The following is a 130,384-nucleotide window of genomic DNA, read 5'->3' as shown; positions in this document are numbered from 1 at the left end:
ACTGCAGCTCGGTGATAACTGTATCTATACCACAATCCTTCACGCGATCTGACCTAACCTTGACCCCTGACCCGGTCTACATACCACACACGACACAAACCAGTTACCTGTTTTTACCCCCCCCCCAAAAAAAAAAACCACCACTACCCGTTTTCTTTGGATACACACTTTAACTACAAACGTGCCGACGAAATGTTGATCATTGCTTCAATACTTTGAAGCTGTTATACGCACGCACGCACGCACAGACACACAAAAGTTAGCATCGCATAGGCTACACTTACGTGAGCCAAAAATGTGGATCACAGCAAGGAAAATTGACCGATCTGGTGCATGCTCGTCGTCGTCGTCGTTATACTCCTCCTCCTCGTCTTGTTCATCATCATCATCATCATCATCATCATCATCATCATCATCATCATCATCATCATCATCATCATCGTCGTCGTCATCGTCGTCGTCGTCGTCGTCGTTATACTCCTCCTCCTCCTCGTCCTGTTTATCATCATCATCATCATCATCATCATCATCATCATCATCATCATCATCATCATCATCATCATCATCATCATCATCATCGTCGTCGTCGTCGTCGTCGTCGTTATACTCCTCCTCCCCGTCGACCGCGTCCTGTTCATCATCATCATCATCATCATCATCATCATCATCATCATCATCATCATCATCATCGTCGTCGTCGTCGTCATCGTCGTCGTCGATATACTCCTCCTCCTTGTCCTGTTCATCATCATCAGCAGCAGCAGCAGCAGCAGCAACAGCAGCAGCAGCTATGTTTCTCCAATACACGTTTACTAAACGAACTCTTGAAAAGAGCATTGTGACCGAGCTCTTCGCGGGGGACGGAAGGAGAGGGCGGGGGCGAGTAGGGTGAGGGGGGGAGGAGGGTGAGTTCATTTCAAACCAAACGAAATCAAATCATATTATCTTTCTTATGGTGGTGTTGCCTGAAACAAGCATGACAATTTACAATGGTGGTGTTGCCTAAAAAAAAAAGCATGACAGAGCCACCCTGCAAATAGTGGTGGTTGGTTTCCTATCAGTATCAGCTTTCCTGAACCACTCGACGACTACAATGAGTTTACAATAGTGAAGCCCTTGTCATTGTTTACGAGACCAAACACGGGAAATGAGCCTGCGTGGCACGTGCAGTGTCGTCCAATGCTGAATCCTGCCAGGACCATCCCGGAATTCCACGCAAGCTTGGGTCATGATAACCAAGTCCAAGGTCAAGTGACGAATCAATTGTTTGGCTAATTTAGTTCTCCGCGTTGCTACCTCTTGTGACTTACTTCAATGTCCGGCCACGCTATTCCGGATTTAAAACTGAAGCAAAAGCAAACAAACAAACAAACAAACAAACAAACAAACAAAATATCCACATGAAAACAACAACGAAACAAACAACAAAATCACATGAGCCTACTTGAATAATTTAACAACCGAAAGGCAAGCAAACAATAAATGAAATAAATAGAATATAAAAATGCTCAAGAATAAAGTAAATAATTACTGAAGACAACTGCTCGGTGTTGTGACGGCATTGGGGAGGCGAAGATAAGAAAAGGGGTTTACTGTTTTGACGGCATTGGGGAGGCGAAGATAAGACAAGTCGCGTAAGGCGAAAATACAATATTTAGTCAAGTAGCTGCCATTTTTCAGCAAGACCGTATACTCGTAGCATCGTCTGTTCTAACGCGTTTTGTCAAAATGTAAAAACTTTTTACAAAACGCAGGGGGCTCAAACACGCGTTTTGTCAAAATGTAATAACCCTAGAATTCTGGGCTATCATCCAGTTTCAAAACTATCCCACATATATATACAAAGAAGCAGATGTTGTTTTTGATCAGAAGATCTTTGTTTACATTTTATATGACGTTGAAATTATCAAATTTGTTTCCGCTTTGATGTCCATTTAACTAAGCAAAATCAGGCTATCACACAAGGCAACACAAACACGCACACTAAAAAAAATATTCGTTCAGAAAATCTTTGTTTACATTTATATGACTTAAAATTATGTTCTCACTGACTCCCGCTGGAAACCCCTTTAAATGTGAAAAAGCAGACTATAAGATAAGCAAAACAATGCATCTTGCAGATTTTTTTTTTTTGGGGGGGGGGGGGGGGGGGGCGACGATTCATGCCCACTGACAATGTAATGATCCTAAAGACTTTTGTTTGATTGTCCCTTTAATTGCAACAAATCAAACTATCAAGCAAACCAACACACAAAAACAAATATTGGTCTTCATTCAGGATATTTTAAATACTCGGGGTAAAAGGAAATAAATGACTTTTAATTGAACTGTGGATTTGCATGAGTAGCATACAAACAGACAGACACACAATTTGGAAATTATTTGATGGTGAAGATTCTAAGTTTTCTTGACTTCCAATTTCAAAGAAGATAAGGGGTCTTGTGGGCGCGCCACTCGTTTTGTCAAAACGTTTTTACAAAACGCGGGGCGCGCCCCGTGTTTTGTAACAAAGTGTGAAATGTTTTGACAAAACACGGGGCGCGCCCCGCGTTTTGTAAAAATGTTTTGACAAAACACGGGGCGCGCCCCGCGTTTTGTAAAATGTTTTACATTTTGACAAAACGCGTTACAACATCGTCAGTCCACCGCTCATGACAAAGGCAGTGAAATTGACAAGAAGAGCGGGGTAGTAGTTGCGCTAAGAAGGATAGCACGCTTTTCTGTACCTCTCTTTGTTTTAACTTTCTGAGCGTGTTTTTAATCCAAACATATCATATCTATATGTTTTTGGAATCAGGAACCGACAAGGAATAAGATGAAAGTGTTTTTAAATTGATTTGGACAATTTAATTTTGATAATAATTTTTATATATTTAATTTTCAGAGCTTGTTTTTAATCCTAATATAACATATTTATATGTTTTTGGAATCAGCAAATGATGGAGAATAAGATAAACGTAAATTTGGATCGTTTGATAAATTTTTATTTTTTTTTACAATTTTCAGATTTTTAATGACCAAAGTCATTAATTAATTTTTAAGCCACCAAGCTGAAATGCAATACCGAACCCCAGGCTTCGTCGAAGATTACTTGACCAAAATTTCAACCAATTTGGTTGAAAAATGAGGGCGTGACAGTGCCGCCTCAACTTTCACGAAAAGCCGGATATGACGTCATCAAAGACATTTATCCAAAAAATGAAAAAAACGTTCGGGGATTTCATACCCAGGAACTCTCATGTCAAATTTCATAAAGATCGGTCCAGTAGTTTAGTCTGAATCGCTCTACACACACACACACACACACACACACACACACACACACACACACGCACGCACACACGCACACACGCACACCACGACCCTCGTTTCGATTCCCCCTCGATGTTAAAATATTTAGTCAAAACGTGACTAAATATAACAAGTCGCGTAAGGCGAAAATACAATATTTAGTCAAGTAGCTGTCATTTTTCAGCAAGACCGTATACTCCTACGAGTATCGTCAGTCCACCGCTCATGGCAAAGGCAGTGAAATTGACAAGAAGAGCGGGGTAGTAGTTGCGCTAAGAAGGATAGCACGCTTTTCTGTACCTCTCTTTGTTTTAACTTTCTGAGAGTGTTTTTAATCCAAACATATCATATCTATATGTTTTTGGAATCAGGAACCGACAAGGAATAAGATGAAAGTGTTTTTAAATTGATTTGGACAATTTAATTTTGATAATAATTTTTATATTTTTAATTTTCAGAGCTTGTTTTTAATCCGAATATAACATATTTATATGTTTTTGGAATCAGCAAATGATGGAGAATAAGATAAACGTAAATTTGGATCGTTTGATAAATTTTTATTTTTTTTTACAATTTTCAGATTTTTAATGACCAAAGTCATTAATTAATTTTTAAGCCACCAAGCTGAAATGCAATACCGAACCCCAGGCTTCGTCGAAGATTACTTGACCAAAATTTCAACCAATTTGGTTGAAAAATGAGGGCGTGACAGTGCCGCCTCAACTTTCACGAAAAGCCGGATATGACGTCATCAAAGACATTTATCAAAAAAATGAAAAAAAAGTTCGGGGATATCAATCCCAGGAACTCTCATGTCAAATTTCATAAAGATCGGTCCAGTAGTTTAGTCTGAATCGCTCTACACACACACACACACACACACACACACACACACACACGCACGCACGCACATACGCACGCACATACACCACGACCCTCGTTTCGATTCCCCCTCGATGTTAAAATATTTAGTCAAAACTTGACTAAATATAAAAAGGGATATACTGTTTTGACGGCATTGGGGAGGCGAAGAAAAGACAAGTCGCGTAAGGCGAAATAACAACATTTAGTCAAGCTGTCGAACTAACAGAATGAAACTGAACTCACTACATTTTTACAGCAAGAGCGTATACTCGTAGCATCGTCAGTTCACCGCTCGATGCAAAGGCAGTGAAATTGACAAGAAGAGCGGGGTAGTAGTTGCGCTGAGAAGGATAGCACGCTTTTCTTTATCTCTATTCTTTTTACCTTTTTGAGCGTGTTTTTAATCCAAACATATCACATCTATATGTTTTTGGAATCAGGAACCCACAAGGAATAAGATGAAATTGTTTTTAAATCGATTTCGGAAATTTTATTTTAATAATAATTCTTATATTTGTAATTTTCAGAGCTTGTTTTTAATCCGAATATAACATATTTATATGTTTTTGGAATCACAAAATAATGAAGAATAAGATGAACGTAAAATTGGATCGTTTTAAAAACAAATTATTTTTTTTACAATTTTCAGATTTTTAATGACCAAAGTCATCAATTAATTTTTAAGCCACCAAGCTGAAATGCAATACCGAAGTCCGGCCTTCGTCGAAGATTGCTTTGCCAAAATTTCAATCAATTTGATTGAAAAATGAGGGTGTGACAGTGCCGCCTTAACTTTTACAAAAACTCGGATTTGATGTCATCAAAGGTATTTATCGAAAAAAAGAAAAAAATATCCGGGGATATCATTCCCAGGAACTCTCATGTCCAATTTCATAAAGATCGGTCCAGTAGTTTGGTCTGAATCGCTCTACACACACACACGCACAGACAGACACACACACACATACACCACGACCCTCGTCTCGATTCCCCCTCTACGTTAAAACATTTAGTCAAAACTTGACTAAATGTAAAAAGGGGTATACTGTTTTGACGGCATTGGGGAGGCGAAGATAACACAAGTCGCGTAAGGCGAAATTACTACATTTATTCAAGCTGTCGAACTCACAGAATGAATCTGAACGCACTGCTTTTTTCACCAAGACCACATACTCGTAGTTTCGTCAGTCCACCGCTCGTGGCAAAGGCAGTGAAATCGACAAGCCATGCAGAATAGTGCGTTAGTGGTTGCGCTCACAGGACTCGTCACGATCGGGTCGGGATCAAAGTGGGCGGGGCCTGTGCGCTCTCAGTACTACTACTATTACCATAAGAAAAGACCCCCCGTCCATCACAAGTGACAGCCATAGGCCACGCCCACCTCGTGACAAGTGCCTGTGGTTGCGCTGAGCAGGATAACACGCTTTTCTGTATGTATAAAAATTATTCTTTTTAGCTTACTGAGTTTGTTTTTAATCTAAACATATCATATCTATATGTTTTTGGAATCAGGAACCGACAAGGAATAAGATGAAATTGTTTTTAAATTGATTCCGGAAAAATAATGTTAATCATAATTTTTATATCTTTAATTTTTAGAGCTTGTTTGTAATCCAAATATAACATATGTATATGTTTTTGAAATCAGAAAATGACGAAGAATAAGATGAAATTGTTTTTGGATCGTTTAATAAAAAAATAATTTTAATTACAAGTTTTTGATTTTTAATGACCAAACTCATTCATTAGTTTTTAAGCCACCAAGCTGAAATGCAATACCGAGGTCAGGCCTTCGTCGAAGATTGCTTTGCCAAAATTTCAATCATTTTGATTGAAAAATGAGGGTGTGACAGTCGATCGTTTACTAACCCTGCGTCATATGGGTGTTGCCTATTACAGCGTGACCAAGGCATCCCGCAACCATAATGATGCAGGGTTAGTAAACGATCGACACGGAAAGAAACTGTATGCGGCGACATGTAATGTTTGGGGGAAGAACCGGTGGGAATACAAATATGAAATGTTGCCCGGACTAACAGTGTCAATATGTGGCTGAGTGACTGTATAAATAAGCGGTCTTGTGAAGTGAGACTGCAAAGTTTCAAGGTGGGTTTTTACATTTAGTCAAGTTATGACTAAATGTTTTAACATCGAGGGGGGAATCGAGACGAGGGTCGTGGTGTATGTGTGTGTGTATGTGTGTGTGTGTGTGTGTGTGTGTGTGTGTGTGCGTGTAGAGCGATTCAGACCAAACTACTAGACCGATCTTTATGAAATTTGACATGAAAGTTCCTGGGTATGATATCCCCGACCCTTTATTTCATTTTTTTGATAAATGTCTTTGATGACGTCATATCCGGCTTTTCGTGAAAGTTGAGGCGGCACTGTCACGCCCTCATTTTTCAACCAAATTGGTTGAAATTTTGGTCAAGTAATGTTCGACGAAACCCGGACTTCGGTATTGCATTTCAGTGTGGTGGCTTAAAAATTAATTAATGACGTTGGTCATTAAAAATCTGAAAATTGTAAAAAAAAATAAAAATTTATAAAACGATCCAAATTTACGTTCATCTTATTCTCCATCATTTTCTGATTCCAAAAATATATAAATATGTTATATTTGGATTAAAAACAAGCTCTGAAAATTAAATATATAAAAATTATTATCAAAATTAAATTGTCGAAATCAATTTAAAAACACTTTCATCTTATTCCTTGTCGGTTCCTGATTCTAAAAACATATAGATATGATATGTTTGGATTAAAAACACGCTCAGAAAGTTAAAACAAAGAGAGGTACAGAAAAGCGTGCTATCCTTCTTAGCGCAACTACTACCCCGCTCTTCTTGTCAATTTCACTGCCTTTGCCATGAGCCGTGGACTGACGATGCTACGAGTATACGGTCTTGCTGAAAAATGGCACTGCGTTCAGTTTCATTCTGTAAGTTCGACAGCTACTTGACTAAATGTTGTATTTTCGCCTTACGCGACTTGTTTTTTATCCCCTGACACCAAGGCGGGCGCGTATCACCCATCGTGTGTGGGCCTAACTCGATCACTCCACCCTCTACCCTTTCACGCCTACCTCATTCCCTCTCAGTATCTGGGTAAACCGACTGGAAAATCCAGGAATAAAGTATCATTTGTCACAGAGAAAGAGCCAGGGACAGACAGAAAGACAAACAGGTTGTCAGACAGATAGATAGACAGAGTAAGAATCGCTGATGAAACTTTTTCAACCGTTTAAAGCATCACTCTGATGACATCTTCTACTTAAACAGCAATACCGACCATACGGAACACACTCGTAATAGTATTTAACAACATTACATGACACAGATCACTTGAATTGCTTGCACGCGTAAACCACACACCGGTTCTCGTGGTTTATTCAACCCCCGAGCCATCGAGGCCCCGTGTGACCAACTTCAACTTTTTATATTTGATTTATTTTTAATTTTTATACATGATTAATTGAGTCGTTTGGAGTTTCAATACGACTCTATATCTGCTTGCTATTGTTTACCTCAGCATCTAAAATACAACAAATGACTGATAGTTACACAATCCGAATGGCGGCGTCTTCAAAGAAGTTGTGGCGGTTTGCGGAAACTTAGTCTGCTTGGGCAATGGTAAGATGCTGCTCATTTGAAGTGTAAGCAGCTCTGTCGTAGAAGTACGTTCTTGTGCGCGCAATACTCAATCTACACTAGTACTATCACAGCAACAAACGGTATTACATGTTCGAAATCTCAGTCGACCAGCATTTAAAAAAAGGCAAAGTTGTATCATTTTGGGTACCATACATTCTCGTCATCAAATGAAAAGAGCTGCATCTTATTCGCACTAGTCAACCCAGTCACCCACCTAGCTTGACCTACATTCTGGCTCCCTACTTTCAAACTTTCAAAACTTCGACTTTGTCTTGACGATAAAACAGTTATTTCGTGTTTTAACCATGTTTGTCTCACAAACTGTCAATTTATTTTATAGATTTTAAAAGTTAGTTCAAGCGCCATAACGAGGCGTCCGATTCATACGGGTCTATTGACACGAAATACATTCTTTAAAAAATGTCTCACTCTCAACAGAAAGCAGCCATGTTGTTTCCGGAATGGAAGTATGTTTGTACTGTATGTAAAAGCTCGGGGAGCTCTGTGATCACAAAAGATGGTTTACGGGAGGCGGAGCGGGTCTTTGACCAAACATGCCTGCTAGTTAAATTCACTAGTTAATCAGAACCAAAAAGCTCCGCTTGTTCACCCTAAATCGTATCATAATCTATCAGCCGCGCGTGATTCCGGACACAAGAGATGTATGTATATATAAACTTGGCCAAAACATTATTGCAACAAACTTCGCACCCAAATTAAAGCATTAATTACCGTGTCATTTTATTACAGGGATCACGTGACCGCCGCTCAAATAAGGGTACGACAGGTTTCACGGTATTGATTTCAGTCATTTCCCATTCTCTCACACTTCCAGTCAAAAATAAAACTGTGAAATACTGTGAACATGGATGTTATTTTAATTAATTAGGTTCAGTACAACACAAAACAAAGAAAAATATTATACGCAGTGGGTTTTTTTCCATAGAAAATCAAGCGAAACGAAAGTTGCCCTCAAAACGTGAAAATCTATCAAACAAACTTGATGCAAGCCTGACTCCAGAAAGAAGACAGCAAACCACTAATACTAAATGGTTTAAATAAACTTCAAACATATAACAGATATTCACTACAAAGTTACTTGTCTTGGGCTGTCTATATGTTTGCATGATGCTGTCCTCGATCCGAACGTGAGTTTTACCTAAATTGGCCAGGGAAATGGTTTTTGTTCACATATCAAGGTCTCCATAGACTAACAAAAGTCAAATGTTTTGAAAGTGTATTTATGTGTGTACAAGATAAAAACGGATAAATACTTCTTTATCAATTGTTTAATGGCAGAAATCAACTTATAGTATATACCCCCTAATTTCGAAAACAGCAAGAAAAGCCAAGATACCTAGGGTGTTCTGGAAGTCCTTAGACTTCCGGGTATTCGGCTCTACTTCTTCCCGGCGAAAATTTTCAACACGTGCTCTCAGCGCGCAGCGCTGAACCGATTTTGGTTTTTCTGTACATCCATTCCCAGTAACTCTTCCTTATCTTCTCCAGTGTTTTGCGTGTTTATCTCCCTTCCTTCGTACGGTGCGCCGGCAAAGCCGGGTATTCGGCTCTACTTCTTCCCGGCGAAGCCGTACCCGGCGAAGCGGGTATTCATCTTGTATCTATCTATATATATATACGACTTGTGTCTGTGTGTCTGTGTGTCTGTTCGCGATGCGCGGCCAAGGTTCTCGATGGAACTGTTTCAAATTTGGTGGGCATATTCAGGTACACCCGGGACAGGACACAACTTGGTCGATATTTCAACACGTGCTCTCAGCGCGCAGCGCTGAACCGGTTTTGTTTTTTTTGTCTGGATCCACTACCAGTAACTCTTCCTTATCTTCTCCAGTGTTTGCAGCGTTTATCTCCCTTCCTTCGTGTGGCTTAAATCCATATTCCCGTTTCTATTTTAAGAAGGTCACTGTCGACAATGCTCAATCCATATTCCCGTTATACTATTTTTAGACTCTTCTCCAGTGTTTTGCGCGTTTATCTCCCTTCCTTCGTGCGTCGCAGCCGGGTCCCCGTCGCAGCCGGGTATTCGGCTCGACTTCTTCCCGGCGAAGCCGTAGCCTACCCGGCGAAGCGGGTATTCATCTAGTATCTAGTATATATATATACGACTTGTGTCTGTGTGTCTGTGTGTGTGTGTGTGTGTTCGCGATGCACGGCCAAAGTTCTCGATGGATCTGCTTCAAATTTGGTGGGCATATTCAGGTAGATCCCGGACACAACCTGGTCGATGAGAATTTTCAACACGTGCTCTCAGCGCGCAGCGCTGAACCGATTTTGGTTTTTCTGTAGATCCACTACATCCATTTCCAGTAACTCTTCCTTATCTTCTCCAGTGTTTTGCGCGTTTATCTCCCTTCTTTCGTGTGGCGTCAATCCATTTTCCCGTTACTATTTTTAGAAGGTCACTATCCACAACGCTTTCATCCCGGCGAAGCCAGATATTCCCGTTACTATTTTTAGAAGGTCACTGTCCACAACGTTTTTATCCCGGCGAAGCCGGGTATTCCTCTACTTCGCCGGGTACGCGGCAAAGCCGGGTATTCGGCTCTACTTCTTCCCGGCGAAGCCGGTACCCGGCGAAGCCGGTACCCGGCGAAGCGGGTAATCATCTAGTATAGATATATACGGCTTGTGTCTGTCTGTCTGTGTGTGTGTGAGTGTGTGTGTGTGTGTGTGTGTGTGTGTGTGTGTGTGTGTGTGTGTGTGTGTGTGTGTGTTCGCAATGCACGGCCAAAGTTCTCGATGGATCTGCTTCAAATTTGGTGGGCATATTCAGGTAGACCCCGGACACAACTAGGTCGATGAATTTTCAACACGTGCTCTCAGCGCGCAGCGCTGAGCCGATTTTGGTTTTTCTGTTCATCTTCCCAGATCCATTCCCAGTAACTCTTCCTTATCTTCTCCAGTGTTTTGCGTGTATCTCCCTTCCTTCGTGTGGCGTCAATCCATATTCCCGTTACTATTTTTAGAAGGTCACTGTCCACAACGCTCAATCCATATTCCCGTTACTATTTTTAGAAGGTCACTGTCCACAACGCTTCTTATCTTTTCCAGTGTTTTGCGCGTTTATCTCCCTTCCTTCGTGTGGCGTCAATCGCGTACGGTGCGCCACTCGGGTACCCGGCGAAGCCGGCGTACGGTGCGCCAGTCACCCGTTGAAGCCGGGTACCCGGCTTTTTCGCCGGGTATTCGGCTCTACTTCTTTCCGGCGAAGCCGGCTACCCGGCGAAGCGGGTATTCATCTAGTAGATATAGATGCGAGCTTCAGCGAGCTTTTTCATGACCGCGAACTGAGACCATTATTTTTGATAATCACGGAGACGTGGTATGTAACCTCTTTATTCCTCCTTTCTTCAGTTATTCAAAGAAAAGAAGAGTTTTTGTGCGAAAGTTTGATCGAATCATATTCACTCAACCAGTCTACCTGCGCAGGCGATTGAATAATGCGCGGTTGTATAGTTCAGGGAAAATCATTCAATTCTGTTAACACTTCTTGTCAGTTTCCCTGTGTTGGACTAAAATCAAGTACACAGTTATGTTGTTATTCTGATGTGGCGATAAAGGCAGATTGTGTGTGTTCTGTTTATGTTTTGGTATCGCTTTCTTTATTTGGTGTTTAACGTCGTTTTCAACCACGAAGGTTATATCGCGACGGGGAAAGGGGGGGGGGGGGGGATGGGATAGGGGAAAGGGGGGAGATGGGATAGAGCCACTTGTTAAAGTGTTTCTTGTTCACAAAAGCACCAATCAAAAAATTGCTCCAGGGGCCTGCAACGTAGTACAATACATAACCTTACTGGGAGAATGCAAGTTTCCAGTACAAAGGACTTGTTCTTTCATCGAATGGGACTAGCAGACGAACTTTTGCACCCGTGCACTGTATAAAGTTCAGTTTTCTGGGGCAAAATCATGTATGAAACCGCTGTATGTTCTTTAAATTGATGAGATGTGTGCACTTGGTTGCGTGTGCTCTGTTTATAAAAATGAAATACTATCGAAAAGTAACCGGCGTCGGATTGCAGTCTTTTGTCCAAGCAACTCAGTTCAGAAAATTTGGAAGGGGAACTACTCTTATCGTACGAGAGTTACTTGCCTTGGAAGTTTGCTTGCACTGATAAGAGATCTAAAGCGAGTTTCTCTGCACTGATCGTTAGATTTGGATTTAGAAAACAACCAAACTCATGGATTTTATATGATGATTAATGTGTTCAAGCCTGTAGTTGCTAGTTTAAATGCAGTATGTTTGTAATGTTTGGTCTAGAGATGTATATTTCGTACATTAGAGCGTTCGGAACTTTTCAATCGCTAAAGTAGTTCCCTCAAAGTCTAGCTCAACAACCTGTGTGGAAAAGCATGTAGATGAATATTTTTGATAGAGGCAAGCGTTTGTATTGACTGACACTGGGTACCGACGCTTCAAAAGTAGGTCACACGGTATGCCCTCGACAGTCTCCAGACACTCGGTGAAAACATTTATACAGATCAATAAATGAATTTTTGTTACAGGGATATAATTTAAAACAATCGATCACATAATGTCCTGTATTAATCTGCAAGCTTTTCAAAACACTTGATCGATTGATATGTGTGATGACCTACATTAGATTAAAAATAGGTCATAGCTGCCCGGAACCCCATTGTAGCGTTGTGTGGCGCCTGAACATTAATTCAAAGCGTGCATTTTCAAACAAAAGAGTAAAAAGCATGTAGATTAATATATTTCATTAGAGGTAAGCGTATTCATTGACAACACAGGGTACTGACCCTTCAAAAGTAGGTCACACGGTGTGCCCTCGACAGTCTCCAACCATTCTGTCACAGTCACAGGGATCAATAAATGCTTTTTTTCTGGTCACGAGGTAATACCTATAACAGTTAACCAAATAAATTCCTGCAATAGTCTGTAACCTTTTGATTATCTTTGACAAGTTCATATATCTCATATGACCGAATTTTGCTGAAATATAGGTCATTACTACCGGGAGCAACGTTTGCCTCTTGCAACAAAATATCAACCCCTCATTTCGTCCTTCACAAGTACAAATGTAAAAGGATGGTTAAAGCTAAGCAAAACTTTACATGTACATTTCAAAATCCACATCACATTTTTCTCTGTGTGTGTGTGTGTGTGTGTGTGTGTGTGTGTGTGTGTGTGTGTGTGTGTGTGTGTGTGTGTGAGTGTGTGTTACAGAAAACTATTCCTGCACAAAAATATTATATTTCCATAAGCACACACAAACAAAGTCTCTTTTTATTAGTACATGTATGCAAAACCTTTTTTTTTTTAAATCCCGATCAACATCCAAAATATACAAAATCATGAATTAATGTATTTTGTAAGTGTCAAAAAGGATTAAAAAAAAAAACACCGTTTTCCAACAAACACTTGAACATTTGTTTGTTTGTTTGTTTGCTTAACGCCCAGCCGACCATATCAGGGCGGTGCTGCTTTGACATATAACGTGCGCCACACACAAGACAGAAGTCGCAGCACAGGCTTCATGTCTCACCCAGTCACATTATTCTGACACCGGACCAACCAGTCCTAGCACTAACCCCATAATGCCAGACGCCAGGCGGAGCAGCCACTAGATTGCCAATTTTAAAGTCTTAGGTATGACCCGGCCGGGGTTCGAACCCACGACCTCCCGATCACGGGGCGGACGCCTTACCACTAGGCCAACCGTGCCGGTCACTTGAACATAACACTATTTGAATCGTCAGTGTACCAAAGGAATGTTTGACAACTCACAGAACTTACAGCTGACGCTTGGAGCTGTTACTCTTCCCCACTGTCCCCGCCACAGTTGCAAAGGGCGGTGCACTGAAGACCTGCAGCTCCACATTTGTACCTTGCCTTGCAGTCTTTTTTGCATCCACAGCGAATCAGTTTGTAACAGGAATCTTCAGCCTGGCGCAAAGTGGTCCACAAGGGCTTCCACCCCTCTTTTTCTTCTTTGGTCCAACCCCAGTCCTTTGGAGAAGGTAGAGAGGGAGCATTCTCCAGAGATTGCTCCCATACAAACCCTGCTAGGTAGGCAGCGTGAGGAACATGCTGATGCAGAGCATCGGAGTTGGGAGGAATGTTCTCAATGGAACAGCACTTCTGAGTGAACAAGCGTTGCCTTGCTTCATTGACTGTTGACGATGTGCTGTTCTCATACATCAAGACAACAAACTGTTCAATCTTACTGATGCAATCGCTGGAACGTTTTCTCATTGCAGCAAGTTCAAAGAAAGCTGAAGTTGCTTCTGGAAAAGCTGCCCAAGTTGTCCATGCTGTTGTCTTGCCCTTTGACGAGAAAAAAGACACGGTGTCACATCCTGTTAATGTGTGGAAAACTGACAAGGCATTCGCCTTCTCAGGCGGAAGACTATCAGCAATCTTGTGTGCAGCAATGTGGTGAAAATGCTTCCCCGAACCAAATGATACCCACAGCTCATTACCATGCCACTGTTCAGCGAAATAAATGGCAAGGGAAAGAACGTCAGTGTCTGCAGTTCGTATCGCAATTCTTCTGTGTCAGTGTGCAATACAGTGTGCAGCATAAAGAAACATGCGTGTGTCCGCTTCTTCTTGAATGCAACTATCAATGGTGGACAGGATAACATCAGGGGAAGAGCAGAGGACTGTTTCTCCACATGTAGCAATGACAACTTTGTCCGTGACCTTCTGGCGGATCAGTTCTCTTGCGAGAAACTGGAACAAATCTTCTTTGTTGCCATCGTTTCGAAGGAAGCTCATCCAGTTCGATGGAATTGGGGAAGTTGGAGTCACTTTCCGTCGCTGCCCATGGCCACGTATCCGCCGTGTTGAGGACTTGAAGCTGTCAGGAAGGTAGATATCCCAGACAACATCCACTCTTGACACGTTTTCCAGCTGAGAAAGCACGTATGGTATGAAGACGAAATCTGCATACCCCTGAAACGTGCGTCATGTCTTTGGAGATAGAAGCTGAACGATGAAAGCACCATCAAATATCCTGGCATCAACTTCTGCAAATGCATTCTTTGGTCGAGTGTACGTGGGAGTTTCAGCCCACGAACGCAGAAGAAGAAGAAGAAGAAGAAGAAGAAGAAGAAGAAGCACTGCTCATGTGCGTGGTCAATCGCAATGGAAGAGAATGGCCGCCGGGTTTTGTTGACGACAAATGCACCCAGATAGAAGGCTTGATACACAGCTGGAATCCTTGTCAACAGCTGACACATGTCACGCAGACGCACAGAAAGCCACCGCGCATATAGTGTATGTGGTCCAGTGCGAAAAACCATGGAAATCAGAACCGCCAGTGCTTGGACAAACTGATCAAAGTTTGCAGTCCAAATTGCGTAGACAAGCTGCAGTACGTTCAGTTCAAGCTGCAAAAGCTCTTTTCATGGTTTCTGTAAAGTGACCGGTCCCCGTGGCGCAGTGGTTAGCGCATCGGACTGCGGGCCGGGGTGCGTGGATTTTTCGGGCTTCGGTCGGCTCCTACCCAGAGTGGAAGAGCTAAAGTTCCAATGGGGAGGCTGGGATCACACAGCCGAGTGTCATTCCCTTCATGAATGCGATTGACTCAAAAAGCGCGAAAATAAACAAACTTGTCTCGATTCTTGTGACCCTTTCTGCTCAGGGCTCTCATGGTGACCTTGGTCCCAGTGTTCCTGTTCCAGCCATCCCTGAATTTTCTGCTGCCAGCCTGGGATGCTCCAGGGGGGTCGACGGAAGAACGCAGTGGCGGTCTGCTCTCTGAGGAGACGCTCACTCAGTCTGGCTCCGCGACTCAACAGTCAGTGTCGTAAGTAGAGGGCTTAGTAGGTAGCGGTGCCTGTGTCCCTGGCCAGGAACAGGACCAATACTGAACACCGTCGAAGTGACTCAGCAGCAGTGCAGTGTCATCTTCCGAGGGTAGCCTAAGGCAGCGGCCTGACATCCTTCCCTGGGGTGTCTGTAAGATTTGTGAGGGTGCCCAGGTGCCTGACCAACACCGGGGGCTCATGGATTCGACAAAGCCTGGCGGCGGAACGAAGTTCGGGGGTGGATGTTGCAGTGAGTGCTGGGACGGGGCGGCGTGGGAGCATACTGGGAGAAGGAACAAGCGCCGGGACAAGCAAAAAGAGGATGAAACCACAAAAAAAGAAAATAAATACATAAAGAAGAAAAGGAAAGAAAAAAAAAGAGAGAGAAGAGAGAAGAAGAAGAGAGAGAGAAAAAAAAAGGCTTGCAAATATCTTGCATCTATCAAAATACGAAACGAGGGACTCATGAAGCACTAGTTTCAGTACAACAACTGTCTCGAACTGTCATTGTAGCAATCTGAAATTGGTCAACATGCTCACTACTCGGCTCATTCTCTCCCTGACAGGATGCCTTGAGTTTCTTTGTCTGGCAAGGAAACCGATTTTTTTGTGGACATATTTAGAGCTTATGTAATGTGTTATGGATATAAGCAGATTCGCGATCGTCGATAATGATTTTTCATGGTGTTGTGTAATTCTTAAGTTACAAAGGAATTGATTTGTAAGACAGTTTCAAAGGAGCTATTTTTTCGCGGCTGTATTTACTGTGCAAACAACTCTAAATATGGCAAAAGTGATAATGAACCGTTTGGTTTCGGCGTTCGCTGAAGCAGACGATTTTTTCTGTAGTGATGCAACCATATATTACGGTCTCCTTCCGGCAGCAGTCCCAAAATGTCGACTTGTTTTGACCTTAGAACGATGTCTTTATCATAACTGTGAAGAACGGAACGGAGATCACTGTCGAAGTCGGCCAATCTGCAATTATTTTCGTCTCGCGAACACGGCTCGCAAACAACATATGGGAGATAACTTGTTTTGATAGATTTGCGCAGGAGTTTCGCGTCCGGTCAGAGAGATATACTGGCAATCACAAGTCAATTCAAGTCAAGTATTTTATTGTTTTGGGCCCAGAGGGCTTTGAAACAAAGATATAATTTTAACAAAAAAAGGTAACAAATCAGACAGTTAATATATGTATACAAATTGAGCGGACAAGTACAACAATACTATACAACCAAAATAAATTGGCAATACACACTTCCATACATACAAACAAAAATAAAAGAAAAATAGGTTTAACAAAATCAGGTAAGAGATCAGACAGATAATATATATATATACATTAAAGGCACAGTAAGCCTCCCGTAAACCATCACAGAGCTCCCCGAGCGTCTAAATACAGTACAAGCATACTTCCATTTGAACGCTCACCGAACGGGAACATCCTGGCTGCTTTCTGTCGAGCGTGAGACATTTTCCAAGAATTTATTTTCGTAGACTTGTTCCGTTAACAACAACGGCGCCTCGTTTTTGCGCTAGACCTAACTTTTAAAATCTAAATAATAAATTGACAGCTTGTTACACAAACATTCTTTAATCATAAAAGAATTCGTTTTTCATCAAGACAAGATCAGAACAATTCGAAGTTGTGAAAGTTTAAAAAAAGAAAAGCCCGGAAGCAGGGTCACGCAATAAGGGTCGTAGCAGACGACGGCCCGGTTTATCAGTGCAAATCGCCGTTCCTCTCAACAGTCAAAAGCCATCGCCAGAGTTCTTGTGAACCACAGCCGTTGTTTCGTGCATAAAAAACGTGCTATTGTAGATAAGCTCACGTCGAGTCGCATTCAAATGACTAACTATGACGACTGCATTGTGAAAAGGGAAAACTGGATCACACGGGTTCACGATGGCTCAGGGGTAAGATAAACCACGCAAAAATAAATTCTTTAACAATTGTTCGCTCTTTACGGAGGGCACCTAGGATGTTCTCAATTGGTGAGTGTTTAAATGAAAGGTTGTTTGTACTGTGTGTAAAAGCCTGTCCGTATCTGTGATGGTTTACGGGAGGCTTACTCTGCCTTTAAGCGGACAACGATAATATACAGCCGAAATAAATTAGCAATACCATTATGCCATGCATCTTTTGTAAAAACACAAAACAAAACAAAAGCATATATTACATACATATACATACCAATAAAGAAACTAGATATAACGCTAACATACTAAAATCATAACGTGGGCTACAAATCTTGCTAGCTTCATTAGTTTTATCTTAGATTTACAATTCATTAACTGTTCATATTTTAAACAATTTGGGTGAGATCGGTAATAAGGACTAATTAATTTTCTTCTTTTAGACACTATACTTTCGTCGGTACAAATGAACAAATAGTGAAACTCATCACCTAATTCATTTTTATCGCACATATCACACAATCTTTCATTTCTAGGAGCATTAAAAAATCTGTGCTGGTGTATTGGCAACTTATGATTGCTTGTTCTAAATTTTGCTAATTTAACTTGGAATTTCCTAGGCAAACAAAGCAAATACCTTTCCAGACAAAAATCCTTTTTATATATTCTGTAAGCTCCTGTGCTGGCAATAGCCGTTGAGCGATGTAATCAGAATGCCTGTGAGCTACCGAGGATTCAGGCCCGTTGTTGGGTAAGTGATTTTGGTTGTTGGGTAAGTTACCGAAAAATAACTAGCCCTACACGTTTACAGAGAGAAAGAAGCAGGGGGGGGGGGGGGGGGGAATAATGTATGTTAACGTGAACAGCTGCACTAAGTCAGTGCATCAGCCCTGGGAAAGGCAAAAGTCGTTTACGACCACGAACTCCGGCAGTCCGGCAGTCCCCCCGTGACCTAGTTGTCCCGGTTGTTGACATCAAGCTTGCAGGCATTCGATCATTTCATTGTACACTTTATCGTACCCTTGCTGGGGAATTTGGGTCGCTTGATTTCTTTATGCACTGACCAAGTTTGCTTTATTCAGTGGAACCCCTTTCATATAAGGCCCCCCAATTTAAGACTTCCCGAGTTCTTTTTAAGACCCTCCTTTCTCAGATGTTCTGTTCATAGCCTCTGTAAATGTACCTCCATTTTGAAAATGCTGCTCCGCTCAGAAAGCACCGATGAAGAACTGATTTATCTTTTTGTCGCAGATAAGAATATAAACAGTCAAAACATTTGCACAACTATCCCACAGATGACTACACATAGGCCTACCTTTAATGTTGCCAGCCAAACGAAACTTTATGCGGTCACAGTTTGTCAGTTCGCATCTCCCGCCAAAATGAAATCAACATTATGTTCCCGTGATCACGTTCTGGGGCTAAAGGCTGTGTGCGGTATGCCAACATTGACTCAAATAATATGTTTTACAATTTCCATGCGTAATCAAACTCAATGTCATGACGTAAACTACCCAATATAGAACGAATTCTCTCTGTCTCTCTCGTCGAGACTAATATACTTTCATTTAGGCTTTTGGTGTAATTAGTTCACTTACGGGGCCTGATCGAGGCTTACGCTGCCCAGACAATGATGAAATAGAATAGATAATTATCCTACATACGCGAGAGAGACACCCGTGAGATAATAATCGTTCAAATCACACGTGTGTATATCATGTAAATGAGGTCATGTCAAGCAAGTCTGGCAGGGACCTGTTTATCCACTGCTTATGATGACAAAGTCACCGAGACAAACGTCATTATAGAAACAAAAATTGCGCTGCTAATTACCCTCGATGAATCTTTAGAACTAACACGTCACGCCACACTTTCAGAGTGACGTTTCTTTGCTTTGACGTAATAGATTGCACGAGGCTTTAGAAGAGATCGAGGTTCCAAAACAAGCGTCTTCAATTTAGCTGCCTCGACTGCAAGACATTTTCAGTAAAATACACGTAAGTACAGTATGTAGGATAAACAGAATACTACATGGTTTGCTGTGTCGTACCAGATTTACACTCGTTGCTTTTTCAAATAGCAAACAGCTTGCTTTCGCTCGCAGTTCAATATTTAAAAAAAAAACTCGTGTAAATCTGGTAGGACACAGCAAGCCATGTAGTGTTCTCTATCTACACAATGGGTTAGCTCTCCAGAGGGCAGGTTCAGAAAATTACAGCGTGGTTTCCCCGGGGTTTCAAAAGATTTATAAAACCTTTAACCATATATGGAAAATTAAAATTGTTTTATAATTATGGGGAACATACATTACAGTCAAAGAGTGTACTTAAATTAATTCGTAAAAACAAATCGCAGTTTTCGACTCGTTGCAAGAAGGTCAAGGAAACTTAGTATAATTTCAAATGGATACATGCCCGAGGCATGACTGAAAGCCTGAGGGGCTCCGTGCACCTTGAAGTGTCAAGCACAGTAACTTAAAGACTCGCTCCTTATTAAGAGCTGATTTTCTGATTTGTTTTAAGGTCGTACAAGGGGGGTTCCACTGTACGGAGTTATGGCTATTTGGTATATGGGTTAACCCAGCATGCGACGCGTAAAGTGCGAGGTCACTGAGAGTGTGCCTGATACAGGACTAACATATGACGGCTTACTAGTGCCAAAACCTCATAATTGTAATTATCAAGGGAAAACAAGAGGCGAAGCCTTCAAGGCTCACGTAAGAAATCGACAAACAGTAACACAAACTCAATCACTCCGTCACAGATACACACACACACACACACACACACACACACACACACACACACACACACACACACACACACACACACAGTAAGCATAGGTGACACTGTGCAAGAAAGCGAGACACTAGATCTAGATCTGTCTGTGTGCATGTAGCCTGTAACTTACAGGGACACGACTGCCAACTAGTCTCGGCCCGCTCAAAATAACAATGACCGAGACTTTCAGTAATTCCTTCGCGTGACGTCTAACCCTCTTACGCCATAATGTGACGTCTTCAAATGTTAAAGTTTCTACCACAGACATACACACGCACACACGCACAGACAGACAAAGTTACGATCGCATCTAGAGGCTACACTTACGTGAGCCAATGAATAATTTTCTCTTGATAATTACCATTTTCACGTGTTTATTACTAATTTTCCCGGAATAATTACTAACTAAGTTGTTGTTCGCTTGCTCTCTGACACCGATTTGAAGTGCTTTTCTGTCATATTTCTTTGGATATATCCAGCTTCAGACGAGAGATATCAGTGGTAAGTAAACTTGATTCATATTCTGTAGCTTCAATAGTGTGCACACGAATGCATTTGAGAGGATTGGCTTCCCGAAGTGAGTCAAAAACGGGTCCTTCGGTTCTTGCGGCCATTGTTTCTAAGTCCATTGTGCGTGGAGGCAATGTTTGGGAGCTAATATTTTCTTTTGTGCGAAACTTTGCTTTCCCTTGACTGGCAAATGCATTACTGGTGTATACATTAATCTGTTTGTATAATTTTTGACGCGCTGTAATTAAATTTGATGCTTATAAGTCTCACTCAAGTGGTTCTCGCACATACACTGGCGTGTGGATAAAAAGTTTTTAAGGAGAAATGAGCGAAATTGCTTACTTTAGGATTCATCTTCTAATTACCAAATAATGCAATAGTCTTCTTCTTGTGATTTTCTGTTTCTCTTGAGTGCAAATAATCAACATTTTGCATGTTTTATTATCTATGATTTTCTATGAAACAGTTATAACTCTTTAAAAACACAACAATTGCCAGCTTGGCGCCAGTCATGGGAGGATTACTTGCCCCTGTCGTAGGCGAAGAGTACGCGAACAATTGCCAGCTTGGCGCTAGTGGGAGGATTACTTGCCCCTGCCGTAGGCGAGGATAACGCAAGCGGGAAGACAGCGCTTCGCATAGTTTTGGCTCACTTCCTGACGGATTGCTAGTGCCAAAACTAAAAATTAGTCATTTTCCCGTGAAAATAACTAATTATCCCGTGAAAATGAGTAACTAACGAGTGAAAACAGTAACTGACAGCGTTAACTAGTAATTATCACGTGATAATGGGTAACCCCAGGTTTTGGCACTAGTAAGCCGTCATACTAACACTCGCTTCTCTTCTCATCGTGCACACAAGAGAAAGTCGGCAGTGCTTTCACCAGTACGGACCGCTCGTGCTGTGTCGTAGCGCTGTTGGGGACCTGTGTGTGCTCAACTCGCCGCGCCTCGTCAGGGAGATGTACGCGGGCAAGGCCTTGGAGCACCTCACCAACAACAGGCCCATGACCTTTACAGGATGGTTTGCTTTGTTTGACTTCAAGGACGTCGTGACCAGCAGTCCGCAGTACAGGCCGGAGTGGTCCAAGATGAGGAAGATGTTCCATCAGGCCATCAAGGTAGGTCACCAGCCTTTGAAGGTCAGTTAGCAGACGAGCTTAACCCTGTCCAACCCCATTTAACCATAATAATAATAATAATAATAAAGTGTATTTATATTGCGCCTATCCCTTACAAAAAACAAAAATATTTGGCTCTAAGCGCATTACAACATGTGAAGGACTTGGTACAATCAAGTCTGACAAATACAACAGCACAATATACAGTCGGTCTCTTAGGTAAAAGCAGCTTCGACAGTTAAACACTTCTACTAAAAGATCCTCTAACAATTTACAAACATAGTTAAAGAACATCGAGTTAATAGGAATTAAAAAAAAAAGGTTCTTATAATAAGACTATCTAGCGAACGACGAAGAAGAAGAAGAATAAAACTATCAATGTCAATGTATAACAAGTCATTCAACGTAAATGGCCAAAGAACAACAATAAAACAATGGTGATAAAACAGTTATACTCAATGGCTAATAACGAGGCAGAGTTAAATAGTATCGACACAAGATTAAAACAAAACATATTTCTGGAGACGAATTAACAACAATAAAGCAATGGTGATAAAACAGTTTTACTCAATGGCTAATAGCGAGGCAGAATTAAATAGTATCGACACAAGATTTAAACTAAACATATTCCTGGAGACGCATTTAATAATTATACATGTATCAAATAATCAATGTACAAAATACAGCCCTCGCAAGCAACCCGCCCCCAGCCGGCCCACAGCGCGCTACGATGGCAAGCGACCCCTCTCCTCAATGTGGCAAATACTGAACAGTGCACACAACCAATTACTCGCATATACTCGTGTCGCTCACTCGCACACACACACAAACACACACACGGACAACATCGAATCACTCGCACAGGCTAGGGGTTGAAGTATTCCCGGAAGAGGTGTGTTTTTAGAGAGGACTTGAAGGAAGGGAGAGAGGTAGAAAGGCGGACAGACATGGGCAGAGAGTTCCAAATAGAGGGAGCTGTGTAGGTAAAGGCGCGCTTGCCGAAAGCGTTCAGTTTGACGCGTGGGACAACAAGGTGCCCTGCGTCAGCGGATCTGAGGTTGCGTGTGGGGACGTGTGGCTTTAAGAGCGAAGACAGGTAAGAAGGGGCAGAGTCTTGAAGGCTACGGTAACACAGGGTAGCTATTTTATATGTTATGCGTGCTTTGATTGGTAGCCAGTGAAGGGTCATGAGGAGAGGGGTGACATGGTCGCGCTTGCGCTTGCGCAGCACAAGACGTGCTGCATTGTTCATGATGCGCTGTAGGCGGTCTAGCTTGGCGTCTGGGAGGCCGGCTAGGAGCGAGTTGCAGTAATCCAGTCTCGACAAAATAAAAGCCGAAACCAGTGTCTTGGTTGCGTCGAGGGAAAGAAGGTGTCTGATTTGGCTAATCCTCCGCATTTCAAGAAAGGCGGTTCTGCAGAGTGAGTTGATGTGGGCGTCCATTGACAGGTTACTGTCAAGGTGGACACCCAGGTTTTTTACTTTGGTGCTGAATGTGACTGTGGTATCAGAAAGGGTAAGACTGGATGTTTCTGAAAGAAGCTTTAACTTTGATTGTTTGCCAACTGGCATGATCTCTGTCTTATCATCATTCATCTTGAGCTTGTTGACTGTCATCCACTGTTTGATGGAATCGCTGCATGATTCTATTGACTGCACTAACTCTGTAAACTGTTTGGTGTGTGCGGATTTTTGTAGTTGAGTGTCGTCTGCGAACATGTGGTACAGGACATTGTGGTGCTTTATGACTTTGCTTAACGGCTGCATGTACATAGTGAATAACACTGGGCCTAACACAGATCCTTGTGGGACACCATACTTTAATATGGTGTCCTCGGAGTGCTTATTCTGGATCACAACAGCCTGAGTGCGTCCAGTCAGGTAGGAGCAGAACCACCCCAGAGCCGTGCCTGTTATGCCGAATGTGGTGTTCAACCTTGCCAGCAGTATATCGTGGTCAAGGGTGTCGAACGCTGCGGATAGGTCCAACAGGGCCAGAAGCGAAACAGAGCCGCTGTCACAAGCAGTGAGAAGATCATTCGCTACCTTAAGTAGGGCTGTTTCAGTGCTGTGATCTGCGCGGTAGGCGGACTGTAATGGTTCAACCATACCTGTCTTAGCGAGATGCTCTGACAATTGGGCCAAAACAACTTTTTCAAGGACTTTCGAAACAAAAGGCAAATTGGAGACAGGGCGGTAGTTCTTGAAAGTGTTGATGTCAAGGTTAGCTTTTTTCAGGAGGGGAGTGACTACTGCATGCTTAAAAGAAGGGGGTACTTGACCGGATGTGAGGGATTGATTTATGATGTCAGTAATGACAGGGAGTAATTCCTCTAGACACTCATTTAATAGCTCTGAAGGAATTGGGTCGAGAATACAGGATTTGGGTGGAGCTTTTTCAATGATCTTCTTCACTTGTTCTTTAGTGACAGGAGAAAAACCGGTGAGGTGGGCGCCGTGAAATGGCGCATGCTCTGGATGCCCAGGAGCAGCATCAAGCTCGACTCGGATCTTCTCGATTTTTTCGGCAAAAAAGTCCCCAAACTTATCTGGAAGGTCATCAAGAGGGACGGAGTTTGGTAGCTTTTTATTTTGAACTTTACCGAGGAGCTGCCCTGTGATCAGAAAGAGTTCTTTGCTGGAGGTGCTGTTCTCGATTTTCTGAGAAATAAACTGGTGTCTGTTCTTATCCACCATCTCTTTGACGGCCTCTCGGTGAAAAGTAAAGATTTGCCTGTGGACCGTGAGAGCCGATTTCCTCCACTCTCTCTCAGCACGACGCCGATCTTGCTTGGCTGTGGAGACCTCCGGCGTAAGCCAAGGTGCCGAGGGTCTGTCGGTGACTGTGCGTGTGGTGAGAGGGGCGTGCTTGTCCAGAATCCGGCGCAGGTCGCTGTTGTAGCTGGACACGAGGTCATGTCTGTCTAACTGGAGTGCTCTGACGTCATCCTTCAGTGCTGCCATGTCGATCCGCTTCATGTTGCGCGAGGTGACGACTCGTCTGGCAGGGCCTGGCTTCTGAAGGTCGAAGCCGAAAGAAATGACGAAGTGGTCGGAGATCAGCATGTCCTGCACAATCAGGTCTGAGACGCCGACGTCCCCGCCGACTGACCCTATAACTGTCTTGCGTCTACTTGCACCAGGAACGCGTGCACTCTGACCAGTAGTGTTCCACTTTTGAACACATTTCTGCAATAAGTTTTGAACACCCTGTAATATAAACTTAGCAAATAAATTATTGCGACAAATCTCGCACCTCAATTAAAGCATTTATTACCGTGTCATTTCACTCAGACTTTCTATGCCGTTTAAGGCCGTCCACTTGAGTAGTATAGATAGGTATGCCTCATCCCTCAGTGCAATGTGCAATGTGCAAGGATAGGGCCCATCATAAAGTGATAGGTTAAGGTGCCTGTGTTTAAGTAGTGATAAAGAAGGATTGCGGATAAACGGTTTATTGAGTTTTATATTTTGTCATGTGATTTCATGTGCCTGTACCTGTTGCTCGGTACTAATGACCACCCCCAGCTGGGGTAATGACAGTAATTGCCCCCATGGGGTGTTTGATTGATGGCAGTGTGCATGCATGCGTGTGTGAGAAGAGAAAACGACATGAGTCTTGACACTGTGAGTCGCTGTGGCTCAAGATTGTTCTTTTGTGGTAACCTTATTAGTATCGCGGGTGACGCGTAGGTGGTCGTTTATAATGGGTTATTATACGGCGTGCTTTAGTTCAGTCGGATGACGAGAGTTTTTGTAGTCATTTTTGTATTGAAAAAAAGGTGTAGTGACACTTCAGAGGGACTGTGTGCATGCGTGTGTGTGTGTGTGTGTGTATTGTCTGCGAGTGTGGTGTCCAGCGCGTGTGTTGTTGTTGTTGTTTTATGTTTTGGTCACCTTTACACCCCAATAGTCAGCCAGAAAAGTGTTAACATTTCACTGGACTGTCTAAAGAGTCGCATATAGGTGTTTACCCTCCCTCTGTGTTTTCACGGGCTTGGGACCGTTTTGACAGGGTATGTCAAAGCCACATTGGGGGTTTTGTGGGATTAAACAATACGAGCATTATTTACAGAAGCAAAACATGGCTTAACAAATTTATTTACAAAAACGACAAAGTTGTTTGGCATTGGAATGTTAACCATATCACAGGCGGAGGTATCACAGTCAAAAAAAAGAAAGAGACCCATCAGAGGGGTATCACAGTCAAAAAAAGAAAGAGACCCGTTAGACGGGTGTAGGCAGGGTTGAAATCCCATCAGAGGCGATCACACGCTTGATGTAGAAAAACGAGAGTGACTTTCTGGTTTGGGAATACGTGAACATAGACTTTCCGTCTGTTTTGAAACCCGTGTTTGTACCGCCACCACTTTCTTGCGTTAGAAGCACCTGTTGGTAAGACTCTTTTGTCAGTTTGTTTTTGTTTTTGTTTAAGCCTTTTGAACTAAATTTACTCCCACTGTCTCCCTCACAAAAGTAAGTTTTAGAACACAAACCAATGAACGCATTTCCTTGGTATTCGGTTTTAAAGAGACCGGGTGTTCGTTTGTCATACTGGACACGCGCTGTACAGGCCTGACAGAGAGTTGAGTCCCACGGGGCGTTAGCTAAACGGGTGTTTTGGAAGGCTGTCTCGTGTTGGTCACAGGCTTGTGCAGGGAACCATTGGTTATACACTTGGTAAAACTGCTCTCGCAGTTCAGGATGAACCACCTCTTCTAACGTTGAAGCGCTAAGCGCCATGTATAGAGAATCTGTATCCATTTCCAAAAGCTGGTAGTCGGTTCTGGACACAAACTTATCTAGAAAATCAAAATGAAACTCCAACATGCGTAGTTTAGCGTACTGGTAAACAAAGTAACCAATCTGAGAGGGGAGTGACCAGTTGATATTTTTTTTAGCCATCTCTACTTCAGTGACAACTTCTGTTACTTCTGTTCCCAATCGGGTGCGCTGACCATCCTTTGCCTGACTTCATCCAGAACAACCCGGCCATCTACACATTGATCAAAGATGAACATCATTCTTTTGATTATACAGACAACCTTTGTTTTTTCCGCTGCTTGGCCCTCCATCGAGGAGCTCAGCTTCATTCCCTTCACACACAGACCAGTCAGCTGTGGAAGCAGTGGTTTGGAAAACAGGACAACCTCTCTCACCCTTTTTCAGGCCTCACCTACAGTGACTTGGAGCGGGCAGAAGATGAGTTCGAAGTAAACGTGGACGTGTTTGAGTTTGACGAAACACAGTCACCTCCTTGTCTTGTCCCTAGTCGACGGAGTGCCAGAAAACACCCTCAAATCATGCGTGTTCTGTCTTATGAACATCACTTTTGCTACATCACCGACATCAACAAAGCTGCTCAAGCTTTTGGCTGCCGCCGATGTGGAAAGCTGTGGAAGAAAGAGTGGTTATTGAATCGTCATGAGGAAACGTGTACAGGGGATAAGATCAAACATGTCTACCCGGGCGGTGTCTACACTCCGCCCCCTACAGCACTGGAGATGTTGCACAACAATGGCCTACTGGTGGATACAAGCTTTGTGTTTCCCTATCGAGCCACGTACGACTTTGAAGTCTTTTTTGACTCTCGAGATCTACCCCAGCCCAAAAAGCAGGATGCCAAAACACACTACACATGTAAACACGTTCCTTTGTCTGTCAGTGTTTGTTCCAACGTTCCCAGTTTTGAAGAGCCAGTGTGTTTCATCAGTACTGGAGACGCTCAAGAGCTAGTCAACAAGATGGTGGATCATTTGGAACGGATTTCAGACTACAGTTTTGGTCTGCTTAAAGAAAGGTTTGCAGATATCTATGAACAGCTGGATGAAAAACAAGCCGAAGAGGGAGAAGAAGGTGAAAGCTCCAAGACAGGTCTGACGTCCAAACAACTCAGAGAGAAACTAGACGCCTATCTCCATGAACTTCCGGTGGTGGGCTTCAACAGTTCCAACTATGATCTGAACGTCATCAAACCTTACTTTTTTCACCGACTTATCAGACAGTCAGCTGAAAAAGAAAACAAAATGGATCGACCCAGTCCAAAAGAGGAGGAGGAGGAGGAGGAACAGGAGGAGGAAAAGGAGACGGAGATGGAGGGAGACAAGGAAGACAAAAACAAACTCAAGTTTGTAGTCAAGAACAACAACCAGTTCAAATGCGTCAGTACAGAAAAACTCAAGTTTCTGGACATTACCAGCTTTCTTGCCCCTGGCTTTTCCTATGCAAAGTACCTGGCCGCCTTTGACGTGGAGGAACAAAAAGGTTTCTTTCCCTATGAGTTTGTGACGGATTTGGATAAACTGGACTTGCCTCATCTCCCATCCAGAGAAGCTTTCTTCAGCACGTTGAAAAACAAACCTATTAGCGAGGAAGATTATCACTACTGCCAAGACATGTGGGAAACCTCGGACATGAAAACTTTGCGAGACTTCTTGATCTGGTACAACAACAAAGATGTTGTGCCTTTTTTAGAGGCTTTAGAGAAGCAGTCTCACTTCTACCAAACCCTGGGACTGGACATGTTGAAAGACGGCATCGGAGTACCTGGACTCACTCTTCGCTACCTCTTCAAAACACTACCAGACAACGTCTACTTTTCTCTCCTCCACGAAAACCACAAAGACCTGCATCAACTTCTCCGTTCTGAAATGGTGGGTGGTCCGTCCATCATCTTTCATCGTTACCATGAGGCAGGCAAGACACGGATTCGTGACCCTGATGGTGGAAAGCCAGTGACTTGTCTGGAGGGTTATGATGCCAATGCTTTGTATCTATGGGCGTTAATGCAAGACATGCCTACAGAAGACCCTGTGCGACGCAAGAAAGAGAACCATTTCAAGGCAGAAAAGATAGGTCGATACGGCCACATGGCGCGAGAATGGCTCAAGTGGACAATGCATGAAAACAACATTCACCTTCAACACAAATTTAACGACAGAGAACAAGTTCTTGGACAGCACCATATTTGTGTGGATGGATGGGATGCCCAAACCAAGACAGTCTATCAGTTTCATGGGTGTCTGTTCCATGGTCATACCTGTCACAAGACTCAAGGACAAACCCTGTCAACGGAAAAGCTTTGACTGAACTGAGACAAAATACACGAGACATCACCAACTACCTGAGAAACACGGTGCAAGTGAAAGTGATTGAAAAATGGGAATGCGAGTGGGAAGAAGAAAAACAACAGAATGCGTCTGTGAGGGAGTTTTTGCAAGCTCACATCCCTCGTCACATTGACCCCTTTCGAGGACTCGCCAAGATCACGTGTACTGACATTGTCCAAGCAGTGAAACAAGGCAGCTTGTTTGGACTTGTCCAGTGTGATGTTGAGGTTCCAGAGCGGCTCCGTGACTACTTTTCTGAAATGCCCCCCATTTTCAAAAACACGGTGGTCGGAAGAGAGGTCATTGGAGAGTTCATGAAGACGTATGCAGAACGCCATCGTCTGCTGACTCAACCCAGAAAGACACTGATCGGTAGCTTCACAGGCAAACACATTCTGTTGATCACACCTCTTCTTCAGTGGTACCTTCACCATGGATTGAAAGTACTCGATGTGCAGCAAGTAGTGGAGTATCGACCTCAACGGTGTTTCAAAGCTTTTGGGGAAACCGTGTCACACGCTCGTCGTCAGGGAGATCAAGACCCCTCCAAAGCCATTTTGGCAGACACTTTCAAATTGCTGGGAAACTCCGCCTACGGCAAGACCATCACCAACATTGCCAAGCACACGGATGTCTCTTTCACAGACAAGAAAAGGGCACAAAAACTTATAAATGACTCTTTGTTTCGAAAGTTGACCCCGCTGACAGAGAAAGTGTTTGAAGTGGAAATGACCAAGTCCACCCTCAACTGGAATCTCCCTCTGCAGATTGGTTTTTTCGTCTACCAGTATGCCAAGCTGCGAATGTTGCAGTTCCACTTTGACTTGGTAGACAAGTTTTTGTCCCGGGACGATTACCAACTTTGTGAAATGGACACGGACTCCCTGTACATGGTTCTCTCTACCCCATCCTTTGAAGACGCTGTCAAGCTGTCTCTTCGAGCTCAGTCAACTGGTCAAACACATCTTTAAATTCTTCACAAAGAAGAGCGCAGGAGACCCCGGAGATACGTTCTGGGTAGTTAACCATGTTATCCACTAGTTCTTGAGGGTCACCTTTACTTACAAAACAGGTTGGTTCTGTGAAATGAGGAACGTTACTGCAAACAGAAACAGAAAGAGGAATATGTTTGGCTGTGTACTGTGTACAGTTTGACTCAGCTGATTTTGTTTGCGGCAAGTTATTCTGTTTCAAAAAACACCTCAAAATCAAAAGTCGCCCTGTAGGGAAAAACAAAATCTGTGGCTACCTGAACACCGTGGCTTTGTAGCTGTTGAAAAATGTTTTGGGGTGGTGAGTAAACCCCGCCTTTCAACGTTTCTTTTGAACCCTCACCCTGACAAGTCTGTTCATGTCGATTCATTTTAAACAAAGACGTCCAGAGTTTCCCGCATTTGGAACAAGCCAAAGCATGACCGAGTTTATCAATGTCTAAAATGTACATGAAATGGTCTTTGTAACGCAAGAGGCGCATAACGCCAGTATTGTTTGTAAGCGCTACGACGCAGAGGAACGAGACAGACGGGTGTTTGGCTCTCATCAAACTCAAACACATCTATGTTCACCTTAAACTCAGATTCAATCGACTCAAGTTGAAACAAAGTGACCCCCGGAAAGTGGACAGGGGGGTGAATGTCCGGCCCACTGTTTGAACAAGGTTTTTGTGGGTTTTTGCAAAGAATGAGGCGAGGCTCCTTTGTACAAAGCAAGACAGCGAAAGAGACACAAACCGTCAGTATAAGGAAAATGATGATGCTCGTCGTATTGGAGTTTGTGCAAGAACGGTGTGTTTGTGATGTAGTCAGGTAGACTATCACAAGCTCATCCGATAGAAAAGTCAGACAAAGGCGTGACATAGAAACTGGAAGACATGATGCTGTGAACAGAATACCGAGAGTTTGGGCGTTCGAGTCTAACTTGTTCCAGAATGTCACGGTCACTGATTTCACCGAGAAAAGAAAGAAAGTCCTGCTTTGAGTTGATCAGGCGCGGTCGTTGTAAGACAGAGTGGTTATTGACTGAGGCATGAAAGAAAGACAATTCACCCGACTCTTTGTTTTTGAGAAGAAAGGAGTGAGAAAAATTGATTTTGAAGCGCTTGTTTTGTTCATGGAACAGATCAAGAAGCGACTCGTCCCAATCAGGGAAATCAGAGTATATTTCAATAAAAAAAAGTAGTCCACGGTGGGGGTGTGATTCGGCTCACCGTGGACTACTTTTTTTTATTGAAATATTCTTCCGCGCGCGCGAGCCGTGGTAGCCATTGAAAGCGTGTCACAAAAAGACCTACCTCAACTTCTCCGTTCTTTATGGCTGTCACTACCAATAAGACTTCAAATAGGTCACATAGTGCGCAAAGGCAAATTGGTTAGCCCTCATCTCGTGAAAGGAGGGTGAGAAGACGGCCAGACTTTTTGTGTCGCTATTCTAGTTAGTGTTGTTATTCTAATCTAGTGGTGCTGCTTTTCCTTTGCTTTTCTTTTGGCAGGTACTTTGCAGTCAGTTGTGATTTGCGATCAAGTAAAAGGACAAGAGCTAAGGGTACAAAGATCTCATAAGGGTGTCGCTGCTTTCGTTTGACTAGATGGGAAACAAGTTCAGGGTTGAGAGATGGAGAAAGAAAAAAGAGAGACGGAGAGAGAGAGAGGGAGAGCTAACAACAAAAACTAAACAAACAAAAAAATGGTGTAGGGACATCGTGTTTGTTTTATTTTACTTCTTCAATGTCAGAGCCCTTTGTTAGCACACGACAGATGCACGGATTGTCGTTGTTTCCATCTCACACCACGCGGAGGTCAAGGGTTGGACGTTAGTGAGACACTGTAAATCTATCTTTTTTTCGTTTCGATTTTTATTTTGTTTGTTTTATACACCTTCGGTGACACGAAACACACCGTATAATAACCCATTATAAAGGACCACGTGCGCGTCACCTGCGCCCCTGCCGTACTAATAAGGTTACCACACAAAAAACAATATTAATCCCGACTCACAGTGTCAAGACTCATATCGTTTTCTTTTCTCATACACGTGATTGCACCACCTTGCATCAGCCATCCAAAAATAGAAATATGGTAAAACAACACCCCTACCCCTACCCCACCTCCCCACACGCGTAGGTAGATTACGGCAGTGATGCGGTCAAAAGGGGTTATAAATAAGCTTCCTCTGGGGCTAAGTCTTCAATGTATCTTCGGTTCTACAAGTGTGATGTGGTGAACAAAACAAACTATGGCGACCAGCAGCAACAGCAGCAGTGACGCTAACACAACTCCACAACCGGCCTCAACAGATTTGGTGAGTTGATTTTGTTTTTATATCTTGTAAAAATAAAAAATAAAGGTAGCGTGTTACTTTTTTTTCAGACATAGCTTTTAAAACAAAAAAAACAAAATGTTTTTATGTAAGATGTTTTTGATATTGTTTTCGTATCTCAGACATAGTTCTCTTTTTTTTTATTACAGCGTAACCAATGCCCGCACTGTGGACACGTTTTTACACAGAGCTACAACCTCAACGCGCATGTCAAAGAAGTCCATGGCAAATCTAGAAATTTTCTCTGTGCTATGTGTGGCAAAGCGTTTAGCAGAAAATACGCCCTTGTTCGACATGAAAAAAACAAAAACTGCCAAGATGTTGCGAGTCGTTTACCACCACCACCAGTGCCGACAGTCGGACAAAAAAGAAAAAGCTTGGATTCACAGGATGCCCCTCCCCCCAAAAAGGGATTAAACAAACGAAGTCTAGAAAAAGAAAAAATCAAAAAGTTACCTTGTGAAGAAAGACAAATGTACGAAAAGTATTGGAATTCTGTTAAAACACATAAGCGGCCCGGTAAACTTCAGTCAACCTATACCATTCTCTGGAGCCCTTGTTCTGATTTCCCTGATTGGGACGAGTCGCTTCTTGATCTGTTCCATGAACAAAACAAGCGCTTCAAAATCAATTTTTCTCACTCCTTTCTTCTCAAAAACAAAGAGTCGGGTGAATTGTCTTTCTTTCATGCCTCAGTCAATAACCACTCTGTCTTACAACGACCGCGCCTGATCAACTCAAAGCAGGACTTTCTTTCTTTTCTCGGTGAAATCAGTGACCGTGACATTCTGGAACAAGTTAGACTCGAACGCCCAAACTCTCGGTATTCTGTTCACAGCATCATGTCTTCCAGTTTCTATGTCACGCCTTTGTCTGACTTTTCTATCGGATGAGCTTGTGATAGTCTACCTGACTACATCACAAACACACCGTTCTTGCACAAACTCCAATACGACGAGCATCATCATTTTCCTTATACTGACGGTTTGTGTCTCTTTCGCTGTCTTGCTTTGTACAAAGGAGCCTCGCCTCATTCTTTGCAAAAACCCACAAAAACCTTGTTCAAACAGTGGGCCGGACATTCACCCCCCTGTCCACTTTCCGGGGGTCACTTTGTTTCAACTTGAGTCGATTGAATCTGAGTTTAAGGTGAACATAGATGTGTTTGAGTTTGATGAGAGCCAAACACCCGTCTGTCTCGTTCCTCTGCGTCGTAGCGCTTACAAACAATACTGGCGTTATGCGCCTCTTGCGTTACAAAGACCATTTCATGTACATTTTAGACATTGATAAACTCGGTCATGCTTTGGCTTGTTCCAAATGCGGGAAACTCTGGACGTCTTTGTTTAAAATGAATCGACATGAACAGACTTGTCAGGGTGAGGGTTCAAAAGAAACGTTGAAAGGCGGGGTTTACTCACCACCCCAAAACATTTTTCAACAGCTACAAAGCCACGGTGTTCAGGTAGCCACAGATTTTGTTTTTCCCTACAGGGCGACTTTTGATTTTGAGGTGTTTTTTGAAACAGAATAACTTGCCGCAAACAAAATCAGCTGAGTCAAACTGTACACAGTACACAGCCAAACATATTCCTCTTTCTGTTTCTGTTTGCAGTAACGTTCCTCATTTCACAGAACCAACCTGTTTTGTAAGTAAAGGTGACCCTCAAGAACTAGTGGATAACATGGTTAACTACCCAGAACGTATCTCCGGGGTCTCCTGCGCTCTTCTTTGTGAAGAATTTAAAGATGTGTTTGACCAGTTGACTGAGCTCGAAGAGACAGCTTGACAGCGTCTTCAAAGGATGGGGTAGAGAGAACCATGTACAGGGAGTCCGTGTCCATTTCACAAAGTTGGTAATCGTCCCGGGACAAAAACTTGTCTACCAAGTCAAAGTGGAACTGCAACATTCGCAGCTTGGCATACTGGTAGACGAAAAAACCAATCTGCAGAGGGAGATTCCAGTTGAGGGTGGACTTGGTCATTTCCACTTCAAACACTTTCTCTGTCAGCGGGGTCAACTTTCGAAACAAAGAGTCATTTATAAGTTTTTGTGCCCTTTTCTTGTCTGTGAAAGAGACATCCGTGTGCTTGGCAATGTTGGTGATGGTCTTGCCGTAGGCGGAGTTTCCCAGCAATTTGAAAGTGTCTGCCAAAATGGCTTTGGAGGGGTCTTGATCTCCCTGACGACGAGCGTGTGACACGGTTTCCCCAAAAGCTTTGAAACACCGTTGAGGTCGATACTCCACTACTTGCTGCACATCGAGTACTTTCAATCCATGGTGAAGGTACCACTGAAGAAGAGGTGTGATCAACAGAAGGTGTTTGCCTGTGAAGCTACCGATCAGTGTCTTTCTGGGTTGAGTCAGCAGACGATGGCGTTCTGCATACGTCTTCATGAACTCTCCAATGACCTCTCTTCCGACCACCGTGTTTTTGAAAATGGGGGGCATTTCAGAAAAGTAGTCACGGAGCCGCTCTGGAACCTCAACATCACACTGGACAAGTCCAAACAAGCTGCCTTGTTTCACTGCTTGGACAATGTCAGTACACGTGATCTTGGCGAGTCCTCGAAAGGGGTCAATGTGACGAGGGATGTGAGCTTGCAAAAACTCCCTCACAGACGCATTCTGTTGTTTTTCTTCTTCCCACTCGCATTCCCATTTTTCAATCACTTTCACTTGCACCGTGTTTCTCAGGTAGTTGGTGATGTCTCGTGTATTTTGTCTCAGTTCAGTCAAAGCTTTTCCGTTGACAGGGTTTGTCGTTTTTCCTTGAGTCTTGTGACAGGTATGGCCATGGAACAGACACCCATGAAACTGATAGACTGTCTTGGTTTGGGCATCCCATCCATCCACACAAATATGGCGCTGTCCAAGAACTTGTTCTCTGTCGTTAAATTTGTGTTGAAGGTGAATGTTGTTTTCATGCATTGTCCACTCGAGCCATTCTCGCGCCATGTGGCCGTATCGACCTATCTTTTCTGCCTTGAAATGGTTCTCTTTCTTGCGTCGCACAGGGTCTTCTGTAGGCATGTCTTGCATTAACGCCCATAGATACAAAGCATTGGCATCATAACCCTCCAGACAAGTCACTGGCTTTCCACCATCAGGGTCACGAATCCGTGTCTTGCCTGCCTCATGGTAACGATGAAAGATGATGGACGGACCACCCACCATTTCAGAACGGAGAAGTTGATGCAGGTCTTTGTGGTTTTCGTGGAGGAGAGAAAAGTAGACGTTGTCTGGTAGTGTTTTGAAGAGGTAGCGAAGAGTGAGTCCAGGTACTCCGATGCCGTCTTTCAACATGTCCAGTCCCAGGGTTTGGTAGAAGTGAGACTGCTTCTCTAAAGCCTCTAAAAAAGGCACAACATCTTTGTTGTTGTACCAGATCAAGAAGTCTCGCAAAGTTTTCATGTCCGAGGTTTCCCACATGTCTTGGCAGTAGTGATAATCTTCCTCGCTAATAGGTTTGTTTTTCAACGTGCTGAAGAAAGCTTCTCTGGATGGGAGATGAGGCAAGTCCAGTTGATCCAAATCCGTCACAAACTCATAGGGAAAGAAACCTTTTTGCTCCTCCACGTCAAAGGCGGCCAGGTACTTTGCATAGGAAAAGCCAGGGGCAAGAAAGCTGGTAATGTCCAGAAACTTGAGTTTTTCTGTACTGACGCATTTGAACTGGTTGTTGTTCTTGACTACAAACTTGAGTTTGTTTTTGTCTTCCTTGTCTCCCTCCATCTCCGTCTCCTTTTCCTCCTCCTGTTCCTCCTCCTCCTCCTCCTCTTTTGGACTGGGTCGATCCATTTTGTTTTCTTTTTCAGCTGACTGTCTGATAAGTCGGTGAAAAAAGTAAGGTTTGATGACGTTCAGATCATAGTTGGAACTGTTGAAGCCCACCACCGGAAGTTCATGGAGATAGGCGTCTAGTTTCTCTCTGAGTTGTTTGGACGTCAGACCTGTCTTGGAGCTTTCACCTTCTTCTCCCTCTTCGGCTTGTTTTTCATCCAGCTGTTCATAGATATCTGCAAACCTTTCTTTAAGCAGACCAAAACTGTAGTCTGAAATCCGTTCCAAATGATCCACCATCTTGTTGACTAGCTCTTGAGCGTCTCCAGTACTGATGAAACACACTGGCTCTTCAAAACTGGGAACGTTGGAACAAACACTGACAGACAAAGGAACGTGTTTACATGTGTAGTGTGTTTTGGCATCCTGCTTTTTGGGCTGGGGTAGATCTCGAGAGTCAAAAAAGACTTCAAAGTCGTACGTGGCTCGATAGGGAAACACAAAGCTTGTATCCACCAGTAGGCCATTGTTGTGCAACATCTCCAGTGCTGTAGGGGGCGGAGTGTAGACACCGCCCGGGTAGACATGTTTGATCTTATCCCCTGTACACGTTTCCTCATGACGATTCAATAACCACTCTTTCTTCCACAGCTTTCCACATCGGCGGCAGCCAAAAGCTTGAGCAGCTTTGTTGATGTCGGTGATGTAGCAAAAGTGATGTTCATAAGACAGAACACGCATGATTTGAGGGTGTTTTCTGGCACTCCGTCGACTAGGGACAAGACAAGGAGGTGACTGTGTTTCGTCAAACTCAAACACGTCCACGTTTACTTCGAACTCATCTTCTGCCCGCTCCAAGTCACTGTAGGTGAGGCCTGAAAAAGGGTGAGAGAGGTTGTCCTGTTTTCCAAACCACTGCTTCCACAGCTGACTGGTCTGTGTGTGAAGGGAATGAAGCTGAGCTCCTCGATGGAGGGCCAAGCAGCGGAAAAAACAAAGGTTGTCTGTATAATCAAAAGAATGATGTTCATCTTTGATCAATGTGTAGATGGCCGGGTTGTTCTGGATGAAGTCAGGCAAAGGATGGTCAGCGCACCCGATTGGGAACAGAAGTAACAGAAGTTGTCACTGAAGTAGAGATGGCTAAAAAAAATATCAACTGGTCACTCCCCTCTCAGATTGGTTACTTTGTTTACCAGTACGCTAAACTACGCATGTTGGAGTTTCATTTTGATTTTCTAGATAAGTTTGTGTCCAGAACCGACTACCAGCTTTTGGAAATGGATACAGATTCTCTATACATGGCGCTTAGCGCTTCAACGTTAGAAGAGGTGGTTCATCCTGAACTGCGAGAGCAGTTTTACCAAGTGTATAACCAATGGTTCCCTGCACAAGCCTGTGACCAACACGAGACAGCCTTCCAAAACACCCGTTTAGCTAACGCCCCGTGGGACTCAACTCTCTGTCAGGCCTGTACAGCGCGTGTCCAGTATGACAAACGAACACCCGGTCTCTTTAAAACCGAATACCAAGGAAATGCGTTCATTGGTTTGTGTTCTAAAACTTACTTTTGTGAGGGAGACAGTGGGAGTAAATTTAGTTCAAAAGGCTTAAACAAAAACAAAAACAAACTGACAAAAGAGTCTTACCAACAGGTGCTTCTAACGCAAGAAAGTGGTGGCGGTACAAACACGGGTTTCAAAACAGACGGAAAGTCTATGTTCACGTATTCCCAAACCAGAAAGTCACTCTCGTTTTTCTACATCAAGCGTGTGATCGCCTCTGATGGGATTTCAACCCTGCCTACACCCGTCTAACGGGTCTCTTTCTTTTTTTGACTGTGATACCCCTCTGATGGGTCTCTTTCTTTTTTTTGACTGTGATACCTCCGCCTGTGATATGGTTAACATTCCAATGCCAAACAACTTTGTCGTTTTTGTAAATAAATTTGTTAAGCCATGTTTTGCTTCTGTAAATAATGCTCGTATTGTTTAATCCCACAAAACCCCCAATGTGGCTTTGACATACCCTGTCAAAACGGTCCCAAGCCCGTGAAAACACAGAGGGAGGGTAAACACCTATATGCGACTCTTTAGACAGTCCAGTGAAATGTTAACACTTTTCTGGCTGACTATTGGGGTGTAAAGGTGACCAAAACATAAAACAACAACAACAACACACGCGCTGGACACCACACTCGCAGACAATACACACACACACACACACGCATGCACACAGTCCCTCTGAAGTGTCACTACACCTTTTTTTCAATACAAAAATGACTACAAAAACTCTCGTCATCCGACTGAACTAAAGCACGCCGTATAATAACCCATTATAAACGACCACCTACGCGTCACCCGCGATACTAATAAGGTTACCACAAAAGAACAATCTTGAGCCACAGCGACTCACAGTGTCAAGACTCATGTCGTTTTCTCTTCTCACACACGCATGCATGCACACTGCCATCAATCAAACACCCCATGGGGGCAATTACTGTCATTACCCCAGCTGGGGGTGGTCATTAGTACCGAGCAACAGGTACAGGCACATGAAATCACATGACAAAATATAAAACTCAATAAACCGTTTATCCGCAATCCTTCTTTATCACTACTTAAACACAGGCACCTTAACCTATCACTTTATGATGGGCCCTATCCTTGCACATTGCACATTGCACTGAGGGATGAGGCATACCTATCTATACTACTCACTTGACTATCTGAATCACCTTTCGGATACAAGATTTCGTTAACAGGGATTACGTGACCACCGCTCAAATAAGGGGACCCCTAAAATCGACGTGACGAAAACATAAGGGACCAATTCAAAATCAACAAAAATCATAATAGGCACAAATTTATACCAAGAGCATGTTGTTTTGTTTAGCTAGCTTGCGTATTTCGTGTGCTATGCGATTCCTAGTCAGTGATGCTGATGTCGTTTGCATGAGGGGTCAACAACGAGAGATTTTGCGTCAATTTTGAGGAGTACCATTGTCATTTAGCAATAATGTTGGGGATTGCCTATACATACTATTACCAGACGTATTTCGAGTAAAATGTCCGATTATTAAAGATATTTTATCCTACATACGTTAGGGAGACACTCGTGAGATAATAATCGTTCAAATCACACGTGTGTATATCATGTAAATGAGGTCATGTCAAGCAAGTCTGGCAGGGACCTGTTTTTCCACTGCTTATGATGCCAAAGTCACCGAGACAAACATCATTATAGAAACAAAATTTGCGCTCGCTAATTACCCTCGATGAATTTTTAGAACTAACACGTCACGCCACACTTTCAGAGTGACGTTTCTTTGCTTTGGCGTAGTAGATTGCACGAAGCTTAAGAAGGGATCGAGGTTCCAAAACAAGCATCTTCAATTTAGCTGCTTCGACTGCAGGACATTTTCAGTAAAATACACGTAAGTACAGTATGTCGGAAAAACAGAATACTACATGGCTTACTGTATCGTACCAGATTTACACTCGTTGCTTTTTCAAATAGTGAACAGCTCGCTTTCGCTCGCAGTTCAATATTTAAAAAAAAACTCGTGTAGTATTCTCTATTGTTCAGATGTTATGCAATGTGCCCGAAATAGTTTTAAAACCCGTCATATTATTGTTCACCTATGGCCAAAAAGTGCATGACTTCGTGTGTCTACAGACACATGATTGACGCAAGTACTTCCCGGCACAGGAGAACAAGAGTATGACTGTGTACTGGATTTTACTCCAAACCAAAGAACTGCTGTGAAGTGTTAGCAGAATTGAATGATTTCCACGGAACTATACAACCGCGCATTATAATCACTCACCTGCGCAGGTAGACTGACAGCGTGATTAGGATTCGATCAAACTGTGGCAAAAAAGCACCTCTATCTTTGACAAACTAAAGACAAGTCGCGTAAGGCGAAAATACAATATTTAGTCAAGTAGCTGTCGAACTCACAGAATGAAACTGAACGCAATGCCATTTTTCAGCAAGACCGTATACTCGTAGTCCACCGCTCATGGCAAAGGCAGTGAAATTGACAAGAAGAGCGGGGTAGTAGTTGCGCTAAGAAGGATAGCACGCTTTTCTGTACCTCTCTTCGTTTTAACTTTCTGAGCGTGTTTTTAATCCAAACATATCATATCTATATGTTTTTGGAATCAGAAACCGACAAGGAATAAGATGAAAGTGTTTTTAAATTGATTTCGACAATTTAATTTTGATAATAATTTTTATATATTTAATTTTCAGAGCTTGTTTTTAATCCGAATATAACATATTTATATGTTTTTGGAATCAGCAAATGATGGAAAATAAGATAAACGTAAATTTGGATCGTTTTATAAAGTTTTATTTTTTTTTACAATTTTCAGATTTTTAATGACCAAAGTCATTAATTAATTTTTAAGCCAAAAAGCTGAAATGCAATACCGAAGTCCGGGCTGCGTCGAAGATTACTTGACCAAAATTTCAACCAATTTGGTTGAAAAATGAGGGCGTGACAGTGCCGCCTCAACTTTCACGAAAAGCCGGATATGACGTCATCAAAGACATTTATCAAAAAAATGAAAAAAACGTTCGGGGATTTCATACCCAGGAACTCTTATGTCAAATTTCATAAAGATCGGTCCAATAGTTTAGTCTGAATCGCTCTACACACACACACACACACAGACACACACACAGACACACGCACATACACCACGACCCTCGTTTCGATTCCCCCTCGATGTTAAAATATTTAGTCAAAACTTGACTAAATATAACAAGTCGCGTAAGGCGAAAATACAATATTTAGTCAAGTAGCTGTCGAACTCACAGAATGAAACTGAACGCAATGCAACGCAGCAAGACCGTAGCATCGTCAGTCCGCTGCGCACGGCAAAGGCAGTGAAATTGACAAGAAGAGCGGGGTAGTACTTGCGCTGAGAAGGATAGCACGCTTTTCTGTACCTCTCTTCGTTTTAACTTTCTGAGCGTGTTTTTAATCCAAACATATCATATGTATATGTTTTTGGAATCAGGAACCGACAAGGAATAAGATGAAAGTGTTTTTAAATTGATTTCGAAAAAAAAAATTTGATAATAATTTTTATATATTTAATTTTCAGAGCTTGTTTTTAATCCGAATATAACATATTTATATGTTTTTGGAATCAGCAAATGATGGAGAATAAGATAAACGTAAATTTGGATCGTTTTATAAAGTTTTATTTTTTTTTACAATTTTCAGATTTTTAATGACCAAAGTCATTAATTAATTTTTAAGCCAAAAAGCTGAAATGCAATACCGAACCCCGGGCTTCGTCGAAGATTACTTGACCAAAATTTCAACCAATTTGGTTGAAAAATGAGGGCGTGACAGTGCCGCCTCAACTTTCACGAAAAGCCGGATATGACGTCATCAAAGACATTTATCAAAAAAATGAAAAAAACGTTCGGGGATTTCATACCCAGGAACTCTCATGTCAAATTTCATAAAGATCGGTCCAGTAGTTTAGTCTGAATCGCTCTACACACACACACACACACACGCACAGACAGACAGACAGACAGACACACATACACCATACCCTCGTTTCGATTCCCCCTCGATGTTAAAATATTTAGTCAAAACTTGACTAAATATAACAAGTCGCGAAAAGCGAAAATACAATATTTAGTCAAGTAGCTGTCGAACTCACAGAATGAAACTGAACGCAACGCAACGCAGCAAGACCGTATACTCGTAGCATCGTCACTCCACCGCCCGTGGCAAAGGCAGTGCCCGTGGAATTGACAAGAAGAGCGGGATATTCGTTGCGCTGAGAAGGATAGCACGCTTTTCTGTACCTCTCTTCGTTTTAACTTTCTGAGCGTGTTTTTAATCCAAACATATCATATCTATATGTTTTTGGAATGAGGAACCGACAAGGAATAAGATGAAAGTGTTTTTAAAACGATTTCGAGAAAAAAATTTGATAATAATTTTTATATATTTAATTTTCAGAGCTTGTTGTTAATCCGAATATAACATATTTATATGTTTTTGGAATCAGCAAATGATGGAGAATAAGATAAACGTAGATTTGGATCGTTTTATAAATTTTTATTTTCTTTTACAATTTTCCGATTTTTAATGACCAAAGTCATTAATTAATTTTTAAGCCACCAAGCTGAAATGCAATACCGAACCCCGGGCTTCGTCGAAGATTACTTGACCAAAATTTCAACCAATTTGGTTGAAAAATGAGGGCGTGACAGTGCCGCCTCAACTTTCACGAAAAGCCGGATATGACGTCATCAAAGACATTTATCAAAAAAATGAAAAAAACGTTCGGGGATTTCATACCCAGGAACTCTCATGTCAAATTTCATAAAGATCGGTCCAGTAGTTTAGTCTGAATCGCTCTACACACACACACACACACACACACACACACGCACAGACAGACAGACAGACACACATACACCATACCCTCGTTTCGATTCCCCCTCGATGTTAAAATATTTAGTCAAAACTTGACTAAATATAACAAGTCGCGTAAAATACAATATTTAGTCAAGTAGCTGTCGAACTCACAGAATGAAACTGAACGCAATGCAACGCAGCAAGACCGTATACTCGTAGTCCACCGCTCACGGCATAGGCAGTGAAATTGACAAGAAGAGCGGGGTAGTGGTTACGCTATGCTGCATAGCACGCTTTTCTGTACCTCTCTTCGTTTTAACTTTCTGAGCGTGTTTTTAATCCAAACATATCATATCTATATGTTTTTGGAATCAGGAACCGACAAGGAATAAGATGAAACTGTTTTTAAATTGATTTGGAACATTTAATTTTGATAATAATTTTTATATATTTAATTTTTAGAGCTTGTTTTTAATCCGAATATAACATATTTATATGTTTTTGGAATCAGCAAATGATGGAGAATAAGATAAACGTAAATTTGGATCGTTTTATAAATTTTTATTTTTTTTTTACAATTTTCCGATTTTTAATGACCAAAGTCATTAATTAATTTTTAAGCCACCAAGCTGAAATGCAATACCGAACCCCGGGCTTCGTCGAAGATTACTTGACCAAAATTTCAACCAATTTGGTTGAAAAATGAGGGCGTGACAGTGCCGCCTCAACTTTCACGAAAAGCCGGATATGACGTCATCAAAGACATTTATCAAAAAAATGAAAAAAACGTTCGGGGATTTCATACCCAGGAACTCTCATGTCAAATTTCATAAAGATCGGTCCAGTAGTTTAGTCTGAATCGCTCTACACACACACACACACACACGCACAGACAGACAGACAGACAGACACACATACACCATACCCTCGTTTCGATTCCCCCTCGATGTTAAAATATTTAGTCAAAACTTGACTAAATATAACAAGTCGCGTAAAGCGAAAATACAATATTTAGTCAAGTAGCTGTCGAACTCACAGAATGAAACTGAACGCAACGCAACGCAGCAAGACCGTATACTCGTAGCATCGTCACTCCACCGCCCGTGGCAAAGGCAGTGCCCGTGGAATTGACAAGAAGAGCGGGGTATTCGTTGCGCTGAGAAGGATAGCACGCTTTTCTGTACCTCTCTTCGTTTTAACTTTCTGAGCGTGGTTTTAATCCAAACATATTATATCTATATGTTTTTGGAATCAGGAACCAACAAGAAATAAGATAAAAGTGTTTTAAATTGATTTCGAAAAAAAAAATTGATAAAATTTTTTATATATTTAATTTTCAGAGCTTGTTTTTAATCCGAATATAACATATTTATATGTTTTTGGAATCAGCAAATGATGGAGAATAAGATAAACGTAAATTTGGATCGTTTTATAAATTTTTATTTTTTTTTACAATTTTCAGATTTTTAATGACCAAAGTCATTAATTAATTTTTAAGCCACCAAGCTGAAATGCAATACCGAAGTCCGGGCTTCGTCGAAGATTACTTGACCAAAACTTGAACCAATTTGGTTGAAAAATGAGGGCGTGACAGTGCCGCCTCAACTTTCACGAAAAGCCGGATATGACGTCATCAAAGACATTTATCAAAAAAATGAAAAAAAACGTTCGGGGATTTCATACCCAGGAACTCTCATGTCAAATTTCATAAAGATCGGTCCAGTAGTTTAGTCTGAATCGCTCTACACACACACACAGACACACAGACACACAGACACACAGACACACGCACATACACCACGACCCTCGTTTCGATTCCCCCTCGATGTTAAAATATTTAGTCAAAACTTGACTAAATATAAAAAGGAGGAAGAAATACGTTTGCGGTCATGAATAAGCTCTCTGAACATCGCATTTTTCTTGATCCGCCCACTATTGTTAATATCCACTGAGACTCGGCATGTAACCTCTACGGGTAAATATACCCCCCCCCCCCCCCCCCCCCCCAAAAAAAAAAAAAAAAAAAAAAAAAATCGCGTAAGGCGAAATTACTACATTTAGTCCAGCTGTGGAACTCACAGAATGAAACTGAAAGCACTGCATTTTTTCAGAATGACCGTAGTCCGCCGCTTGTGCAAAACGGAGTGAAACTGACGAGCCTGTTCAGCGCGGTCTTTCTGAGCGTGTTTACCAAACATATCATATCTATATGTTTTTGGAATCAGGAACCGACAAGGAATAATATGAAATTGTTTTTAAATCGATTTGGGAAATTTGATTTTGATAATAATTTTTATATTTTTAATTTTCAGACTTTGTTTTTAATCCGAATATAACATATTTATATGTTTTTGGAATGATGAAGAATAAGATGAACGTAATTTTGGATCGTTTTATAAAAAAATCATTTTAATTATAATTTTCAGATTTTTAATGACCAAAGTCATTGATTAATTTTTAAGCCACCAAGCTGAAATGCAATACCGCAGTCCGGCCTTCGTCGAAGATTGCTTGGCCAAAATTTCAATCAACTTGATTGAAAAATGAGGGTGTGACAGTGCCGCCTCAACTTTTACAAAAAGCCGGATATGACGTCATCAAAGACATTTATCGAAAAAAAGAAAAAAAGTCCGGGGATATCATACCCAGGAACTCTCATGTCAAATTTCATAAAGATCGGTCCAGTAGTTTACTCTCAATCGCTCTACACACACACACACACATACACATACACACACACACACACACACACACACACACACACACACACACACACACACACACACACACACACACACACACACACACACACACACACATACACCACGACCCTCGTCTCGATTCCCCCTCTATGTTAAAACATTTAGTCAAAACTTGACTAAATGTAAAAAGAAGAGAGAAAGAGAAGAAATCTGTTTCCGTACGTTGTGTACAAGGTTGCTGGACAGATAGTGCACGTGTCACCGTCGACTACCCACTGCATTTTAATACGTCATTGTGTGTGACGTATGGTTCTACGGGGATAGGATGTAGAGCTGAGATCATGACGTCACATTAATACGTCATTGTGTGTAACGTACAGTTCTACGGGGATAGGATGTAGAGCTGAGATCATGTTGTCACATTAATACGTCATTGTGTGTAACGTAAAGTTCTACGGGTATAGGATGTAAAGCCGAGATCATGACGTCACATTAATACGTCATTGTGTGTGACGTGCAGTTCTACGGGGACGGGGTGGAGAGGATGGAGAGCAGAGTGCAGGAAGAGTTACACCGCCTGGTGACAGAGCTAGAGGCAGACTGCGGGAAGGATGTAGACATCGATCACGTGATCTCCGCTTCCATCATGCGCATCGTCCTCACACTGGTAAGTTTCAGCTCACTCTCACCCCAACCCCCAACTGTGTGTGTGTGTGTGTGTGTGTGTGTGTGTGTGTGTGTGTGTGTGTGTGAGTATGTGTGTGCTCGCGCGTTTGCGTGTGTGCATGCGCGTGTGTGTTTTGTGTGTGGGCGCGTTCGTGCGTGCGTGGGTGTGTTTCTACATGTGAAAAGGCACATGTTTTGTACTTTGAAAAGACCCTGCTCAGTCCAAAAAGCTTAAAGTGTTAATATCATAAATGTTCATTCTCCGACAACGACAGTACTGTTTTCTTTGTGTTATTAATTCTATTTATGATTTCCCGAACGCTCTCACCAATTGTAATGCTTGACCTCAGATGACAGGCGAACATCCAGTCCCCAGCCTGGTGGCGGTGGCCAAACAGTTCGATGAAACGTCCAATGAAATGTTCAGCCCCATTACGGACACCCTGCTGACCGCCTGCCCCTGGCTGCGTCACCTCCCCCTCCTACCCTACCACAAGCTCTGTCGTGACGTCATCCAGGCCCGGGACACATTGATGGAGAGGCTGTTCACACAGTCCAAGGTGAGTCGTCTTGATGGTGTGAGTCGTCTTGATGGTGTGAGTCGTCTTGATGGTGAGAGTCGTCTTGATGGTGAGAGTCGTCTTGATGGTGTGAGTCGTCTTGATGGTGTGAGTCGTCTTGATGGTGTGAGTCGTCTTGATGGTGTGAGTCGTCTTGATGGTGTGAGTCAGTTGTATGGGATGGGTATCAGTATTGGTGTCAGTCAGTTGTATCAGATGGGTATCAGTATTGGTGTAAGTCAGTTGTATGGGATGGGTATCAGTATTGGTGTCAGTCAGTTGTATCAGATGGGTATCAGTATTGGTGTAAGTCAGTTGTATGGGATGGGTATCAGTATTGGTGTAAGTCAGTTGTATGGGATGGGTATCAGTATTGGTGTAAATCAGTTGTATGGGATGGGTATCAGTATTGGTGTAAGTCAGGTGTATGGGATGGGTATCAGTATTGGTGTAAGTCAGTTGTATCAGATGGGTATCAGTATTGGTGCAAATCAGTTGTATGGGATGGGTATCAGTATTGGTGTAAGTCAGTTGTATCAGATGGGTATCAGTATTGGTGTAAGTCAGTTGTATGGGATGGGTATCAGTATTGGTGTAAGTCAGTTGTATGGGATGGGTATCAGTATTGGTGTAAGTCAGTTGTATGGGATGGGTATCAGTATTGGTGTAAGTCAGTTGTATGGGATGGGTATCAGTATTGGTGTAAGTCAGTTGTATCAGATGGGTATCAGTATTGGTATCAGTCAGTTGTATGGGATGGGTATCAGTATTGGTGTCAGTCAGTTGTATCAGATGGGTATCAGTATTGGTGTAAGTCAGTTGTATGGGATGGGTATCAGTATTGGTGTCAGTCAGTTGTATCAGATGGGTATCAGTATTGGTGTAAGTCAGTTGTATGGGATGGGTATCAGTATTGGTGTAAGTCAGTTGTGTGGGATGGGTATCAGTATTGGTGTAAGTCAGTTGTATGGGATGGGTATCAGTATTGGTGTAAGTCAGGTGTATGGGATGGGTATCAGTATTGGTGTAAGTCAGTTGTATGGGATGGGTATCAGTATTGGTGTAAGTCAGTTGTATGGGATGGGTATCAGTATTGGTGTAAGTCAGTTGTATCAGATGGGTATCAGTATTGGTATAGGATGGGTATCAGTATTGGTGTAAGTCAGTTGTATGGGATGGGTATCAGTATTGGTGTAAGTCAGTTGTATGGGATGGGTATCAGTATTGGTGTAAGTCAGTTGTATGGGATGGGTATCAGTATTGGTGTAAGTCAGTTGTATCAGATGGGTATCAGTATTGGTGTCAGTCAGTTGTATGGGATGGGTATCAGTATTGGTGTAAGTCAGTTGTATGGGATGGGTATCAGTATTGGTGTCAGTCAGTTGTATGGGATGGGTATCAGTATTGGTGTAAGTCAGTTGTATGGGATGGGTATCAGTATTGGTGTAAGTCAGGTGTATCGGATGGGTATCAGTATTGGTGCAAGTCAGTTGTATCGGATGGGTATCAGTATTGGTGTCAGTCAGTTGTATGGGATGGGTATCAGTATTGGTGTCAGTCAGTTGTATGGGATGGGTATCAGTATTGGTGTAAGTCAGTTGTATGGGATGCGTATCAGTATTGGTGTAAGTCAGTTGTATCAGATGGGTATCAGTATTGGTGTCAGTCAGTTGTTTCAGATGGGTATCAGTATTGGTGTAAGTCAGTTGTATGGGATGGGTATCAGTATTGGTGTAAGTCAGTTGTATGGGATGGGTATCAGTATTGGTGTCAGTTGTATGGGATGGGTATCAGTATTGGTGTCAGTCAGTTGTATGGGATGGGTATCAGTATTGGTGTCAGTCAGTTGTATGGGATGGGTATCAGTATTGGTGTCAGTCAGTTGTATGGGATGGGTATCAGTATTGGTGTAAGTCAGTTGTATGGGATGGGTATCAGTATTGGTGTAAGTCAGTTGTATGGGATGGGTATCAGTATTGGTGTAAGTCAGTTGTATGGGATGGGTATCAGTATTGGTGTAAGTCAGTTGTATGGGATGGGTATCAGTATTGGTGTCAGTTAGTTGTATGGGATGGGTATCAGTATTGGTGTCAGTCAGTTGTATGGGATGGGTATCAGTATTGGTGTCAGTCAGTTGTATGGGATGGGTATCAGTATTGGTGTCAGTCAGTTGTATGGGATGGGTATCAGTATTGGTGTAAGTCAGTTGTATGGGATGGGTATCAGTATTGGTGTAAGTCAGTTGTATGGGATGGGTATCAGTATTGGTGTCAGTCAGTTGTATGGGATGGGTATCAGTATTGGTGTAAGTCAGTTGTATGGGATGGGTATCAGTATTGGTGTAAGTCAGTTGTATGGTGTTAGGCCAAAAAAAAAAATTGTCTGTTTAGGGTAACATGACAAAAAAAAGTAGGGTCGGTAGGTAGGTAAAGTTTTTTTTTTTTTTTTTTTTTTTTTTTTTTGGTGTGTAAATGCTATGTTGGCTGAACATTCACTTCTTATATTTGATGAATACATGTTTCAAAACTAACGTATAAATAAAACAGAGAGAAAGGGAGAGAAAGAAACGCCAAATGTCTCTTTTTAGCATTTTTACCTCTTTTTTTTTTTTTTTTTTTTTGAAATCAAAAAAAAGTTTTTGGGTCGGCGCCAAATCGATAGGGTCGGTCGGGTTACCCTAAACAGACAATTTTTTTTTTTGGCCTTACGAATGGGTTTTGTAAATTTACTTATGATCTACTCACAAATCACTCATACTCTCTATTCCAGGTTCGACCTCACTCATAACAATAATCAAGAAGGGAAAAACAGTTTAACAATTTACTTTCGTCCTTTGCATCCAAATACTACACAATACATCTAATGTCAACACGCAAACTATTCAACTATCAATTCTGGTCATACACAAAATCACTTATCTAACTGGCCTTTACTCGCACACACATGCATACTTCACTTTCTCACGTTACCACATTTGAATCTTCCACGATGATGACGACGACGACGAATGACACAGGGTAAAGATGAAGACGATGTGCATAATGGCGATAATCAGGTTAACAGGACCAATGGTAGACGACAGAGATAAGGACGGTGACCGTAGACATGCTGGTATGACGCGTGACACTGGATAAACGTAGATGCTATGTTACAGTCATGCTCTCATGCTCTCCGCTGCCGAAGGAGACTATGGCGGTGGGGGTTGCCGGATTCATACTTCCTCGGTTCCTCCCTTTTGTCTGACGTACAAAGAAACGACAATAATAAGTCTCTGGTATGTAAACTGGCAATGTTGTATACATATGCATGGAGTTGGCCAGTTTACATAAACACTACTAATAATTCGATACTCTAACTAAATCGGTTATACAACATCAAAGAATATTTACCTCACTTCGGCAAGTCATTCACTCTATACAACTTCCATCCGTCCTCTGACAATTCAGGTAAAAGTGACCGGGACAGCTCACCCGTCCACCAGTTGGGGTGGATTCACAAAAACTTCACGTGCAACGTGACAAGACAAAAATCCGTGCGTGTTTAGGCTGTCAACCCTAGCATCCATAGGTGCTTGCACTTGACATTATATTATATCAAAATCATGTTCGTAACATCACCCCTTTCCCCCGGGAAAAAAATATTATTCGAAGTGTAATATTTTTTTGTATCAAACACATTATTTACATATTAACAATGTTCCGGTAACAGTGTGCAAAAGATCCTTTGTCACAGTCACAAAATCACAAAGATAGTTAAAAAAAAATAAAAAATTTCAAACTGGAAAATACGTCGTTGACTAATTCAGAACATCCAAAATCGACTTTCATGTCAGATCAGCAATACATCCATTCATACCTGTTACAATTCCTTCTCATGGGATAATACCTCTCAAGTCCTACTAATATGCACCATGCATGGAATTAGCGACACAATTCCCATCAACAGGTTTTCGAGTCATTATAGAAGCAGACTTAGTCCCATAAAGCTCACAATAAAGGCCTCCAAACCAGCCTTGTACGCAAAATAACCCTGTGCACTACTTCCCTAGCAGTCACATGTTATTATACCATCATGCGTACCCAATACAAATTCACATGCCTAGTCACATCTAGGAAATACCATCAAATACGGTACTGAACAATGACAAGATAATGAATACTCCTTATCAGAAAACGTACGAGAAAAATATAGAAAATGACCGCAACATAAGGACTGAAATGCCACCCGACACCGGAATCATCGTTTAATAACCTTATGCTCAAACCGTTTCAAACATATCTAGACAGGTAAAATGAGTTGTCTGTCTTCTGCTTTTGCCTGTCTCTGACTGAGACTCTGTCTCTGACTCTGTCTCTGACTTTGTCTCTTTCGTTCCTCATTTCTTCTAATATCTTCCGTTTCTCCTTCTCTTCCTCTTTCTTCTTCTCTTCCTTTTTCTTCTTCTCTTCCTGTTCTTTCTTCCGTTTCTTCTTCTCTTCCTCTTTCTTCTTCTCTTCCTCTTTCTTCTTCTCTTCCTCTTTCTTCTTCTCGTCCTCTTTCTTCTTCTCTTCCTCTTTCTTCTTCTCTTCCTCTTTCTTCTTCTCTTCCTCTTTCTTCTTCTCTTCCTCTTTCTTCTTCTCGTCCTCTTTCTTCTTCTCGTCTTCTTTCTTCTTCTCTTCCTCTTTCTTCTTCTCTTCCTCTTTCTTCTTCTCGTCTTCTTTCTTCTTCTCGTCCTCTTTCTTCTTCTCGTCCTCTTTCTTCTTCTCTTCCTCTTTCTTCTTCTCTTCCTCTTTCTTCTTCTCGTCCTCTTTCTTCTTCTCTTCCTCTTTCTTCTTCTCTTCCTCTTTCTTCTTCTCGTCTTCTTTCTTCTTCTCGTCCTCTTTCTTCTTCTCGTCCTCTTTCTTCTTCTCTTCCTCTTTCTTCTTCTCGTCTTCTTTCTTCTTCTCTTCCTCTTTCTTCTTCTCGTCCTCTTTCTTCTTCTCGTCCTCTTTCTTCTTCTCTTCCTCTTTCTTCTTCTCTTCCTCTTTCTTCTTCTCTTCCTCTTTCTTCTTCTCTTCCTCTTTCTTCTTCTCTTCCTCTTTCTTCTTCTCTTCCTCTTTCTTACTTTGCCGGTCTGCAAGTCTAAGCTCACGCAAGGAATCCTGTAAATACTTATTCTACAATACTCTATGAGTAAAAATCAAAATCTGGCAATTTCATTGGTTTAGAAACATGAGAAAATGATGATTGCCCATGTTTTGTGAAGCATGGTGATTTTCACATGTTTTGTGGAGTGTATGAATATCATTTTCGTGTATGAACACAATGGTATCAATAATGGCTGTCTACCCTCGAACTTTATCATATTCATTATGCTGGTGACCCAAGGAGGTTTCGTCACTCCATAATCACAAGAGTTAGCAACTGTCAAAATGGAATCTGAAGGCAACTTCGAGTTGAGTCTCTCATCACTGAGTGACTCAGAATGGGAGAATGATGAAGACATCAAGCAATTTATAGCAGAAGAAGGAAGAAAACAAAACGAACATGCCACACTCCATGAAGCTGACAAAGGAGCCAGCGCACAAGTGCCAGTGGGCCACGCAGAGACAGAACACCAGAATGAGAATGAATTCGCAGACGACAAATAGATACGTCATAATGGTCTCGATAAACAAACAGACATGCGCAAACACTTTTTTTTTTTTTACTTGCTTCACTGAAACAGAAACAAAACAAATACCTGTAGCCGAGACCGGAAGAGTATTGTAGTGAATGAAAAGGCAAATCGACGTCACGTCCTGTTCGTTTGGCGACATGAATATTTTTGGAACGTGATCATGACCAACAAAGTTTAGAAATGAAAAACAAATACTTCAGTTCCTATTCTTAACAATAGTGTCAGTTCTCGCTGTGTAACATATTCAGGATAGCCTCAATGTCAATGAATCAGCTGCGCAGTGTGGAAAAAAGGTACGTGAGGTAAATAGTCGACGAAAGCAATGACATTTTTATGGAAAGGAACGTTTTTCCCAGTGTGTCATTCAGCAAGATCGAGTTCCACTGTTGGTGAGTAAAGTAGAATGGAAATAGCCACCGCCATTTGACATGTTTCGGTTGTAAGTAAACATTTTTCTCATGTTTTGTGATTGGAATGAAAACCTCATCGCTTCGCGATTCGGTTTCCATTCAATCACAAAACATGAGAAAAATGTTTACTTACAACCTCAACATGTCAAATGGCGGTGGCTATTGCCTAATTCTACAATACTCTATGAGTAAAAATCAAAATCTGGCAATTTCATTGGTTTAGAAACATGAGAAAATGATGATTGCCCATGTTTTGTGAAGCATGGTGATTTTCACATGTTTTGTGGAGTGTATGAATATCATTTTCGTGTATGAACACAATGGTATCAATAATGGCTGTCTACCCTCGAACTTTATCATATTCATTATGCTGGTGACCCAAGGAGGTTTCGTCTCTCCATAATCACAAGAGTTAGCAACTGTCAAAATGGAATCTGAAGGCAACTTCGAGTTGAGTCTCTCATCACTGAGTGACTCAGAATGGGAGAATGATGAAGACATCAAGCAATTTATAGCAGAAGAAGGAAGAAAACAAAACGAACATGCCACACTCCATGAAGCTGACAAAGGAGCCAGCGCACAAGTGCCAGTGGGCCACGCAGAGACAGAACACCAGAATGAGAATGAAGACTACGAGGGCAGCATTGCCGTTGACGCGGGGTTTGATGAGCCTCCCCAAAACTCCACCAAGAAACGAAAACGACAATTTCTGCCAACAACGGAACAGGAACGAAAGGAGATTGCCGACAACGTCGACTCAAAGGGAACGAAAAGGGCTACAAAGTTTGGCGTCAAACTTTTCAAAGGTACGTCGAATGTCGCACTTTTCATGATGAATCAAGTTTATTTTCTCTTTTCCCTTATTTTTATTCTCGCTGAATTTGTGTCCTGTTAGTTCCAAAGCCCTTGCACTCATAGATATAAGTCTTTGCTAGTTTTTGTTTTTTTCTCCATCGATCATTTTGCATTCATGAACAAGGAGTTGAACGATATTACGCATTATTTGATTACGTCATTTCATAAAAGATGACGTCATCTCTCTCTCTCTCTCTCTCTCTCTCTCTCTCTCTCTCTCTCTCCCCCCCCTCGTTCTGTCACGCACGCAAGTTATGCATTGATGGTAAAACGAAGTAATTCCAGTGGCGGAGGCAAATCATTTATTTGATTTTGCTCTCACACACAGCCAATATTAGACTTTCTTGGGTTTTACCATCAAAGAGCAGACATGTTTAGAAACATTGAGAAGAAAAACAACAACACCTTTTTGGGTTTTCTCTGTTACACAGAATGGCTGGAAAAGGAGAAATTGGACCCAGCGTTCGAGGAGCTGTCGCCCAATGATCTCAATGAATACCTTCGGCGCTTCTATCCAGAAATGCGGAGCGGGACAGAGAAACGGTACTCAAAGAGCACAATGGCCGGAGTCAGAGCCAGCATCAATCGGCACTTGACCAACCCACCATTCCTGCGAAATATCTGTATAATGAAGGACAGTGCCTTCAGCACAAGTAACAAGATGTTTTGTGGGGTGCTGAAGAAGGCAAAGGAAGAGGGCTGCGATGAGACCAAACATTATCCAAACATAGCCGAAAGCGACTTGACAAAGCTGAGGTCAGACCAAGCCTTTGACCTGAATGATCCCACACAGCTTCAGGAAAAGGTTTGGTTTGATCTCCAGCTGCATTTCGCACGGAGAGGCATGGAAAACACGCGGTCTCTCAAAGCCTCTTCCTTCGCCATCAAGACGGACGACATGGGAAAGGAATACGCATACCTTAAGCATGCCGAGTGCACAAAAAATCACCCAGGGAAGATGAGTGACACTAACTATAAAACGAAAAAGAGAATGTATGCCAACGGCACTGCCACCTGTCCCCTGAAGTCTTTCCGTCTGCTCTTGGAAAAAAGAAACAAAGAAAATGACGTTCTGTATCAGAAACCAAGAACGGGGAGAAAGTTCAACCCAACACAGGACGTTTGGTATCTCAAAAGTGTGCGTGGTCACAACACACTGGCCGTCATGATGCCCAGAATCAGTGAACGGTTGGGGCTGAGTGAACGCTACACCAACCATTCTGTTCGTGCCACCACCGTCTCAGTTCTGGCAGACAATGGCGTGGAGGCGAGAGAGATCATGCGCATCACCGATCACAAAAATGAAGGGTCTCTGCGGTCCTACAATACGGACAGCACTGACAGTCGGAAACGCGCATATTCCTCCTTTCTCCATGTTACGAAGCGGTTTACTCGTATTTGTGGTAATGTGTATTGTTGTAAATAGAATAGACTATAGCGATGGTCAGACATTGGAAAGGGCTATAGGCTGCATACCGTCGCGTTGACCGCAGTGGAACCTTTGTGTAACTGACAAGGTTTTTCACGTGCAAGTAATGCAGGCGACAGCTCACTGGCAATGTCATAGCAAGAACGACTTTGTAAAATCAGTCGCCGTCAAGGAGCCAAGCTCGACTCATGTTTTTCGTAACACTTTAGCAGACGGGCTCCTGTTTTAGGTATCTGACTGAAGAAGGATGAAGACTGACGAACTTTCCCTATCAGCTTACATGATATCTTCTATTTTCATATTCATGCCAGGCCGGCGACTGTACTAAATGTTGTCTTTACACTCTTTTGAGGTATGTTTGAAACCGGTTATATGTTCATGTCATGTTGTCGTATGTGAGAAGAGTGACTGTTTCTGTGTTTAACGTTATTGTGTAGGCCTAAGCTATTGTGCTACACTGCTTAAACATGTGAGGGTTTTACGTAACGTTTTCTTGGCTTTAGAAAACAGGAATTAACGTGTGAATAATTATATTGGCTCATGCAGCTTAATATGTTGGACGAGTGAGTATTTTTATTGTGCGAGTGAAAGAAACTAAAGACAAGTTGATTTATGGACTATAAACTTTACAGTGTTCCAACTGGGGGGTTTTCATCGCCGGAGGCTGAACTGAACCAGTCAACTGCGGCTTGGTGTACATGACCATGGCATGGAGAGCTGGCAGGGTTCTACAGTTAGCCGCCGAGACGAACTGGAAGGATCAAGGACTACGTCAAGCAATGGTTGCGGTGTCGTGAGGACTGGTGCACCCTTGTCAGTCGTCTGAAGGACTTACAGCCATACCAACATCTTGAAAGCCGAAAGATGGCAGTAGGGTAACGTACAGTAGAATACCTATTCGTCTTACCTGTTAAGCTGCTTTGTTTGAGCCAAAAGGTGTCTGCGTCTTGGACTGTAGAGTTTCTTGCGGTGTTGTCGACCTAGAGTACTGGTCGAAGCCCGGAAATGATTTTGTGATGTAAAAAGCTTTGTAAACAATAATAATTAGTCTTGGCAGTGTCAAGATCCATTTAACACCAGGTTTTTGCGTGAGTGCGTGTGTGCTTGTGCCTTGTAAGCTACTGTAGCGGACAACTATTCAGATTACATTCAAGCCTGTAAACAAATACTAAATTTATAGAGTGGTGTAGAGGCATTTAAGATTGTCTAGAAACCGGCCAATAAAGGACCATAACATCTGGCGCAATAAGGGCTATACCACTCCATAACAAATGGCGCCCAATAAGGGACCATAACAAATGGCGCCCAATAGTGTTTGTTTGTTTGACCCTTTAGCAGTATTGTTTTCTATCTCAAGGCACGTGCGCTTACACGGGTGTGAATGATTGTTTTGTTTGTCCTGTTTGTCCAGTAACATTTTCAGATTTGATTTGATTTTTGATTTGATGTGTTGACTGGCATATTCTTGCAAGGCCAAGGTCTCACACGAGTTTCGTTCATGATATTTTTTTAAACAGCTTCTGAACATGACGCCTGTATATAATTCTTTTGACTTTTTGGATAATCTCTGATCGAGATTCAGAAAATTTCATCGTTTTTTCAACAATTCATTTTCTTTTGAGGAAAGGGGGTGATGTTACGAAGCGGTTTACTCGTATTTGTGGTAATGTGTATTGTTGTAAATAGAATAGACTATAGCGATGGTCAGACATTGGAAAGGGCTATAGGCTGCATACCGTCGCGTTGACCGCAGTGGAACCTTTGTGTAACTGACAAGGTTTTTCACGTGCAAGTAATGCAGGCGACAGCTCACTGGCAATGTCATAGCAAGAACGACTTTGTAAAATCAGTCGCCGTCAAGGAGCCAAGCTCGACTCATGTTTTTCGTAACACTTTAGCAGACGGGCTCCTGTTTTAGGTATCTGACTGAAGAAGGATGAAGACTGACGAACTTTCCCTATCAGCTTACATGATATCTTCTATTTTCATATTCATGCCAGGCCGGCGACTGTACTAAATGTTGTCTTTACACTCTTTTGAGGTATGTTTGAAACCGGTTATATGTTCATGTCATGTTGTCGTATGTGAGAAGAGTGACTGTTTCTGTGTTTAACGTTATTGTGTAGGCCTAAGCTATTGTGCTACACTGCTTAAACATGTGAGGGTTTTACGTAACGTTTTCTTGGCTTTAGAAAACAGGAATTAACGTGTGAATAATTATATTGGCTCATGCAGCTTAATATGTTGGACGAGTGAGTATTTTTATTGTGCGAGTGAAAGAAACTAAAGACAAGTTGATTTATGGACTATAAACTTTACAGTGTTCCAACTGGGGGGTTTTCATCGCCGGAGGCTGAACTGAACCAGTCAACTGCGGCTTGGTGTACATGACCATGGCATGGAGAGCTGGCAGGGTTCTACAGTTAGCCGCCGAGACGAACTGGAAGGATCAAGGACTACGTCAAGCAATGGTTGCGGTGTCGTGAGGACTGGTGCACCCTTGTCAGTCGTCTGAAGGACTTACAGCCATACCAACATCTTGAAAGCCGAAAGATGGCAGTAGGGTAACGTACAGTAGAATACCTATTCGTCTTACCTGTTAAGCTGCTTTGTTTGAGCCAAAAGGTGTCTGCGTCTTGGACTGTAGAGTTTCTTGCGGTGTTGTCGACCTAGAGTACTGGTCGAAGCCCGGAAATGATTTTGTGATGTAAAAAGCTTTGTAAACAATAATAATTAGTCTTGGCAGTGTCAAGATCCATTTAACACCAGGTTTTTGCGTGAGTGCGTGTGTGCTTGTGCCTTGTAAGCTACTGTAGCGGACAACTATTCAGATTACATTCAAGCCTGTAAACAAATACTAAATTTATAGAGTGGTGTAGAGGCATTTAAGATTGTCTAGAAACCGGCCAATAAAGGACCATAACATCTGGCGCAATAAGGGCTATACCACTCCATAACAAATGGCGCCCAATAAGGGACCATAACAAATGGCGCCCAATAGTGTTTGTTTGTTTGACCCTTTAGCAGTATTGTTTTCTATCTCAAGGCACGTGCGCTTACACGGGTGTGAATGATTGTTTTGTTTGTCCTGTTTGTCCAGTAACATTTTCAGATTTGATTTGATTTTTGATTTGATGTGTTGACTGGCATATTCTTGCAAGGCCAAGGTCTCACACGAGTTTCGTTCATGATATTTTTTTAAACAGCTTCTGAACATGACGCCTGTATATAATTCTTTTGACTTTTTGGATAATCTCTGATCGAGATTCAGAAAATTTCATCGTTTTTTCAACAATTCATTTTCTTTTGAGGAAAGGGGGTGATGTTACGAAGCGGTTTACTCGTATTTGTGGTAATGTGTATTGTTGTAAATAGAATAGACTATAGCGATGGTCAGACATTGGAAAGGGCTATAGGCTGCATACCGTCGCGTTGACCGCAGTGGAACCTTTGTGTAACTGACAAGGTTTTTCACGTGCAAGTAATGCAGGCGACAGCTCACTGGCAATGTCATAGCAAGAACGACTTTGTAAAATCAGTCGCCGTCAAGGAGCCAAGCTCGACTCATGTTTTTCGTAACACTTTAGCAGACGGGCTCCTGTTTTAGGTATCTGACTGAAGAAGGATGAAGACTGACGAACTTTCCCTATCAGCTTACATGATATCTTCTATTTTCATATTCATGCCAGGCCGGCGACTGTACTAAATGTTGTCTTTACACTCTTTTGAGGTATGTTTGAAACCGGTTATATGTTCATGTCATGTTGTCGTATGTGAGAAGAGTGACTGTTTCTGTGTTTAACGTTATTGTGTAGGCCTAAGCTATTGTGCTACACTGCTTAAACATGTGAGGGTTTTACGTAACGTTTTCTTGGCTTTAGAAAACAGGAATTAACGTGTGAATAATTATATTGGCTCATGCAGCTTAATATGTTGGACGAGTGAGTATTTTTATTGTGCGAGTGAAAGAAACTAAAGACAAGTTGATTTATGGACTATAAACTTTACAGTGTTCCAACTGGGGGGTTTTCATCGCCGGAGGCTGAACTGAACCAGTCAACTGCGGCTTGGTGTACATGACCATGGCATGGAGAGCTGGCAGGGTTCTACAGTTAGCCGCCGAGACGAACTGGAAGGATCAAGGACTACGTCAAGCAATGGTTGCGGTGTCGTGAGGACTGGTGCACCCTTGTCAGTCGTCTGAAGGACTTACAGCCATACCAACATCTTGAAAGCCGAAAGATGGCAGTAGGGTAACGTACAGTAGAATACCTATTCGTCTTACCTGTTAAGCTGCTTTGTTTGAGCCAAAAGGTGTCTGCGTCTTGGACTGTAGAGTTTCTTGCGGTGTTGTCGACCTAGAGTACTGGTCGAAGCCCGGAAATGATTTTGTGATGTAAAAAGCTTTGTAAACAATAATAATTAGTCTTGGCAGTGTCAAGATCCATTTAACACCAGGTTTTTGCGTGAGTGCGTGTGTGCTTGTGCCTTGTAAGCTACTGTAGCGGACAACTATTCAGATTACATTCAAGCCTGTAAACAAATACTAAATTTATAGAGTGGTGTAGAGGCATTTAAGATTGTCTAGAAACCGGCCAATAAAGGACCATAACATCTGGCGCAATAAGGGCTATACCACTCCATAACACTCCAGAACGCGAATGTCGAACAGAGCGAGGCCGGTTGCGGGATTTCTCCCCCTACACCAAAACACCCACAAAACAAAGCAGGTCTTACCGCATGTGCATCTTCCAGTTGCGTGCATGTCCCTCCGTCCTCCGTTTCTAATTTCACCAACATCGGCATCCCCATGATGAACATTACCAACAGCGTGGTGAATGTCCACTACCACAGCACATGATGATGATATAATCCCAGAATTCCGAAATAGTTGTTCTCCTGACTGGCTCAGGGTTGGCGTTGTATGTGTAGGTGTTTTTTCCCCACAGAGCTTCCTCAGTTGTTGGGGTTTGTTTTCGTTGGTTTTTTTTTTGGTTTTTTTTTTGTTGCTTTTCAAGCCCACATAATTTCTGTTGTTGATGCGACTGTCTGAACGAATCTGCTCCAATTTCTTCATGTTCATGGCGTTGACTTTGAATGATCCAATAAACATGGAAAACAATATCTTTTGTATTATTTTACGTTGCAAACGCAGCGTCTTTGCATCTGTTCAGTTTGCGAACGCTGCCTCATCTCTCACTTTCTCTATCTCTCTGTGTGCTAAATTCGCAGACGACAAATAGATACGTCATAATGGTCTCGATAAACAAACAGACATGCGCAAACACTTTATTTTTTGTTTACTTGCTTCACTGAAACAGAAACAAAACAAATACCTGTAGCCGAGACCGGAAGAGTATTGTAGTGAATGAAAAGGCAAATCGACGTCACGTCCTGTTCGTTTGGCGACATGAATATTTTTGGAACGTGATCATGACCAACAAAGTTTAGAAATGAAAAACAAATACTTCAGTTCCTATTCTTAACAATAGTGTCAGTTCTCGCTGTGTAACATATTCAGGATAGCCTCAATGTCAATGAATCAGCTGCGCAGTGTGGAAAAAAGGTACGTGAGGTAAATAGTCGACGAAAGCAATGACATTTTTATGGAAAGGAACGTTTTTCCCAGTGTGTCATTCAGCAAGATCGAGTTCCACTGTTGGTGAGTAAAGTAGAATGGAAATAGCCACCGCCATTTGACATGTTTCGGTTGTAAGTAAACATTTTTCTCATGTTTTGTGATTGGAATGAAAACCTCATCGCTTCGCGATTCGGTTTCCATTCAATCACAAAACATGAGAAAAATGTTTACTTACAACCTCAACATGTCAAATGGCGGTGGCTATTGCCTAAGTGGTCTCGGCTTCATTCAGTCCCATATATTTCGCCTCCGACCTTAACTGTGCAATCAAAGTGTGTTCGGATTCATCCTCACTCCCCTCCGGTTTTGCATCAGCCATGATGAAAATTGTATCAAATATGCACAAACTTGCAAAAATTCACAACCCCAGCGCTACAAAAAATTTCTATCAACTAGAACAGCGCCATATAACCATGTGTATATACATACAATATCACTATAAATGACAAGCGAAAAGAAAACAACAAGAAAAAGTATCTTCAATTGCAAGGAAAAAATTGAATTCCAAACCCAAGGTTGCTGTTGTCAGGTATCAACAGACAAAATAATTATCCTCAAAAATGAAACTCTGTTTCCCACTGACTCAAAATAAATCAATGAAAACGTATCTCCAACTGCCCCAAGAACTAAACGAGCAAATTAATCTCTATGCCAAACGAGAAACTTAAAAATGCAAACAAAGGGCCATGGGAAAACTCATTGAAAAAAAGGTACACATACTAAAATGGTACTAGCAAGCTCGCTGACTCGCGACTTGATATGAATTTAACTGGCAATTTTGAAGAAAAAAATAATATGGGCTCTGGCAAGCTCGCCAATTGTTACGAATGGGTTTTGTAAATTTACTTATGATCTACTCACAAATCACTCATACTCTCTATTCCAGGTTCGACCTCACTCATAACAATAATCAAGAAGGGAAAAGCAGTTTAACAATTTACTTTCGTCCTTTGCATCCAAATACTACACAATACATCTAATGTCAACACGCAAACTATTCAACTATCAATTCTGGTCATACACAAAATCACTTATCTAACTGGCCTTTACTCGCACACACATGCATACTTCACTTTCTCACGTTACCACATTTGAATCTTCCACGATGATGACGACGACGACGAATGACACAGGGTAAAGATGAAGACGATGTGCATAATGGCGATAATCAGGTTAACAGGACCAATGGTAGACGACAGAGATGAGGACGGTGACCGTAGACATGCTGGTATGACGCGTGACACTGGATAAACGTAGATGCTATGTTACAGTCATGCTCTCATGCTCTCCGCTGCCGAAGGAGACTATGGCGGTGGGGGTTGCCGGATTCATACTTCCTCGGTTCCTCCCTTTTGTCTGACGTACAAAGAAACGACAATAATAAGTCTCTGGTATGTAAACTGGCAATGTTGTATACATATGCATGGAGTTGGCCAGTTTACATAAACACTACTAATAATTCGATACTCTAACTAAATCGGTTATACAACATCAAAGAATATTTACCTCACTTCGGCAAGTCATTCACTCTATACAACTTCCATCCGTCCTCTGTGACAATTCAGGTAAAAGTGACCGGGACAGCTCACCCGTCCACCAGTTGGGGTGGATTCACAAAAACTTCACGTGCAACGTGACAAGACAAAAATCCGTGCGTGTTTAGGCTGTCAACCCTAGCATCCATAGGTGCTTGCACTTGACATTATATTATATCAAAATCATGTTCGTAACATATGGGATGGGTATCAGTATTGGTGTCAGTTAGTTGTATGGGATGGGTATCAGTATTGGTGTAAGTCAGTTGTATGGGATGGGTATCAGTATTGGTGTAAGTCAGTTGTATGGGATGGGTATCAGTATTGGTGTAAGTCAGTTGTTTGGGATGGGTATTAGTATTGGTGTAAGTCAGTTGTATGGGATGGGTATCAGTATTGGTGTAAGTCAGTTGTATGGGATGGGTATCAGTATTGGTGTCAGTCAGTTGTATGGGATGGGTATCAGTATTGGTGTAAGTCAGTTGTATGGGATGGGTATCAGTATTGGTGTAAGTCAGTTGTATGGGATGGGTATCAGTATTGGTGTCAGTCAGTTGTATGGGATGGGTATCAGTATTGGTGTCAGTCAGTTGTATGGGATGGGTATCAGTATTGGTGTCAGTCAGTTGTATGGGATGGGTATCAGTATTGGTGTCAGTCAGTTGTATCGGATGGGTATCAGTATTGGTGTCAGTTGTCACGTAAAATTACGTGAATCCATGTCCAGCGACTCTATGTTTATTGTTGTGTTAGGGTTGGATATTATTTTGTTGTGAAATAAAATGAATAAATGAATGTAGTGGTTTTTTTGTCTATGTTTTATCAAATGTAATGTAGCAAGTGCCTGTGCATTGTAAGGATAACCAAGACCGGAACGGAAATACGTCAGTTCATGAATGACGTCATATCATTTTGTTGGGAACTTGGAAACAGACAGATCAGTTCAAAGGCCGCAGGTAGCGACAACATTATGATTGGGCAGCGATTCTGATAAAGCCACGTAAGTGTGAAGCTAGTCGGTTGGTCGTCAAGTGAACGGCACATCCAAATCGAGGCAAGGCTATCAGTTGGCGAACGCACGGCAAGCGAGAAGTTCTGTTCTGTGAACGTTAGATTCAAGTTCAGAAGCGATACAAGCCGGAGGAGATGAGAATTAGCGGCGAAGGCCTCACGAAGATATCAAAGTCATCGGGCGCGAGGCTAGGGGCTGTATGAGATGCAGATCAAGCGGGTCCAGAGAGAGAAGAGGAGTCGGCGGTCGGGCGACGAGCGTGGGAGCGCGGCGGCCTGGGAGAAAAGAATGGAGACGCTCCAGTTGCTAAGCCGGACACCCGCGAGTTTTGGATCCCAATAGTTGTGTTCATCATGTTCTTACACCGTTAGGGTACGTATATTTGTGATGGGTTATTCATTTCCGAACTGGTGACCATTTCATTGTTTTGCTAATGCATAGCCCTGATGTTTGAATAGAAGTTACTAGGAAATTATTGTTGTTGGATTGATTGTTGATGTTGAGTCTATGAATCGTAGAGAGAATGGATCGTATGAGGGTGTCATAACCCTGCAAGACAGTTTGTGATGTCACGGATGAGAGAAACTGTTGAAAAAGCCATGAGTGCATAAAATTAGACAAAATCTTACTTTCCAGGTGTGTTACCTGTGGGTTATTTCCTATTCCTACTCCGTCTCCGGTTTCCAGTTCGGAGACCAGTTACATTCTGTATTCGAGAGATACCAGTGATCCTGATCGTCGATTTCTTCTATCAGCACCGACGGGGAAACCAGTGATCCTGATCGTCGATTTCTTCTATCAGCACCGACGGGGAAACCAGCAGCATTCAGCTAAGTTTGACTTTCAAGTGTATACAAAAAGGAACTCAAACCATTTCGGAACTCTAACAGCACGTCCACAAATAAAAATCCGATCGCGATCGTAAAAAAACAAAAGGAAAGATAAATAAAAAAAACTTACGATGCATTCTATCTAAGATTCGTTTGTTTTCTTTGTGGAAAAAAAAAATATCGTGTCAGTGCGTGTCCTTTGTGTCTAAGTTTGATAGAAAAAGAATCTTGCACTAGCGAGACCTCACTCAAACATTACATGCGCGACATTTATGGGGGCTCATGTCCGGGGATAAAACGGGTTAAATTTTCAATTTTGTCGTAGTTGTACGCACTGACAAATTTTTTTCTCTGCAAAGGAAAAGACTCAAAAGTTATTTTCTTGATCATTCGAATTTTCGGAAATGGTTGTTCTTATTACACTCGAACACACAATTTGTACATGGTTGCATGACGCATGATTAGTAAGTAAGTGGATAGTTTGTATGTTGATTAGTGGCCACAATTAGCATATTTACAACTACTAGAGTAACTTAGATCAGATATGTTCATGCAATGAATTGTGTAAATTAGAAAAGCAGTGAAATGAGTCACCAGTTCTGAAAGTTCTATTTTGAAATGCAAAATTAAAGCAACGAGTGGAAATTTTGGAACCCAAAAGTAAATAATTCAACACCGGTGCTTGACTGGACGTTTTATTCATATGCGTAGGCATATGATTGGTAATTATAGTGTGCAAGTATACGTGTATGCTTATAGTTACCAGAACCTGTTCTTTATAAACTTTTTCTTGTACGGGACAAGAAGAAGTGTATAAAGTGAAAAAGATAAGTTGTAGGGTTTGTGAAACAAACCGTGTGAATGAAACCGAACAAGGGGAAGTAGGTTTCACAAAGGTCAAATAACCAAATCTGTTGAAATACGGGTGTTGTTTTCATCAGATATCTGGAGACAGATTGGACAAAAGATTCCTTTGGTTTTTTTGAGAATTATATGTAGCGTTAGACACAGTATAAAGGTTGAATACTAGTGTCGAGTTACAGTGATCAGATATACAGTATGATAATCAGGTGATTATCATAGGTGTATATCGGAATATAGAACGACGTTTGCGTTTGTATAGGAAGAGAGATTCTTCGTAGAATAGTGGTAGGTGTAAGTGATTTGGTTTGACGTTCGGGTCAAGGTCACTTAGTGTGCGTACATCCGTAAGACTGAGTTCATAGTTGTTGTAGTGTGTAGGCAACAATGGCGGGGAGAAGAGGTCGTAATCGTCAGGATGATGACGAGGTAGACCAAGATGTGAGTCTTTCAAAGTTTTTGAAAGATGGTCGTTTGCTAGGTTTGACGGGTAAAAATCTAGGAGATTATGCAGAGAAGAGAAGACAAGAGTACGAGGAGGAAAAGAGAAGAAAGGAAGAGTTGGAGAGACAAGAGAGAGAGCGACGAGAAGAAGAAGCTAGGAAAGCGAGTGAAGAAGAAAGAAAGGCAAGAATACAACTCGAAATTCTAGCGATGCAGCAAGATTTTGAGATGAGGAAAATCAGAGAAATGGCTGAGTTAGGGTTGAATGTGAATCAGAATGCAAATCAGGGAGATAGAGAGTCAGCTAAAAAGATAGACATCAAACTTCCGTTTTTAGATGACAAAGATGATGTAGAAGTGTTCTTACGACAGTACGAGCGAATTGCGAAGCTGTTGGAATGGGAAGATAAAGAAAAGGCTATTAGATTAGCCGGGCAACTCAAAGGCCAAGCTAGGCAGGTGTATACTGAGCTGTCTGATGAGGATGCAGTGAAGTTTGATGTTGTCAAGTCAGCGATCTTGCGTCGTTTCCAGTTGACAGCGGAAGCGTACAGAAAGAAGTTTCGTGATTTCAAGCGCAAGAGCCATGAAAATGTCAGAGAATGTAAGTTGCGCATGAGCACTTATTTGGATAGATGGATTGAGCTATCCGAGAAAGAGGGAAGATCTGGTGATTTGAAGGATTTGATTCTATCAGACAAGTTGATGGATACTTTCAGTCCAGATCAAGCTAGGTTTGTTAGGGAAAGAGTTCCTAACAACTTAAATGAAGTTTTGTTGCATGCACAGACCTTTGAGGATGCTCGCGAAGCAGAAGGTCGAGGTCACAACAAGAGGTTTGGGACAGGTGGGGATGGCCACGGGCCCAAACAAAAAGTTGAAAATAAGAGCAGTGTGTCAATGCCTCAAAACCAAGGGGGTAAGCCTATTGGTCAGAAAAACACTGGGGATTGGAATCCAAGACCCAGTAGGCCAGATAGGAAGTGCTATAGATGTGGAGGTCCACATCTGATTCGAGATTGTCCAAAAATGGAGAAACAAGGAGGAAATCAAGCGTCCTCTGTGGTGGGAGCAGTACAAGCACCAAGAGAGGGAGAATCTTGCCAGCGCTGTAGGGAAGATTTCGAACCTATGTGTCAGATGAAAGTCGACGGAAAAACGGTGATCGGAATGCGCGACACTGGAGCAAATTGTATTTTGGTGGATTCAAAACTAGTGCCAAAGGAGAGATATTTGGGTCAATACCAAAATCTGACGCTCGCTGATTCGTCGAACCGGAAAATTCCGATAGCAGAGGTGGAATTGGAAACACCATTTTTCTCAGGATTGACCAAAGTGTTGGTAGTGAAGACGCTGATTCATCCAGTTCTCATTGGTAACTACAGGATAACCGCTGAGGAGGAAAAGTTGAACGTACCTGTATTCCCAACGATGGAAGTGAAGATGACGTCACCGGAGGCTGCACCAGTGCAGACTAGACTCCAGGAGGAAAAAGCAAAGAGGGGAGCTGAACCATGGTTACCGAAACAGGTGGATCTGGGTCAGATACGGCCGGAAGACTTGTCACGGGAACAAAAGAACGACCCGAGTTTGGAGAAAATACGAGACCGAGCCGGGAAAGGACCGCAGGATGGAACGCACTACGAATGGAGAAAAGAAATTCTTTATCGGGTGTACATGAGCGAAGACAGTTCGTGCAAACAAGTAGTGGTACCAGAGTGCTACAGATCATATGTTCTGAAACTAGCACATGACTCGGCGATGGCAGGACATCAGGGAGTGCGACGGACCAGGGATCGCGTATGGCGTGATTTCTACTGGCCAGGGATATGTGGAGACATCAGGCGATACTGTGCTTCCTGCGATGCGTGTCAGCGCAGTACCAAGAAAGGAGCGACAAAGAAAGTGCCGCTAAAGAAGATGCCACTCATCAGGACTCCATTTGAGAGAATAGGTGTCGATATAGTCGGGCCGATTGTGCCAGCGTCAAACAGAGGACATCGATACGTCTTGACGGTTGTAGACTATGCTACGAGATACGTAGAAGCTACCTCACTGAAGGACATCAAAGCAGAGACGATTGCTGATGCACTTTTCGTCATCTGGACAAGACTGGGAATACCCAAGGAGATTTTGACGGATCAAGGCGGCCAATTCATGGGTGAGGTCATGAGCCAACTCAACAAGCTGTTGAACGTGAAAGGTATTCGTACGTCACCATGGCATCCGCAAACGAATGGGCTGACAGAGAAGTTTAACCAGACGTTGAAGAGTATGCTGAAGAGACTGTGTCAGGAGCAACCGAAAGATTGGGACCAGTTTCTACCGGCGTTGCTGTTCGCGTACAGAGAGACACCACAAGAAAGCTTGAAATTTTCACCGTTTGAGCTGTTGTTTGGACGTGAGGTGAGGGGGCCAATGCAAGTACTTCGTCAAGTGTGGACAAGCGAGGATGTAGAGGAAGAGGCCAGATCTACAGTCAGTCACATCGTGGATCTTACCAACAAGATTGCAAAAACGTGTGAGATTGCTAGAGATAACCTCAGCAAAGCAGCAATCAGATACGCCAAGGCCTATGACAAGAAAACGAAGGAAAGATACTTTGCCGCAGGAGACAAGGTACTAATGTTGTTGCCGGAAAAGCGGAACAAGTTGCAGTTGACATGGAGAGGACCGTACCTAGTTTTGGACAGAATTGGAGGCTGTAACTACAAGGTGAAGGTCAAGGATCAAGAAAAGATTCTACATGCGAATCTGCTGAAGCTGTACGTGGATCGCGAGACTGACGGAAGTGGAAAGCAAACAACGCCAGTTTGCGATGCAAAACAGGACACACAAGAAGCTTGTGTAGTAGTGGATGAAGTTCAAGAGGAGAAAATGGGGGGTTTGGGAATAGATTGTTTTCCCATGTTGTCCTTGCAACCGAAAGAGGGTCCAAGCGACGTGAAGATCAACCCGGACTTAGCGCCACAGAAAAAGGCAGAACTTCAAGCAATCTGCGGGAACCGAGTCAAAGCTTTGAGCGATATACCAGGTCATTGTGTGCTTGAGGAGTGCGAGTTGAAACTCAAGTCAACGGAACCAGTACGTAGAGGTTACATGCCGAGTCTCAGTGATTATCAAAAATAATGGTCGAAGTTAGCGGATCATGAAAAATGCGAGCTTCAGCGAGCTTTTTCATGACCGCGAACTGAGACCATTATTTTTGATAATCACTGAGACGAGGTATGTAACCTCTTTATCCCTCCTTTCTTCAGTTATTTAAAGAAAAGAGGAGTTCTTGTGCGAAAGTTTGATCGAATCATATTCACCCAAACAGTCTACCTGCGCAGGCGATCGATTAATGCGCGGTTGTATAGTTCCGTGCAAATCATTCAATTTTGTTAACACTTCTTGTCAGTTTCCATGTTTTGAACTAAAATCAAGTACACAGTTATGTTGTCATTCTGCTGTGGCGGTAAAGGCAGATAGTGTGTGTTCTGTTCATGTTTTGGTATCGCTCAGGAAATGTTCTTTCCTCGAATGTGACTAGCAGACGAAGTTTTACACCCGTGTTCCAACGTTAAAAACTGTATGAAGTTTAGTTTTCTGGGGCAAACTAGTGTATGAAACCGCTGCATGTTCTTTAAGTTGATTAAATGTTTGCAATTGATTGCGTGTGATCTGTTTATAAAATGAAATATTGTTGAAAACTGACCGTCGGATTGCAGTCTCGTCGATGCAGCCGAAATCTGGAAGGGGAACTACTCGTGTCGGTAGAAAAGTATGAGAGTTACTTTTCCTTGGAATCTTGCTAGCGATAAACGATTGTGCACGTCAGATCTGAATTCAGAAAACAACCAAACTCATGGATTTTATATTGAGATTCATGTGTTGAAGCCTGTAGTTGCTGGTTTAAATGCGGCATGGTTGTATTGTTTGCTCCAGAAATGTATATTTTGTACATTAGAGTGTTCTGAACTTTTGAGTCGCAAAAAGTAGATCCACAATGTGTACAGTCTCTACCCATGAGCTATCGAGGATTCAGGCCCGTTGTTGGGTAAGTGATTTTGGTTGTTGGGTAAGTTACCGAAAAATAACTAGCCCTACAAGTTTACAGAGAGAAAGAAGCAGAGGGGGGGATAAACGTGAAACCATACCCATTGCCATTTGCACAAGTGGAAACAGTGAAAAAGGAGGTCGACGACATGTTGAAGCTTGGAGTCATCGAGCCTAGTGTTTCACCGTATAACAGTCCTATTGTGTTGGTGAAGAAGAAGGATGGGACGATTCGCTTCTGTATTGATTACCGGAGGTTGAACAAGGAGTTGGAATTTGATTCTGAGCCAATACCAGATGTGCCAATGATTTTCGCAAAACTGAAGAAGAAGAGATATTTGTCAAAAATTGACTTGAGCAAGGGCTACTGGCAAATTGGAGTGAAGGAGTCAGACAGGCCAAAGACTTCGTTCTCAACCCCAGCAGGGGAATTCCAGTGGAAGAGACTACCCTTCGAGCTCAAGACCAGTGGTGCCGTGTTCACAAGGATGATGCGGAAGCTGTTAGAACCGATGAAGAGTGATGACGTTGAACACTTCATTGATGACATCATCGTGGCCACTGAGACGTGGGAGCAGCATGTAGAGGCAGTCGATGCTGTGCTGAAGAGGCTGGAAGAAGTGGGCCTGACAGCCAAACCATCCAAGTGCTATCTTGGATATTCAGAGCTGGATTATTTGGGTCATCATGTGGGGCAAGGGATGATCATGCCAGATGAAGACAAAATCCAGAAAATCAGAGACGCCAACAGACCAGTCACGAAGAAGGAAGTGAGAGCATTCCTGGGTCTAGTGGGGTACTACAGGCGTTTTGTCGACAACTACGCGGAGATCAGCGCTCCACTGACAGATTTGACCAAAGGGGGACAACCAGAAAAGGTGAAGTGGAATGACGAGTGTGAAGCTGCGTTCATCAAGCTCAAGGAAAAGCTGATAAGCAAACCAGTGTTGCTGTTGCCAGATCCCAGCAAACCTTTTGTTCTGAGGACGGATGCATCGGATATCGCAGTGGGAGCTGTATTGATGCAGAACCAAGGACAGGGATTGCAACCACTGGCGTATGCGAGCAAGAAACTGAGCAAGGCGGAGAAAAACTACTCAGTGATCGAGAAGGAATGTCTAGGAGTGGTGTGGGCGGTCAAGAAATATGAGCAATATTTGTACTCCGTTCATTTCACGCTAGAGACAGACCATCAGCCATTGACGTATTTGCAAAAGACCAAGACTGAGAATGGTCGTCTGATGAGATGGGCAATGCAATTACAGCAGTATTACTTTACTGTAAAAGTCATCCCGGGCAAAGACAACGTCGGAGCTGATTACATGAGTCGCATACATGAATGACTTAGCTCAAACATGACTGTTTTAGCTTCAGAGGGGGAGCGTAATGTCACGTAAAATTACGTGAATCCATGTCCAGCGACTCTATGTTTATTGTTGTGTTAGGGTTGGATATTATTTTGTTGTGAAATAAAATGAATAAATGAATGTAGTGGTTTTTTTGTCTATGTTTTATCAAATGTAATGTAGCAAGTGCCTGTGCATTGTAAGGATAACCAAGACCGGAACGGAAATACGTCAGTTCATGAATGACGTCATATCATTTTGTTGGGAACTTGGAAACAGACAGATCAGTTCAAAGGCCGCAGGTAGCGACAACATTATGATTGGGCAGCGATTCTGATAAAGCCACGTAAGTGTGAAGCTAGTCGGTTGGTCGTCAAGTGAACGGCACATCCAAATCGAGGCAAGGCTATCAGTTGGCGAACGCACGGCAAGCGAGAAGTTCTGTTCTGTGAACGTTAGATTCAAGTTCAGAAGCGATACAAGCCGGAGGAGATGAGAATTAGCGGCGAAGGCCTCACGAAGATATCAAAGTCATCGGGCGCGAGGCTAGGGGCTGTATGAGATGCAGATCAAGCGGGTCCAGAGAGAGAAGAGGAGTCGGCGGTCGGGCGACGAGCGTGGGAGCGCGGCGGCCTGGGAGAAAAGAATGGAGACGCTCCAGTTGCTAAGCCGGACACCCGCGAGTTTTGGATCCCAATAGTTGTGTTCATCATGTTCTTACACCGTTAGGGTACGTATATTTGTGATGGGTTATTCATTTCCGAACTGGTGACCATTTCATTGTTTTGCTAATGCATAGCCCTGATGTTTGAATAGAAGTTACTAGGAAATTATTGTTGTTGGATTGATTGTTGATGTTGAGTCTATGAATCGTAGAGAGAATGGATCGTATGAGGGTGTCATAACCCTGCAAGACAGTTTGTGATGTCACGGATGAGAGAAACTGTTGAAAAAGCCATGAGTGCATAAAATTAGACAAAATCTTACTTTCCAGGTGTGTTACCTGTGGGTTATTTCCTATTCCTACTCCGTCTCCGGTTTCCAGTTCGGAGACCAGTTACATTCTGTATTCGAGAGATACCAGTGATCCTGATCGTCGATTTCTTCTATCAGCACCGACGGGGAAACCAGTGATCCTGATCGTCGATTTCTTCTATCAGCACCGACGGGGAAACCAGCAGCATTCAGCTAAGTTTGACTTTCAAGTGTATACAAAAAGGAACTCAAACCATTTCGGAACTCTAACAGCACGTCCACAAATAAAAATCCGATCGCGATCGTAAAAAAACAAAAGGAAAGATAAATAAAAAAAACTTACGATGCATTCTATCTAAGATTCGTTTGTTTTCTTTGTGGAAAAAAAAAAATATCGTGTCAGTGCGTGTCCTTTGTGTCTAAGTTTGATAGAAAAAGAATCTTGCACTAGCGAGACCTCACTCAAACATTACATGCGCGACATCAGTCAGTTGTATGGGATGGGTATCAGTAGTGAGGGAGTGCATGTGAACTGACTGACTGACTTTTTGAGGTTAACGTCCTCTCAGACCAGTTGCCTTAAATTGGGATAGGTATTGCAAATACGATGAGGATGATAATGGTGAGATATTTTGACTCGAATAAGCCCACTACTGGCTGTCTTCTTCGACATGCCGGCATTGGACTTGTCTCGTCCAAGTATCGAGATACGATCATGAGGATATAGGCGAGAGATGTTGCATGCATGTCTTCGTGTTGTGCGAAACCTGAGACTTTGGCTGTGAGCTTGGGATCTCTATCGTGCGCGTGTGTGCACACGGGGGTGTTCGGACACCATAGAGGGTCACAAAGCTGACTCCGAGAAATAAATCTGGCCTGTGAACTGTGTCAACGTATTAAAGTCGTCAGCCAGGGAGCATGAAGTCACTGGTGTCGTGAAGGTCAAGGTCAGCGTAAAGTTTGTTTGCTCAGTCACCAGGGCTCTCTGACCATTATTTTGCACTTGCTTTTGCACAAATAGAATGACACAAACTTTTGTTGATGTCTTTTTGACAGACTAGCTTTTTTGCCCGTAGCTTATTCCCTTCTGTTTCATTTGTTTCATCAAGCATCTTATAGACTGAGATGACGACCTCTGACCCATTTTCAGGCTAGCCGAGTGAGAGGCGAACCGCGGGGCATTGCGGACATTCTGCTGGACGAGCAGGACAAGGGAGACAACCAGTGGATGACTGACGACCACGTCCGCGGTCTTCTCACAAACACCGTTGCAGCAGGTGTGTGTGTCATTTTCATAATCATCGGTCCACGCTATCGCTCATGTCTCTCTAACAGGATGGATGATTGCTACGCGGAGTTCAGGGAAAGGAAGTGTCTAAAAGCCGAAATCTATCAAAACAGGAATACAGAGTTATCTTCCATAATTTATGTTTTTCGCTAATGTTTCTGATCAAAAGACGAAAGACGAACGTGATTGTAGAATGGCCGACTTCGACAGTGATCTCCGTTCTGTTCTTCACATTTATGATAAAGACATTGTTCTAAGGTCAAAACAAGTCGAAATTTTGAGACTGCTAAGGGAAGGAGACCGTGATATTTTGTTGCATCACTCCCAACTGGTTACGGAAAAAGTTCCGTCCGCTCCGTATCCATTTTGTTATGATCACGTGACAAAGTTGATTATCACGTGACACGTTTGCTATATTTAGAGTTGTTTGCACAGTAAATACATCCGCGAAAGATAGCTCGCTTGAAACTGTCTTACATAACAATTCCTTTGTAATTTAAAAATTACACAACACCATGAAAAATCATTATCGACGATCGCGAATCTGCTTATATCAATAACACATTACGAAAAGCTCTAGATATGTATAAAATAAAAAACTAAATCAATTTCCTCTCCAGAGAAGGAAAACAAAGGCATCCTGTCAGGGATAAATGAGACCCGAAGGGAAGTAACTCATTTTACCTGAGTTCAGGATGGTGTGTGTGTCACAGTGTGTGCCCACGGTTATGTGTGTGTGTGTGTGCGTGCGTGCGTGCGTGCGTGCGTGAAAGCATGCGTGCGTGCGTTTGTGTGTGTGTGTATGTATGTGTGCGTGTCGGTCCATATTTCCACAGAAGTTGCTCAAGATCCTTCACAACAGCAAACCACACGCGGTAGTTCCGGTCCAACTCGAGCAGACGGTCTTAGATATTTTCTTCGCTCTCAGTACACTCGAAGACATGCAAATCCACTTACCAATGCTAGCCAACTCAAAAGATGATTATGAATTTCACTAATCTGCTTACTTTCTGACGAAACAAGACATATAATTATATCATAGATATACAATATATAGAGGTACTAAACACAGTACAATATAGGTTTACTTGCGACATTTTTGCAATCTGTTATTTTCATGGTTTTTTTTTTTTAGTAGGGTCCGGGAAGGTTGCCTATTAATATAGACCACTTCCTAACATGGACCACGTCCTGTTCTGACCAACTATAGGGCGCTAGAGCGCTCAAAAAAATTGCATTCGCTGTATTTACCCTCTCTGGATAACTTGCACATGTCAAAACAGTTGCAGAAACACAAACCTAAAAACCGTTAGTTGTTTGGTTTTTTAAAAATCTTTTTTTTAAAATCTTTTGGTAGCGTTCACTCTAATTTTGACGCTTAAAACGGACTAGTTTCTGTCTATACACACAAAGCTGTTATAAAAATCAGAGCTATATATGACAGCTGAGACTGTACTTGTTATATTTGAGTTTCTACTGCAAACAAAACATAATAGCAAAGTCTCAAAGTATATGTGTGTCCCCTAATATGGACAACCTTCAACAAATAGAAGAAAAATGAAAGCTAAAGGCTGGGTTCATTTTTTTTAAAGCTTGCTGAAAATAACCTAAAAGTAGCCCTCGAGCTTTCAACAAAATATAAGAAATAGTTTTCATTTCGTGGAAGTTGATAATTTCATTTATATTCTCTTATTTTTTAATAAGTTTTTGTAGGTTCATGTTGTGCTTCAAATAATGTTTTCATCAAACTGTAACAGATAAATCTAAAGTATATTTGAATTTGTCTGACTTTCACACTAATATGTATCATGTTATTTTAAAGTATAGGGGGCTTTTTACAGTGATATGTGAAGGCCTCTCCACTGGTCCATATTAGGCGCCCAGGCTCCTAATATGGACCATTTTTGGAATTGTTTGTATTTAATTTTTGTTGAATGTCTATCAAAGGTTATTCGCTCTAATTATGCCTGACGGTTAACTAAAAAGAGAAGGACGTGCCACAAAATGAAACTTCTTCGCAGGAAAACCACCCAGTTATCAGCAAGAAACAAAAAGTGGTCAATATTCGGCAACCTGCCCCTATGGCTTTACTTGACAGTTTAAGACACACACTCTTGGCCATCTTTGAACCAAGAAGAAAAGCTTCTGTCATCCCTGTTGTTTTTATAATCTTCGACTTTTCTAACTGTAAACTGGTGTGTCCTATTCCAGCCTCCCTCACCTCCACACAGACGCTGAAAGCGCTGTTCCTCTACCTGACCCATAACCCGGAAGTCGTCCGCAGGATCCAGAAGGACCTTGACACCAAACTCGGGGAGCGAACTCCACGGATACAAGACAGGGGTGATCTCCCTTACGTGGAGGCGGTTGTCCTGGAAACGCTGCGTCTTGCTTCCCCTGTGTCCATGGGACTGCCCCATCTGACCACTGATGACGTCACATTGGACGGCTACACCATACCCAAGGGAGCCACGGTACTAGCAACAAAGCATGCGAGAGACTCAAACTCAGACTCAGAGAGAGAGAGAGAGAGAGAGAGAGGGAGAGGGAGAGGGAGAGAGAGAGGGAGAGAGAGAGAGGGAGGAAGGGAGGGAGGGAGGGAGGGAGGGAGGGAGGGAGGGTGTGTGTGTGTGTGTGTGTGTGTGTGTGTGTGTGTGTGTGTGTGTGTGTGTGTGTGTGTGTGTGTGTGTGTGTGTGTGTGTGTGTGTGTGATACCTTACGCGCGACCTTTATCGATTTTATTTTTTGTTTGGTTGTTTTAGGTGTTTGCAAATACTCTAGTTTTCCATCGTGACCCTGAAATTTATCCTGACCCGGAAGCATTCAAACCCGAACGTTTCCTTGACGACGCAGGTCAACTACTGCCTGCCAATCATCCCTTGAGACAGAGGTCAGCCGTTATTTTTTTCTCTGTATCAATTGATAATTGCTAACAGCAGTGCAGTGGCAAAACTTTAACATGCTAACATTCCAACATAACCATAATTGACCATAATTGTTTTACGTATAGTCAGTTTCACATACACATTCTTGTTTACATCTATCTATCGGTGTAGTTTTGTGCACAAAAAGTGTAAGTCTTCGTGTGTTGGTGTGTGTGTGTGTGTGTGTGTGTGTGTGTGTGTGTGTGTGTGTGTGTGTGTGTGTGTGTGTGTGTGTGTGTGTGTGTGTATGTGTGGGTGTGTGGGTGGGTGGGTGGGTGATTTTGCAGTATTACTAAATTATGCCATATAAAATTGTGTGTGCGTCTGTCTGTCTGTCTGTCTGTCTGTCTGTCTGTCTGTCTGCAGTATGATCGCTTTCGGTGTGGGAAAGAGGAGCTGCGTCGGAGAGAGTTTCGCCAGGTCACGTGTCTTTCTCTACGTCACCACGCTCTTACAGCACTTTGACGTCCTCCCGCCGACACAGCACGAGCTACTTCCGGTCACGCGCAGCTCGTGGAAGAATGGGATCGTGCTGGAGTTGAAGCCTTACCACGTGGTCTTCAGGCTCCGGGCACACACACACAGGTACGTCTAACTATCATGTGGCAAGGGCAGTGCTTACAATGCTGAGGCCAGACCCATGCTTTTTTTCGTGTGATTTTAATATTGTAGGTATAGACAAAAAAGACAGTAGAATTTCAAAATATATTCCAAAATAGTCATGACGTGTATGTTTGGGCACTTATACGTCCCTTTGTGTGTGTTTATTTTTTATTTTTAAAGATTCTTTGATCAAAACAGAAATTCATAATGTCATCAATGTGTGTTTGTTTATTTGTTTATTTGATTAATAAGGCTGTTGTCGTTTACATTTTGCTGACGTACGTGTATTGTGTCGTGACGTCATACGTATGTTCCAACATTACTTGTGACCTCGTTCGCTCAGCCAGTACTGTTCACAGCGCTCATTCTGTGCGTGATCATTGTTCATGGACTGTTGGCTTCCATCCACGTCTATGTTGACGCTTCCATTACGCAAGCTCCGGAGGTCAAGCGTTACTGTTTTAGGGGAATAGTTAGAAGAAGATGCGTCGTTCAAAGACCCCGTTATTACGAACTCTGTGCTCTTTGTGCAGGGAGGACTAGGACGAGGTTCAAGCCTTACGTGCTCGGCGGCCGCCATTGGATGAGACGCGTCAAGCCTGTAGAGAATCCAGTGTGAAACCAACACAGCTTTCTCTATGACCATTAAATTAGATGCTATTGCTCAATACTATATTTTACTCTCTAATTACATAATGTCTGGTAAATGGTTGTACTATTGTTTTTTAATCTTATCTTGTGTCTAACTCTCTTTCTCTCTCACTTTTTTGTCTGTCTGTCTGTCTGTCTGTCTGTCTGTCTGTCTGTCTCTCTCTATCTCTCTCTCTCTCTCTCTCTCTCTCTCTCTCTCTCTCTCTCTCTCTCTCTCTCTCTCTCTCTCTCTCTCTCTCTAGAAATTGTGAAAGAAACAATTGACAGTCAGCAGAGACTTTCTTCTGAGATAATTTTGTTAAAATCTCTTGACAGAGAAAGAGAGAGACGTAAGTATCCCTTCACAAACAGCCTATTGGGAGCATCAGACCCTCCTCAAGGGGGACCGAGATTTACAGAGCAAAGTCCCTTTGTGGGGGACGTATCGCAAGGTAATCTAGTCCTGAGGAGGACCATTGTTTTTGTACCTAGACCAGACACGTGGTTCGACACTATTGTGTCTCATCAGTGGTCAGGTGGTACTGATGGCGAGAGTTGTCAACCCATGGTATCCAACTAAGAAGCAAACCACTCTCTGAATGGTAGCTTCTGTTGGCATGGGAGACCACCCTCATCTGACAACCCCAAGGGGATATCTGTGAAGGGAAACACTTTGATTTAAGGCCAAAGTGTGGAATTGATATTTATTGAGAAAGAATTTAGACAAGTTTTAACCAAGAAATTAGGTTAAAACAAGGGAAATTTGAAAAAGCCTAAATATTATTAAATACTAGATGAATACCCGCTTCGCCGGGAAGAAGTAGAGCCGAATACCGTACGAAGGAAGGGAGATAAACGCGCAAAACACTGGAGAAGATAAGGAAGAGTTACTGGGAATGGATGTACAGAAAAACCAAAATCGGTTCAGCGCTGCACGCTGAGAGCACGTACGTGTTCAAAATGTTCCACGATTGTGTCCGGGGTCTACCTGAATATGCCCACCAAATTTGAAGCAGATCCATCGAGAACTTTGGCCGTGAATCGTGAACACACAGACAGACAGACAGACACACACAAGCCGTATATAGATATAGATATATATATATCCTTGTTAAATAAAGTTCAATTCAATTCTCTGTGTGTGTGTGTGTGTGTGTGTGTGTGTGTGTGTGTGTGTGTGTGTGTCTCTCTCTCTCTCTCTCTCTCTCTCTCTCTCTCTCTCTCTCTCTCTCTCTCTCTCTCTCTCTCTCTCTCTCTCTCTGAACCTACGATCTCGCATGTGAGGAATTGCATAAATCATTTTTGTTCTGCTTGTTTAAATGCAAAACTAAACGTTTTAAACAATTTTGTCTCGTCATTATTGTTGAGTTTGTGAATGCAAACCCTCGTATACACAAGAAAACAGCCCATGACTTAGGGTCAATTCCTCGTATCTGCATATTTTTGTACCTACTTCACGCGCACTGCATTTGATTAACACTAAAAGATACACGAAACATCCCCAGTACATTAGAAGTCCACGGAAGGCCGAATGTTATATGTAACATTAACACAGATTTTTTAAAGGCGTTTTTTTCGTTTTTCTCAAAACTGCAAAACTGCACATTCGAAGTCTTGCACTGACAGCGACGATATATATTCCGTTCTTGTTATGTCGATTTTGGGGGTACCTTTATTTGAGCGGCGGTCAAGTGATCAATGTAAAGAACTCTTGATTCCCGCGAAAGGTGTGCCAGATATTCAACAGGACGGCCTTAAATGGCACAGAAATCCGTGAAGGTTGTTTATCGTTGTATTGTTGTACCATGTTTGATTTAATAAAACATTGTTTAAACCAAGGTGAATCAGGTCTTCATAAGACTACTGAATTTCGTAGCAAACCTTTATAGCCTCTGTCAAACCCCCCTCGCTGCTGGGTCACGATGTAAGCGGCAGGTGCAATTCAGCGGACACTTGTCATTTGCACGTGAGACATGTCATTTGCGTTAGAAAGGAAGAGACGAATTGAGATGATAACTCTGTCGGGCTTGTATGGGTTGTGAAAGAGTGAATACCCCTTACTTTTACTCGGATCTTCTTGTCGTTCGCTGTTTGATCGTCAGTCCGGACTGCAGGGCGAAACGTGCACAGACGAGTTGCCCAGAGCGGTTCGCCACGGGTCGCTCGCAGTGCGAATGACACTGAAAAAACCGTTTCTTAGGGCAGTGCAGGAAAGCGCTCGCGGCGAAGCACTCGGCGAGCGGCTTTGGTATATATATATGCTCGCCCACCGCCCGCCGCGTTATCCAAGATGGCGGCGGTGTTTACACTGCGATGCCGTGTAGCGTGTTTTGATCTTCTCGGCGTGGTTTTCGACGTGACCCGAGGGATCCACCGCTTTTCAAGGTTCAGGGACTACCCCAGCTAAATTTCCCATCATAACTACATTCTCTCTGACGATTTCATTGACCGAATCGTCTACCAGTTTAAGAAGTACAACTTTTTTCATATCTCGCAGCAATCGTGCTTTCTTAGTCGCCATCGTGAAGCGATTTGCCTCGTTGTGAGCCCGTTGCATAGACCAATCCAGAGCGACTTTTCTCTGAGCGGGCTATTGTGATGAACATTGGCCCGAGGGGCCAATCCCTAGCGCCGGAGAGGTGTGTGCGCAACATGGCGAGGACAGGACTGAGCACGTGACGTGTAAAGTTATTAGTCCGAGGAAAAGCAAGGGCATTCACTCTTTCACGGCCCATACAAACCCGACGGATTTATTTCCGAAAATCGTTTCAGTATTCACTGTTGAAAAAAAGGATATAGCTGGCTAAAGTCCTTGCCTAGGAGTGAAACCCTGCATGCTGTGTCAGTGTCGGTAGTCATTACACCAAGAAATAATTAGCATCGAAGACGCAAACATTTCACTCGCAAATCAGAGTTGTTTGATTGAACTGTCTAGAAAGAAACACAGAGTAAAAAACGCACAGTTTTTGAAATAAAGGGAAACATTCTATTACCAATTCGCAAAGGAAGAAAAATGAAGGGCAATAACTACACTTGGCTACAGACTTCTCTGCAATGGTTGAAGGCGTGGTTTAGTCCCTTTGCTTACAAAACTTTGCACAAAACTATGATTCGATCATACATCGTGTGTGATGTGTTATCTGAAGCGGCAATGCTAATAAGAAACGCCCGTCGCTTTGTAAATCGTTTTTTCCCTTTTATTTTTTTGAAAAAGCGGCACCAGAGTGAAGTTGAAAGAGCTATCTTCTGACGTGACCTCGTGTGAGCGGCCGCCGGTTCATTATTTCAGCGGCCACGGTCTGACCGCTGAAGGAATCTGGATCTGCTGACTGTCTTCTTTCAGTATACTTTTATAACGACACTAGGACACTGCAGGGCTAATTCACGAGAAGGCCATTTCATAGAAAATTGAAAGCAGACTATAGTAAATCATGTGACGCCCGATAGCCTATGAGAACAGCGAGGTAGTAGTACAATTTGTTTCAGTTCTTATCAGGTGCGTGTTTCAGCCTGAATCATTAGGTAGCTTTAGATATTGCGTCACGTACCCCGACCTCACCTATCCCTATCGAGATACGTCACGCAGAGGAATGTTGTAAAAACTGCTCGTTAGATACCACGTCACGTATCAAAGTAGGGCAAAACTCCTTTCGAACATCATGCATTTCGTGCTTTAAAAAATCGTGCACAGCGCGCTCTAAGTCTTTGTGTGTGTGCTGCACGTGGAAGTTATGTTCCACTAACCCAGATCATGCCGAGTGTTAACCAGCAGGTAAAGTCAATGATTTTTTGATTTTTTTTTAGGAAACAGAAAAGAAAAGTAGGGCAATCGAACTTCGAGCGTTGGTTTGTGTTCGCTCTGGGTCACTGGCCACCACGCTTTCACCCCCGCTTATGATAAGGGTGTGTGTTAGTGTGTAAGTGGGCGTCGTTGTGTTTCTGACTGTCGTGCGCGTGGGCGAATGTGTGTGTATATCATGTGTGTGTGTTTGTATGTCTGTCTGCTTGTCTGTCTGTCTGTCTGTCTGTGTAAATAGGCGACGCCATGTGTGTGCGAGTGTGTGTGTGTGTGTGTCTGTTTGTGTGTTTGTGGGTGTGCGTGTGTGCGTGCGTACGCGCATGCCTTTATGTGTGTACCCAAACCTAGCCTTCAATTCAAATGAATTGGACGGAACATTACATGTACTTTATGGTCGTTTACAAAGTAATTATGAAACAAAACATTCTTGCTAGGCAGTAGCTACCCCACCCCTTTACTTCTCTTCTTTTGTCTTATTTCTGCCTTACCAGTCCGTTCACCTATATTTCCTTCCAAGAAAACTCTCCCTACTATTCCCTGCAGTTTTCCAATTCTTTTCTTGTTGTCTTATTTCTACCTGACTGGATCCATCACCTTTATTTCACTTACCAAAAGTCTTCTTTTCCACATCCTTATTTCTCTGCACCCCGCATGTCGTAAGAGGCGACTAACGGATTCTCTTTCTCCTTTTACCCTTGTTAAGTGGTTCTTGTGCAGAATATAGTCAATGTTTGTAAAGATTTTAGTCAAGCAGTATGTAAGAAATGTTTAGTCCTTTGTACTGGAAACTTGCATTCTCCCAGTAAGGTCATATATTGTACTACGTTGCAAGCCCCTGGAGCAATTTTTTTATTAGTGCTTTTGTGAACAAGAAACACTTAACAAGTGGCTCTATCCCATCTCCCCCCTTTCCCCTATCCCATCTCCCCCCTTTCCCTCGTCGCGATATAACCTTCGTGGTTGAAAACGACGTTAAACACCAAATAAAGTAAAGTAAAGTAAAGTTGCTAGGCAGTTTTACTAACCAAACTAAACAACACCTCCCCACCACCATCACACACACATGATACACGTGTGCATTGGGTTACCTAGCAGACTTGATCTGTTCCTGGGAAAAGGTTACTGTTATGCTGAATTTTTAAACATACGCTTCCTCGCGCAAGGTACTTGCTTCCTGGGAGTATTTTGGTCGAGATGACATTTATAAATTTAGCTTGGGTCGTCCTTGCGTGCTTCATGGTTTGCTGTGATTTCGCAGAGCCGTTGGAACGGGTCACCCGATTTATTTGGTTTAAACAAGTTTATTCAGTAAATTCCATTGGTACTATTACCGCATACATGAAATAAGGAACATGGAGCACAACAAGCTAAGCTTATGAGCGTACTCTTAAAAGCAAATGAAATTTGGCGGACGATTCTAATATAACAAATTTGAAATAATGTCAAAATAATAATGGTAAATTATGGTAGACAAACATGTAACAATAAAAGTGAAAACAAAACCAACAAAAAACAACAAACAAAAAACCAATGCTAAACTAACAACAGTACTCACACGCGCTCGCACACTCACTCGCACACACACGCATACAATGACTTCCACATGGTTGAAAATAGAATACTACCAGAACAAAGAAATGTAAACAGTACTGCACATGGTGGATGAGATAAATGCATTCATTATTCAAAACGTTTGCTTAATAAGATAAACCTGAATAACTGGTCAAATATCAATGCATTTTCGCTGTCTGACTTGTCTCTATTGCCATACAGAAAATCATCAGCGGTTAGCAAATCATAGTTGGGCAGTGTTGACAAGGTGACTTCACGTATTTGAAGAGATAAGGGGCAATGAAAAATATAGTGCTCCGCATTTTCAACAGGATAACCACAAGTGCATGACGGGTCGGGAATTAAATGTCTGTCAAATAGATCACTATTTAGATTGCTGATCCTCAATCTCAGTCTGCAATGGATAATTTCTGATTTTCGATCAGATGTGTATAGATACGAGGGAACAACAGAATCATCAGAACTAATACGTTTTTTAAATAACCCAATAGAATCAAGTTGTTTTACAGTATCTGGAAGCTCATTCCACAGGGAAGTCGAAGACAGAAAAAATGACTTTTTATACAATTCAGTTCGAGAGTGGGGAGTCTGTCTGTCAAGTGGTCTTCGTCTATGGTAAGGGTTCACAGAAGCAACGAGAGGAGGCAGACGTTCTAGTAAGTATGGTGGCACGCGTGCATTAACTAATTTGAAATACAAAATCAATTTGTGTCTTTTTCGCCTCTCCTTCAGTGTTGTAAATCCTGATTCATCGTACAATTTTTGGTGACTCGTGCCACGAACTGCACCTATAATGGTTCTTATGGCATCAAGATGCAAGTTTTCTAATAAAGTAGCTAATCTGTCAGAACAGTTATCCCAAATGACGTCAGAAAAATCAAAATGGGGAATAATAAAAGATTTATACATAAGTTCAAGTGCCTTTCGGCTAAGGCGATACTTATAGGACCGAAAACATGAGAGAAGAACACGTACTTTAGATATAATTGACTGAACATGTGATTCCCATTTGCAGTCGCTCTGAATCAGTACACCAAGATGTTTGTGAACGTGGTTTTCTCTCAGAACTGTTCCATCAAATACAAGAGGAAGGGTTTCAGGCATTCTATTTCCAGAAAAGGTCATCAAATCTGTTTTTAAATTATTGAAATTAACTTTCCATTTTTCCGCCCAGTTTGCAATTTTGGCTAAGTCTGCATTTAAGATCTGTGTCCGCGTGTTTGCATCATTTAGAGATAAATACAAACTGGTATCATCAGCAAAAAGTTTAATGACAGATTCGATATTAATGACAATATCGTTAATGTACACAAGGAACAACAAGGGCCCCAGAACAGAACCTTGGGGAACACCTGAACAAACACGTCCGTATGTCGATTTCCTGCCTTGGATAACAACGGCTTGTAACCTGCCTGTCAAATAATCTTCAAACCATTTTAATAAAACACCTCTTATGCCTATAGCATATAATTTATGCAACAAACCCTTGTGCCACACTCTGTCGAAGGCTTTTGATATATCACAGAAAACAGCCTGAGTCGTCAACTGCTTATCTAAGGATTGACAAAAATCGTCATACATACTCAACAACTGAAAGCTAGTTGAATCACCAGGAATAAACCCTGACTGAGAAACCGTTAATAAATCATTCTCTGTGAGATATCGAAAAACATGGGCTTGAACACATTTTTCCAATACTTTTCCAATGCAACTGAGTAATGAGATCGGACGATAGTTACTGCAGTGTTCTTTTTCACCTTTCTTATAAATGGGATTCACATGAGCTACTTTCCAAATTTTCGGAAACTTTCCCTCAGCCAACGATCTCTGGAAAAGGGTTGCAAGCGGATTTGAAATAATACAAGCAGCAAGTTTAAGAAGTTTATTGTGAACCAAATCAGGACCTACTGCTTTCCTAACATCGAGGTTGTTTAGAACAGCGTACACCATTTCGGTAGTTATCACGAGAGGACTAATGGAGATGGGCTCTTCTTCAACTGGTGGAACGTCATCATCATGACCTTGTATATGCGACTGTCGTAGAAATGCTTCATTAAAAATCTCGGCTTTGTCCTCTGCAGAGTAATACACAATTCCATTGCTTTCAATCGGCGGAATCTCATTTGTACTCATTCCTTTCTTTTTCAAAAAAGAGTTGACTACCTTCCACCAGTCTTTATTGCCAAAATTATGAGGTGACAATATTCTATTTTCTAGTTCCCTAATGTGCTCTTCTTTCCTTTTTCTTATAACATCAGTCAAATTATTTCTCAACCGTCGGAAAAGAGACCAGCACCATACAGTATCCAGACGTTTGGCTAATGCGTGAATATATTGCTTTTTCCTAATCAACTTTTTGATTTCCTCGGTGATCCATACAGCATCGTGTCCGTTCATTGTCACTACCTTTACAGGCATACACTCTTTAGCTATCATCATTAACTTATCGGAAAACATTTCAGCGGCGTCATCAATGGATTCTAAATTGACTATATTATTCCAATCTACACTTTCCATATCTTGCAACAACTTGTCAACATCGATTTTGGAATAATTATATAGTGTTCGTTTGAATGAACCACCCGACGGTAAGTCATAATTCAAATATACAAAAGGACACGAGTGGTCACTGCATACAGGTGGTAGAACACCAACTCTTTTTACCAAGTTAGGACACGGAGTTAATACCAGATCAATTATAGTTGACGAGGTATCGGTTATTCGAGTGGGTTCTGATATCAACTGAGATAAACTGTTTGTGTTCATTAATTCCCGCAGATGAAACGGGGGGTTAACAGTACAATCAGCGTTGAGATCACCAAAGATAATAAACTTATGTGGGGTATTCATGGCAAGTTGAACGGAATCGTTGATAAGAAGCCAATGGTCGACGGTTGCACTCGGTGGTCTATAAAACACACCAACGAGAAGAGTATCTTGACCCAACTTAGTCTCAATCCAGATCGCTTCCAAATCAGGTATACACAAGTCGATCCTCGGTTTGCAAATCAAATTACTATTTACATAAACGGCTACGCCGCCGTGGGAATCCCCGGGCCTATCACGTCTAACTGGAGGGTGGTAACCTTTTAAGCAGATGCAGTCTTGGTCAACTTTGTCCGACAGCCAGGTCTCAGATACAGTTATTATATCAAACTTCCCCAATTCGGCCTCAAGGAACGGTGTCTTATATTGAAGACTGCGAGTGTTTACATGAACAATAGAGATCCCATCCCCTCGGGTTGTGCTTGGTCCAGGATTAGGATGGATATCACCACACATAAACAACAATAAGCAAATTGCAATAGATATGGTTTGAGATGTAAAATTCACAGAATCAGCACAAAAAATGAGTGAGGTGGCATATTTCCACATCGAACCAGCAAAGTTCACAGCAATGTCGTAACAACACATTGGGTCGTTACGAGTAAGCTTCCGGGCAGGAAATAAAAACAAAAACAACGCAAGAGACAAGCCAGCACTACCACGAACGAGAATAATCATAAGCGACTGGATATTTCCCTTGTTAAGAAAAGATAGTTTATACACAGATAGCGCTGACGCAACAGGGAGATAACTTCCCACACTGGCTCTGTATTGAGACAGACTACACCCACCCATCTAGGTCACAGCTCGTTGCAAAAAATCAAACAAGGCAGAGCCAAGGGTGTGAGACAATCTCCCCGACACGTGCGCCCCATCCTTTTGCAACAGGCATGAAGTCATTGTGGACAACAACAAACAACAACAATCAAACAGACACACAATCAACAACGTCGACAGTTAAAGTCAACAATCAAAAACAATCGAAAACAAAATATTTAGACACGCAGTCTCGCGTGTTAATGTAAAATATAGGGTAAACTAAGGTATCAATCAAAGGTAACTATTTCAAAAATAACTAAAAAAATAACTAAAACAACCAGAGATAATAGAAGAGAAAGTACTGCCACTTGCTCTCTTGAACAACATTTAATGTTCACATGCAAGACAAAGGGTAAAATGCTGACCGCATTAAATTTTGTCGTTTGGCCTGTGGTCTTTTAATACGTGCATTTATTTAATTTTAGTCAAGCAACCACACAACTAAAAAATGTGGTTTATGCGCCAGGATATAGGAAAATGCTGTAAGGGGAGGTCTCGTACTTTATTTGTGTAGCCAAGTGCTAAACTGGCTACTAATTCGTTATAATGTTTTTATGTCATCCTTGTCTTGTGTACGTTTTGTCCATCGCTTTATGTTTTGTGTAATGTCATTATCTGTTCTAAGTTAAATTTTGATAAGCTCAAGACACCTGGAGGTCATAAACTCGCTCAGTCGGCTGTGTCCACTAGGGAACATAATATGTTTTCCTTCGACGTCAAGCCGCCCTCCCAGAGAGAGACGCTGGGGTGCCTTGGGCCCCAGGTGGTCGTTATGCAATGTGCCGCCAGCCTGTCTGGGTATCGTTGGACTCGGCGTTTTGTCAAGTGGGTGTCATTTCTTTTGACAGGGTAGATCATAGAAGATCATAGAAGATGCCAGCTGGCTTGGAGGTTTTAGTCTCTTACCCCCCCCCCTTTCCTTGTCTTTACTGACCAATGAGAAGTGATGTCAGTTTTGTTAGCTCTTGATTGGTGGCTTTTGACGCCACCCATCCCCATCGGATAGCATTTGAGATTTTGGGAGAGAACTGAGAACTATCTAGGACAGAGAGGACGTACTTGTTTTTGTACTTTGTTATCATGTAGACTGCATTGTACAGCGCGTGTCCAGTACGATAAATGTCTCTTTAAAACCGAATACCAAGAAAATGTGTTCATTGGTTTGTGTTCTAAAACCTACTTTTGTGAGGGGGACAGTGGAAACAAATTTAGTTCAAAAGGTTTAAACAAAAACCGCAAAACAAACTGACAAAAGAGTCTTACCAACAGGTGCTTATAACGCAAGAAAGTGGTGGCGATACAAACACTGGTTTGAAGACAGACGGAAAGTCTATGTTCACTTATTCTCAAACCCGAAAGTCACTCTCGTTTTTCTACATCAAGCGTGTGATCGCCTCTGATGGGGTTTGCCTACACCCGTCTAACGGGTCTCTTTCCTTTTTGACTGTGATACCCGTCTAATGGGTCTCTTTCTTTTTTTGACTGTGATACCTCCGCCTGTGATATTGTTAACATTCCAATGCCAAACAACTTTGTCGTTTTTGCAAATAAATTTGTTAAGCCGTGTTTTGCTTGTGTAAATAATGCTCGTGTTGTTTAATCCCAAAACCCCCAATGTGGCTTTGACATGCCCTGTCAAAACGGTCCCAAGCCCGTGAAAACACAGAGGGAGGGTAAACACCCATATGCGACTCTTTTGACAGTGACAGTGAAATGTTAACACTTTTCTGGCTGACTATTGGGGTGCAAAGGTACCCAAAACAAAACGCCGCAACAACAACAAAAAATAAAAATAACCACCTATGTTAGCCGGTGTACTAATAAGAACCTGTAAGTAAAAACCGCTGCCGTCAATCAAACACCCCCAGGGTGTTATGTCACAGGATTACTGTCATTACCCCAGCTGCGTTAAGCACCAATAGAAAGGAGGGGGCAGTAATCCTGTGACATAACACCCCTGGGGGTGGTCATTAGTACAGACCAACAGGTACAGGCACATGAAATAACATGACAAAATATGAACTCAATAAAACCGTTTAAACTCAATCCCTCTTTATCACTTCTTAAAACCACAGGCACCTTAACCTATAACCTTATGGCACCCACCCTTGCGCATTGCGGAAAAGGGGTGGTTTATGCCTATCTATACTGTACTATACTACTCCGACGACGCACTGCTATACGACGCACTGCACAACATAAATAGCGGACATCTTGTCTTAGATATCTGTCTGCTATGTTTAAAGTTTACAGTGTTAGTCGATTCAACTTATGCGATAAACATTAGCGATATTCAAATGCTTATTCCATTTACCTGTTAAGTGCTTTACTCGGGCTTCCTTTCTCCCGGTAGATTCCTGTGACAACCCCTCCCTGTCCCTGGACAGTGGTTAAGTGTAACGATATCTTCGTTGCAATTCACAACATCAACTCTCTCGGTCAGTGAGCTGAATTCACAGTACGTGCACCACACTTCGCTATGTCACGCTATTATCTCTGGTTAGCGCTCTAAAAGCGTGGAGGATATCACTGTCAAACTTTGCCTGTTAGTGCCATTCGTGATTTCCTTCACAAATAAAACTTAGTATAATTTCAAATGGATACATGCCCAAGGCATGACTGAAAGCCTTAGGGGCTCCGTGCACCTCGAAGTGTCAAGCACAGTAACTTAAAGACTCGCTCCCTATTAAGAGCTGATTTTCTGATTTGTTTTAAGGTCGTAAAAAAGGGTTCCACTGTACGGATTTATGGTTAACCCAACATGCGATGCGTCAAGTGCGAGGTCACTGAGAGTGTGCCTGATACAGGACTAACACTCGCTTCTTATCTCATCGTGCACACAAGAGAAAGTCGGCAGTGCTTTCACGCCCTTTGTGTGAGTGTGAAGTTTTCACTTCGACAGACTAGTGTGTCTCGCCCATTCATCAGTGGTCTTTGGCGTGTGATCGTTGATTGTCCGGCAGCAAACACCGGACACACCTGCACGCCTTTACTTGGATTGGCACGAGGTCTTATCCACGAGAAATTGACGAAAGAAGCTAAGACAAGGAATAGACAAAACAGAATTCGAAACAAGAACGTTAGGACAGCCAAACCCACACTCCTATCTTCCAAGATGGAGACGGTTTCTGACCCAGGTTACAGTGCGACTGTGGCCGTGTTGCTCGGAGTTATCGCCGTCACCCTGGTGTACCTCAGGTTCAAATCCACCAGCTCCAAAAAGCTGGCGCCGGGGCCGCGCGGTCTGGACGCGCTGCGTGGCATGGTGAGCGCACTGCGGGAAGGCAGTCTCAACAGACAGGCCGAGCAGTGGAGCCGCCAGTACGGACCGCTCGTGCTGTGTCGTAGCGCTGTCGGGGACCTGTGTGTGCTCAACTCGCCGCGCCTCGTCAGGGAGATGTACGCGGGCAAGGCCTTGGAGCACCTCACCAACAACAGGCCCATGACTTTTACAGGGTGGTTTGCTTTTTTTGACTTCAAGGACCTCGTGACCAGCAGTCCGCAGTACAGGCCGGAGTGGTCCAAGATGAGGAAGATGTTCCATCAGGCCATCAAGGTAGGTCACCAGCCTTTGAAGGTCAGTTAGCAGACGAGCTTAACCCTGTCCAACCCCATTTAACCATGACTGACCCTATAACTGTCTTGCGTCTACTTGCACCAGGAACGCGTGCACTCTGACCAGTAGTGTTCCACTTTTGAACACATTTCTGTAATAAGTTTTGAACACCCTGTAATATGAACTTAGCAAATACATTATTGCGACAAATCTCGCACCCCAATTAAAGCATTTATTACCGTGTCATTTCACTCAGACTTTCTATGCCGTTTAAGGCCGTCCACTTTACTATCTGGATCACCTTTTGTATACAAGATTTCTTTAACAGGGATTACGTGACCACCGCTCAAATAAGGGGACCCCTAAAATCGACGTGACGAAAACGTAAGGGACCAATTCAAAATCATCATAATAGGCCCAACTTGGCAATCAGAAATTTATACCAAGAGCATGTTGTTTTGTTTAGCTAGCTTGCGTATTTCGTGTGCTATGCGATTCCTAGTGATGCTGATGTCGTTTGCATGAGGGGTCAACAACGAGAGATTTTGCGTCAATTTTGAGGAGCACCATTACAAAAAGCACTGTCATTTAGCAATAACGTTGTGGATTTCCTATACATACTATTACTAGACGTATATTAAAGATATTTTATCCTACATACGTTAGAGAGACACTCGTGAGATAATAATCGTTCAAATCACACGTGTGTATATCATGTAAATGAGGTCATGTCAAGCAAGTCTGGCAGGGACCTGTTTTTCCACTGCTTATGATGCCAAAGTCACCGAGACAAACGTCATTATAGAAACAAAATTTGCGCTCGCTAATTACCCTCGATGAATTGTTAGAACTAACACGTCACGTCACACTTTCAGAGTGACGTTTCTTTGCTTTGGCGTAGTAGATTGCACGAGGCTTTAGATGGGATCGAGGTTCCAAAACAAGCATCTTCAATTTAGCTGCCTCGACTGCAGGACATTTTCAGTAAAATACACGTAAGTACAGTATGTCGGAAAAACAGAATACTACATGGCTTACTGTATCGTACCAGATTTACGCTCGTTGCTTTTTCAAATCGCGAACAGCTCGCTTTCGCTCGCAGTTCAATATTTTAAAAAACAACTCGTGTAAATCTGGTACGACACAGCAAGCCATGTAGTATTCTCTATTGTTCAGATGTTATGCAATGTGCCCGAACTAGTTTTAAAACCCGTCATATGATTGTTCACCTATGGCCAAAAAGTGCATGACTTCGTATGTCTACAGACACATGATTGACGCAAGTACTTCCCGGCGCAGGAGAACAAGAGTATGACTGTGCACTGGATTTTACTCCAAACCAAAGAAACTGCTGTAAAGTGTTAGCAGAATTGAATGATTTCCACGGAACTATACAACCGCGCATTATAATCACTCACCTGCGCAGGTAGACTGACAGCGTGATTAGGATTCGATCAAACTGTGGAAAAAAAGCACCTCTTTGTTTGAAAAACTAAAGAAAAGGAGGAAGAAATACGTTTGCGGTCATGAATAAGCTCTCTGAACATCGCATTTTTCTTGATCCGCCCACTATTGTTAATATCCACTGAGACTCGGCATGTAATCTCTACGGGTAAATATACCCCCCCCCCCCCAAAAAAAAAAAAAAAAAAAAAAAAAGAAGAGAGAAAGAAAAGAAATCTGTTTCCGTTTGTTGTGTACAATGTTGCTGGACAGATAGTGCACGTGTCACCGTCGACTACCCACGGCATTTTAATACGTCATTGTGTGTGACGTATAGTTCTACGGGGATAGGATGTAGAGCTGAGATCATGACGTCACATTAATACGTCATTGTGTGTGACGTACAGTTCTACGGGGATAGGATGTAGAGCTGAGATCATATCGTCACATTAATACGTCATTGTGTGTGACGTAAAGTTCTACGGGTATAGGATGTAAAGCCGGCTGAGATCATGACGTCACATTAATACGTCATTGTGTGTGACGTGCAGTTCTACGGGGACGGGGTGGAGAGGATGGAGAGCAGAGTGCAGGAAGAGTTACACCGCCTGGTGACAGAGCTAGAGGCAGACTGCGGGAAGGATGTAGACATCGATCACGTAATCTCCGCTTCCATCATGCGCATCGTCCTCACACTGGTAAGTTTCAGCTCACTCTCACCCCAACCCCCAACTATGTGTGTGTGTGTGTGCTCGCGCGTTTGCGTGTGTGCATGCGCGTGTGTGTTTGTGTGTGGGCGCGTTCGTGCGTGCGTGGGTGTGTTTATACATGTGATAAAGCACATGTTTTGTACTATGAAAAGACCCTGCTCAGTCCAAAAAGCTTAAAGTGTTAATATCATAAATGTTCATTCTCCGACAACGACAGCTTTCTTTGTGTTATTAATTCTATTTATGATTTCTCGAATGCTCTCACCAATTGTAATGCTTGACCTCAGATGACAGGCGAACATCCAGTCCCCAGCCTGGTGGCGGCGGCCAAACAGTTCGATGACACGATCAATGAAATCTTCAGCCCCATTACGGACACCCTGCTGACCGCCTGCCCCTGGCTGCGTCACCTCCCCCTCCTACCCTACCACAAGCTCTGTCGTGACGTCATCCAGGCCCGGGACACATTGATGGAGAGGCTGTTCACCCAGTCCAAGGTGAGTCGTCTTGATGGTGTGAGTCGTCTTGATGGTGTGAGTCGTCTTGATGGTGTGAGTCGTCTTGATGGTGATGGTGTGAGTCGTCTTGATGGTGTGAGTCGTCTTGATGGTGTGAGTCGTCTTGATGGTGTGAGTGGTCTTGATGGTGTGTGTCGTCTTGATGGTGTGTGTCGTCTTGATGGTGTGAGTCGTCTTGATGGTGTGAGTCGTCTTGATGGTGTGAGTCGTCTTGATGGTGTGAGTCGTCTTGATGGTGTGAGTTGTCTTGATGGTGTGTGTGTCGTCTTGATGGTGTGAGTCGTCTTGATGGTGTGAGTCGTCTTGATGATGTGAGTCGTCTTGATGGTGTGAGTCGTCTTGATGGTGTGAGTCGTCTTGATGGTGTGAGTCGTCTTGATGGTGTGAGTCGTCTTGATGATGGGAGTCGTCTTGATGGTGGGAATCGTCTTGATGGTGGGAGTCGTCTTGATGGTGTGAGTCGTCTTGATGGTGTGAGTCGTCTTGATGGTGTGAGTCGTCTTGATGGTGTGTGTCGTCTTGATGGTGGGAGTCGTCTTGATGGTGGGAATCGTCTTGATGGTGGGAGTCGTCTTGATGGTGTGAGTCGTCTTCATGGTGTGAGTCGTCTTGATGGTGTGAGTCGTCTTGATGGTGTGTGTCGTCTTGATGGTGTGTGTCGTCTTGATGGTGTGAGTCGTCTTGATGGTGTGAGTCAGTTGTATGGGATGGGTATCAGTGTTGGTGTCAGTCAGTTGTATCAGATGGGTATCAGTATTGGTGTAAGTCAGTTGTATCGGATGGGTTTCAGTATTGGTGTAAGTCAGTTGTATCGGATGGGTATCAGTATTGGTGTAAGTCAGTTGTATGGGATGGGTATCAGTATTGGTGTCAGTCAGTTGTATCGGATGGGTATCAGCATTGGTGTAAGTCAGTTGTATCGGATGGGTATCAGTATTCATTGGTGTAAGTCAGTTGTATCGGATGGGTATCAGTATTGGTGTCAGTCAGTTGTATGGGATGGGTATCAGTATTGGTGTAAGTCAGTTGTGTCAGATGGGTATCAGTATTGGTGTAAGTCAGTTGTATGGGATGGGTATCAGTATTGGTGTCAGTCAGTTGTGTCAGATGGGTATCAGTATTGGTGTAAGTCAGTTGTATGGGATGGGTATCAGTATTGGTGTCAGTCAGTTGTGTCAGATGGGTATCAGTATTGGTGTAAGTCAGTTGTGTCAGATGGGTATCAGTATTGGTGTAAGTCAGTTGTATGGGATGGGTATCAGTATTGGTGTAAGTCAGTTGTATGGGATGGGTATCAGTATTGGTGTAAGTCAGTTGTATGGGATGGGTATCAGTATTGGTGTCAGTCAGTGTTACACGACACTTGAGATTGCCACAAGTTCTCAAAACGTCGTATAGTTGTGTTCTTTTATTCTACGTCGCCCGTCTTCGCAGCAGCAGAAAACAACTCGTCAAATTGAGTTCGAGGATTTATTCAGCATTCAATACATACAACTGCACATCGTAGCAGAACTCAAATAGAAGCTTTTTTTACATACAAATCGCGCTGGCATATATAGTAAATACTCAATCTCGAGAATATTCCAGACCGAACATGATACAACTACATTATACGAGCCGTGCATGGACTAAACTAGCGACATTCTCTGTGACGTACATCAAAAGCGCCGACGCACTTAATCCGAACGAACGCCACGAACTCACGACTAAAACAGCATGGTAAACAACTTGTTTTGACAGGACTAGAAAGTTCACCTGCATTCTCGTGCAAGCATAAATATTGTGTTTACAAAATATAATATCGGTACTTTCCCACAAAGTACAAATAAGTCAACTACATGCAACACACAAAACTGAACCAAAGCTCAGCAACGGTAGCGTTTCCTAACATTACCCCCAACACCAGAAGAAATTTACCTAATTTCTTTCAATAATTGAAACGCTACTTGTACACATATTATGTATACATAACAGATTGAAATCCAGGTATGTACATTAGTCTGTTGGAGAATGAACACCGTTTTACTCACATACTCGGCTGAGAAAATCTGCTCCAACATTGTCTGAACCCTTAATCGATTCCACTCGCATATCAAAGTTCTGCAAGTACATCACCCACCTCATGATACGATTATTCACAAACTTCGCAGAGTTCAGGTAGGTGAGGGGTTTGTGATCAGTCTGAAGCACGAATTTCACCCCTTGGAGGTAGAGTTCAAATTTCTTGATTCCCCACACGATGGCTAAACACTCTTTCTCCATGGTCGAGTAGTTTTTCTCGGCTCCTGACAGCTTCTTGCTGGCATAGCTGACCGGAAACGGTTTACCTCCATGCTCTTGCATCAGCATGGCGCCGATCCCTTCGTCCGATGCGTCTGTACGCAAGATGAACTCTTTGGCAGTATCAGGAAGGCGTAGCACCGGGTCTCATGACATCAGGTCGCGCACGGTCTGGTATGCCTTCTCCTGAGCTGGTCCCCAGAGTATTCGGTTGGGGCATCCTTTTCGGGTCATGTCCGACAAAGGCGCCGTTATGGCGGCGAAGTTTGGAATGAACTCTCTGTAGTACCCAGCCAATCCAAGGAAGGATCGCACCTGCTTCTTGGTTTCAGGACGTGGCGCATTGAGGATCTTGGTGACGTTTTCCAACAAAAGCCCCTTTTGACCTTCCTTCAGTGAATGAACTATGAAGTCAACGTTGTCGGTCCCCAAAATGCACTTGCTGGGTCTCACGGTCAAATTGGCTTTTGTCAGGCGGGAAAACAGTTCCCTCAAAGTCTCCAGATGCTCCGCAAAGGTCTCCGTGTGGACTAGCAGATCATCCCAGTAGTACACAACATTCTTCATTCCTTTGAGCATTTTTCGCATTCCCCTCGTAAGGGTAGCACCACTGTTCACCATGCCAAAAGGCATCCGCAGGCACTCATACGTTCCGTCTGGAGTTGCAAAGGCGGTCTTTGGTATGTCCTCTTCGCGCACAGGAATCTGCCAATATCCCTTGCTGAGATCGATCTTTGAGAAGATCTTACTGCCGGTTAACTGTCGGAATAGATCAGTTGCCGTCGGCATTGGTTCAGGGTCAAACACGGTGATCTTATTGACTTTCCTGAAGTCAATGCATACCCTGTTTGTGCCGTCTTTCTTCTTGACAACAACAACGGGAGATGAGTAAGGGGATGATGACTCACGGATAACCCCCATCTTCAACATGTTGTCGATGTCCTTCTTCAAGGATTCCCGAGCCTGAAACGGGATAGGGTATGGTTTTGAGCGAACAGGAACGTCAGATGTGAGGTGGACTTCATGTTCGACCAAGGACGTAGAGCCTGGAACATCACAGAACCTATGGGTGAAGTCGCCCATAAAATCATGCAGCTCCTTCTGCTGATCTTCTGTCAGGTCAGGTCCTAACTTGACGTCATCCACTCCCTCTTTCTTGTGGAGGTCTCCCAATTCCAGTAGTTCCTCACCGTCGAACTCGTCTAGTTCGGCTGGTTCCTCCACCATTGCTGCGACCTGTACTGCTTCCGGAGGTCTCTCCACATACAGTTTCAGGAGGTTAGCGTGGTAGATCTTGGACTTCTTGCCGACATTCACCTTGTAGTCGTTGATCCCTACCACGGCCTCAACCTCGTATGGGCCTTTCCACTGCATCAGTAGTTTGTTGTGATCAGTGGGAAGCAGTATCAGCACTTTGTTACCTGGTGTAAACTTCCTGTTTACGGCTTTGCGGTCGTAGTAGTGCTTTCCACTATCCTGAGACTTTCTCAAGTTTTCTCTCGCAATCTCGAGAGTCTCCTCCAGTTTCTCTCGCAACTCGAACACGTACTGGTAACTGTTCTTCACTTCAGGTGTGTCCACATCTTTCGTCCACAATTCCTTTAGTATCTGCATCGGGCCTCTCACGGTCCGCCCGTACATCAGCTCGAACGGGGAGAATCCAGTGGACTCTTGTGGCACCTCCCTGTATGCAAATAGCAAGGCATTGATGTAGCGATGCCACTGCCTTGGCTGCTCACTGCATAGTTTCTTCAGCGTGGACTTCAGAGTCGCATTGAATTTTTCGACCAGCCCATTGCACATCGGGTGATAGGGTGTCGTAGTCAAGTGACGAATGCTCAGCAGCCTGTTGACCTCTTCCATGCATTCAGAGACAAACTGTGTCCCCAGGTCTGTGAGGATCTCTTCAGGAACCCCAATTCTGCTGAAAATGTCCACAAGTGCCTCGGCAACAGTCTCGGTGTCAATTTTCTTCAGAGGCACGGCTTCTGGGTATCTGGTTGCATAGTCTACCAGGGTCAGTACCCAACGATGACCCTCTTCACTTGGCGGTTTGATCTCGCCGATGAGGTCAATGGCCACCCTCTTGAAAGGTCGGTCGATCAAAGGCATCTTCTGCAACGGCACTTTCGGGACCCTTCCTCGAGGTATGGTTTTCTGGCAAATATCGCACGATCGGCAGAATCGAGTCACATCTGCATGCAGTCCTGGCCAGTAAAACGCAGCCTGGATTCTGTCCGATGTCTTCTTGACACCCAGGTGACCTCCCATAATAGAGTCGTGGGCCACCTCCATCACCTGGCGCCTAAGTGGTTGAGGCACCAGAACTTGACGTAATGGTTTCCCACCGTTGACTCTCGCGTGCTGGAACACTCTGTACAGAATCTTGGCCTTCACTTCAAATTGCACAGTGCCTTCGCCCTTAGTCATCTCCTTGACAGGACGACTCCTGTACTTTGTTAAGGTCGAATCAGCTTCCTGTAGCTGAATCAGCTGATCCCTGTCCACGACAGCAGTTGCAGAACTGTTGGTGACCCTGAGTGGCGTAGTTGTTTTGTCCTTCTTCGCCTGGGCTCTGGTCGTCACAGCGCTTACAACCTGCGGCTGGTCGCGGCGATGCACAGTTGCTCTGTCATCTCGTAACAGTTCGCTGATATCTTCATTCGCGAATGGCAGTGGGTCTTCCTCCTCAACAGCAGGCTGAGCTGCGCCCATTCTCCATTCGACATCAGGGTCATCAGGACGTCTCGCACCCCCAATGTTCCCAATTAATAGATCGTACAAGGGCTTCTTCAGGCAGACGGCCTCAACTTCTCCGGTGAAGTATGGAGTATCTATCTGGATCTTTGCCACTGGTGCCCTCACGCATTTGCTGTCAGCCATGAGCGTCCACTTGAAGTCACCAGTGAACTTCTCTGTTGGCACCAGATCCTCTTTGACAATGACTCCATTGCAGCCCGAATCTCTGAGAACAGTCACTTCCTGCTTCTCAACAAATCCCTTCGACACGGGCATGTTCGACACTGACACAGCTGCGCTGGCGACGACAGAGATTGACTTGCCATTGGCGAGTAGAAGCTGGCCATCAGATAGACATTCTTCCACGTCCGATGGTGTATCCACTTGCTCGGCAGCCCTTGGAAGTATGACGCTGCTCGCACATACTTGTTGGTTCGAGCCACTCGTTTGCCTCTTGTTGTCGTAATATCTCCGTCGATGTTCTTGCGCTTTGTCATTGACATGTCCGTTATTTTTCTTTTGGGGACAGTTGGCGACTCGGTGACCCTTGGCATTGCAATGGAAACACGTTATGTTCTGCCCTTCATTGGATGATGGTGCGGACTCAGTTTGTCCCTTGGCAGGTTGGTTTCCCTGGTTCCCGCTCTTCTGGAAAGGTTTCGATGACTTTGACGTCCCCAGGGTCCTTCCATGAGCAATGAGATAACGCTCAGCAGCATCAGTAATGTCCTTCAAACCCCGCAGTTTTTGCTCTTCCAAGCGGGTCGCCAGGTCCTTCGGGCAGGCATTAACGAACTGCTCCTTCACGATCAAGTCCCGCAGACTCTCGTATGACTGCTCTTCACCTGATAACTCCACCCACTTCTGCAGGTATGACGACAGGCGCTCCACAAACTGGCTCGGTGTCTCTCCAGACAATGGCTGGCATTCGCGGAAGCGTTGACGGTAGCCCCTTTCAGTGAAGTTGTAGCAACGCAACAGAGCTTCCTTCAGTACATCATAGTCTCTGGCGTCATCGTTTGAGAGTCTAGTGTAGACCTCAAGTGCTGCCCCAGTCAAATGTGCGCTGAGTTGAATCGCCCAGTCGTCGCGCTGCCATCTAGCACTCTCAGCGAACCTCTCGAATCTTGCAAGGTAGCAGTCGATCTGGTCCTTCCCGTCAGCGAATGCTGGAAGTTTCGGTGCCCTGTGTAGCATTTGCTGCTGGTTATCTCTTTGGCGTGGTGCCGCTTGCTCATTTTGAACACGCACCATTTCTGTCTGAAGCTCTAAGCGCTTCGTCTCCATTTCTATCTGGAGCTCTACGCGTTTCAGCTCCATTTGCCTTTCTTCACGCTGTGCTTCTCTTTCTTCACGCTCACGCTGCGCTTGTCTTTCTTCACGCTCACGCTGCGCTTGTCTTTCTTTTTCTTCTCGCTCACGCTGCGCTTGTCTTTCTTCACGCTCACGCTGCGCTTGTCTTTCTTCACGCTGCGCTTGTCTTTCTTCACGCTGCGCTTGCAGTCGTGTCCGGGACTCGACGAACTCCGTCAGCTGCTTGCCTTTCAGTCCCAGTTCAACTCCTTTTGCCCAGAACTCAGCCATTCTGGTCTTTTCCGGTGCGTTCGTCTGTATTATTTCACAGCCACGAACGTAGGCGAATGTAGTCTTCTAAAAGAACACAGTCTCTACTGCACCTCCGATGCTTCTCTCGTCGCTGTTCACCTTCGTAGACGCAGGCTGCCACCCTCCTCGTCTAACGTGACGGCGCACTCTGCTCACGATACGTACACGACGTACCTCAGTCGTATTTCGTAGTATTAATGCACTAGCTCCGCGACGAAGTCCGTCTCGTCCAAACGGCAGCTAACCTCTGTAATCCCGATACACTCCGGCATCGCTCACCGTACCGAGCTGCGGCGATTACCAAACTCGATCACCAGTCACACCGAATCCACGGTTCCGTAGTCTCAATACTGATCCCTCAGGATACACCCGATTGATGGCTACCTCCTGTGACTGTCTTGACACTGGTCCTTGTTGCTGGAAAACCCTTGGCGTTAAACGTAGATCCTTGGCTTGGCCCCCAATTGTTACACGACACTTGAGATTGCCACAAGTTCTCAAAACGTCGTATAGTTGTGTTCTTTTATTCTACGTCGCCCGTCTTCGCAGCAGCAGAAAACAACTCGTCAAATTGAGTTCGAGGATTTATTCAGCATTCAATACATACAACTGCACATCGTAGCAGAACTCAAATAGAAGCTTTTTTTACATACAAATCGCGCTGGCATATATAGTAAATACTCAATCTCGAGAATATTCCAGACCGAACATGATACAACTACATTATACGAGCCGTGCATGGACTAAACTAGCGACATTCTCTGTGACGTACATCAAAAGCGCCGACGCACTTAATCCGAACGAACGCCACGAACTCACGACTAAAACAGCATGGTAAACAACTTGTTTTGACAGGACTAGAAAGTTCACCTGCATTCTCGTCCAAGCATAAATATTGTGTTTACAAAATATAATATCGGTACTTTCCCACAAAGTACAAATAAGTCAACTACATGCAACACACAAAACTGAACCAAAGCTCAGCAACGGTAGCGTTTCCTAACAGTCAGTTGTGTCAGATGGGTATCAGTATTGGTGTAAGTCAGTTGTGTCAGATGGGTATCAGTATTGGTGTAAGTCAGTTGTATGGGATGGGTATCAGTATTGGTGTAAGTCAGTTGTATGGGATGGGTATCAGTATTGGTGTAAGTCAGTTGTATGGGATGGGTATCAGTATTGGTGTAAGTCAGTTGTATGGGATGGGTATCAGTATTGGTGTAAGTCAGTTGTATGGGATGGGTATCAGTATTGGTGTCAGTCAGTTGTGTCAGATGGGTATCAGTATTGGTGTAAGTCAGTTGTGTCAGATGGGTATCAGTATTGGTGTAAGTCAGTTGTATCGGATGGGTATCAGTATTGGTGTAAGTCAGTTGTGTCAGATGGGTATCAGTATTGGTGTAAGTCAGTTGTATGGGATGGGTATCAGTATTGGTGTCAGTCAGTTGAATGGGATGGGTATCAGTATTGGTGTAAGTCAGTTGAATGGGATGGGTATCAGTATTGGTGTAAGTCAGTTGAATGCGATGGGTATCAGTATTGGTGTAAGTCAGTTGTATGGGATGGGTATCAGTATTGGTGTAAGTCAGTTGTATGGGATGGGTATCAGTATTGGTGTCAGTCAGTTGAATGGGATGGGTATCAGTGTTGGTGTAAGTCAGTTGTATGGGATGGGTATCAGTATTGGTGTAAGTCAGTTGTATGGGATGGGTATCAGTATTGGTGTCAGTCAGTTGTATGGGATGGGTATCAGTATTGGTGGAAGTCAGTTGTATGGGATGGGTATCAGTATTGGTGTAAGTCAGTTGTATGGGATGGGTATCAGTATTGGTGTAAGTCAGTTGTATGGGATGGGTATCAGTATTGGTGTCAGTCAGTTGTATGGGATGGGTATCAGTATTGGTGTAAGTCAGTTGTATGGGATGGGTATCAGTATTGGTGTCAGTCAGTTGAATGGGATGGGTATCAGTATTGGTGTAAGTCAGTTGAATGGGATGGGTATCAGTTTTGGTGTAAGTCAGTTGAATGCGATGGGTATCAGTATTGGTGTAAGTCAGTTGTATGGGATGGGTATCAGTATTGGTGTAAGTCAGTTGTATGGGATGGGTATCAGTATTGGTGGAAGTCAGTTGTATGGGATGGGTATCAGTATTGGTGTAAGTCAGTTGTATGGGATGGGTATCAGTATTGGTGGAAGTCAGTTGTATGGGATGGGTATCAGTATTGGTGTAAGTCAGTTGTATGGGATGGGTATCAGTATTGGTGTCAGTCAGTTGTGTCAGATGGGTATCAGTATTGGTGTAAGTCAGTTGTGTCAGATGGGTATCAGTATTGGTGTAAGTCAGTTGTATCGGATGGGTATCAGTATTGGTGTAAGTCAGTTGTGTCAGATGGGTATCAGTATTGGTGTAAGTCAGTTGTATGGGATGGGTATCAGTATTGGTGTCAGTCAGTTGAATGTGATGGGTATCAGTATTGGTGTAAGTCAGTTGAATGGGATGGGTATCAGTATTGGTGTAAGTCAGTTGAATGCGATGGGTATCAGTATTGGTGTAAGTCAGTTGTATGGGATGGGTATCAGTATTGGTGTAAGTCAGTTGTATGGGATGGGTATCAGTATTGGTGTCAGTCAGTTGAATGGGATGGGTATCAGTGTTGGTGTAAGTCAGTTGTATGGGATGGGTATCAGTATTGGTGTAAGTCAGTTGTATGGGATGGGTATCAGTATTGGTGTCAGTCAGTTGTATGGGATGGGTATCAGTATTGGTGGAAGTCAGTTGTATGGGATGGGTATCAGTATTGGTGGAAGTCAGTTGTATGGGATGGGTATCAGTATTGGTGTAAGTCAGTTGTATGGGATGGGTATCAGTATTGGTGTCAGTCAGTTGTATGGGATGGGTATCAGTATTGGTGTAAGTCAGTTGTATCGGATGGGTATCAGTACTGGTGTCAGTCAGTTGTATGGGATGGGTATCAGTATTGGTGGAAGTCAGTTGTATGGGATGGGTATCAGTATTGGTGTAAGTCAGTTGTATGGGATGGGTATCAGTATTGGTGTAAGTCAGTTGTATGGGATGGGTATCAGTATTGGTGGAAGTCAGTTGTATGGGATGGGTATCAGTATTGGTGTAAGTCAGTTGTATCAGATGGGTATCAGTGTTGGTGTCAGTCAGTTGAATGGGATGGGTATCAGTATTGGTGTCAGTCAGTTGTATGGGATGGGTATCAGTATTGGTGTAAGTCAGTTGTATGGGATGGGTATCAGTATTGGTGTAAGTCAGTTGTATGGGATGGGTATCAGTATTGGTGTCAGTCAGTTGAATGGGATGGGTATCAGTATTGGTGTAAGTCAGTTGTATGGGATGGGTATCAGTATTGGTGTAAGTCAGTTGTATGGGATGGGTATCAGTATTGGTGTCAGTCAGTTGTATCAGATGGGTATCAGTATTGGTGTAAGTCAGTTGTATGGGATGGGTATCAGTATTGGTGTAAGTCAGTTGTATCGGATGGGTATCAGTATTGGTGTAAGTCAGTTGTATCAGATGGGTATCAGTATTGGTGTAAGTCAGTTGTATGGGATGGGTATCAGTATTGGTGTCAGTCAGTTGTATGGGATGGGTATCAGTATTGGTGTCAGTCAGTTGTATCAGATGGGTATCAGTATTGGTGTCAGTCAGTTGTATGGGATGGGTATCAGTATTGGTGTCAGTCAGTTGTATCGGATGGGTATCAGTATTGGTGTAAGTCAGTTGTATGGGATGGGTATCAGTATTGGTCTAAGTCAGTTGTATGGGATGTGTATCAGTATTGGTGAAAGTCAGTTGTATGGGATGGGTATCAGTATTGGTGTAAGTCAGTTGTATGGGATGGGTATCAGTATTGGTCTAAGTCAGTTGTATCGGATGGGTATCAGTATTGGTGTAAGTCAGTTGTATGGGATGGGTATCAGTATTCGTGTCAGTCAGTTGTATGGGATGGGTATCAGTATTGGTGTAAGTCAGTTGTATGGGATGGGTATCAGTATTGGTGTAAGTCAGTTGTATGGGATGGGTATCAGTATTGGTGTAAGTCAGTTGTATGGGATGGGTATCAGTATTGGTGAAAGTCAGTTGTATGGGATGGGTATCAGTATTCATTGGTGTAAGTCAGTTGTATCGGATGGGTATCAGTATTGGTGTAAGTCAGTTGTATGGGAAGGGTATCAGTATTCATTGGTCTAAGTCAGTTGTATCGGATGGGTATCAGTTTTGGTGTCAGTCAGTTGTATGGGATGGGTATCAGTATTCGTGTCAGTCAGTTGTATGGGATGGGTATCAGTATTGGTGTAAGTCAGTTGTATGGGATGGGTATCAGTATTGGTGTCAGTCAGTTGTATGGGATGGGTATCAGTATTGGTGTCAGTCAGTTGTATCAGATGGGTATCAGTATTGGTGTCAGTCAGTTGTATCGGATGGGTATCAGTATTGGTGTAAGTCAGTTGTGTCAGATGGGTATCAGTATTGGTGTAAGTCAGTTGTATCGGATGGGTATCAGTATTGGTGTCAGTCAGTTGTATGGCCGGGATGGGTATCAGTATTGGTGTAAGTCAGTTGTATCGGATGGGTATCAATATTGGTGTAAGTCAGTTGTTTCAGATGGGTATCAGTATTGGTGTAAGTCAGTTGTGTCAGATGGGTATCAGTATTGGTGTAAGTCAGTTGTATCGGATGGGTATCAGTATTGGTGTAAGTCAGTTGTATCGGATGGGTATCAGTATTGGTGTAAGTCAGTTGTGTCAGATGGGTATCAGTATTGGTGTAAGTCAGTTGTATCGGATGGGTATCAGTATTGGTGTAAGTCAGTTGTATGGGATGGGTATCAGTATTGGTGTCAGTCAGTTGTATCGGATGGGTATCAGTATTGGTGTCAGTCAGTTGTATGGGATGGGTATCAGTATTGGTGTCAGTCAGTTGTATTAGATGGGTATCAGTAGTGAGGAAGTGCATGTGAACTGACTGACTGACTTTTTGAGGTTAACGTCCTCTCAGACCAGTTGCCTTATATTGGGATAGGTATTGGTAATACGATGAGGATAATAATGGCGAGATATTTTGACTCAAGCCCACTACCGGCTGTCTTCCTCGACATGCCAGCATTGGACTTGTCTCGTCCAAGTATGAGATGGGTATCAGTATTGGTGTCAGTCAGTTGTATCGGATGGGTATCAGTATTGGTGTAAGTCAGTTGTGTCAGATGGGTATCAGTATTGGTGTAAATCAGTTGTATGGGATGGGTATCAGTATTGGTGTAAGTCAGTTGTGTCAGATGGGTATCAGTATTGGTGTAAGTCAGTTGTATGGGATGGGTATCAGTATTGGTGTCAGTCAGTTGAATGGGATGGGTATCAGTATTGGTGTAAGTCAGTTGAATGGGATGGGTATCAGTATTGGTGTAAGTCAGTTGAATGCGATGGGTATCAGTATTGGTGTAAGTCAGTTGTATGGGATGGGTATCAGTATTGGTGTAAGTCAGTTGTATGGGATGGGTATCAGTATTGGTGTCAGTCAGTTGTATGGGATGGGTATCAGTATTGGTGTCAGTCAGTTGTATGGGATGGGTATCAGTATTGGTGTCAGTCAGTTGTATGGGATGGGTATCAGTATTGGTGTCAGTCAGTTGTATGGGATGGGTATCAGTATTGGTGTAAGTCAGTTGTATGGGATGGGTATCAGTATTGGTCTAAGTCAGTTGTATGGGATGTGTATCAGTATTGGTGAAAGTCAGTTGTATGGGATGGGTATCAGTATTGGTGTAAGTCAGTTGTATGGGATGGGTATCAGTATTGGTGTCAGTCAGTTGTATCGGATGGGTATCAGTATTGGTGTAAGTCAGTTGTATGGGATGGGTATCAGTATTCGTGTCAGTCAGTTGTATGGGATGGGTATCAGTATTGGTGTAAGTCAGTTGTATGGGATGGGTATCAGTATTGGTGTAAGTCAGTTGTATGGGATGGGTATCAGTATTGGTGTAAGTCAGTTGTATGGGATGGGTATCAGTATTGGTGAAAGTCAGTTGCATGGGATGTGCATCAGTATTCATTGGTGTCAGTCAGTTGTATGGGATGGGTATCAGTATTCGTGTCAGTCAGTTGTATGGGATGGGTATCAGTATTGGTGTAAGTCAGTTGTATGGGATGGGTATCAGTATTGGTGTAAGTCAGTTGTATGGGATGGGTATCAGTATTGGTGTAAGTCAGTTGTATGGGATGGGTATCAGTATTGGTGTCAGTCAGTTGTATCGGATGGGTATCAGTATTGGTGTAAGTCAGTTGTGTCAGATGGGTATCAGTATTGGTGTAAGTCAGTTGTATCGGATGGGTATCAGTATTGGTGTCAGTCAGTTGTATGGCCGGGATGGGTATCAGTATTGGTGTAAGTCAGTTGTATCGGATGGGTATCAATATTGGTGTAAGTCAGTTGTGTCAGATGGGTATCAGTATTGGTGTAAGTCAGTAGTTTCAGATGGGTATCAGTATTGGTGTAAGTCAGTTGTATCGGATGGGTATCAGTATTGGTGTAAGTCAGTTGTATCGGATGGGTATCAGTATTGGTGTAAGTCAGTTGTGTCAGATGGGTATCAGTATTGGTGTAAGTCAGTTGTATCAGATGGGTATCAGTATTGGTGTAAGTCAGTTGTATGGGATGGGTATCAGTATTGGTGTCAGTCAGTTGTATCGGATGGGTATCAGTATTGGTGTCAGTCAGTTGTATGGGATGGGTATCAGTATTGGTGTCAGTCAGTTGTATCGGATGGGTATCAGTAGTGAGGGAGTGCATGTGAACTGACTGACTGACTTTTTGAGGTTAACGTCCTCTCAGACCAGTTGCCTTATATTGGGATAGGTATTGGTAATACGATGAGGATAATAATGGCGAGATATTTTGACTCAAGCCCACTACCGGCTGTCTTCCTCGACATGCCAGCATTGGACTTGTCTCGTCCAAGTATCGAGATACGATCGTGAGGATATAGGCGAGAGATGTTGCATGCGTGTCTTCGTGTTTTGCGAAACCTGAGACTTTGGGTGTGAGCTTGGGATCTCTATCGTGCGCGTGTGTGCACACGGGGGTGTTCGGACACCATAGAGGGTCACAAAGCTGACTCCGAGAAATAAATCTGGCCTGTGAACTGTGTCAACGTATTAAAGTCGTCAGCCAGGGAGCATGAAGTCACTGGTGTCGTGAAGGTCAAGGTCAGCGTAAAGTTTGTTTGCTCAGTCACCAGGGCTCTGACCAATATTTTGCACTTGCTTTTGCACAAAATAGAATGACAAAAACTTTTGTTGATGTCTTTTCGACAGACTAGCTTTTTTGTCCGTAGCTTATTCCCTTCTGTTTCATTTGTTTCATCAAGCATCTTATAGACTGAGATGACGACCTCTGACCCATTTTCAGGCAAGTCGAGTGAGAGGCGAACCGCGGGGCATTGCGGACATTCTGCTGGACGAGCAGGGCAAGGGAGACAACCAGTGGATGACTGACGACCACGTCCGCGGTCTTCTCATAAACACCGTTGGAGCAGGTGTGTGTGTCATTTTCATAATCATCGGTCATGTCTCTCTAACAGGATGGATGATTGCTACGCGGAGTTCAGGGAAAGGAAGTGTCTAAAAGCCGAAATCTATCAAAACAGGAATACAGAGTTATCTCCCATAATTTATGTTTTTCGCTAATGTTTCTGATCAAAAGACGAAAGACGAACGTGATTGTGGAATGGCCGACTTCGACAGTGATCTCCGTTCTGTTCTTCACATTTATGATAAAGACATTGTTCTAAGGTCAAAACAAGTCGAAATTTTGAGACTGCTAAGGGAAGGAGACCGTGATATTGTTGCATGACTCCCAACTGGTTACGGAAAAAGTTCCGTCCGCTCCGTATCCATTTTGTTATGATCACGTGACAAAGTTGATTATCACGTGACACTTTTGCTATATTTAGAGTTGTTTGCACAGTAAATACATCCGCGAAAGATAGCTCGCTTGAAACTGTCTTACATAACAATTCCTTTGTAATTTAAAAATTACACAACACCATGAAAAATCATTATCGACGATCGCGAATCTGCTTATATCAATAACACATTACGAAAAGCTCTAGATATGTATAAAATAAAAAAATAAATCGATTTCCTCTCCAGAGAAGGAAAACAAAGGCATCCTGTCAGGGATAAATGAGACCCGAAGGGAAGTAACTCATTTTACCTGAGTTCAGGATGGTGTGTGTGTCACAGTGTGTGCCCACGGTTATGTGTGTGTGTGTGTGTGTGTGTGTGTGTGTGTGTGTGTCAGTGTGTGTGTGTGTGCGTGCGTGCGTGCGTGCGTGAAAGCATGCGTGCGTGCGTTTGTGTGTGTGTGTATGTATGTGTGCGTGTCGGTCCATATTTCCACAGAAGTTGCTCAAGATCCTTCACAACAGCAAACCACACGCGGTAGTTCCGGTCCAACTCGAGCAGACGGTCTTAGATATTTTCTTCGCTCTCAGTACACTCGAAGACATGCAAATCCACTTACCAATGCTAGCCAACTCAAAAGATGATTATGAATTTCACTAATCTGCTTACTTTCTGACGAAACAAGACATATAATTATATCATAGATATACAATATATAGAGGTACTAAACACAGTACAATATAGTCCCGCAGTGGGGCACTGCGGTTATGAAATTAAAAGCCCCTCCTGTTTTTGGAACCGCAGGAGCTTTCTAGTTTGCTGTTAGGTAGATTTTTGGTTCCTCTTTCCTGTCATGCTCTCTTTTTCTTCATGAATTCTTTTCTTTTTTCTGCCTTCTTGCTCATTCACCTGTATTTTTTCCAAAAATCTCTTCTCTTGCCGCTTGTCTCGCGATTCATGTATAGTTTAATCTGTTAGTGTTCTGATGCAAGTCCAGCAGTAGATAGGTTAAGCCTATTTTAACATACTGGAAACTGGTAATCTTCCAGTAGGTATTAATTTAGTTTTACTAAAGCCTGCTGGGACACAAGTAATGGGTTAGTGCATTTGTAAACAGGAATCGCTTGACAAGTGGCCCCCTTCATCCCCCCCTTCCTCGTCCTGTTATGGCTCTGCGTAGTCGGCTGGACGTTAAGCAACAAATAAACAAACAAACAAAAAGTACAATATAGGTTTACTTGCGACATTTTTGCAATCTGTTATTTTCATGGTTTTTTTTTTAGTAGGGTCCGGGAAGGTTGCCTAATATAGACCACTTCCTAACATGGACCACGTCCTGTTCTGACCAACTATAGGGCGCTAGAGCGCTCAAAAAAATTGCATTCGCTGTATTTACCCTCTCTGGATAACTTGCACATGTCAAAACAGTTGCAGAAACACAAACCTAAAAACCGTTAGTTGTTTGGTTTTTTAAAAATCTTTTTTTTAAATCTTTTGGTAGCGTTCACTCTAATTTTGACGCTTAAAACGGACTAGTTTCTGTCTATACACACAAAGCTGTTATAAAAATCAGAGCTATATATGACAGCTGAGACTGTACTTGTTATATTTGAGTTTCTACTGCAAACAAAACATAATAGCAAAGTCTCAAAGTATATGTGTGTCCCCTAATATGGACAACCTTCAACAAATAGAAGAAAAATGAAAGCTAAAGGCTGGGTTCATTTTTTTTAAAGCTTGCTGAAAATAACCTAAAAGTAGCCCTCGAGCTTTCAACAAAATATAAGAAATAGTTTTCATTTCGTGGAAGTTGATAATTTCATTTATATTCTCTTATTTTTTAATAAGTTTTTGTAGGTTCATGTTGTGCTTCAAATAATGTTTTCATCAAACTGTAACAGATAAATCTAAAGTATATTTGAATTTGTCTGACTTTCACACTAATTTGTATCATGTTATTTTAAAGTATAGGGGGCTTTTTACAGTGATATGTGAAGGCCCAGGCTCCTAATATGGACCATTTTTGGAATTGTTTGTATTTAATTTTTGTTGAATGTCTATCAAAGGTTATTCGCTCTAATTATGCCTGACGGTTAACTAAAAAGAGAAGGACGTGCCACAAAAAACACAAAATGAAACTTCTTCGCAGGAAAACCACCTAGTTATCAGCTAGAAACAAAAAGTGGTCAATATTCAGCAACCTGACCCTATGGCTTTACTTGACAGTTGAAGACACACACTCTTGGCCATCTTTGAACCAAGAAGAAAAGCTTCTGTCATCCCTGTTGTTTTTATAATCTTCGTCTTTTCTAACTGTAAACTGGTGTGTCCTATTCCAGCCTCCCTCACCTCCACACAGACGCTGAAAGCGCTGTTCCTCTACCTGACCCATAACCCGGAAGTCGTCCGCAGGATCCAGAAGGACCTTGACACCAAACTCGGGGAGCGAACTCCGCGGATACAAGACAGGGGTGATCTCCCTTACGTGGAGGCGGTTGTCCTGGAAACGCTGCGTCTTGCTTCCCCTGTGTCCATGGGACTGCCCCATCTGACCACTGATGACGTCACATTGGACGGCTACACCATACCCAAGGGAGCCACGGTACTAGCAACAGAGCATGCGAGAGACTCAAACTCAGACTCAGAGAGAGAGAGAGAGAGAGAGAGAGGGGGGGAGAGGGAGAGGGAGAGGGAGAGAGAGAGAGAGAGAGGGAGGGAGGGAGGGAGGGAGGGAGGGAGTGAGGGAGGGAGAGTGTGTGTGTGTGTGTGTGTTTGTGTGTGTGTGTGTGTGTGTGTGTGTGTGTGTGTGTGTGTGTGTGTGTGTGTGTGTGTGTGTGTGTGTGTGTGTGTGTGATACCTTACGCGCGACCTTTATCGATTTTATTTTTTGTTTGGTTGTTTTAGGTGTTTGCAAATACTCTGGTTTTCCATCGTGACCCTGAAATTTATCCTGACCCGGAAGCATTCAAACCCGAACGTTTCCTTGACGACGCAGGTCAACTACTGCCTGCCAATCATCCCTTAAGACAGAGGTCAGCCGTTATTTTTTTCTCTGTATCAATTGATAATTGCTAACAGCAGTGCAGTGGCAGAACTTTAACATGCTAACATTCCAACATAACCATAATTGACCATAATTGTTTTACGTATAGGCAGTTTCACATACACATTCTTGTTTACATCTATATCGGTGTAGTTTTGTGTACAAAAAGTGTAAGTCTTCGTGTGTTAGTGTGTGGGTGTGTGGGTGTGTGGGTGTGTGGGTGGGTGGGTGGGTGATTTTGCAGTATTACTAAATTATGCCATATAAAATTGTGTGTGCGTCTGTCTGTCTGTCTGTCTGTCTTTCTGTCTGCAGTATGATCGCTTTCGGTGTGGGAAAGAGGAGCTGCGTCGGAGAGAGTTTCGCCAGGTCACGTGTCTTTCTCTACGTCACCACGCTCTTACAGCACTTTGACGTCCTCCCGCCGACACAGCACGAGCTACTTCCGGTCACGCGCAGCTCGTGGAAGAATGGGATCGTGCTGGAGTTGAAGCCTTACCACGTGGTCTTCAGGCCCCGGGCACACACACACAGGTACGTGTAACTAGCATGTGGCAAGGGCAGGGCTTACAATGCTGAGGCCAGACCCATGCTTTTTTTCGTGTGATTTTAATATTGTAGGTATAGACAAAAAAGACAGTAGAATTTCAAAATATATCCCAAAATAGTCATGACGTGTATGTTTGGGCACTTATACGTCCCTTTGTGTGTGTTTATTTTTTATTTTTAAAGATTCTTTGATCAAAACAGAAATTCATAATGTCATCAATGTGTGTTTGTTTATTTGTTTATTTGATTAATAAGGCTGTTGTCGTTTACATTTTGCTGACGTACGTGTATTGTGTCGTGACGTCATACGTATGTTCCAACATTACTTGTGACCTCTTTCGCTCAGCCAGTACTGTTCACAGCGCTCATTCTGTGCGTGATCATTGTTCATGGACTGTTGGCTTCCATCCAGGTCTATGTTGACGCTTCCATTACGCAAGCTCCGGAGGTCAAGCGTTACTGGTTTAGGGGAATAGTTAGGCAAAAAAAAAAAAAGGTCTGTTTACGGTAACATAGGCCAAAAAAATAGGGTCAGTAGGTCGGGATTTTTTTTTATCTTTTTTTAAATTTTTTTCAAAAAACCCATATTTTTACGTTATTTTGCAAAAAAAACAAGGGGTTTTTTTTTCCCCCAAATGCCAAAAAAAAGTCTAGGGTCGCGCGAAAAAAAATAGGGTCGGTCGGGTTACCGTAAACAGACTTTTTTTTTTTTTGGTCTTAGAAGAAGATGCGTCGTTTAAAGACCCCGTTATTACGAACTCTGTGCTCTTTGTGCAGGGATGACTAGGGCGAGGTTCAAGCCTTACGTGCTCGGCGGCCGCCATTGGATGAGACGCGTCAAGCCTGTAGAGAATCCAGTGTGAAACTAACACAGCTTTCTCTATGACCATTAAATTAGATGCTATCGCTGAATACTATATTGTACTCTCTAATTACATAATGTCTGGTAAATGGTTGTACTATTGTTTTTATATTTAGTCAAGTTTTGACTAAATATTTTAACATCGAGGGGGGATCGAAACGAGGGTCGTGGTGTATGTGCGTGTGTGTGTGCGTGTGTGTGTGTGTGTCTGTGTGTGTGTGTAGAGCGATTCAGACTAAACTACTGGACCGATCTTTATGAAATTTGACATGACAGTTCCTGGGTATAAAATCCCCATACGTTTTTTTCATTTTTTTGATAAATGTCTTTGATGACGTCATATCCGGCTTTTTTGTGAAAGTTGAGGCGGCACTGTCACGCCCTCATTTTTCAACCAAATCGGTTGAAATTTTGGTCAAGTAATCTTCGACGAAGCCCGGACTTCGGTATTGCATTTCAGCTTGGTGGCTTAAAAACTAATTAATGACTTTGGTCATTAAAAATCTGAAAATTGTAAAAAAAAAATAAACATTTATGAAACGATCCAAATTTACGTTTATCTTATTCTCCATTATTTGCTGATTCCAAAAACATATAAATATGTTATATTCGGATTAAAAACAAGCTCTGAAAATTAAATATATAAAAATTATTATCAAAATTAAATTGTCCAAATCAATTTAAAAACACTTTCATCTTATTCCTTGTCGGTTCCTGATTCCAAAAACATATAGATATGACATGTTTGGATTACAAACACGCTCAGAAAGTTAAAACAAAGAGAGGTACAGAAAAGCGTGCTATCCTTCTTAGCGCAACTACTACCCCGCTCTTCTTGTCAATTTCACTGCCTTTGCCATGAGCGGTGGACTGACGATGCTACGAGTATACGGTCTTGCTGAAAAATGGCATTGCGTTCAGTTTCATTCTGTGAGTTTGACAGCTACTTGACTAAATATTGTATTTTCGCCTTACGCGACTTGTTTAATCTTATCTTGTGTCTAACTCTCTTTCTCTCTCACTTTTTTGTCTGTCTGTCTGTCTGTCTGTCTGTCTGTCTGTCTGTCTGTCTGTCTGTCTCTCTCTCTCTCTCTCTCTCTGTCTGTCTGTCTCAGTGTCTCTCTCTCTCTCTCTCTCTCTCTCTCTCTAAATATATATATCCTTGTTAAATAAAGTTCAATTCAATTCTCTGTGTGTGTGTATGTGTCTCTCTCTCTCTCTCTCTCTCTCTCTCTCTCTCTCTCTCTCTCTCTCTCTCTCTCTCCTCTCTCTCTCTCTCTCTCTCTCTCTCTCTCTCTCTCTCTCTCTCTCTCTCTCTCTCTCTCCCTCTCTCTCTCTCTCTCTCTCTCTCTCTCTCTATCTATATATATATATATATATACGACTAGTGTCTGTCTGTCTGTCTGTCTGTCTGTCTGTTCGCGATGCACGGCCAAAGTTCTTGGTGGATCTTTTTCAAATTTGGACACCGTATTCAGCTACACCCCGGACACAACCTCATCGATGAGATATTTCAACACGTGCTCTCAGCGCGCAGCGCTGTGCGCGCTGAACCGATTTTTTGTTTTTTTGTTGTTGTGTGTGTCGGGATCCACTACCAGTAACTCTTCCTTATCTTCTCCAGTGTTTTCAGCCGCGATTATCTCCCTTCCTCCGTGCTTCGCCGGGAAGAAGTAGAGCCGAATACCAGGCTGCGCCTGGGACCCGGCTTTGCCGGGTGTACGCCGGGGCGCACGAAGGAAAGGAGATAAACGCTCAAAACACTGGAGAGCTTCTAAAAATAGTAACGTGCAGTGACCTTCTAAAAATAGTAACGTAGTAACGGGAATATGGATTGACGCCACACGGAGGAAGGGAGATAATCGCGGCTGAAAACACTGGAGAAGATAAGAAAGAGTTACTGGTAGTGGATCCCGACAACAACAACAACAACAAAATCGGTTCAGCGCGCACAGCGCTGCGCGCTGAGAGCACGTGTTGAAATATCTCATCGATAAGGTTGTGTCCGGGATGTAGCTGTCAAATACGGTGTCCAAATTTGAAAAAGATCCACCAAGAACTTTGGCCGTGCATCGCGAACAGACAGACAGACAGACAGACAGACACTAGTCGTATATATATATATATATATATATATAAAACATCAGAAATTGTGAAAGAAACAATTGAAAGTCAGCAGAGACTTTCTTCCGAGATAATTTTGTTAAAATCTCTTGACAGAGAAAGAGAGAGAAGTAAGTATCCCTTCACAGACAGCCTCTTGGGAGCATCAGACCCTCCTCAAGGGGGACCGAGATTTACAGAGCAAAGTCCCTTTGTTGGGGACGTATCACAAGGTAATCTAGTCCTGAGGAGGTCCATTGTTTTTGTACCTAGACCAGACACGTGTTTCGACACTATTGTGTCTCATCAGTGGTCAGGTGGTACTGATGGCGAGAGTTGTCAACCCATGGTATCCAACTAAGATGCAAACCACTCTCTGAATGGTAGCTTCTGTTGGCATGGGAGACTACCCTCATCTGACAACCCCAAGGGGATATCTGTGAAGGGAAACACTTTGATTTAAGGCCAAAGTGTAGAATTGATATTTATTGAGAAAGAATTTAGAAATTTAGACAAGTTTTAACCAAGAAATTAGGTTAAAACAAGGGAAATTTGAAAAAGCCTAAATATTATTAAATACTAGATGAATACCCGCTTCGCCGGGAAGAAGTAGAGCCGAATACCGTACGAAGGAAGGGAGATAAACGCGCAAAACACTGGAGAAGATAAGGAAGAGTTACTGGGAATGGATGTACAGAAAAACCAAAATCGGTTCAGCGCTGCGCGCTGAGAGCACGTACGTGTTCAAAACTTTCCACGATTGTGTCCGGGGTCTACCTGAATATGCCCACCAAATTTGAAGCAGATCCATCGAGAACTTTGGCCGTGAATCGTGAACTCTACAAACCACAGGTGTTGACTTTAAAGGCCAACAACTCGGGTGCAGAGTCCGTTGTGAAAGGAGCAGTAGCCTCCCCTGTCACAATCGGTGGGTTCAGGGAAACCAACAGCGCTACTTCAGTGGGTGCATCGAGTTTCTCCCTTCACCGACTTCTTGCAGGGGAGGGAGAGGGGGAGGGAGAGGGGGAGGGAGAGGGGGAGGGAGAGACTGAGAGAGACTGGGAGAGACTGAGAGACTAAGAAAGAGAGAGAGAGAGAGAGACTAAGAAAAAGAGAGAGAGACTAAGAAAGAGAGAGAGACTAAGAAAGAGAGAGACTAAGAAAGAGAGAGAGAGAGACTAAGAAAGAGAGAGAGACTAAGAAAGAGAGAGAGAGAGAGAGACTAAGAAAGAGAGAGAGACTAAGAAAGAGAGAGACTAAGAAAGAGAGAGAGAGACTAAGAAAGAGAGAGAGAGACTAAGAAAGAGAGAGAGACTAACTAAGAAAGAGAGAGAGACTAAGAGAGAGAGAGAGACTAAGAAAGAGAGAGAGAGAGAGACTAAGAAAGAGAGAGAGACTAAGAAAGAGAGAGAGACTAAGAAAGAGAGAGAGAGACTAAGAAAGAGAGAGAGACTCAGAGAGAGAGAGAGAGAGAGAGACTAAGAAAGAGAGAGAGAGACTAAGAAAGAGAGAGAGAGAGACTAAGAAAGAGAGAGAAAGACTAAGAAAGAGAGAGAGAGACTAAGAAAGAGAGAGAGAGACTGACTAAGAAAGAGAGAGAGAGACTAAGAAAGAGAGAGAGACTAAGAAAGAGAGAGAGGGAGAGACTAAGAAAGAGAGAGAGAGAGAGACTAAGAAAGAGAGAGAGAGAGACTAAGAAAGAGAGAGAGAGACTAAGAAAGAGAGAGAGACTAAGAAAGAGAGAGAGAGAGAGACTAAGAAAGAGAGAGAGAGAGACTAAGAAAGAGAGAGAGAGACTAAGAAAGAAAGAGAGAGACTAAGAAAGAGAGAGAGAGAGAGACTAAGAAAGAGAGAGAGAGAGACTAAGAAAGAGAGAGAGAGAGACTAAGAAAGAGAGAGACTAAGAAAGAGAGAGAGAGACTAAGAAAGAGAGAGAGACTAAGAAAGAGAGAGAGACTAAGAAAGAGAGAGACTAAGAAAGAGAGACAGAGAGAGAGACTAAGAGAGAGAGAGACAGAGAGAGAGAGACAGAGAGAGAGAGAGACAGAGAGAGAGAGACAGAGAGAGAGACAGAGAGAGACAGAGAGAGACAGAGAGAGAGACAGACAGACAGTCAGATAGACAGACAGTCAGATAGACGGATAGACAGATAGACAGATTGACAGACAGACAGACAGACAGACAGACAGAGCAACTGACAACAGACATACAGACAGAGAGATACGGACAGACAGACAGAGAGACAGACAGTCTCTTGGAGACAAACAGGCAGACAGACACTGTTCCGCCGCTTTGGTATTTATGGGTGTAGCAGAACCCGCGCCGTCGGCAGAGGGATAGTTACAATCACTACTACTCTTTAAAAGTATGGTTTGTGTGAACCCGCGCAATCGGTAGTGTTTATGTCAATTAACATAATCAATTAATTTTAATGTTTTGTCATGTACACACTAAAAATTTGCAGACAGAGAGCAAATTAGGTGTGTGAGAGATACTTAAAATTTCAAAACGATACCTTTAATGGTTCCAGAGTTACAATGATTTTAGTGTGTCTCTGGGTACAGGTGAACCCAGGAAGCACGGCAAAGGATAACGTGAACAGCTGCACTAAGTCAGTGCATCAGCTCTGGGAAAGGCAAAAGTCGTTTACGACCACGAACTCCGGCAGTTCGGCAGTCCCCCCGTGACCTAGTTGTCCCGGTTGTTGACATCAAGCTTGCAGGCATTCGATCATTTCATTGTACACTTTATCGTACCCTTGCTGGGGAATTTCGGTCGCTTGATTTCTTTATGCATTGACCAAGTTTACTTTATTCAGTGGAACCCCTTTCATGTAAGGCCCCCCAATTGAAGACTTCCCGAGTTCTTGTTAAGACCCTGCTTTCTCAGCTGTTCTGTTCATAGCCTCTGTAAATGTACCTACATTTTGAAAATGCTGCTCCGCTCAGAAAGCACCGAGGAAGAACTGATTTGTCTTTTTGTCGCAGATAAGAATATAAACAGTCAAAACATTTGCACAACTATCCAACAGATGACTACACATAGGCCTACCTTTAATGTTGCCAGCCAAACCGTAACGAAACTTTATGCGGTCACAGTTTGTCAGTTCGCATCTCCCGCCAAAATGAAATCAACATTATGTTCCCGTGATCACGTTCTGGGGCTAAAGGCTGTGTGCGGTATGCCAACATTGACTCAAATGATATGTTTTACAATTTCCATGCGTAATCAAACTCAATGTCATGACGTAAACTACCCAAGATAAAAAGAATTCTCTCTGTCTGTCTCGTCGAGACTAATATACTTTCATATAGGCTTTTGGTGTAATTAGTTCACTTACGGGGCCTGATCGAGGCTTATGCTGCCCAGACAATGATGAAATAGAATAGATAATTATCCTACATACGTGAGAGAGACACCCGTGAGATAATAATCGTTCAAATCACACGTGTGTATATCATGTAAATGAGGTCATGTCAAGCAAGTCTAGCAGGGACCTGTTTATCCACTGCTTATGATGCCAGTCACCGAGACAAACGTCATTATAGAAACAAAAATTGCGCTCGCTAATTACCCTCGATGAATCTTTAGAACTAACACGTCACACCACACTATAGATTGCACAAGGCTTTAGAAGAGATCGAGGTTCCAAAACAAGCGTCTTCAATTTAGCTGCCTCGACTGCAAGACATTTTCAGTAAAATACACGTAAGTACAGTATGTAGGATAAACAGAATACTACATGGCTTGCGGTGTCGTACCAGATTTACACTCGTTGTTTTTTCAAATAGTGAACAGCTCGCTTTCGCTCGCAGTTCAATATTTTAAAAAACAACTCGTGTAAATCTGGTACGACACAGCAAGCCATGTAGTTTTCTCTATCTACACAATGGGTTAGCTCTCCAGAGGGCAGGCTCAGAAAATTACAGCGTGGTTTCCCCGGGGTTTTAAAAGCTTTATAAAACCTTTAACCATATATGGAAAATTAAAATTGTTTTATAATTATGGGGAACATAAATTACAGTCAAAGAGTGTACTTAAATTAATTCGTAAAAACAAATCGCAGTTTTCGACTCGTTGCAAAAAGGTCAATGAAACTTAGTATAATTTCAAATGGATACATGCCCGAGGAATGACTGAAAGCCTTAGGGGCTCCGTGCACCTTGAAGTGTCAAGCACAGTAACTTAAAGACTCGCTCCCTATTAAGAGCGGATTTTCTGATTTGTTTTGAGGCCGTACAAGGGGGGTTCCACTGTACGGAGTTATGGTTAACCATAAACCATTTAGCCTGGACCGCCAACTGGCTCTCTCTACATAGACCATTTATATCTTCAGATAGGTCCCATGTCCTTGCCCACCTCTATGAACTCCTTCCCTCTGGCCGTAGACTTCTCACGCACAAAGCTAGGACACTCAGGCTGCAAAACAGCTTCATCCCCAAATCCATCACCCTTGGCAACATGTAAACACATCCACATACCCGACTGACTCAGCCCCTCTTCTGCCAGTGCAATCAGCAGTAATGTACATGTATGTATTGGTTTTATGTACGTCCGTATATTTTCTGTGATATATTGTATGCTATGATTTTTTTGCAATGATGTTTAGCCATAGTCCGTTATACGCGTAGGTGTGCGAGAATATGTAAGCGCAGTGCTTTAAAGATGTCCATGTGGGAATGTGTAAGTGGGCGTAGTCGAATGTCCATGTGGGAATGTGTAAGTGGAGCATATAAGAATGCCCATGTGTGAATGTGTAAGTTCCTTTAAACAGTATTTTATTCGTAAACAGACACATGATAATATAACAACATCATTAAGAAGGAGCACAACAAGTTTAAAACTTATGGTAAGTGCTCACATAAACATTCCTGAAATTTCATGGCGGATTATGATCAATGCGACACATTTTTTGAAAAAAGAGATGAGACAAAAAAAATATATATATATATATGTTAAAAAAAAAAAATTAAAAAAAAAAAGGAGAAAAACAGCAAGGAAAACTTAGTTTGAATTATCGAACACAATCTGTGTCAATACCGAAAACAAAAACAAATACAAAACGAGAACGAAAGACACAACAAAATATCAAAAAAAAGATGGGCCCCAAATAATATATTTAGAAAAACCCACACCAACATCGAACTAAGGTGTCCCAAAGCGGTTTGATTTCTCAATATAGCTTTGGACAACAACAAAAATAGCACTATTTTCAAATATGGAAATGTTTGAATCACCTGTCAGGAGTGTGTCAATATTAACAAATTCCCGCAGTGGGGCACTGCGGTTATGAAATTAAAGGCCCCTCCTGTTTTTGGAACCACAGGAGCTTTCTAGTTTGCTGTTAGGTAGATTTTTGGTTCCTCTTTCCTGTCATGCTCTCTTTTTCTTCATGAATTCTTTTCTTTTTTCTGCCTTCTTGCTCATTCACCTGTATTTTTTCCAAAAATCTCTTCTCTTGCCGCTTGTCTCGCGATTCATGTATAGTTTAATCTGTTAGTGTTCTGATGTAAGTCCAGCAGTAGATAGGTTAAGCCTCTTTTAACATACTGGAAACTGGTAATCTTCCAGTAGGTATTAATTTAGTTTTACTAAAGCCTGCTGGGACACAAGTAATGGGTTAGTGCATTTGTAAACAGGAATCGCTTGACAAGTGGCCCCCTTCATCCCCCCCTTCCTCGTCCTGATATGGCTCTGCGTAGTCGGCTGGACGTTAAGCAACAAATAAACAAACAAACAAACAAAATATTAACAAATTCTGGAGCTAATGTACCGATTGTTGCGGTTCTTGCATCATTAAACAGGGGACATGATAGCAAATAGTGATGAACAGTTTCAGCAAAATAACCACAAGAACATTCCGGGTTGTTTTCTAGGTGGCGATTAAACATATCATATTGTAAATCACTCATTCCAAGTCTTAACCTGCAATGCAAAACTTCAGTTTTGCGATTTGGGGAATAGTAATATGGTGGAATTGAAATATCAAAAGCTGTGAAATGTCGCTTGAACAGACCAACAGAATCACATTGTTGTATATTTTCAGGCAACTTATTCCAGAGACTAGTTGCAGAAGGAATAAAAGATGACTTGTACAAATCTGATTTACACTGGGGAGTCTTACGCTCTAGTGGGTGTCTGTGGTGGTAGGGATTTAGGTCAGAAACAAGAGGTGGCAATAAAACGTTGAGGTAATTTGGTACATTGCTGTGGACCATTTTATAATATAACATTAATTTGTGACGGCGTCTTCGCTCTGTAAGTGGTATAAAGCCAGATTCTGTAAACAATTTTTCGTGTGAAGTGCCTTTAACAGCACCAACAATAATTCGAATGGATTCGAGTTGCATCTTCTCCAGCTCATCTGAAAGCTTCTTTGTACAATTATCCCACACAACATCACAATAATCAAAATAAGGTAAAATAAAAGATTTACACATTGCTTCTAGGGATCTTCGACTGAGCCTATATTTATAAGATTTTAAACAAGCCACAAGTACTCGACAGGTTGCCACAATAGACTGTATGTGTAAGGCCCATTTACAATTATCTTGAAAAATAACACCTAAATGTTTATGACTTTCTTTCTCTATGAGGGCTACATCGCCAAAAACAAGGGGAAATTTCTGTATACATCTTTGACCGGAAAAGGATATTAACTCTGTTTTCGACTGATTAAATTTCACTTTCCATTTAATGGCCCAGTTTGCAATCTTACCTAAATCAGAATTGAGTATTTCAATTCTACGGAAAGGGTTTCATCTGCAAATAGTTTAATCACTGATTCAATATTATCAACAATGTCGTTTATATAAACCAAAAAGAGGAGAGGTCCTAATACTGACCCTTGGGGAACACCCGCAGAAACCGGCAAAAACTGTGACTTACAACCTTTTACCACAACACATTGTTTTCTTTCCCTCAAATAATTATCAAACCAAAAATACAACTGTCCCCTTATGCCAATAGCGTATAACTTTTTCATCAAACCCTTGTGCCAAACTCTGTCGAAAGCTTTTGACACGTCAAAGAAAATCGCCTGTGATGTTATCTTATCATCAAAAGCTTTGCATATATCATTATACAAACAAATGAGTTGGTATACAGTTGAATCACATGGAATAAAACCGGACTGAACTGGTGTTAACAGGTTATACTCCTTCAAATAAGCAAACACGTGACATTGTACACACCTTTCCATAGCTTTACCTACACAGCTAAGAAGTGATATTGGTCGGTAATTTGAACATAATTCCTTTTCACCTTTTTTATATATCGGAATTACATTAGCTATCTTCCATATTGCAGGAACTGTGGCTTCTTCGAGAGATCTGTTGAATAATGCAGTGAGTGGCATCGCAATAATATCTGCACATGCAGCCAGAACTCTATTTGAAACAGAATCAGGACCAGAGGCTTTGCGTACATCAAGATTCTTCAACATAGTAAGCACGTGTGCAGCATCAATAATCAAAGAATCAATGGTGGTATTCTGATCTCTAACTTCAGGAACTTCATCATCATCATCATCCAATACTGATTGTTTTACAAAACATTCATTGAATACTGTTGCTTTTTCTACATTGGAATAATAAACACGGCCATTGTTTTCGATGGGAGGAAATTCATTTGAAGACATACCTTTGCGTGACATAAACGACTTTACTAATTTCCACCAATCTTTATTGCCAAAACAGTCTTGTGAACTAACACGATTATCCAATTCTTTTAAATATTCTGCTTTCCTCAATCGAATAACATCAGTTAATTTATTGCGAATTCTTCGGAAAAAATCCCAGATCCAAACAGAATTCAATAGTTTTGCTAATGTGTGTATCTTTTTCTTTTTATCAATCAGTCGTTTAATACTGTCAGTCATCCAGGGTGTATCCGCTTCTCTCACAGTTATTTCTTTAACTGGCATACACTGTGTAACCATATCCATTAGGGTATCCGAAAATGCCTCTGCTGCTTCGTCAATCGAACTGAGTGAGACCATACTCGTCCAATCCACATTACATACTTTTTCCTTTAAACTGACAACGTCCAATTTGGAATAATTATAAATCAACCGTTTATAACTTGCTTTGCCTATACTATTTCCTTTAACAATTGCAAGCGGGACCGAATGGTCACTGCAGATTGGCGGTAAAACCTGAATTTCTTCAACAATATCAGGGCTTGGTGTCAAAATCAAATCTATGCACGTTGACGTTGTTTCTGTAATTCGTGTAGGTTGTTTGACTAACTGGAACAAACCATTTTTTATCATAATATCTTGCAAATTGAAACACGTACTATTAAGAACATCGGAATTAATATCACCACAAACAATATACTTCATACCAGTCATACCGGCTGCATTAACTGATTGATCTATCAGGTCCCAATAACCAACATTTGCAGAAGGCGGTCTATAAAAAGTTCCAACTAATAAGCTTTCCTGTTGTATCTTAGTTTCAATCCAAATGGCCTCTAGATCGGGAATGGAGAGATCATTTCTCGTTTTACAATACAAATTATCTTTTACATATACTGCAACGCCTCCATGGGGGTTATTTGGTCTATCTTGCCTTATCGGTAAATTAAACCCTGACAAATACAAATCATCATTATTTACTATATTAGACAGCCATGTTTCCGATAATGTCACAATATCAAAATCTTGAACCTGAACTTCTAAAATGTCTCATTTATTTCTAAGGCTTCGTACGTTTAAGTGGATGATAGATAATTTCTTAAACTTTTCCTTGACCGGCCCGGGGTTCACATGAACATCGCCTGCTAAGATCAACATAATTTCTATTATACACATTATTCCAAAACACATGAAAAACAAGTCGCGTAAGGCGAAAATACAATATTTAGTCAAGTAGCTGTCGAACTCACAGAATGAAACTGAACGCAATGCCATTTTTCAGCAAGACCGTATACTCGTAGCATCGTCAGTCCACCGCTCATGGCAAAGGCAGTGAAATTGACAAGAAGAGCGGGGTAGTAGTTGCGCTAAGAAGGATAGCACGCTTTTCTGTACCTCTCTTTGTTTTAACTTTCTGAGCGTGTTTTTAATCCAAACATATGATATCTATATGTTTTTGGAATCAGGAACCGACAAGGAATAAGATGAAAGTGTTTTTAAATTGATTTCGACAATTTAATTTTGATAATAATATTTATATATTTAATTTTCAGAGCTTGTTTTTAATCCGAATATAACATATTTATATGTTTTTGGAATCAGCAAATGATGGAGAATAAGATAAACGTAAATTTGGATCGTTTTATTAATTTTTATTTTTTTTTTACAATTTTCAGATTTTTAATGACCAAAGTCATTAATTAATTTTTAAGCCACCAAGCTGAAATGCAATACCGAAGTCCGGGCTTCGTCGAAAATTACTTGACCAAAATTTCAACCAATTTGGTTGAAAAATGAGGGCGTGACAGTGCCGCCTCAACTTTCACGAAAAGCCGGATATGACGTCATCAAAGACATTTATCCAAAAAAATGAAAAAATCGTTCGGGGATTTCATACCCAGGAACTCTCATGTCAAATTTCATAAAGATCGGTCCAGTAGTTTAGTCTGAATCGCTCTACACACACACACACACACACACACACACAGACACACAGACACACACACACACGCACATACACCACGACCCTCGTTTCGATTCCCCCTCGATGTTAAAATATTTAGTCAAAACTTGACTAAATATAATGAACAATCTCCAGAACGTTCTGATATACAGACGCGTTTACCTTTAAGTTCTGCATTCACTTCTTTTAACAATACTCCACACCTTCGCATATTTGAAGAATAATCGTTTTTACATTTCATACACACATAAAGGAATAAGGCCAACTTTAAGTATTTATATCCACAAACAAACAACACAAAAAACGGAACAACTAAATCAGCAGCGAGGAAAAATAATTTTCTATTAGACAGTTGAACCGCCTTGGGCTGGAACATACCCACGCTGGCCCTATACTGTGTTACACTACTACCACTCATTCAGGTTACAGTTCTCTGTAAAACTTCAACAAGTCGCGTAAGGCGAAAATACAATATTTAGTCAAGTAGCTGTCGAACTCACAGAATGAAACTGAACGCAATGCCATTTTTCAGCAAGACCGTATACTCGTAGCATCGTCAGTCCACCGCTCATGGCAAAGGCAGTGAAATTGACAAGAAGAGCGGGGTAGTAGTTGCGCTAAGAAGGATAGCACGCTTTTCTGTACCTCTCTTTGTTTTAACTTTCTGAACGTGTTTTTAATCCAAACATATCATATCTATATGTTTTTGGAATCAGGAACCGACAAGGAATAAGATGAAAGTGTTTTTAAATTGATTTCGACAATTTAATTTTGATAATAAGTTTTATATATTTAATTTTCAGAGCTTGTTTTTAATCCAAATATAACATATTTATATGTTTTTGGAATCAGAAAATGATGGAGAATAAGATGAACGTAAATTTGGATCGTTTCATAAATGTTTATTTTTTTTTTACAATTTTCAGATTTTTAATGACCAAAGTCATTTATTAATTTTTAAACCACCAAGCTGAAATGCAATACCGAAGTCCGGGCTTCGTCGAAGATTACTTGACCAAAATTTCAACCAATTTGGTTGAAAAATGAGGGCGTGACAGTGCCGCCTCAACTTTCACGAAAAGCCGGATATGACGTCATCAAAGACATTTATCAAAAAAATGAAAAAATCGTTCGGGGATTTCATACCCAGGAACTCTCATGTCAAATTTCATAAAGATCGGTCCAGTAGTTTAGTCTGAATCGCTCTACACACACACACAGACAGACACACGCACATACACCACGACCCTCGTTTCGATTCCCACTCGATGTTAAAATATTTAGTCAAAACTTGACTAAATATAAAAAGAAAAGAGACCAGCGCCGGCAGTTCCCTGTTCGCATATATTACAGTTGGGGGGTCCCAGAACATTGTCACAAAAAATGAAGGAACATGTTGATTCATTAAAAGTAATGTAACAAATAGAAGAAACTGACGAGAGGGAAAAAAGAAAAAGCCAAAATATTATGGCTTGAATTCAAGGAAAACACTTGAAAATGTGTAGTGCTGTGCATATGTGAATAGACAACATGTTTTTCAAAAATTCATGACGTGACTCTTTATCTGATTAGAATATGTTGTGCTGGAGAACAAGGGGAAAAAAAACCAATTGTGGTCTGGGTGGCCGAGTGGTAACGCACTTGCGCTCGGAATCGAGAGGTTGCGTGTTCGACCCTGGGTCGGGCCGCTATTTTCTCCCCCCTTTCCTAACCTAGATGGTGGGTTCAAGTGCTAGTCTTTCGGATGAGACGAAAAACCGAGGTCCCTTCGTGTACACTATATTGGGGTGTGCACGTTAAAGATCCCACGATTGACAAAAGGGTCTTTCCTGGCAAAATTGTATAGGCATTGATAAAAATGTCCATCAAATACCCGTGTGACTTGGAATAAAGGCCGCGAAAGGTGAACATTCGCCTAACAGGCTTGAGGTTTGCTGGTCGATGTGAATGCGTGATATATTGTGTAAAAAATTCCATCTCACACGGCATAAAGCGCTTTGAACTTCGGATAAGGCACTATATAAATAAAGAGAATAATAATAGAAATAAAAAGACACTACAAAACGCACTGAGACAGGGCCCAGGCTAGTTTGCTTGTACAACAGATAAGACTGCCTATTGTTGGTAACTTTACAATGAGTCAGCATAAACAAGCAGAACGAGAATCAGCGTATAAACGGCGATTGCTGAATCTCAATACAAACCGCACAACACACAAGCATAAACATGCAGTCCACACGCACGCATCGTCCTCACTCACAGTTCACCGAGCTTGTTTTGGCAGAGTACATGTTTTGATGCAGCCCGGTACAGCTGTACCCTTGTCCACTGACACAGCTGCAGACCAGCACACACCACTTTAGCTTGACAACGCATGCTTCGTAGCCAGAGTTCATATGCACGCAGTCCTATATTATATCAAGGTCACTTCACGTGCTATCCTAACCTCAAGGATGTGTACTGGCAATAACAGTTCGCATGTACCCGTAGCAAATATTGACACAGGGGTAAGAGGCAGTTGACATGTTTATAACAATGCATGTTTGCAAATTTTACGCGACGTGTAAGTGGAGCGTATAAGAATGTTAAGTGGAGCGTGGTCGAATGTCCATGTGTGAATGGGAAAGTTGAGCGTATAAGAATGTCCATGTGTGCGATGTGTAAGTGAGACATGGATGTGTTCATGACTGAATGCGTAAGCACAATGCAAGGAATGGCCAGAGAGGTATGTGGGAGGTGTGTTTATAACCTGCCCTGTTATATAGTGCTATATGTCTTATGTAAAAACAATGTCCTGTTTGTATTATTGTTATGTACCACGCCTGAATTTCTCTATGAGATAATAAAGTATTCTTATTCTTATTCTTCTTATCCTGGACCGCCAACTAGCTCTCTCTCCGCTCTTTCTCTCTATTACGAGGTAGCGGCCTCTCGCATTTAGGAACCTACGCTTACATTGCCTTTCAGAAATCAGGGGGATGTCATATCCGGTGTCGATTGTAAAAATGGACGAAATCCAGTTCATTGTCACCTCCCCTTGTCACAAATAACTGGAGCGTGCTTTCTTTTCACCGTCTTCGAATCGCTGGCCTTTCAAACCGGACGCTAAGCGCCCCTGAAAGTCGAGCGTCGTAACCTCGAAGAGTCACGTGACGAGTTGGCGGTCCAGGCTATTTTGGTCTATGGGTTAAAGGCAGAGTAAGCCTCCCGTAAACCATCACAGATACGGTCAGGCTTTTACACACAGTACAAACACCATTTCATTTAAACACTCACCAATTGAGAACATCCTAGGTGCCCTCCGTAAAGAGCGAACAATGTTCAAAGAATTTATTTTTGCGTGGTTTATCTTACCCCTGAGCCATCGTGAACCCGTGTGATCCAGTTTTCCCTTTTCACAATGCAGTCGTCATAGTTAGTCATTTGAATGCGACTCGACGTGAGCTTATCTACAATAGCACGTTTTTATTATGCACGAAACAACGGCTGTGGTTCACAAGAACTCTAGCGATGGCTTTTGACTGTTGAGAGGAACGGCGATTTGCACTGATAAACCGGCCGTCGTCTGCTACGACCCTTGCGTGACCCTGCTTCCGGGCTTTTCTTTTTTTAAACTTTCACAACTTCGAATTGTTCTGATCTTGTCTTGATGAAAAACGAATTCTTTTATGATTAAAGAATGTTTGTGTAACAAGCTGTCAATTTATTATTTAGATTTTAAAAGTTAGGTCCAGCGCAAAAACGAGGCGCCGTTGTTGTTAACGGAACAAGTTTACGAAAATAAATTCTTGGAAAATGTCTCACGCTCGACAGAAAGCAGCCAGGATGTTCCCGTTCGGTGAGCGTTCAAATGGAAGTATGCTTGTACTGTATTTAGACGCTCGGGGAGCTCTGTGATGGTTTACGGGAGGCTTACTGTGCCTTTAACCCGACATGCGACGCGTAAAGTGCGAGGTCACTGAGAGTGTGCCTGATACTATCCTTGGCGGATGATGACTTTATTCAGTTATTCTGCAGAAAAACAGAAATGCTGGAGAAAAACCGTTCTTTTCTGCAAAATTTCTGCATAATGTCATCTTTCGCGAGAGCAACGTTTTTTCTGCAGTAAAACAGTTTTACTGCAGTAAAATTGAAATCAAGAATGCTGCAGTAAAACGGAGATGTTGTTTTACTGGAGAAAAACGGTTTACACTTTTTCTTCATCATTTTGGCATTATTCAGTTATTCTGCAGAAAAACAGAAATGTTGGAGAAAAACTGTCTTTTCTGCAGCATTTCTGCATAATGTCATCTTTCGCCGAAGCAACAGGTTTTTCTGGAGCAAAACATTTTACTGCAGTAAAATTGAAATCAAGAATGCTGCAGTAAAACGGTGCTGTTGTTTTACTGCAGAAAACCTGTTTACACTTTTTCTGCAGCATTTTGTACTGGCTCTTGGCGGATTATGACATTATTCAGTTATTCTGGAGAAAAACCGAAATGCTGGAGAAAAACTTTCTTTTCTGCAGCATTTCTGCATAATGTCATCTTTCGCGAGAGCAACGTTTTTTTTCTGCAGTAAACCAGTTTTACTGCAGTAAAATTGAAATCAAGAATGCTGCAGTAAAACGGTGATGTTGTTTTACTGCAGAATAGTCTGTCACAGTTTTTCTGGAGAAAAACGAACGCCCTTGTAAAGTAGCGTTTGTATTCGTCGCCCCCTGGGATAGTATAATACATTCGTGTCAGTCACGCACAACTATTGGTAATTCTGGATGAGTCTATCTCTCGACAAAGGGGGGGCTCGCGTGTTCCAACATTATAATGAGCCAGTATAAAATTCTGCAGAAAAAGTGTAAACAGGTTTTCTGCAGTGAAACAACAGCACCGTTTTACTGCAGCATTCTTGATTTCAATTTTACTGCAGTAAAATGTTTTGCTCCAGAAAAACCCGTTGCTTCGGCGAAAGATGCCATTATGCAGAAATGCTGCAGAAAAGACAGTTTTTCTCCAGCATTTCTGTTTTTCTGCAGAATAACTGAATAATGCCAAAATGCTGAAGAAAAAGTGTAAACAGTTTTTCTGCAGTAAAACAACATCACCGTTTTACTGCAGCATCCTTGATTTCAATTTTACTGCAGTAAAACTGTTTTACTGCAGAAAATAAACGTTGCTCTCGCGAAAGATGACATTATGCAGAAATGCTGCAGAAAAGACAGTTTTTCTCCAGCATTTCGGTTTTTCTCCAGAATAACTGAATAATGTCATAATCCGCCAAGAGCCAGTACAAAATGCTGCAGAACAAATAAAAAAAAAACAGGTTTTCTGCAGTAAAACAACAGCACCGTTTTACTGCAGCATTCTTGATTTCAATTTTACTGCAGTAAAATGTTTTGCTGCAGAAAAAAACCGCTGCTTCGGCGAAAGATGACATTATGCAGAAATGCTGCAGAAAATACAGTTTTTCTCCAGCATTTTGGTTTTTCTGCAGAATAACTGAATAATGTCATAATCCGCCAAGGATATGATACAGGACTAACACTCGCTTCTTTTCTCATCGTGCACACAAGATAAGAGAAAGTCGGCAGTGCTTTCACGCCCCTTGTGTGAGTGTGAAGTTTTCACTTCGACAGACAGGCTGTGTCTCGCCCATTCATCAGTGGTCTTTGGCGTGTGACCGTTGATTGTCCGGCAGCAAACACCGGACACACCTGCACGCCTTTACTTGGATTGGCAAGAGGTCTTATCCACGAGAAATTGACGAAAGAAGCTAAGACAAGGAATAGACAAAACAGAGTTCGAAACAAGAACGTTAGGACAGCCAAACCCACACTCCTATCTTCCAAGATGGAGACGGTTTCTGACCCAGGTTACAGTGCGACTGTGGCCGTGTTGCTCGGAGTTATCGCCGTCACCCTGGTGTACCTCAGGTTCAAATCCACCAGCTCCAAAAAGCTGGCGCCGGGGCCGCGCGGTCTGGACGCGCTGCGTGGCATGGTGAGCGCACTGCGGGAAGGCAGTCTCAACAGACAGGCCGAGCAGTGGAGCCGCCAGTACGGACCGCTCGTGCTGTGTCGTAGCGCTGTCGGGGACCTGTGTGTGCTCAACTCGCCGCGCCTCGTCAGGGAGATGTACGCGGGCAAGGCCTTGGAGCACCTCACCAACAACAGGCCCATGACTTTTACAGGGTGGTTTGCTTTTTTTGACTTCAAGGACCTCGTGACCAGCAGTCCGCAGTACAGGCCGGAGTGGTCCAAGATGAGAAAGATGTTCCATCAGGCCATCAAGGTAGGTCACCAGCCTTTGAAGGTCAGTTAGCAGACGAGCTTAACCCTGTCCAACCCCGTTTAACCATGACTGACCCGATAACTGTCTTGCGTGTACTTGCACCAGGAACGCGTGCACTCTGACCAGTAGTGTTCCACTTTTGAACACATTTCTGTAATAAGTTTTGAACACCCTGTAATATGAACTTAGCAAATACATTATTGCGACAAATCTCGCACCCCAATTAAAGCATTTATTACCGTGTCATTTCACTCAGACTTTCTATGCCGTTTAAGGCCGTCCACTTTACTATCTGGATCACCTTTTGTATACAAGATTTCTTTAACAGGGATTACGTGACCACCGCTCAAATAAGGGGACCCCTAAAATCGACGTGACGAAAACGTAAGGGACCAATTCAAAATCAACAAAAATCATAATAGGCCCAACTTGGCAATCAGAAATTTATACCAAGAGCATGTTGTTTTGTTTAGCTAGCTTGCGTATTTCGTGTGCTATGCGATTCCTAGTGATGCTGATGTCGTTTGCATGAGGGGTCAACGAGAGATTTTGCGTCAATTTTGAGGAGCACCATTACAAAAAGCACTGTCATTTAGCAATAACGTTGTGGATTTCCTATACATACTATTACTAGACGTATATTAAAGATATTTTATCCTACATACGTTAGAGAGACACTCGTGAGATAATAATCGTTCAAATCACACGTGTGTATATCATGTAAATGAGGTCATGTCAAGCAAGTCTGGCAGGAACCTGTTTTTCCACTGCTTATGATGCCAAAGTCACCGAGACAAACGTCATTATAGAAACAAAATTTGCGCTCGCTAATTACCCTCGATGAATTGTTAGAACTAACACGTCACGTCACACTTTCAGAGTGACGTTTCTTTGCTTTGGCGTAGTAGATTGCATGAGGCTTTAGATGGGATCGAGGTTTCAAAACAAGCATCTTCAATTTAGCTGCCTCGACTGCAGGACATTTTCAGTAAAATACACGTAAGTACAGTATGTCGGAAAAACAGAATACTACATGGCTTACTGTATCGTACCAGATTTACGCTCGTTGCTTTTTCAAATCGCGAACAGCTCGCTTTCGCTCGCAGTTCAATATTTTAAAAAACAACTCGTGTAAATCTGGTACGACACAGCAAGCCATGTAGTATTCTCTATTGTTCAGATGTTATGCAATGTGCCCGAACTAGTTTTAAAACCCGTCATATGATTGTTCACC

General features: G+C 42.5%; 5 protein-coding genes across 5 annotated transcripts in view; all 5 read left to right on the top strand.

Annotated features, from left to right (window-relative positions):
* The first annotated feature begins 15,446 nt into the window (after window positions 1-15,446).
* On the top strand, window positions 15,447-78,064 carry LOC138955339 (steroid 17-alpha-hydroxylase/17,20 lyase-like). The gene is made up of 9 exons (XM_070326980.1): window positions 15,447-15,604; window positions 21,678-21,936; window positions 45,767-45,913; window positions 46,263-46,472; window positions 72,637-72,763; window positions 74,986-75,248; window positions 75,537-75,664; window positions 76,065-76,283; window positions 76,835-78,064. Exons 1-9 carry the CDS (start codon window positions 15,447-15,449, stop codon window positions 76,842-76,844), a joined length of 1,521 nt encoding a protein of 506 aa, XP_070183081.1. The 3' UTR covers window positions 76,845-78,064.
* On the top strand, window positions 26,902-37,964 carry LOC138951029 (uncharacterized; the record flags this gene model as incomplete). The annotated part of the gene is made up of 3 exons (XM_070322715.1): window positions 26,902-28,969; window positions 29,017-30,000; window positions 37,390-37,964. Coding segments are annotated over 3 exons (3,627 nt in total), but the record flags the coding sequence as incomplete, so codon positions are not given.
* LOC138951017 (uncharacterized) lies at window positions 51,609-55,041 on the top strand. The gene is made up of 3 exons (XM_070322713.1): window positions 51,609-53,326; window positions 53,807-54,778; window positions 55,034-55,041. The coding sequence occupies exons 1-3, from the start codon at window positions 52,948-52,950 to the stop codon at window positions 55,039-55,041; spliced, it is 1,359 nt and encodes a 452-aa protein (XP_070178814.1). The 5' UTR covers window positions 51,609-52,947.
* A 10,758-nt stretch (window positions 78,065-88,822) lies between the features above and the next one.
* Window positions 88,823-111,909, top strand: LOC138946821 (farnesoate epoxidase-like). The gene is made up of 8 exons (XM_070318227.1): window positions 88,823-89,503; window positions 91,498-91,644; window positions 91,944-92,153; window positions 106,229-106,355; window positions 109,065-109,327; window positions 109,630-109,757; window positions 110,084-110,302; window positions 111,095-111,909. The coding sequence occupies exons 1-8, from the start codon at window positions 89,063-89,065 to the stop codon at window positions 111,102-111,104; spliced, it is 1,545 nt and encodes a 514-aa protein (XP_070174328.1). The 5' UTR covers window positions 88,823-89,062; the 3' UTR covers window positions 111,105-111,909.
* A 16,540-nt stretch (window positions 111,910-128,449) lies between these two features.
* The window catches only part of LOC138946789 (steroid 17-alpha-hydroxylase/17,20 lyase-like), a 12,625-nt gene continuing 10,690 nt past the window's right edge, over window positions 128,450-130,384 (top strand). The window contains exon 1 of the mRNA XM_070318195.1: window positions 128,450-129,150. Coding sequence (XP_070174296.1) covers window positions 128,710-129,150 — 441 coding nt within the window. The 5' untranslated portion in view covers window positions 128,450-128,709. The remainder of the gene's footprint in view (window positions 129,151-130,384) is intronic.

Source organism: Littorina saxatilis, linkage group LG1, assembly GCF_037325665.1.
Source record: "Littorina saxatilis isolate snail1 linkage group LG1, US_GU_Lsax_2.0, whole genome shotgun sequence".
Lineage (NCBI taxonomy): Eukaryota > Metazoa > Mollusca > Gastropoda > Littorinimorpha > Littorinidae > Littorina > Littorina saxatilis.
Note: the sequence above shows the minus strand (reverse complement) of the source record. Positions and strands in the feature narration are given on the sequence as shown.

What these genes read in the sequence shown, in the direction of transcription:
- LOC138946821 (XM_070318227.1), top strand. Translation starts at nt 89,063, where the DNA reads ATGGAGACGGTTTCTGACCCAGGTTACAGTGCGACTGTGGCCGTGTTG. An exon ending in TGTTCCATCAGGCCATCAAG is followed by an intron (nt 89,504 to 91,497) that starts GTAGGTCACCAG and finishes TGTGACGTGCAG; the next exon opens with TTCTACGGGGACGGGGTGGA. An exon ending in AATCATCCCTTAAGACAGAG is followed by an intron (nt 109,758 to 110,083) that starts GTCAGCCGTTAT and finishes TTCTGTCTGCAG; the next exon opens with TATGATCGCTTTCGGTGTGG.
- LOC138951017 (XM_070322713.1), top strand. Translation starts at nt 52,948, where the DNA reads ATGGAATCTGAAGGCAACTTCGAGTTGAGTCTCTCATCACTGAGTGAC. An exon ending in TGGCGTCAAACTTTTCAAAG is followed by an intron (nt 53,327 to 53,806) that starts GTACGTCGAATG and finishes TCTGTTACACAG; the next exon opens with AATGGCTGGAAAAGGAGAAA.
- LOC138955339 (XM_070326980.1), top strand. Translation starts at nt 15,447, where the DNA reads ATGGTGACCTTGGTCCCAGTGTTCCTGTTCCAGCCATCCCTGAATTTT. An exon ending in CCATACCCAAGGGAGCCACG is followed by an intron (nt 75,249 to 75,536) that starts GTACTAGCAACA and finishes TGGTTGTTTTAG; the next exon opens with GTGTTTGCAAATACTCTAGT. An exon ending in AATCATCCCTTGAGACAGAG is followed by an intron (nt 75,665 to 76,064) that starts GTCAGCCGTTAT and finishes GTCTGTCTGCAG; the next exon opens with TATGATCGCTTTCGGTGTGG.